At 41.1% G+C, this 106264-nt stretch overlaps 5 protein-coding genes across 10 annotated transcripts; 4 read left to right on the plus strand and 1 right to left on the minus strand.

Annotated features, from left to right (window-relative positions):
• The first annotated feature begins 14100 nt into the window (after window positions 1-14100).
• On the plus strand, window positions 14101-20010 carry slc35c1 (solute carrier family 35 member C1). Of its 2 annotated transcripts, XM_070980889.1 has the most exons (3): window positions 14101-14221; window positions 15602-16113; window positions 17096-20010. In XM_070980889.1, exons 2-3 carry the CDS (start codon window positions 15633-15635, stop codon window positions 17671-17673), a joined length of 1059 nt encoding a protein of 352 aa, XP_070836990.1. In that variant the 5' UTR covers window positions 14101-14221; window positions 15602-15632; the 3' UTR covers window positions 17674-20010. The 2 variants fall into 2 exon arrangements, with proteins under 2 accessions (XP_070836990.1, XP_070836904.1); XM_070980803.1 differs by lacking the exon at window positions 14101-14221 and having other exon boundaries at window positions 15484-16113.
• pamr1a (peptidase domain containing associated with muscle regeneration 1a) lies at window positions 18709-34459 on the plus strand. The gene is made up of 11 exons (XM_070962247.1): window positions 18709-18775; window positions 25191-25352; window positions 25699-25824; window positions 27299-27413; window positions 28180-28397; window positions 30095-30307; window positions 30422-30616; window positions 30942-31008; window positions 31156-31412; window positions 32518-32858; window positions 33506-34459. The coding sequence occupies exons 1-11, from the start codon at window positions 18709-18711 to the stop codon at window positions 34076-34078; spliced, it is 2334 nt and encodes a 777-aa protein (XP_070818348.1). The 3' UTR covers window positions 34079-34459.
• A 1421-nt stretch (window positions 34460-35880) lies between these two features.
• LOC139329949 (excitatory amino acid transporter 2-like) lies at window positions 35881-57312 on the plus strand. Of its 3 annotated transcripts, XM_070960635.1 has the most exons (11): window positions 35881-36110; window positions 47118-47257; window positions 48496-48648; window positions 49832-50082; window positions 50182-50290; window positions 50540-50666; window positions 50828-51061; window positions 51765-51959; window positions 52192-52326; window positions 53468-53678; window positions 54765-57312. In XM_070960635.1, the coding sequence occupies exons 2-11, from the start codon at window positions 47128-47130 to the stop codon at window positions 54834-54836; spliced, it is 1617 nt and encodes a 538-aa protein (XP_070816736.1). In that variant the 5' UTR covers window positions 35881-36110; window positions 47118-47127; the 3' UTR covers window positions 54837-57312. The 3 variants fall into 3 exon arrangements, with proteins under 3 accessions (XP_070816736.1, XP_070816720.1, XP_070816727.1); XM_070960619.1 differs by having other exon boundaries at window positions 49832-50290; XM_070960626.1 differs by lacking the exon at window positions 35881-36110 and adding an exon at window positions 44615-44842 and having other exon boundaries at window positions 49832-50290.
• Window positions 57313-57369: 57 nt separating this feature from the next.
• On the minus strand, window positions 57370-58705 carry cd44a (CD44 molecule (IN blood group) a). The gene is made up of 4 exons (XM_070962259.1): window positions 58621-58705; window positions 58448-58519; window positions 58266-58344; window positions 57370-58173 (listed from the first exon to the last, which is right to left on the minus strand). The coding sequence occupies exons 1-4, from the start codon at window positions 58703-58705 to the stop codon at window positions 57996-57998; spliced, it is 414 nt and encodes a 137-aa protein (XP_070818360.1). The 3' UTR covers window positions 57370-57995.
• Window positions 58706-67092: 8387 nt separating this feature from the next.
• On the plus strand, window positions 67093-79860 carry apip (APAF1 interacting protein). 3 transcript variants are annotated; one of them, XM_070981105.1, is made up of 8 exons: window positions 67093-67173; window positions 71339-71407; window positions 72616-72716; window positions 74929-74977; window positions 75065-75182; window positions 76246-76381; window positions 77909-78076; window positions 78191-79860. In XM_070981105.1, the coding sequence occupies exons 2-8, from the start codon at window positions 71342-71344 to the stop codon at window positions 78288-78290; spliced, it is 738 nt and encodes a 245-aa protein (XP_070837206.1). In that variant the 5' UTR covers window positions 67093-67173; window positions 71339-71341; the 3' UTR covers window positions 78291-79860. The 3 variants fall into 3 exon arrangements, with proteins under 3 accessions (XP_070837206.1, XP_070837289.1, XP_070837123.1); XM_070981188.1 differs by lacking the exon at window positions 67093-67173 and adding an exon at window positions 68264-68302; XM_070981022.1 differs by lacking the exon at window positions 67093-67173 and having other exon boundaries at window positions 71287-71407.
• The last annotated feature ends 26404 nt before the right edge of the window (window positions 79861-106264 follow it).

The raw sequence follows: 106264 nt of genomic DNA on the forward strand, positions 1-106264 counted from the left end.
CTTAGCCACATATGCTAATACTAGCATTTATCTCACTGCAGTGGACATTTCAGGGTGGAAAGGAAAACACAGCAAGCAATTTATCTTAAATATGTCTGATCAGGGAATATAAATGGAACAAGGCTCAACTGCACTCACCAACTAGTGTCACTTTCTTTCCTCCAGCATGAATGATGTCTGTTGACAGAGAACTCGCAGGCTCCACTTCTTTATTGTCTCAAAGTCAAGAAACAGGAGCTAAGAGCCATAAACTGTCTGGAGATCAAGGATGTTCTATAATAAAGGTTAAATTTTTTGCAGTATTTTCTTTTTTTCTTTCCAAGAAGTCCATTTCTTGAATGTGATGTCAGGTAAAGCCTGTGGGGATGTCCGCTTCGACACTCAACATGGACATAAACCTGGAGAAAACCTTTTCTGACACATTGGATTAACAACTTCTATTAATCTTGGCCTGATATCCAGTCCTTATACCATGATCTGGGTGAATACTTGATTCTGATTGGCTGCAGGGTGACCATTAATTGGACACCCGATAAGTAGTTCCAGTGAAACTGTCTAGTCACTGCTGTAAATCATTATACAGACCGTTTTTGAAATGAGTAACCCTCTTTAAAATGTATTGCAACACGTTAACAAGCTAACATCTAATTACTTCAACATTTCTTTTAGCCTGTTTGACAACTGGGATGACGGGGATGCAGCTGAAGAAGGAGACGTTGAAAAGAAACAGCAGAAGGAGTTAAAACCAGGGGAATTAAATCAAACAGAAGGCGAAAAAGACAGCTGCCTGTGGACAGCTCAATATTAGAAATAAATTAAATGATAAAAAATCTGAATATCTTATTTACAACTCTGAGTGTAGTCCTTCACAGGATGGCAACTGTAAAACACAAGCTGCAGGAAGTACACTGTCCCTCTGAACCCGCTGATAAGCAGTCATCTCACACCCTGTTTGCTATTCAACTCAATGTTTCATGCTGCAGCTGAAAAACGGGCGATAGCTTGTCGGTGAAGACACAGTGACATGGCTGGATCACAAGCCAGTCTTGTTGTTAAACATGCTATCAATTGATATTTACTGTTTGTTGTATGGATTGTATTAGTCAATCCCTGAGGTGTTACAGCTTCTGAAAAACCTTAGATTTTGATTTCAAAATACACAACATAACTATAAATTAAAATACAAATTAATGGTCCTAATTTCTTTTCCAAAGTCGTCTTCTCCCATAATCAGGAATTAATGGACTCTGCTCTGTCCATGATGTCGTCCATCCATTAATTCCTGATAATGGACACTTCATTAGGCATTATCCCTTACTTGTAAAGCATCCACAGTGGAGATGGATGTCCAGCTTCAACTCATCTTGTGCGCTTTTCAAACTCACCATGCTGACCGTGTCCTCGTTCATCATTTGGTATTGGAAGTAAACAAAAGCAGTGAAATAATCACTACTCCTCCTCACATGCTCCCTCCTCAGCAAAACTAAAATTACATTGAACTGCAAACTAGATGGACAGAAAATGCTGTAGTCACTGACAGCTGGATGCCGGTCGGACTTACCTGTGGCAGATATGGCTTATTGTAAACTGGAAGTATAAAAATACAACAGCAACACATATCGCACAACTGCATAGGCTCCATTCAAAAGTGCACCGGTGATATCACAACATATGTATAAATGAAGCTGACAATTATTATCAGCTTTTGCAAGCAGATAGCTTTCATTGGATGAGGGAAAAAAACACACATTTGAGTATCATCCTGTGTGTCTGGCGACGCAGTATGTGCGACAGCCATCTGCATGCATCTACATCTTCACCAATACTTCTGTCCAAACTCATAAATTGCGGGAATGACTGCTCTGCCATCTTTATTTCCTTCATCCCACTCATCACTGATGGGCTGATGGCAGTGAGGCAGATTGTTTTTTGACCATCTCATCAATCAAAGCCACAAACGCCCCGATAACACTGTGAGTTTGCACATTAAGAGATGCACACACATTTAGATAATGTCAATGACTCACAAGTAGCTGGTGATATCTTAGGTTACTGCTTGACACGGTGATGTGTTTGACAGATTGGTGCAGGGTAATTTTGAACCTCGTGTCGTCCTGTTTGTGCGATGAGCCTTATCTTTAATGCTTGTTTTGCTGAACAGTGGTGAGTGTGTTTAAATTCACTGTGAAAGAAAATCCCCCCAGTTCCATGTTTTCTCATTTGTTAATAAATTCATGTCTAGATATTGTTTTCTCCTTCGTATAATCACTTACAATATTGATTACGCCATATACATGATCCCTCTCTAGTGTTCTGTACTGTGTGCTGCTGTGTAATTCATTACTTCTTGTGTACAACAGGTGCTTTACGGGGCAAAAACCTTTGCTAAACTGTTGAGATGAGGCATATTGTTTATTCTGAAGCAATTTTGCAGCTACATTTCCAGCCTCTAGAGAGTTGCTTCACTCCAGGCAGCCATCACTGAGCATACTCAAGGACATTGCACTGCTAGTTTGATGGGACGAGAGGAATTAACTACACTTGACATGTTCACTGTAGCAAAAGAGTACGTAGCCTAAACAGCGTGCCCCCCCTGTGTGTTTCTAATCGTGCTTGGAAGTCACTGGAGTTCTTTTACAGAAGCATCCTTGTACCATGACAATCAGAAGAACTCTATTCATGAAGCCTTTATTTAAAGATGCCGGCTATTCTGCCAATCACACACAGATGGAGGAGGCAGCAGCAAAGTGGGCAAGGACAAATACAAACGCTCTGTTTTTACAAAGCAGAGTGGCTCAAGGGATGGCAGTCTGTTGGTCAGTCTCCCGCTTTGGTCCAATCTAAAATAGCTCAACAGCTTTTCGATGGATTTCCATAATATTTGGTGTAGACATTCATGGTCTGCAGAGGAGAAAAACATTGGTGACCCCCTGACTTTTCCTCCAGCACGTCCACAAGGTTAACGTCTGACCTGTTTTTTTAGTGAAATGCCTCGACAACAATCGGGTGGTTTGCCTTGACATTTGGTACAAATATCCAAGCTGCCCAAAGGAAGAATCATGATGGCTTTTCTTCCAGAACCAACAGCAGGTCAAAGTTTTCTCCACATCCACATCTAATAGATTTTTACAGATGATCCTTGTGATCCTCTGGCTTCTCCCCGAGCCCCACCGTGAGCTTCACATTTGTGGTTTAGAGTGAATGTCTCAACAGCTACGAGAGTGCCATGAAACATCGTACAGACATTCGCGTCCCCCTCAGGATGAATTGTAATAATCTTAATGGCCTCTTAACTTTTTATCTAGTGCCATCATCAAAATTTAAATTTGGGCTATATACTTTGTTTTATGAGCAGATCTCTGCAAACTTAATGACATTCGAACGAGCTTCAACTGTACGTTATACCAGCTAAACATCAGCATGTTAACAATGTGAGCACGATAGAGGGTTTGTTCAGCTTCACAGAGCTGCTTAGACTCCAGATTTTCTGTTATATAACTTGACTGAATCAGAAATTTAAGCCACCGTCGAGTGGATTAAAATACTGTTGTTTAGATGAACGAAATAAGATGATATGATATATGACAAACACGAGGAAACACATAAAATATCTGTCAGAAATCTGCTTTCGCCAGTTTTCCAGCTAACATAACAGGCTGCAGTTCTTAAAATAAGGTACTGCCATTACAAGTATCCCATACTACCTGGGTCTATTACACAATTAGCCTGTCACGGAAAAGCTCATTTTCATCGAGGCCTCTAACAAAAGTAATTCATATTTAAAAGCCTGTGAACCGCGGCACATCAGAGGGAGCAGCCATATGGCTCAGATCAAAACCTCCCCTCAACTGAAAAGAAAACTCTGCTAATTAAACGCTTCCTGATTAATTCAGCCACTCTAATTAGACGGGAATTTATTCCACATCAATATTTCACTGTGTCAGCACAAACGCCGCCTTGGCCACAAGATAATGGAGAATACTGCTTCTTTTTAGCAGGCCGCCCCACCACCACATCGCACACGCGCACACACACTGCAAATGGGAGTGCATACACACACACACGCACATGCACGCCCGCCCCACTTATTTAATCATCTGTCTTTTCGCACTGATGAGCTATTTTCCCTGGTGACTGATTTTGAGGGATGGGGTGATGCAAGAAATGAAAAGTCAAAAGTTGAACAAGTATTTAAAGCCCAAAGTGCGACCGAGGAGCCGCCAGAATGAGACATACCCCCCCCAAACGATTGTCAAGATGAAACTAAATAGGCCTACTGTATGATCTATAATTCAAGTAATGAATCATCCAGCATCCCCTGCCTTAGAAAATACGAATTGTTCAGAAGTTGAAATATTGGCTGATAAATTTTCTTCTCTTATCCTGTTTTGTTTGGACAAAATCGACGAGCTGCGGGATGACGCGCCCTGTTGAATCACCCTCGAACAGATGTTGAGCACGTGTGAATTTATCACAAGTTTCCTCTTTTGCTCAAAATGTGTTATTCTAAGTCATTTAGAAATAACTGCATGTCTTGCAATGAAGTTCCAACAGCTGTTACTCCTCAGATGTTGGATGCCCACAAAATAAAACCTTAATGGGTTTGGGCTTCATCCATTTAGGGAAAAAGAGGACTCTGCTCCCTTGGTTTGTTTAGAACTTTGAAATTAAGAATAGATTTACTACCTTTGATTTGTTTTACAATAGCCCCACAGGCATTCACTGGCTGGGTTTGATTTCAAGTCTTTCTGCCCACCTGTGATCGAAAATCGTTCAATCACGGGCAATTATTGAACACTTAGGGGCAGAAAAAAGATGAAGCCAGCTGGATATGCTTTTGGTTTTATTGTTAATGTTCTGATCGTTACTTCTGTTTAATATGGCGCGTATCAAAACCCCCCTTCTGGATCCAGCCAGGTTCTTCAGTTCACGAGGAGCACTACCACAGCACTCAGCACAAAACATTAAACACTCGAGGATCTCTGCTGGAACACAAGACCCCTTCTGAGAGGAAAACTGGAGTGCTGTTTAATATAATATGCAGCAACTGACAACGCCGGCGGAGCGCTGAACGGAACACCTGAGAAGGATCGAGGAGGCATTCCACATCGGGTGCCGCATGCAGGATTGTGACCACCTGTTGTCACATGAACGAGTTTCCATTATACGTCATGTGGTGACTGAGCCATCGCCATGACAACTGAGAACGGTCCGGTGAAGACTGTGGGATGCTATCGAACAGCCCAAAAAGCTACTGGGTGGACACAAGTAAATCCAGCTTTGACGTTAGATGTGTTGCTGAAGAATGCAAACTCTGTCAGAGAGGTGTTCAAGTACCTTTATGGTCATTTTTTTTAGTTTGTAGCTTGTTTTTATGAATATAGTGTCTCAGTCCTCATGGTTATTCAATGCCATTTTCACCACATGAGGTCAAAACTCTAAAATATGTACAAGTTCTTAACAGTGTCAGTAGTTCAGGGGTGTGTCTAGCAAGCTGTGAATCTCGGTCACCTTTACTGTTAAGTAAAACTTTCTCCAGGCAGCACAACCAGACAGCTGGCTTTGGAGGAGGCTCGAGTCAGACAGGCAATAAAACAGAAGACTGGGATGAAGAAAAACTCCATCTCTGACAAAAATCAACTGGATTTCATAGCTGAGGTATTATTTGTTTCTGTCTGACACTCGATACTTTCACTGCATTAAGGAAATGTTCCTGTTGTTTTCTCTGGTATATGTTGGTTTTGATGCCTTGTCAGCTACAAAAACTAATTGGAGGCAGTTTTTTGGAACTGTAAAATCTTCTTTACATTTGAAAAGTTTGGGGTGTATGCTTATGTCTTTTTAACACTGTGCACATGCTAATGTTTCCTTTAAAAGACAATGTCATTAATTTACATATTTATTCATTTATTATTGTTGCGCTGTGGCTTAGAAATGTGTTATGCACTGTTTCAAGGTGAGATGCAGCCCTGACGCCAGGCCTTTAACATAAATAGCTTGCTTTCTAGCCACCCACTCTCTCCTCAAGAGTCCTGGATGTGGTTATGAGGGCCAACGCTAATAATAACAAACATCCCAGTATGGCACTTCACCCCAGACCACAGACAGCTGGAGAGACCACAGACGAAGCACTTAAGTGTTTTAATAACAACAGTGAAAAAAACAGTACCAATCTACTGATATTAATGTGTAAAATAATTGTTTTCCTTCTATTTATGACAAGTAAAGCTACCACTGCAAAGGTGGCTGCCATACAAAGTATAAAATAACGCACTCCTGAATTATATCTATGCAAAAGTATTTTTCGTGTTTTCTGTTTTATTGTTTTATTGTGATGTAAATCTGTTCAGTTACTGTGTGCTCAGACCAAATGAGAAGCCGGTTTTTCCAAAATTTGATCTCATGTGAATGCAGAAGCAAACAGACATTGATTTGCATCTATTTGTGTGTTTGCATTGACTTTGCATTTGTGTCTAAACACGTTAGTTGATGATGTTGATATCACTTTCTTCACGCAGCCTCTAGGTGGAGCTGTTGGTCTGCATCTCTCGTTAAATATACAGACTTGAGGCCTGAACAGTTGCTGTCTTTTCCAACTCAAGTTGTGTCTCTCCTGATTCAGATGAGTAACACTTTAGGTTTAGAGAGAAGGAGCCTTTGGCAGGACAGCAGAGAAATGAAGCTGGAAACTGATGAAGGGTAAAAGAAAAGAAGACAAAACAGCAAATGACGGGAGGATAGAATACGACTGCTACACAAGTCTTATTATTGATCAAGCTCAACTCGCTCATTCACCCAGCTAACAGCACATTCTTAGCTCGTGTGAGAACAGTTTTAAACAAAGGAGATAATTAACCAAGCCCTTTGTGCAGCCGTGCAGGCGAGTGGAAACACAAGCGTGCAGCACACACCTGCTTTAGCTTCATTAGCAACGTTACAGCCAGTGACTCACTCAGTGTGGTAGTCTGCTGGTGACCTTCACATGCACACTGTGTGCTATGTTCGCTTTGTTAGGTGTAGCGGAGAGGATGAAAAATACCTGTATATAGTGTATTCGCTTTTATTTTATCAGTTGCACTTTAAGACAGGGATCATGAACATTTCCAGGGGAAGAAATCTAATTTCCGCTCAGCTGTCACTGACATGAATAGCTTATAATCCACATGATGAGGGTTCCATATTTTCCACAGAATCCACATATTTTCATTCCAGGAAGATAACATCTCTCTAATGTTATACAGTTTTAAAACATCACATAGTGTTCCAGCATAACGGCAAACTCAACTGTGCTGACTTTCAAAAGCAAAAAATTTTGTACAAAAACAAACCTTGAATAACTTAGAAAGATAACTTAGAACAACTCAAACATATAATAACTGGTTTTATTATTTTTTTGGGGGGGGGGTTGGGGGGGGACTTGGGGGCAGCAGCAACAAGCTGTATTATAATCTTTGAAGTTGATGTGGTGTCAGCAATCAGCTACCTGTTTATATGGCCAGCAGACACAGAGCACAGAGCTATTTGTGTCCGTTCTGATGAATTTAAGAAAAGAAATCTCTCTGCTTTTAGCTGTTTGTGCTCTCCACCATCTCCTGAGAACAACATCTTTCTCTTAGTTGCTAGAGAAGAAGAAGACATCCTTTATTCGTCACAATCAACACAACATGCAGAGTTGGGGAGGGAAACTGCATGCGCCATGCATATGTGAAATTCTTTCTCCGCTTTTAATCCATCCTTGGTCAGTCATTCCCCTGTGGCAGACAAGGAGCAGTGGGCTACCAGCCGACCGGTGCCCGGGGACCAGTTCCTTTTGTCGTCACCATTGGTCAGGTGGTGATCTTCTTCCATGTTTTTAGTGAGTTTTTTATGGAGGATACCCCAGATGAGCACGGGGAGAACATGCAAACTCCACACAGAAAGGCCCTTTTTCCTTGAGCAGCAGGCACCGAAGGCATGGTGGAGGACATGTCCCCAGCACCCACAGCGGGAATCGAACCCAGCACCTTCTGGCTATGAGGCGACGGTGTTTCCACCATTCCACCGCGCCACCCATATGGTCCACTTTGTTGACTTTGCCTGCCATTTAGTGTCGCGGAGGTAGTGTTGCGAGCACAGGAGTGAACTAGAACAATAAATCTACTGGCCAGAAAACCAAAGCGATGGCCTAAAAGATGCTATCAAGCTCTGAGGAACTGCAGAGTTGGATTCATCACTGCAAGCAACCTGTTTCACACAGTCAGTCAGTCAGTTTTATTCAAGTAAAGAAAATATAACAACTGCATTAAAAGCATCATGTTTGATATTACAGGGATGTGATCTGCTGTTCATATCAGATATTTTGATCATAGCCACCTCACAGCAAAGGCGAGTGCTACAACGAGCACTAAAGGCAGCAGCGAGGAAATAAGTGCGCTCACTTAAAATCCAGCGGAGGCCTTCCTGTGCCGATTTCCTGTAAATTGCCTTTAGGTGTTAATGAGCCGTTGTTACGTTGTTTGACTCCGTCTGGAGTGTTTCTCTGTTCCTGACTGCATGCTGAGATAGACCCCTGCCCTCCCCATGAGTGAATAGGAGTAAATGAGAGCATGGATGGATGGAAAGCCTCGCTGGACAAAGTGGCAGCCATTGACATCATGCTGCTCCACAGAATGACGAGGATGAGGTTGAGTCATCAGACTGGTCTCAGTCTCTGATGACAGGAGTTTGCAGTCTGCCAGCCAGCTGAACAAAGCCAAACATGTCAGCCTGGCAGTGACAAATAGGACATCTGCATACATATACTGCAGCTGTATTTCACGTTGCAGAGCTAAGAGGACGATGGTCAGCTCATACTGAATAGTTAAATTGCTTTTTGCTATCTAATTCTGAGGGGATTGCTAGTTCATGTTTTATGGTCTTGGTTCTTCAGGAGGACGTCTTGCGGTGCTTTATGTGCCACGATGGCCAAAGAAGTGTCCCCTCGATTAAATGTCTTTCAGTTCAGTTCTCACCACAGGGGGCAGCTTTAGACGCACTGGAAAGATATAATCATGGTGAAGAAGTCCCAGCCAGCATAAGCACTTAAACAACACGGATTAGGAAATTCTAGCTCAGACGCAGACAGTTCACCATGAATATGTTGATGTATGTGAGGATGAGAAGAAACCCCAACACAAATGAGTAGCTTTGCTGAGCCATTAGTACAGATTTTCATCATTTTGTCCCATTCATCTATCTTGGACAAACTGTCAAGCTTGAGTCTCGTGCAAAAGGCAGCTGAGAGTGAAACTCAGAGTTTCATGCTTTGTCTATCAACCTTTTTTTTAAATTATTTTCTTCTTTCAAGCCTATTATTACTCTCCAGTTGCAAGGAAAACAGTCTTAAGGAAGACCTCCTGCTCTTTCTTCCCTCTAGACAGCGAGAAAGCGGGGTTGTTACAACCACAGGGAGATCAAAGTAGTAAAAGCAGTATAGCTGGGAAACCAGCTTTGGTCCACGAGGGAGGATTATATGTGTTTGAAATTAAGCTGCCCTGTGGACTGTACCACACGGCTCACCCTCACCGGCCTAATATCTATTCACCCCATTTGCTGGAAGATTCATTATGAACAGCAATTACCTATAGCCCAGGACAACAGCAGCATTGGGTTTGCCATGCAGTGCTGCTGAAGCTACAGTCACAATGGTGCCATTAATAATAAAAACCTGTGGTTCTACTAAAAAAGGAGGTCTATTGTCTTTGGTCTGGGAAAAGGCTGCTTCCTCAACTTTTCTTTGCAGTTGGCCGTGCAGCAATTAATCACTTCTCAGCCAACTTTAACAAATAAGACGATACCAGCTTGTTTCAGTTGTGTAGTTTTATGCCGTTCTGCTGTGTGTGTTGCATCTAGTTCAGTGGCAGCAGAAACAGGTGTGTGTCATTGGAGACTGGGTGCTGATGAGTGGTTGAAGGAGGAGTAAATTGTTCTACAGCCGATGATATTGTATTCAAGTTAGGGTGATTTTGGTAATTGTGTTTGCTCACATGTCAAAAACAATAAGCATCCTAAACAGCTTATGTTATCGTGTGGCCTTGTCATGTTTGCACCTGTTTAACTCACCCCTGCACTTTCCTGAACAGATGGTATGTTCCAGTTTAGGTGAGGTACAAATGCCACTTTTTGGTCTGTAAAGGCAGAAAACTGGCAGCTTCTTGCTGTGAAGGTGTATGTTTGATTTGTTCAGTTTGCCTCAGTTTTAAGTTGCTTTGTTGACATTTCCTGACCTGCACTTGTTGCATTGCTCATCATCTACTGTGTTACCCCTTTCTAGTGTTGAAACAGACATCATGTGCTCTAAAGAGCAAAATGAGGGAGTGATTAGGGGTCTTATTTGGATTATCAAATGACCATGATCCTTCGCAGATGTTTGCTGAATGCCATTTATGGAGGGCTTGAGAGAAAAGTCTGTAAATTATACCCTTTATGCTTACATGGAGGATACTGTATGTATGTACTGTTTGATGTATTCATCATCCAGTAGTTAACTGACACATAACTGTAACATCACAATAGGCTTTATACCAAATCTAAAAATGCAATAGCTTAATATGATATGAAGGAGCCATTTGTTTCTGTGATGGTGATATGTGACATATCTTTCAGTCATATTAGAACACTGTATTTAATGATTAATGATAGCATACCTCACCTATGTAGTAAAATGTGCCAGCTGGAGGTTATGTGAAATACTGTAGGCCATTGAGGGACAGAGCCTCACAGGAAAGGAAGCCACATTTTTACAAAATCCTTGTTGAATCATCCAAATATCTGACAAAACTGTGTAAACTGTACAGAGCTGCACCATGGCAAAGAGATGCATCTGTCGTCGTTGTAACAAAGGACAGGAAGTCGCAGGACATATGTTCTAATGTTGTTGATGCAGAAAGGCAAGACAATAGAATTCAAGCATGAAATAGGAGCAGGGCTGCAAAGGAATAAAAAAATAGCATTACTTTGAAATCCATGTCATTTCAAATTGTCATTGTAATTTTTGAGACCCAGAAGCGTCTGGTGTGCAGGGGCCAAAACAAGGGACCTAAAACCTGTGTTGCATTCTGTTTTGAGCTGGACACTTGCTTCTTTCTGTAATGTCAGTTTATATAACCATATTTTTGCTCTGTGGCCTGAAATGACAGATGAAGTTTGTGTGTTATCTATTGTGCATTCCAGTTTGATTTGAAGTGTTTCATATTGGAGGACGCGTCTGCTTTTTCTTTCATGTCATTCAACCTTGGATGAAGTTTCCTCCCTACCGCTTGTCGTTATGACATACTGAAAGCAGCATTCATACAAGACAGGATGTTAAATCGTGTTCAGGGTCAGACTTCTAAAATCAAACTCTGGTGTATGAGCTCTGTCCTTTCAGCTCAAACTTAGCTCTGTAAATCTCGTCTTATTCATTATTAAATAATGCAAAGACATGTTGGTCCCATCATCTTTTATCTAAAGGTTTCGCACAGAAAGTAACTTCCACCACACCTTCCTTCCTGTTTCCTGACATGAGCGTTTCACTGAAACCATGGGTGGAGATATACTAATGCTCCAGTGTCGATGCTCCAGAGCCTCCACGATCCAGAACATCTTCCCTCCATTTCTGTGCTTGCTAATAAAGTGTGGAAATCTCCCCAGCTGACAGGGGTTGGGGAGGCAGACCGTCTTGCGAATAGCAAACTTGGCTCCAGTGTGGCATTTCTCCCCTTCAAAAGTCTGAGCAAAAAGGAGCACAATAAGGGGTCAGACACCCACTGATGGATGTGTTGCATGGCTGAGTCAGGCTGCACAAACACAGCCTCTGTGTTCTTGGAGGAAGATTTTACATCCTTGCTGGGAGCATATACCGTATGAGTCCACAGGCGTAGCTTACCAACTCATCGGCTAAGGCTGGCACACCAGCAAAGTGACTTTTTGTGTACTGTAGCAGAAAATATAACACCAACAGACAACATTCACTTACAGCAATTTTCCAGCAACTGAGCAAGCTTGCAACTGTGGAGCAGGAGAGCGATGACAGCAGGAAGACACAAGGTCGGGATGGGAGAGCGAAGTGGAAGTTTAACTTTCTTTATTCTGCTGTTTTAAAGGAACGTCTGCACTGAAGGAAGCACACGTGGAAATATGTGCACCAAAAATAAAACTCAGCTATTCACTCACATAATGAGGGAAAGCATAAAAGCAAGCAAAGCAACTATACCCATAAAAATGTGTTTTTAGCAGAGCTCAAAGCAGTCAACAGACGCAGCTGATATAATAAATGGGTGGAGGAGGGAAATATTCTTAACTTGGACGTCCTCTGGGATTAAGGTGCCACTGATCACATTGTCCCTGATCTGAATGTGAAAGGAAATCTTTTATTGCGTGTCATTGATCTCTCTCACCACATTTCCTGTCTGTCTCCACTGCTGAATAAAGACAATAATACAAACATGTATTATACAGCCCTTTTCTGAGGGAAGTGAAAACAGCAGTCGATATGAGAAAAGGTCAGTGGTAATGGTGTTCTTGAGGTATTTTACTGCGATCGCTGTAGAACATACTATTTCCCACTATGTATTCACTTCCTAAACAGTCATTCTGCTGATTGGCACTTTGAAACTACATAATGTTCTAGGTGTCAGTCATAAATTCATAATCCTGCAGCCGGCGACATAATCAACATTGATCATTTGCTGCCACCTACTGTTTGGAGGCTTTAGTACAACAGTCCTCACACGCTATCCTGAAAAGAGACTTGGATTTTTGATTCACTGGGCCTAATGGCACACATCTCGTTGCAGGCGATGGGTTAATAAACACAGATGAGGGCGCAGCAGGAAGTCGTGGTGCTTCACAAGCATCACCCTCCACGCCCAAAAGATAAACAACCAACCAAATAATCCTGTAAGTCAACACTGAGGTTTATCTCGAAGTGTAAATTCTATCAACTTTTCAGTTAAGTTGGATTTTATACAGTTAATGAAAACTGTAATTATCCCTGAAGCATATAATCTTCCTACGTGTGCACAGGAAGTCTGATCAGTGGAGTCTGATCAAAAATAACTTATCCAGACTAAATCTGAGTGTCTCACGGCTACTAGACCTGAAAAACTGGAATGAAACTCCCTTCAAGGACTGACTGAGCTCACACACCCACATCCCTGTTGTCACTCCTATTGTGGGTTCGTTATTCAAACATCTCTTTGGTTTCAGACATTACGCTCATTAATCTGTCAGTTTTAAGAATGACTTTCTGGATTTTCTGGTATGTCTTAGCAGTTTTATACACAAGCAATCTCAGCAGTGCTTTGGAAAGAGCACATTTGAGAGAATAGCTCCTGACAGATTTCCCATATGTGAACATTAAATAATTTGCTCTTGTTGCCCAAATAGAATTTAAAGATGATTATAGGCATGCTTTACAGAGCCCATGGCAAAATTAAAATACTCACCGTAGCAAATATGTGAATGTCTCTTGAAAATATTAAGCTTTGGATAAATAAATATTGCTAACAAAATCTGTATTCTTCATTCCGACTCTCTCCCTCGTATTTCGACCCTGATGCTGCCTCAGGATGATTCACAGAGCCAATAATAACAAAAGTAATATCAAATATTCAGCTGAAACGCTTAAGAACTTCCTCTGATTATTAATTGTGCAGCGATATAACCATCAGCTAGAAAACAACAAAGGCACATTTTTGGCTAACAGAAACTTTTAAAAAAAGCTCTGAACAACAATTAATTAACAACAGTTAATTAAGGTAGGATATTATCACAGTTAATCTGAATGACTAAGGTTAGTCTATTAGTAACCTCAATCACATGTGCATAAGAAGCTCCAGTCTGTTATCTTAACATCAATGTAATTAATAACAGCAAATCAAATGAAAACACAGTAAAATACAGGTGCCCCCACACACCCACTGATCACCTGTGACCTGACAGAGGGGAGAAGAAGGAAGGGTCCGCACATTCATCACTGCTGACTGAGCCCGGAGCTTAAAAGTGTGGCACCAGTGTGCGTTCACGCGCAAGACGCTGACGTAATGAGCCTGCCTTCTTTTATGATTTTGTCGGCGTGTACCAGGAAATGCAGGTAAAACAGGAGCCACCTGTGCTGTTTCCTCATGACAGAGACAGGATAGACAACAGTAAAAGGACCAGAGCCTTCCGTCTCTCTCCCTGCTGAACTTATCAAATTCAGGATCAGCTCCGGCAACCTAAGGTATGAAAGTCTAACAGTGAATCATATATTTAATCAAGAATGTTTGGCAGGGGATATTAAGAAGTGCACAAAACGATTAGTTGCTCTGTAAAAGGATAAATGTGAAAGTCAGAAAATATGTGCAGCGCAAGCTGACACATCTGGATAAGTGAGGTAGTTTGATTAATGCGAGCTCAAACAGTGTTACAGAACTTCGAGTAATATTTTGATCTGTGAGTACTTTTCCTCGGGGACACGGTGTCTTTAAATTTAAAAAAAAAAAAAAAAAAAAATAGTCGGCTCAAACCAGGAAGTAGTCACGCTCTTAGAAACTTCCGGTTTATGCTTACCTTCAAGATAAAACTGAGAAAAGCAACTTTTGTGTTTGACGTAAACGTTGATCTAAATGCAAGAATTTACTGCCAATAATTATTGTCAGATTAATGATGAAATAATATTGGAAAATGTTTAACAAAGAAAAAAAATGGATCAACTACAGCTCTTTCAACATCATTTGCCTTGTTACTGCCAAACTACTCATCTCAGATTCTGAAGAGGAATAAGAAAGTTGCAAGAATCAATTCTCCTAAGTAACAGTAGGTTAGGCTAATGTTAGCCATGTTAGCTTCACTTACAGATAAGCTGGAGCAAGCTGTAAGCAACCTTTATGTCACAACATTACAACTCTTACTCTTATTTTTTACTGTAGGCTCATGGTAGAAACAGATTTAACGTACATTACACATACAGAACTATTGTATTCATTAAATATGTTGTGTTGGCCTAGAACTTCTGAAAGCAAAGTTACAAAGTCCTTACAGTACATGAACAGGATTAACATTTCAGGCCCGCAATGAGGCAAAAACGATAATAATAAAAGAGATAAGACAAGAAAACAGTGTGAAAGGTTGAACTGTCAATTACTTTCTCAATTCATCGATCAGTTGTTTGGTCTAGAAAATGTAATAAAATGGTGAAAAATATCACTGTTTCCCAAAGCTCAAGATGACGTCCTTAAATGTCTTGTTCTGTCCTCAACCCAAAGATATTCAGTTTACTGTCACAGAGGAGTGAAGAAACCACAAAATACTCACTTTTATACAAAAAAAAAAAAAAAAAAAAACTTAAACCGATTAACTGATAATCAAAATAGTAGGCAATTATATATGTAATTTAGCTATGGAACTACTTTGACAATTAAATTGTGTAGCTGTGTGGCTTTTATTCTGGAAAACCGAGAGCGGAAGTCACATTGTTATTGCCGCTGGCGGAACTCAGCCGTCATGTTGAATCGTAGAGTTGCTGTAGCACTGCTGGTGTTTAGTATTAGCCACATAGTAGCTCGTGTAAATGCCGCAGTCTTCACCCAGACTGTCCTTTTCTGTCTCTAATCATGAACAGGACACAGCTGAAGCGGTCCAGCATCTTGAGGATGGCTCTAGCCGGCTCGGAAACGGTGGACCAGGACGGACATGGAGAGACTTTCTTACTCCGGGCTGTTAAAATAGCAGCCGTGGTTGCTCTGTACTGGTTTGTGTCAATAACGATGGTGTTCCTTAATAACTATCTGCTGGACAACCGGGACTTGGACGCGCCGTTGTTTGTCACTTTCTATCAGTGTGTGGTGACGGTCGGACTGTGCTGGATCATGCAGCTGCTGTCCGGAATGTGCCCGGGACTCATCGACTTCCCGGCGGTCAAACTCGACTTGAAGACGGCGCGGGAGGTGCTGCCGCTGTCCGTGGTGTTCATCGGCATGATCACCTTCAACAACCTGTGCCTGAAGTACGTCGGTGTGGCTTTCTACACGATCGGCCGGTCCCTCAGCACGGTGTTCAACGTGCTGCTGTCCTATGTTATCCTGAAGCAGACCACGTCATTCCGAGCCCTGCTGTGCTGTGGCATCATATTAGGTACGTGGACTCTCTGTCTTCCTGGATCTGGATTGCAATGCAATATTTTCCCTGTTGGTAATCAATAATTGGTCAGACTTTGTATGTGACAATATTCTTGACGTTTTGCTGATGCTACTTTTACTTAAATAAGGTTTTGAATGCAGGACTTTTACTTACAGTGGAGTTTATTTCACAGTTTGGTATTATTTATTACCCAAAGGGTCTGAATACTTCCACCACCACTGCTGTTTGCTGGGAAACGAAGGAACAAAATGCTGAATTTGACTCGGGTGGAGGAACTTTGCGGCTGTTGGCTCGTGGTCTTACCCTTTCTTAATTTCAGATCTTGTGACCACACGTAGATATTTCAATGAACGCACTCTTTTAGTGTATTAATGCACAACGCCGCTGTCAGCAAATATATATATGCTCATGCACTTTGGCCAAAAGTGTGTGAACTCCAGAGCATTACACCCATAATCATGAACGCCTCATTTCAAAAACATGGGAGTTAATATGCTGCTATAACAGCCTCTTCTGGGAGCATTTTCTATCATATTTTGCACCCTGTCTGCAGGGACGTGGTCCCATTCAACCACAGACGCATTACTGAGGATGGGTGCTCTGCAGCAGACTCCTGCTGTGCACAGTCTTTCACTTCAGCCCTGAGCTCCAGGTGACCTCTCGCATGAGGGATCCTGCCAACAGCACCGAGTTTATGGTGGCAGTTCATGTTGAAAAAAGCACAAAGTCGAGTGTTTCTGTAAGTTGAATTCAGCATCTGCAGATGGACTCAGTCAAATGAATGAGATGAACTGAGGACTGATAGGTTAGAGAGAGGAGGTTTAATTTCAGTCAATATATTTACCTCTAGGCTGAAAATTCAGAAATAAATTCAAGAAACATGAATTATTCAGCGGCATGACTTTGAAAACACAGGTAAGAAACCTGTGAGGGCGCTTTGGCTGCTCCAGTGTTAAAAGTGCTTTGTGCTTCTCAGGTGGATTCTGGCTCGGTGTGGACCAGGAAGGCGTGGCAGGGTCCCTCTCCTGGTCAGGCGTCTTTTTTGGGGTGCTGGCCAGCGCTTGTGTCTCCCTGAACGCCATCTACACCAAAAAGGTGATGCCCGCAGTGGACGGAAACATCTGGAAGCTGTCCTACTACAACAACATCAACGCCTGCATCCTCTTCCTCCCGCTCATCCTCATATTTGGAGAGTTTGGCCGTCTCGCCAACTTCAGCCGCCTCACTGATCTCGGGTTCTGGGGCATGATGACGCTCGGGGGGGTGTTTGGTTTCGCCATCGGTTACGTCACAGGCCTCCAGATCAAGTTCACCAGTCCACTCACGCACAATGTCTCAGGAACAGCGAAAGCCTGCGCACAGACGGTCATTGCGGTGGTGTACAACTCGTCCAGTAAAAGCATGTTGTGGTGGACCAGTAACATGATGGTTCTTGGTGGCTCGTCGGCCTACACTTGGGTCAAAAGTCTAGAAATGAAGACTCCCCACAGAGACCCCCAGGACTCAGCCAAGGAAAAGCTGCTGTCAGAGGAGAAAGAAAACATGGGGGTGTGAACAGGCTGGCAAAGCTGCAGTATGTCGAGTGACAATGTGAAATAATGAAACCATATTACTGATTATTGATTGAATTCATTGGTTTTTGTTGGGTTTACTAGGCTTCTGGTTTTATACTGTTTCATCTAAGACTCGAAGGAAATGGTATTTATGTTTTAGTTGAATTAGTCACATTCATTTGGGGCCTTTGTACAATTACTTTTACAATTAAATGACTGAGATTTAATTATATCGCCTTTATGCACTCGAAGTGAAGGAGGAAATCATGTTTTTACCCACAGAGAGGGTCTAATGATTTCGATTGAGGGAACAGAAGCTTTTTCACTGCTATATGCCATTTTTATGAATGTATGTCTCCGTCTTGTTTTTCTGTTCTGCTTTCTCAAATACTGTTGAAGTCCGAAGTTTACATACGCTTCATATAATATACAAACTCATTTTTTAACGAGCTAACATTTCGGAAACATCGACTGTGTGCATGACACAACTATTGTGCACAGACTCTGCCTTTAAACAGCTCGGAAAATTCCAGAAAGTTGTGTTATGAATTCAGAAGCTTCTGATTCTACTTGACATCATTTTAAGTCAGTTGGAGGTGAAGGTACCTTTTTCATCTGTACAAATAACAGTACACAAGTATAACCACCATTAAGCCACATAGCTGTCATACCACTCAGGCGTTCTGTCTCGAAGAGTTGAACGTACTTTGGCGCAAAAGTGCAAATCAATAACAGTAAAGCGCGTCGTCAAGGTGCTGGAGGAAACTGATGCTTTTTCTGTGAAACGACCTCTGGTCTGATGAAACAAAAATTGAACCAATTGGCCTCAATGACCATCGTTATGTTTGGAGGAAAAAGGGCGATTGCGAGCTGAAGAGCAGCTTCATGATGGCAGCATCATGTTGTGGGGGTGCTTTGCTGCAGGAGGGACTGGTGCGCTTCACAAAATAGACCACGAAGGAAGATTATGTCAGTATATTGAAGCAACATCTCATCAGGCAGGAAGTTAAAGCTTGGTCGCAAATGGGTCCTCCAAATGGACAGTGACCCCCAGACGTACCGCCAAGGTTGTGTCAAAATGGCTTCAGGAGAGCAAACTCAAGGTAATCACAAAGCCCTGACCTCAATCCAATGGAACAATGTGGTCAAAACTGAGAAAGAACGTCGGAGTGATAAACCTGACTCAGTCGCACCAATGATACCTGAAACGTTTGACCCAAATTAAACAGTTGAAAGGCAATGCTACCAAATACTAAGAGTATGTAAACGTCTGAGCTGCCGAGAATGTGATGAAGGAAAGAAAAGCAGGAATAAATCTTTCTGTTTCCTGTTATTCAGAGCTAAGACCTTCTTTACTGAGATTAAATGTTAGGAATTGTGTAAACTGAGTTTAAATGTATTTGACTAAGGTGTGTGTAAGCTTGTGACTTCAACTGTACGAATCAAGCCAAGACAGCCGGATCTGTAACGCCCTGTTGCTTATAGAGGATACAACAGGCTGGGTAATCAGAAACCTGGGGTCAGTGCGGCTGGCGTACAATAGGCCTTTATCTCCAAAGGAAGCACTCCTTCAGCAACTGTTGCTGTCATAAACTTGTACAATATTTGCTGCAGCGCATAATGTTTCTGAGCTGAGTCAAATGTTAAAGGTTCTACATGTGAGATTTTCAGCCACTAGATGTCGCTCAAGTGCACCAAGTGCAACGAAATGAACAAAGACAAACCAGGAGGATGAACATCTTGACTGCTGGTTGGAACATTACAGTATACAGTTATTTTATTAACATTAGTAACATGTTCAACTTGGTGAGCAGCTTTTTCTGCGATCTGCCCAGTGACCTAAATCCATGTAGCACGATTATTAGCTTGGTAGTCGTTCTGCTAACGCTAGCTAGCAATATGCTTGGTGGAGGGCATTCTGGATGGTCGCCTTCAGGTGAACACTTGTGCTCTTCCGTCTCACTTTCACATCGCTGTGGGAGGTCAATCGCAGTCGCTTTACAAATGCAGGGAAGGCCGACAGGTTTTAACATGCAAACATGGCCGGCCCAGCTCCCAAAACAAAGAACAGAGAAGCTCAGATTACAACACATGTAGAGAAAGTGTGACTTCATTCCCTACTCAGGATGCCATTACTCCACTATATCTGTACATAGGAAATATTTTTTTTGTTGCTATATTAATACTCAAAATCTTGCATATAGAACCTTTAAAGATGGTGTATGATTCAATTGTTTTCAAGTTTTCCTATTAAAAGGGAGGATTTTGCTGTCACTGGTTATTTGTATTTATAAGTATGATATTTTGGCACTTTTGTCAAATAAAATATGTGTAGTTTATATCTATATTTTGTGTCAATCTACATGCAGCTTGTTTCAATTATACACAATATCTTCAAATGTAATCTCATGATAAGAATCAGAGCAGAAGTCTGAGCCTTGACACTGTTATCTCTCTCATGAGGAAAAGATTTAAGCCAGTAAATCAGCTGAACTCCCTCAGGCCTCTCTCATCCCTGATGTGTGTGAGAAGTTAATGAAGCTGGTGGTTTTTTGGCACGTTGAAGCCAGACATCGACACACACCGCCGTCGTATGTGGGCCTTTAAAGGTCAGCGCTGCGTTGAGTGGTCCGAGACCACTGGATCGCATTTATCCAAGTGACCGGTGCTTGACACATGGAGCAGCTGGTCGTAAATGCAGAGGCGGCTGATGAGGTGAACTGATTGATTGAGCTGTCTGACATGAAAGCAGAAGAACAAAGGAATGACTCCTCAGTGAGAACATTGTTAACATATTCATGACTGGCAGTATTCAGAGCTTTAAGGACGATGAATTTCCACGAATAGACATACTTCTGCAGAGATGCATTACTGTAAATCATCCAATTTTTATTTCATCGATTGCACCAGGAATAAAACTAGTACATCGTTAAGGATGGCTTCACCTCCTGCAGTTATCCAGAGAGCTACTAGTGTTTATATGAGAAAATAAAGAATATAATTATCATTATTTGAGACTGAAATCCAATGAAATGATACAGCTACAAAACACGTCAAATTAAATAGTATATCTTAATCAAATTGATGGCATTTTTTACATTTTATTAAGCAGGCGTGTCGCTTTGATTTCAAATGTTAGTTTAAACTGGGTTCATTTTTGACCTGGGAGGTTGCAGCTTGACAAATTTCTGCAACAGCAGTACAAATTTCAACATTTACATCTGAGGATTTTCCATTTTGATTCTCTCTTTTGATCTTTTTTTTTTTAATATAAATTCAGCCACTGTACTTAATTGTAGCTGATCATGATAGCGTGCTTTGGATTTATAGTAATCCAGATGCCTGCTGGCAAAGACACAGCTAAGTGCGTGTTGTAACTGCTGCGAAGCTTAATTTCTATCTATTTATCTTCATAATTGCTGCTATTTCTGGGGCCTCATTTACAGTGATAAGATGTGTTTCAGTGAGAGGTCTCCTCTGTGTGTCACTACCGCCGTGGGACAATACAGTGTGGGCAGCTTAGTTATTGTCAACACTGGTTGGAGGTGAGGAAGGTCAGTGGATGCTGCAGCCGGGCTGGATGAAAGTCTCTGGGCTCCAAATGGAATATTTCTCTGAGCAACAGGGGGCTAAAAATAGCTGATAGAGCACCATGGGTAATTACACGAACCAAAAAACACTGGTCTCTGATGTCAAGAACTCATTTCAACAGTGAAGTTGGCCTTGTGACACCAATGAAAGTTTTAGAACTGTGTCATAATGTGAAATGCATAATCCCCCCACCCCTCATCGTTCTCTCTCATGTCTGGTTGGGTCAGGTTCAACATGACGGGACGAGGCAAAATCTTCAATAATGATTGGCAGTTCAAAGGCTGCGAGAGTCATAAGCAGTCACTCATGTTTCTTTGTACATGTCAGCTCAGAGTGGTGGTCAAAGTGTGGCTGTCACTCAGCGTTGATGGGAGAGTTAATTACTGCTGGGACATTTTCAGTTAAAAATCATGACCACAGTATCTTCTTGGTTTGTGTAGAAAAAACGTTTTCACTCTGCAATGAGAGCTGCATGCTTTAGATTTTTATTTGTTTTGTTTCATCTAATTAAATGCATCTTGAACCTACATTCATTGATTTTTGGACACTTGAGAGCAGCAAAACTAGCTGTACTGTACACACCGTCTTGACGTAACATCACCTCATAAAGCTGATGTAGCGAACATGTTAGCACTTTAGCAGCATTCGGTCGTGTTTCTGGCCACCTGACAAAATCTAAATCCAATATTCACTTTACCTTCTAGCTCTGTTTTGGTCTCCACCACTCTTGTGAGTTTTTTGTCTGCTAAATGCTAATATGTTCACCAGCTAGTGGGTAGCTTTGTCTCTCATTGGTGCTGGCCAGGTAGAATATAATGGCTTTTTGCTAGAACAGCTGCTGCTTGCATGAACTGAAGAGTCGTGTAAAACTAATTTGGGGTCGTCATTTGACCCATTGTTGATATAAATATATTGATTATGCAGCTTCAAGTGAATGCATTACTGTATATTTTATCCAAGATTTAAGCTACATATTCATGGTGTTACACAGACAAGTTCTTTATGGTGAAGGAGTTGAAACTTTTCCTGATGCAACAAAATATTATAGGCTTAAGTTGGGTATCCATATTGTATCCTTCAGAATGATTGAAAATGTATGTCAGCAAGTCCTGCTGTAAATGTTTCAGGAAAACATAATTTATGTTGACTTGTGGACTCTTGATGTTTGTGTGTAATTTTGAGAATTACAACATGAAAGCATGGTAATCATCTCTAAATGTGCTTAAACTGAAATACCCGCTGTAAGTCTGAATCCTGTGTGAGCACCTTTGGCACTAATTACAGCTTTCATTTTTGTTGACACATCTGTAATTTTCACATATTTTTCCCCATTTCTCCTGCACATGTGCTCACACTCTGTCAAGCTGGACAGACTTTCACACTAGCAGCTGAAAACCTCATGGTATACAAATAAAAACAAGCTTGTGAGGAAAAGCTAAACATCTAGCAAGGTCAGATTAGGTTTTTTTGTTTTCAGGTATTGGTGGCTACCAAACAAAGAGACTGGATATTGAACCTTTTCTTGTTTCATACTCTATCTGCTAGATGTGTACAGGTAATTCTTTGCTAATATGTTAGCCTTAACAGCAAAACATGGTTTTATGTCAAGGCTGTGTCCCCATCAACTTATGGAGTTCTTCTGCCCTCTATGGGGACAAACTGCTTTAAAAGAAAAGTTTAACCTTTGAAGGCTTCAAGTCCTGAAGTGCATCAACAAGAAGATGAAGATATATCATCACTGTATCTCTAAAGTAGCAGCCCTGCTTGTGACAGTGAGTTTTTCAGGTGATCCTGTAGAGAAATGGTTTATTTAGGTGAAGGGTAAGAGATATGACTTCATTCAAAACTACAAGATACGTACGGTTAACATAATGAACATCACTGATCATGTATGTGTTTACCAATAACACTCAAATCTGAACATTTTCACAGTAATTCAAATAAAAAGTCCCAGACTCTCTCAGTCATCTCATACTGTGCAATCCACACTTTTACACCTTTAGTAATATCAGATACTGATAAGATCACATATTCCAGAAAGTAAAAGGCAAGAGCATAACCAGCAATCAAAACCTGAATTCATGTAGTATCATCAGTCTCGATCTGACTGCTGCTGTAATGGAGAAGATGAGAACAGATATCAAAACATGGAAACTCCTGAGAAAAGCTTAGGTAATGGAAAAGCAACCTTGGACATGATGTGGCGATCGGCCTCATTGCTCCTGGCAAATCTATGGAGACTGACATCATAAACATTTCATAGGGAGGACATCTGTTACCCGCCGGCCAGACGTTGTAAAACTGTCACGTCTGGCACGACAGCTTGTGAATGAACACATTTGGCTTGATGCACCTGCAGATACGTATTTTCACTGCACAACTTTTAAAGTATTTTTGAAAAAAAAAATCTCTAACTTGCAGCTCCAGAGATTTATTTCCGCTCTGTCCTTGAAACTTCTCTCCGTAGACTGATAGATGGAACTTTTTTTCTCTGGACTTTCTTCATCACTCCTCACTGTTTTCCTCATTAGCATGTCTTTATTCCCTCAAATGCACTTTCCACTCTCTTTGCCAGCAAGTATTTTCCCCCTGTTACTATGCAGCGCACAGCTATCATTCTGGACTCACAACAGGAGCAGAGGAACAGGAACCATGCAGACCTAGTGCTGATTTGAGCAGAACAAAGCAAGCACAGGCTTTAACAAATGAAATCAGCATGGAAGGAATGGGTTAAGGATCCCTGTCCATTATGCTGAGGTGGGAGAATTCATCACCCATAGCTACGTCATATTTTTGAGCAGACAGGAAGATCTCTAGATAGCACTGAGCACTGCTCTCTTGGAACTTCTTTGGTAGTTTATTGCGGTGAGCTTGGCAGCCAACATGCTCACTTTCTTCACAGGAAAAGGGCCCATGCCTGCTCCTCCGGATCCCAAACTCTGCTTCCTCCTCCTAAATCTTTGTTTTTGTGTAACAGCTTGGCCACGTGGTGAGTAAAAGACATTTGTTTCAGGTTTGACTGTTTTTCTTACTGTGCACAAAGTCAGAGTTTTTCTACTACACGGCCTCTCTTTTGTGAAAATGTTGTTGACTTATTTCTGACTAACTGTGGAGTTATTTGGAGATGAGTCACTTCTGCTGACTTGCCTCAGTTCATGCGATGTGCCTCACTGGAATAAGACTAACACATACCTTCTCGTGGAGTGGCCTGTATAGAGCATTTTCCTCTGCCAATTAGTCCAGCCATTGGACACATTAGTGAGGTTTCAATATCTGTGACTTTATATTTCAATTAGCACAGAAATCTATAACTGGGTAGAATTAAACCTGTGATGATGACAAATGGCTGTAGATACTTGTGAGCTGCATCCCGAGACCACTTTCCACTGCTCTGTGCATTGTGTTTGAGAGAGCAATAAATAATACAGTATATTCAGTAACATACCTAGCATTCAGAATGGGCTTGGGGGAAGAAGTTGCCATCTTCAGGGGGCTTTGGGACATATTTCAGCCTCTCTGTGCGTCCCATGCTGCTCAACATGGTGCATCACTGTGGGTCTGTAGGTACAAACAGTCCAGCTAGAGCTTGATAAGATCATCTGCAGGCATCGAGCCAGCATTTTGTCCAGTCAGCATGAGAAGTTGTGTGTGTGTTGCACAAGAAAGTCAGCGCTGCATCATCAGATAAAAGGAAAACAAAGGTTTGTACCTCTGCTACTGCATTTCTATAGCCTCATGTAGACACAGACACGTGCTGTGGAGCTAAATCAGTTTTCATTTTTTTTACAGGTAGGAACAGTGAAACTGTAATCTTTCACTTTTGATCTCAGAGCCTGAAAACATCAAGCATCAGACGTCAGAGGGTTCAGTAGATGCATGTTAAGCTTGATTCCTCTGTCCTTTGTTCTGGCTCCACACCTCCAACAGGGGACAACTGCCCGAGCTCGGAGTGGAGCGTCATGTGTCGTCCGTGCTGTGAGTACCACCTCATCCAGTGTCGCTGTCCCTCAAAAGGGTCGAAGGTGGGCTACACAGTTCCCTGCTGCCGCAACGCTCTGGATCAGTGTGACCCCTGTATCATTCACCCAGGTACACTCTCATTGTCGCTTTAAAATGCTCCTTTACCTGTAATGATAAGCAAGGTGCTTATTTTTCTCACTGATCATGCTATCTTCAGTTTTTGTTTATTCTTATTATTTCCATACAAACAGCAGCTGCTCTCAGAGATGTAAAATAACTACTGATGATGATGATATATCCTGAGAAAAACCCTCCAGGCACTGAGTGTTTGGCTCAAGAAATGTTCAGTATATCCCGAGTCATTATGGTGTTATATTAGTCAGTGACTAAGAGTTGCAAATTCACTTAAAAATTCACTCTTGGATGATTACTTTTACGTTACTTTCAGCTTATTTCATTTTTATGTCCTTGCCAGGCTGCAGTCTGTTTGAGAACTGCAAAACCTGCCACAATGGAACATGGAAAGCCAATGATGACTTCTTCGTGAATGGAAAGTATTGTACAGAGTGCCGCCAAGGCTGGAGTGGCGGGGACTGTAAAAGTGAGTTTGATTGCTATAATCCAGTATTGCTGTGGGGCCTTATCGTGCCACAGAATTGGCTGAATTTTCTGAATCTTATTGCTGACATGAGAAAACTCACAGTGCCAAAGTACTTAAGTAGAACCGAGCAAATGCACTCCATTGAGGTCTGATATCTTCTTATATAACATCTATACATGTCTTTGGCTGAATGTTTGAGGTTTTTGTTAATCAGATTTTCTTTTTTTTTTTTTCTTTTTATAGAATACTGGCCAGTCAGTTTAGAGTCAGATCTGAGATCCTCACATGAATGCAATTAGTGCGCTTTAAGACTGACAATACTTGTCTTAAAATGACTGCATGCATTGAAAGCTTTAAGCAAAAATGTGCACATAATTTGCAGCATTTCAGCAACATGGTTAGAATGCTAACAAGTTAAATAACATTATCCATCACGTAAAAATAAACCTCTGTAATGTACAACTATGAGTAAATAAATAATTAATTTGTGGCCAAAGAATTTGGGGCTGTAAGCATAATCAATACTGTATGTCCACAGTTTTCAGATTGTTGCATCCGAACATGTAATACATCATAAAGACACTTGGTGGCGACAGCGCTTTTTTGTTAGGTTTCAGCCAGGCTACATCCACAGTCACCTGCTGGACATCTAGTAGTAGCTCATGTTCACTAACTATTTATATACTGATCAGATTTATGATCCATGATTTTTTGTTTGTTTGTTTTTTGAAAACATGATTATCAGCATTGCACTATAGGAGCTGCCACACAAATAATTTAAATCAAATGTATGCTGGTGAAGCTCACGATGACATTTTCCTATTAATAGAGGAGTACAGCAGGTTTACCTGCTCGCCACTCCTGGTATTGACTCTCATTATATCTTTCCATTCTTTATTGTTTCATGGCCGTGGGGAAATTGCACTTGGATGCCGTTCTGTCATGTACCGTCAGTTTGACTTACACAAGGGAAGGCATGGCCATTGTGCAGTGTTTGTTGTCTTGCACAACCTGTTTAGTGTCTGCGTAGATCCAAGTGGCCAAGCATTCAAGTTAAACAGGCTGCATGATTTTAATAAGGCTTTGCCAAGCAGGCAGTGTGTCCAAAAAGGTTTGTGAACTCTAAAAGGCGAAAACATTTTAACCATTAAACACAAACTCAAAGCCTCATTTCAGAGCTGACAGAAATCAATTTGGACAATTTTCAGCATCTTGTTTGCTTTTTTAGTTCTCTGAAGAACACACATGCCAGCACGAATGCCAGCATGATGTTTCTAATCATGGTTATTGAATTGACTGGTTGGATCCTGTAATCTCACATTTTTTGGGAAATTATCTGCCCCCTTAGAGAGAATGTCACATTACTGGCCCCCGCATACTAAAGTAAAAATCCTTAGAGCTGCTGTGATAAACACACATTTGATGAGAATGTGAATTGACTAAATGAAAGTAAGCGCAGTTCTCTTGTGGGTAGCATGTGGAGGCGTCATTCAGCGGGCTCAGGGCCACATCGCCTTGGAGAGCTACCCAACAAATGCCCGATGTGAATGGACAGTGCAAGTGGAGAGGGGCAGCAACATCGAGCTGAGGTGGGTCACTTCTTTCAAAACTTCTGAGTGCAAACAAAAGTATTCAGTATCTAAAACAGAAGGGAATGGTCAGACTTTATTTGTAGAGGCACCATAAGTGCACCACAAATAGTGAGAAAAGCAACCTAGACATTCTGCTGTCTGTGTTAGGATTAATGAAAGGACTGAAGTGAATTAGGATTTATATTAGCCTCAAGTCAAGACGAGGCTTACCAAAGTTTACACAGACACTGCTTCTTTTCACCTAGTCTTATGTGTGAGTGTAATAAAAACAGCCTCTCTGTGACACAGCTAATAAATGTAGCTGGATCAGTGCGATGAGTATCAAGAAGACCTGTGGCGGGATTTATTCTGTGCCATTAATTTGGACTCCTGCTTTTTGAAACAGGCCGAGCTAAAGGATGCTACTTTCTGGAATTGGCCACACAAGAGACCAGCTCAGCTTCACTCTGTCAGCTAATGTTGAAGCACACTGTTGTGAAAGGGTCTGCACTCTTAAAACTAGACATCTATAGAAAAAGTGTTGAGTACAAGCAGTTCTGTCTCATAGGAAAATTTCCCATACGCTGACAAAAAAGGGAAATTATTCCATGTGCAGAAAGTGAAATAGTGGCCATTTAAATGATTGGACTGCCACAGCTCCTCTGATGTTGAGGTGAAAGCAGTGAATAGCCCTGCATGAACCCACAGAATTCTGCACCTTGAATACTAATGTTAAGTCTTTTGACACAAATCAGTAAGTAACTTCTCTTTGTTCATGCTGCAGGTTTTCACAGCTCAGCCTGGAGTCTGACCATAACTGTCGTTACGACTATGTCGAGGTGCGTGACGGCTACAGTCTGAGCTCCCCTGTGATTGGCCGATTCTGTGGAGATCAGCTGCCTCCTCCAATAACGAGCTCTGGGAACTACTTGCACATCCTGTTCACTTCAGATGGCTACAACAACTTTGATGGCTTTGTTCTTACCTTTCAGCAGAGTTCAGGCAGGTACAGCCATTGTTAGCAATGTGAATGCTGCTCACACATTATGCACACAGAATGGATACACCATAGACAAAATACCAGAAACAGTTGACAGTATAATGCGATCTAATACAAGTGGCTCAAGATAAATACTCCCTTTTAAGAGCTTAACATGTGCTGTGCCTGAGTCTAGAGCGGTATTGCTCGACTACATTGCATTATAATATATGGTGTTCCTCTTATTATGTCCACATGCTGAGCTGGTGCATTGTACTACATGGAATCCAAATATAACAATTAAGAATGATATATTCTTATTCATGATATACTCTACTGTAGGTATTTGGATACATTTATCATGTATGTGAGTATGTGATGTCCCTCCATGCATGACATGCACCATATTTGCTCCTGGACCTTTTTATTTTATTCTGCTGTGTGTGTGCTGTCGCATATACAGGCCAGCAATGTGAGGCCGACAGGCAGCAACACAGATTTGTCATACTTATTCCTGCCCATTTGCCCTCTTTGAAGCAAATTATGCATCTAACTTGCATCCCATTAATCCAGTCTTTTCCCTCCTGGACAATAACTCCTGCTAGCTAACTTGAAGTGGTACAGCTGGAATGGATGTTAGGGCCCCTCAAAGCAATATTTTTGGAGGTCAAAGAAGGGTTTAGTTATTTTAGCTTATAATTACTTGCAGGGAAAGAATAAACAGTTATAGTGGTTTTAGGCAGACAGCAATTAAAGGGGTTCAGTTCCTTCCTCTTTCAATTCCAAAAGATTAATATAACTGAGAGGCTTTCCAATCAAAGACCTTCAACCTGTGGGGTGCTCCAGGGCACCATCCTAGGACAATTGTTCTTTTCACTATGTATATTAATGATTTAAAAGCAGCCATGCAGACAACACAGCAATACTAGCATCATCTGAAAGACAAAGTTTCAGTCAAAAATGTATAAACCATTGAGATTCAAAGTATTAAAACAGCTCTCATGTAGGGAAAATGAAGGCCAGCTTTGGTTGGAGCTCAAGTAAGACAATCTCCAGGTGTCAGTTTTAAAATTACATTACAGGCCATTCACACACTGGAAATACAGAGCGATCAATACATGTACATACATTGCTTCACATTCTTACGTATTGCATGTTTAAGAGACTGAGCAAAAAATACCGTCAGTTATTGTGACTGAGTTTCAAATTGCTAGCTCTCATGGGAGACACTTAAAATGCTTAGCTTACTTTGTCAAAAGTCAACTCAATTCTTGGCCATTAACACAGCCCTGTTAGATGGAGTGACTATAAGAACTCAGTTTTCCACAACATCTCAAAACACACGTCAGAACTTTTTCAAAATCCCCAAATTTTTAAGGGGACATCAAGTTTGAGCTCGCTTAGAAAAATGTAAATAATGTGCTAATTGCTTGCTTATCCGGTAATGGTTTCAATCTCATCAGGGATTTGCATAATTATGCGGCAAGAGGTAACTCAGCTAATTTTATTCCTTTTAAGGCAAAAAAAAAATATATGTATTTGCATACCGCAGCAATACGGAAGCAACACAATAACACAAACATAACAAGAGGATTTTCAAAGTCTGTCGTCAGCTTTGTCCCATTTATGTGAATTCAGTCAACCGTAAAGTGTTAACATGTGTATCTTTAATATTATTTATTTCTTATTCAGTGGGGATTTATCTGTCATTTATCACCAGAAAATATCTCCACAGTTTCAGCCATCAAGAATCGAGTGTGTGCATCCCCAGAGGAACCGCTGAATGGATATCTTCTGCCTGTATATGGCCCAAAGGAGGAGCTGGTATCTGTAAACTACCGGTGCCATCCAACTTTCACGCTTATCGGTTCCCAGCAGAGGATCTGTCAGCCTAATGGCACGTGGAGTGGTACAGTTCCCACGTGTTTAAAAGGTACATTTTCACCAGGTGGCTTGTAATTTCTAGTGTGTGTACAGCATAAAAGCCACATGATGCATTTCTAAGATGATTTTGTTCCTTTTCTCTCACACGCACACACTCATTCAGGCCAAACAAGCAGAGTCCAGTGTTCCCCTCCACCCAAATTGCTCCATGGCTACCACAGACCTGCTCCTTACAGAGCAGGGGGTGCAGAGACCATTGAGTTTTTCTGCAAAAAGTCCTACTTTCTGAGTGGAAACCGCCAGAGTACCTGCTCCTCTAATGGATCGTGGAGTAACAGGCCACCAAAGTGTGTGAGAGGTAGCTGTTTTCAAAACCACATTAGGGTTGGGAACACCCTGTTACACAAACAAGTCACCTATTTTTCTGCTGTATTACTATGTGAGCATGACACGAAATGTCTCCAACATGCAGTCACTCTTTGTTCATTTGACAACCCAATTTACCAGGGAATTTACATATCCTGACATGTGAAAACAGAAGCAATTTGGCAATTATAGCACTGAGACGAGTGCGCTGAATAACTTTTTACGCTGAATAACTTACCCAGACAATTATAGACGATAGATGGTTCAGATGGTGATTCTTGTGCACTAATAGTCGCCTGCTTGATTTGCTTCTGCAGCATGTCGAGAGCCCAAAGTGTCTGAACTTGTGCGACAAAGTGTTGTGAAGCCAAAGCTGATATCAAGGTAGCCACTAAGACACTGCATGCACTGATACTGTTTGAAATTCAAATTATGTTGTGGATGTAGCTCACATTGGGAAAAGTATTCCCACGTTGAGTTATTGAAGTGCAGATAAGGAGCGATTAAGACACGCTTTTTTCTTTTCCACAGGGAGAATCCAGACCAAAGACTATCATCCAGGTACAGCATGCACGATTTATTGGCAGCTGGTTTTATTCCACTTAAATTTGATAAACAGTCAAAGAAAGACGACGGCGCGTTAGTGGAGCTTCCTCGTGGCTTTCACCCGGTCTACACGAGCATAGAGTACAAGTGCGCCTCCCCGCTCTACCGCCACACAGGGAGCTCCAAACGCACCTGTCTGAAGACTGGCAGGTGGAGTGGACGCCATGTTTCCTGCTCACCAGGTGAGAGCAGCAGCAGTGTAGACAGTATCCAACAGAAATGTGTGTAACATTAAAAAAATATGACTTCTCTACAAATAAAAAGCTGAGTTCATAAGCGGTAAAGCAGATTGTTGATTCAATGCACTTTTAAGGTGGCTAATGTTAGCATGTTAGTACAATTTAGAAAGGTATTGCTTATTTCTGTATCTTAACTAACATTAACTTTTAGATTTTATGACTTTTCACAAGAGTGAAAATTCATTTTTTGCTTTAGAAATAGAATTTCTTAAATATCTTAATTCATTTGCATTTCAGCTCAGGAGTGTACCACTCCCCAACCTTCATATTACATTTTTAAACAACCATCTTCCTGTAATTCCCTCTTGAGGCCACAGCAGCGCTGTTCCACTAAAGTTACTTGCACAATAATTAAACATTTTTGGAAAGGCTGTTATTCTCTGTGTTGTAGAGAGTTAGATGGAAAGATTGATGCCACTCTTGCCTCTGCATGGTAAAGAAGCTACAGCCAACAGCTGGCTAGCTTAGCTTAGCTTAGCTTAGCTTAGCTTAGCTTAGCTTAGCTTAAAGAATGAAAACAGGGTGAAACAGTTAGCCAAACTCTGGCCAAAGCTTAGAGTCTCATCCAAAAGGTCAAACTGTTCTTTTAATTGCATGCACTCCCACCGACGCCCCACACACAGGTGTTTTCATTCATTTTACCTGATTAGTCTCAGAGCTGTGTGCTCATGTTTGGACCGTGCTTCACTGACATCTCTCTGAGCCTCCTCTACATTTTGCTGCACCTGTTTTGGGACAGTTTACACCTCTAACACCTCCACCTCTAATGATATTTGTTTGTGAAGCTTGGTGAACTCGTGAAACTGAGGCAGAGCACCAACCGATCTCAGCTTGAACAGAAGCCTAACTAACCAGAAGTAGAAACACCTGTGTCTGTGTGTGAAGGGCCTTTGAGTGTCTCACAGTGTTTGCCTTGTAAAGTAAAAGACAGAAGAATAATGTTTGCCCAAGTGTCACCTTGAAATTTTGTGCACGTCTTTTTTTGTGCCAGGTTGTTATGAATTTAAATTTTAAGCACTCTTCCTCCTCTCTGGCTGCTCTTCCACAGTTTGTGGCAAATTCGACACTTTCAGTCCAAACAACCTCACAGACGCTCAGTGGCCGTGGCATGCAGCCATCTATATCCGCTCACCTCCTGACCGCACTGCCAGCACCCACGAGCCACCTGGAATAGCCGTGTCTCTCCAGCAGGGGGCCTCAGAGGAGTCCACATTCTGGTACCTGGCCTGCAGCGGGGCTCTGCTCACCCAGCGAAGCGTCCTGGTGGCAGCTCAGTGTGTGGTAGACAAGGACAAGCAGCAGACCCTTCACCCAGCACAAGTGAAGGTTGTCATAGACATGCAGTACCAGACATCCAAGGATCGGATGAAAAGCCTGAGCCACCTCAGGGTACAACACAGTCTACCAGTCAAAGAAAATCCTCCAGATGTTTCATATTTTTGCTTTTAGTGGGATTATTATGAGCTTGTAGAAAACTGAAATCTGTTCACATGGTGATGTTTTGAGTTCACACCACAAAATATCATAATTTCCCAGCAGGCATGAATCTCTCAAATTGATATGTAGATATATTTTCATATCAAAAGACATTTAAATGCCAAGGTTAAAAGGTTGCTGCCTGCAAATTACCAAAAGCGTGCTCATTATATTCTTGAAATAGCTTTACATCTTTGTATTTTCAGGTCGGATAGTGCATAAAAGTTTAGTATGACTGCAAAATCAACCACAGCAGATGCAGTGATGAAGTATTAAGAGAGGAATCTCCATTAATCTTCTGGATGAGTTTTTGTTTGTATATGGTACAGCAAGGAGTCCTTTGGCATTAAGATGTGCACTTAAAGCTTTATCAGGATTCATCTGTATTTGATTTGGATTTGAGATATTTATGTATCTTGACGCATATCATCTGATCTTGACAGATATTCTAAAAACAACAAACTTTGCACTTTCACAGTGGAATCGAGCTTTCTCAGGTATGCTCCATTCTCACGTTCATCCATTTTCATCTCATTGCTTCTCTATTTCTGCCCCAACAGGTTTCAGACATATTAGTCCATCCAGATTTTCACTCTGCACCAGACTCTGATGTGGCTGTGCTCAAGCTGAAAGACAAGGCCAAGATTAGCGAGCGTGTGCTGCCAGTGTGTCTGCCCAAAGTACAAGGAGGAGAGGTGACAGCGCAGGAGGCTTACGCTGCGAGGTGGATTTCACCAAGCGATGACGGGCACCTGAGCCGGCACGCTCCCTTGAGCCAGACGAAACTTGTTCAGTTGGGTGACGTTGCGCAATGTGAACGGGAATTCGCCCAAGGCGGAGCGTATACCGCAATGATCAGTGACAATACGCTGTGTGTCATTAGAAAACCACCCAGTCTTCAAAGCCCTTGTCCCAGTGTTGTTCCAGGCATCACGACCGTGCCAGCTGTGTTTTCATCCACAAGTGGCGTCTTGTCGGGTCGTGAAGAGACTGAGGAGGCCTCCGGCGCAGGCTGGCAGCTTCTTGGTTTAGAGAGCTTCAGCTATAAAGAAAAGAGCTGCAACCAACAAACTCACATTGTTCAGACGCGAATCAGCAACTTTCGAGACTGGATAGAGAAAAACATGAAGTAGATTTTTGTTTCTCTGCATCCCCTGTAAAGCTTCATTTCAGCAACTCAAATCTGAAATGGGCATTTATTTATATTTGTAGTTGGACGTGGTGGAGATGGAGTGGACAGTGAGAGCATTTGCTCTGGTAATTTTCTATCTGTGGCAATATCACATAAGGTGAGAGCTGTTTTCCTCTCCCCATTTCACTCCTCTTTGTCTTTTTTGTGTGCATGTTATTCTTCTGTATCTGGGCCACCTCCACTTCAAACAACTCACCATGAGCTGGTTAAAACACACACCCACGAACTCATGATCTTTGAATGTTACCTTGTGTTTTGTGAAGTGTATGTTTCAGAATAGAATTTTGAAGATCATGATTGCACTTTAAAAAATAAAGAAATCCTCCAGATGCCGTTTTGAGTCTTTGATGCTCAGTGTTAGTGCACACTGTTCAGGTGGAAGACATAAACCGGAGTTGAGGGCATTATGCCTTGAACAATGAAATAAGTTTACTTACATTTACTGATTCTTCTTCTTCTTCTTCTTCTTCTTCTTCTTATTATTATTATTATTATTATATTATTAGATTTTTATTCTGAGCTTTTGCTGAATTTCAGTCCATGTTATATTTATTTGAAAATGAAGTTACTTTTGCTGTCATGAACAAATGATATAAAATAATGGACTAAATATTAAAGTTTTTACGTTCTTAAGCCGATCTTCAAATCTGAAATGTGCTTTGGAGCTGAGTTCCTGTCTCCACTCTACAGTTGTAAAGCTCTATCCTGCTGAAGTGTCCTTGGGCAAGTCACTGAATCTCTGCCAGCTCCAAGTCTCTGACCTCTGACTGTCCTGGAGATAAACATTTTCCAAGAAGGATAAGTCATTATCTGCAAAGTCAGACACATACAGTATGTAGTATGGATAAGTTTATTTTCTGCTAAGTTGATATTAGGACATTTATTATTCAGTTTGCATGCAAAGTTTCCAATTCCAAATAAAAAAAAACAAACATTTTATTTGTCTGTTAAGAAGCACTAATGTTCAAACATCATTTAAAACTCGGTGAGACATTATTTATCTTATTTGCATGCATTTCCAAGCTTGTGTGCACATGCAGGGCAGTTCACCTTGTAAGGACTAGGTGTTCATCTGTCGCAGTAAATATGCACTCTACCTGTGTGTCTGTGGCGTGTTCGCATGTGAGGTTATGCATTCGTGAGTTTCTCTGCAGACTCTCCAACATGTGCTGTCATTGAGAAACACACTGAGAGGATTTGCTAAACTTAGCTCTTACTCCTGAGACGCAGACACCCGCTGTGCTCTCCGCGGCTTTGTGCAGGACACCTTTTAATCCCGGCCAATTAAACAATGAGTAGCTCAGTAGTCTGTCTCTGCAACTTACAAACGGTATTGTGAGGAAAAAGCAGCTGATGATTGCATTTCTACTGTAAAGAAAGTGAGCCAATGCATGAGGAAAGGCTAGAAAATGCATTATCCTGCAACATATTAGTGATTCCACTGCTCATCTAAGCTTCACAGCACCACATGAGGAAACACATTAATGCATTGCAAATAGAAATGCATTCACCACATTTTATAATTTTTGCATTTGCGTTGACTTTATGGGTTTGGACCTTAATGCACTGGCAGAGGTCTCCATCTTAGTGTATGATGTCATGATGCTAAAAATGGGTGAAAGTCTGCTAATCTATTACTCTTTAACTGAGAGAACACCCCACCCACCCACACCTGAGAGGAGGTACTGACCTCTCATCTCAAATCCCCACTGCTATGTCTGTACATCAGTGTGCACACTGTGCATGTGCAGGCTATTTGTTTAGGGTTGCAGGAGGGAGGTGTGAGGATTTCCATACCATAGAGTAGCAGACGAGGTGGACCCTGCTGCAGCACCTGTATCATTTCTCTTCAAAAACTCTGCTAACCTTAATGCTACTTGAATTCTACGCACACTTGAAGTAAATTTACTACATTATATTTACCCCAATCAGGAAAACACACAACAAATTTAAAGAAGACAAGACTTCCACAGGTGAGCACTTTTCATTTAAGGATGCTAGAGGTGGATAATTACACCATCCTTTCCTCATGAGAACATTTGTTTATGCATGTAACTATAACATGTAATTACAAGTCATTTAAAATGTAAAGGAAATCGATTCTGCCTGCAAAACAAATTGTTTACCTAGAGATGACCCAGAGTTCATCTTCTCTAGTGTTATTCAACATGTCGATGCTGAATGTCGCTCCTTGTGGCTGTTAGGTTAGACATGTACAGTATGGCATGTAGCTATTAGAGTTGTTGCAATGTCGTTAGTGCTGTGACCCAGTTCTAAGCATACCTGAATGTAATGTTTGGTGCTGTGTTTGGTTGCATTTACACTCCCATTCCTGAGTGAATGGCTTATTGTAGTTCAAATCAGGATACTGGCAAAATGCCTACCAGTGAAAACCACCACTAAAGAAAGTCTTGAAATAAGCTTGGTTGGTCCTCGTCCACCTAAAATGCAAAAAAAAAAAACACAGAAATGTTAGTGAATTAAAAGATTAATGACTTTACATCTCAGGACAGGAGCAAGTCAACCCAACAATTTTATGGAAGTGACAGTTTCTTAGAGCAATGCAAAACTGCTGGCCTTGAGCCACATGTGCATCATTAGAGATATGGTGTTCTGTGAGACTCACTCCCACCACGCTCCCCAGCTCGAGACAAGGCTGCAAGAGGATGAAGTTCAAAAGAATAGCCAGAAGGGTTACACTGTAAATTCTGAGTAAAATTAACTAGATGGGTTGCACATCAGACAGCGTCTTCTTTTTTGTGCATCTTGTCAGGGAACGTGACTACGGTGCACTCTGCACATTTCATTGTGTGACATTGGATACCGTGCGCCCTTGGAGAAAGGTTAAACTGTCCTTACTGCTCTGGAGGACATCACTATCCATTGTGCTTTTATTGCTATCCTACACTAACTCTTCAAATTAGCCAAAATAAATAACTTACCTACAGCCATTAACAATAATGTACAAGTTACAAACCATGTATGTATATTTGGGCAGAGTACACTCACAGTTAATTACCAAATGAAATGTTATTTTTAGAACAGTAGAGTATGTATCATGCTCTCACAAAATCAGAAGGCAGTCCTGTAAAGTATTCTTGAAGGAAAAGGGCCCCTCTTACTTACTCGTGCATCAAAGAAACTTTGAAGCTTCTCATCAGCAGGAGGCCCTGAGGGCTAGCTGGAGGCCCTCAGGAGAAAAATCCATGTCCCCTCACTGAAATGACACGTTGTCCCTGCTGGGCATGATGTCCAAATAATCTAAAAGCCATTTTTAACAGAACTTGTTTGAGTTTTTCTGATACAGTATTTGTGCATGACAATCATGTTTTAATGCTTTAGATCAAAAATACATTAAAAACTCAAGATGTAGAGAGAGGTGGAGGTGCAATTATTTTCAGCAGTGTAAGATGTCAAGAAGAGTTTTCTGATTATTTTGATGTGATTATTTTGTTTGTGACTGAAAATAAATCGGGTCAGACTGTTGTATAACTCACTGGACGTGTTTCTAATCAGCTCTAAAATGCATGTTTCTATAAAAGTGACGAATAAACGTTCACTTGAAATTTAATTGCAGAGTGCACGCTTAGAGTGATAGCACGCAGCATCTCCGAGGTCCTGTCCTCATTGGGAAGTTGCCAGCCATACAAACTTTCTAAACTCTAAATAAAAGCCAGACTAAAACTTGGATGTCTAGTTAACAAGATACAGCATGTAAACAAGATTTTGAAAAATTAAAAGATGTGTCTTTCTTTTCTGGGTCAATGGTAGCTGGTTCCCACTGCCTCCAACTAAGCTAGGCTAACCACTTTCAGGAGCAGGCTTTTCAATGCACAGAGATGGAAACAATCAACAATCATCTTCTCACCCAACTTAGTAAGACAGCAAAGAAGCATATAATCCTAGCTGCATAATTTAGCTTTAATTTGCCTTACTCTGTGTGAGGAAGGACAAGAGGTCTTGGTGAAATGAGTCTGAGTAGAAACAGCATTTCCTTCTCAACTTCATTTTCAAGTGGAGGGCATGATGGCAGAGCAAGTCAAGAGGTGCTTATCCGATCTGAAATTTTTTAATTGTACATCTCCTGCATAAGTAAGAGCAGCTAACTCTCATAATCAGGAGCTGGTGCTGAGCTCTGGCTCAGATCCAACTGAAACTCTGCTCTTAGAAGACAAGAAGATGTAATTAAAATAATCATTGAAACAGCATCTCCTGCCATGCATCATGCCTCTAAGGCGCAAAACAACGTCGTTATTAGCGCGTTTGCTGTACATAGCCTACACTGCTATGTGCATCTGCTGTGTTGCATTTTTAAAAGCACATTTTTTTTATATTTGTTCAAAGACTTTACAACCCTATTCTTACTTATCCTTATTTACACTCGCTTGACACTCTGCTATACAAGTCTGAGCCAACTGCCAAAACCTGGATGTTTTTTCCTTTAAGTTAATGCACATTTCAGGATTTTTAATTTTTTTTCTTTTCCAAACATAAGACAAAATGCTTGTTGTATGTTGTATTTAATGAAAATTTTCTATTTTATCCCTCATTTGCACGCTTTGCAGAAAGTGAGAACCCACATTTGTTCAGATTCATCCGTGAGAGTTTTTTGGTTGATCATCATTACATGTTTTTAAAGACAATCAGTGAGTTTTACGTCAGCTGAGTGTGGAGGGAAAGCCATGCAAGATCTCAGCAGTGGGCGCCCATCATCCTCGAGAGGCAGAGAGGGTTGTTTAGTTGAATATGTTCGTCTAGTCTGCCTGACTCATCGATCCTTTATCTGACTGAGGTTTGTGAAAGTTAGAAACTATGAGCCCGACCACGGTGCTGACATATCAGTAGCATAACTGTGTTGTGTGCTGATAAATCCTGGCTGGCTGGTTTGTAATGATTTGAGCCTTTTTCAGTTTAATCTTGGATCTATAGTATTCTCCATTATAAATACTTGTTTCTATACTATGTACTCTACAGAGCAGCGTCAGCTTCATGATCAAAGTGACAAGTAGCAATGTTTGGTCATGCATCATCATACAGACACCTTGTAGCCTGTAGTATTTCTATAATATTTCTAGGATTATTCAGTGGCATCTGTGCTGCTGAAAATATACGTACAGCTACCAAAGACAAGCTAAAGCACTGAGTTTCTGTTTCCCTGTGACGCAACTGTTCAGCCTGCATCCTTTGTCCACATGTCGTTGCGAGGCTGAGTTCCCAGTCTTCTTGCTGTCATATCTCATCAGAGCCCCACACGTTTTACATAACCAACAGCTTCATTATTATCTGCATTGGTGACTAATTTAAAATGCCTCCATACTGCTAATTTCCAAGCATGTTTTCCCTGCTTGTATTTTCATTAAAGGACATTGAAAGCAGCATGTAAAGTAGGTTAGCCCAGCCAACATGACTGCACCCAAACCTCAACATGATTTCTACTTTTTGGCTCTGGTTGGGTTTCAACATTCTGATGACGGTTGATATAGTTGTCACTGTAGGTGTTTGGTGCAACCTGGAAGTGGAGCATGTACCGAAACAGAGGAAGTTAACCTGCTACAGCTACATTTTGAAGAACTAGCATTATTAACATGCTTACCGTCCACATCCGGGAGAAGAATACTGCTCCCTTTGGGCTATTCTCGCCTGTTAAAAATGATCAGATCACTGGACTGGTCCTCAGACTGCACAGACTTAGGCCACTGTCCTGCTGGAAATCCTCTTTTACACAACTTTGAGCCTTTGGTGAAACTGATTCCAATTTGGCAAAATCACCACAACGCTTGATGCACTGCTGCATTTTCTTCTCATGTAGCCCCCTGCTCGTATTTAATCTTAAAAGTTTGGCTGACATGTCTTCAGCAGTTAAAGTGTGGTAGAGTTTAGTCCATGTTTAGACTTTTTTCATTGGTCAGATTTAATGAAGAACATCATCTGTGACTTTTAGACATGCTGGAAATGATCTGCTGAACCCCTCTTACACCACAGATCATTACTTTTTATTTTATTTTATTATGCTAATATATATAGAAATATATGTAAGTACTATGTATCAATTGAAGCCAATAAACAGTTTTGCAGAAATAAGCGACAAGAAAACAAGAAAAACACGAGACTCCAACTTAAACAGTTGCATTGAATCATTTGAAATTGTCTTACCTCATTTGCATTTTCCCATTTGTTCTATGAAGAGAAGTGCTTCAAGTCTTTGCTATTTGCTTGAAGAATAATTGTGTTTAACTTCGTGGCTCTCTGCAGTATGATTTTGTTAATGCTCATAATGCCACGACCATCTAAGCTGAAATGTCTCTGTGTGGGTTGCATTGGGTTTTTGGCCACTGTAAATGAATGTATACCCTAAAAACTGCGGTGCATCAAATGCTTCATTTGGATATAATCAATGAAATTTATTGTTAAATATAATTGTCTGTACTGTGAGCAAAGGTTTGGTTCTATTTTCAGTCTCCAGAGATATTTATCTAGTTTTTGAAAAGGTGTTTTTCGTCTACAGCAGATGCGACGTCCATTTTTAAACCTGCAGTGAAGCATGTAATATTTAACTGATCTGAAAGCATGAAATCCCTAAAGGTGTTGACAGTTTGACACATGGAGCCGTCAGAAGAGCCCATTAATCCTCATTGTTTCTGACCCATTGAATTATTGCTATTTTACGTACTGGCTGACCTCTGTGTGCAGGTAATGGACTTTCCACATCCACAGCGAGCACGTGTCTATGTTATGTAACCCGGGTTAGAGAATGCTGGGAATTGTATTCTGTTTAGCTTTTATTTACATTTGTAGAAGGCGTAAACACCTGTGAGGTACAACGGATCATTTGGACGGTGTGGTTCCATAGTTGAGGTAAATTGTACATAAATGAAAACATGAAAAACTCTTATATTTTGGATGCTTACAGTAAGCAAACCTAAGGCTTACAGACGATGCTCAGTGATGGGGAACATGAACTGACTGCTGCTGCCCCTCTGGGTATGTTCCAGGTTAAGACAGATCTCCTGGCATGTGAGAGCTGGGTTTGCTCTTACTGTACCTCAGGGGCCTGCTGTAACATACTGAGGTTGGTTTTATATCGGCTTAACATTAAGATTTTATTTACGAGGGCTGTGAAATTTCTGTTCTTAACTCCTTGCATTCATCTATTTATTCAGCTAAAGCCAGTATAGCAATACTGATTTGATACTGACATTCAAATTGCTGTTGAATTTGACTGTTTCTGCTGTTTTTATTAATATTCTGATGTTATTTTATGCCGTGATGATGAGTATATGTACTGGAGATCACTAAGGGTTATGTCACTGAAAGGCAGTTTTGTTCTGGATGTAGGATTTGTGTGTTTGCTCATTTTCCACTGTAGATTTTTGATGATTCTGTGATTGCTTATCGCTCTGATGAGGAATAATGGCGTGTTTGGATGCCTGCCCACCAGATAGGCCATGCACTGCACCTACAGTATCTAAGATGGACAAAATATCAGGCATCTGTGTGTGTCTGGGAGTTGTCTTGTCTCTCCTTGAAACCTCAATTCACAGTATAAAATCTATGATTGGCAAAAGTTTTTAGATTTAAAGAAAGAAACTCCCTGACCACCGCGCAGGTGCATTAGCGGAAAACAATGCAAAATAATGGAAGGAGAAAGACAAACAATGTCCCTCACTCAACAACGGGACAATATTCAGCTCCACCTAACTGATATTTACTGTAGGGATATAGTTTTTTAAGGATGCATTGTAAAGTTATTTTTGTCCACCTCCTCTTTCACTCACCAACATGTTTCAAATAAGTCGAGACAGGAGCAAGAAAAGACTGAAAAGTTGTGGAAAAACTCCAAAAACGCCTGTTTGGATCATTCCACAGGTAAACAGGTTGATTGGTAAAAGGTGAGAGTATCTTGATTGGGTATGAAAGGGCCATCCTGGAAAGCCTCAGTCGTTCACAAGCGAGGATGGAGCGACGTTCACCGCTTTGTGAACACATGATTGGATAAAGGATATCACTGCTACATTGTCGGTAAATACAGTTCATTTGCAAATGACTGCATTCTGTTTTTATTTACGTTCTGCACAGCGTCCTTTGTTGGAATCAGGTTTGTACATGAATGTCATGTGAGCATGCAGGACACAGGATGCAGGATTAGTCAATTAATCAGTCAATCCTTCATCAATCCAACAACCTTCTAACAGGTCAAAACAGGACAGATGAGACTGAAACCACAAAATTTACATGTGCTCATGTGGTTTTCTGTCCATGTTTATGCTTTAATGTGTGGATGTAGGTTAATATTAGGTCAGAGGTTGAATTTGTGGTTTACAATGACAAAACAGCTTTGGTCATCACCTTTGTATTAAACTAATAAATTACTTGATTGCAGCAAAGTGATAAACTATCAGGACCACGTTTGTTTTATGATTTGTGGAAATGTGTTGTAGGATATCACAGCTGTAGACTTGTTCTCTGAGTGCGTCTGATCCATCTCGGTGTGTATGTGTGCTGGATTAGGATGGCTCAGAACAGATTAGGTAATTATAGACACCTGCTGTCTAAGCGTGGTGTGTGTTGTCAGGTGTTGCAGCATGAGGTCGGCTTGGTGCTGAGGGGAGAAAAGGTGGAGCCAGGTGTGGAATTGCATGGGCGAATGCTTTGCCATGTGCTCTCAGACTGCCTCTCTTCTCCCTGTCCAAGCTCTGAGAGCAGCGAAGTAATGGGAATCTTCACACACTTCACGGATATAAACTGTCAACTACTCAACACGCTTACATCCAGTAACTATGCAAACTGCGACCAAGCAGTCCTTTGATTCCCACATCAAGGGATAAAGCAGTAACATGGTCAAGCTGTCAGAGCCCCATTTTAACAGCAAAATTATACTGTGGATAAGACTTAATAAGGCTTAAAACCTGCATTAGAGATTGCACAGCATCGTGACTGACCCCATAACAATAAACCAAATAGGAGCAAACTGTTAAAACATTCAAATGACGGCAGTGACATCTCACACACACCTTGGTAATTGTCCACATAAAAAGCCAGTCACCCCAACCGATCACTAAAGAATGAATGCTGCCTTGGCAACACGATCACAATGACTGCATGCACCACGGCTGTGAAACTAAAAGAAGCCATGGTCACACACTCAGTGACTAAGCAGCACTAAACAGCTGCGTCTCTACAAATACCTCAAATCAAAGCCTAACTCACTCTTATTGTTGCTGTGCAGAATTTCTGACTTGAAAGCAAGATCTTGTGCAGGCAGAGCAGCACAGTCGAGGCCAAATTATTGGAATACAACAAACATGCACTTTCTAAACTCATGAAAAGCTCATATTTGCCTTGGTTTGCTTTTTTCTTTGCCGTCATCCTACTGATCAAGTCATCTCAAGCAGTCCAATGCTGGTTTAAACTGAGGAACAGAACTGACAGAAGCAGCTTGCATGCCAAATCCTCCATTAAAATCAGTAAGAAATAAGAAATCTTATCCAAATATAAGCCATAATTGATGTTTGATGAAATACTCAAAAAGTACGGAGGAAACAGCTGCAATCAGTATTTTTCTTTTGCTCTCATTATCAACTTTCATTCTGCTGCTAAATGAGTTCTCCTTGAAGCTTTTTGATGTTTAATTTGAAAGCTATTGTCTATTTCTCTTCACTGGCTCACATATTAATGAAGCGCGAAAATAAACCTAAGTGCAAGTCATTTGTTGGTTGCACACGAGTAGCAGCAAGTCATTTAAAATTATCCACAGACAGCACATCAGACATTATAAAGTATGATACTTGACTCAGATTAATAAGAAGAGAGCCACATGAAAGTCTCAATTTTCTCCCTTTAAATGTTAGCAAATGCATGAAATTGGTCAACAGAGCCAATCAGCTGCACACAAACTTAGCAGCACAATATCTCCCACTTCTCCCATCACGATGCCACTCTGTGGTCAAATTAATTATGGGCCACAGCTACTGACAACATCCCCAGTGATTGTGTTTAGCCAAGGTGTTTTAAAACTCCTGACTTTTTTTGAAAGGTCTGTACAAATGAAAGCAAAGCTGCACTTTGTGGCTCTTAGTAAGCATCGGTACTTAAGTTCTGCAAGTGCAGCATGTGGATGCTTAAAGAACTGTTCAGATGAATATGCATTGCTTTGTGATTTAGGAAATCTAATGAGCTCCAGTTTGAAACTTCCCAACACCATTTGTAGTAGGAGCCAGTCAATGACCTTAACACTTTACATATATTTTTTACTGACTCAGAACCTTCTGAGACTTTATATTGTTCAACATCCAAAGCAAAGTAAATCGTTCCCTCTGGCAGACGTAAACAAATAAACTAAGCAAAAAAAAACAGCAACAAGGGTTTCAACAGTCGCTAATCTCAGTTGCTTGACTCCACCCTTTGCGTCTGGGAGACTCCTGTCAGACCTCCAAGTTAGTCAGTTCACCTTTACACACCTCCCTGCAGCTGAATGAGCAGGCACCTGTGATTGTGGATATACATCGAACGGTGAGGAAGAAGTGATCTGCAGATTTTCAAGGACTGAAGAGACCTTTCTGAAGGGATACAACACTTTTTTGGAGGTTCTGACTGGATTTACTCATGCATAAGACATGAATTTGTTATTTTTTTCACTGCTGCCGATGGCCGTATAGTAACTCTCCACAAGTACAATCTCAATCCCAAGCAACATAAAAAACAACTGGTAAGCATAATAAGAAGTGCATAGTGATGTGGTAGTAGGTTGTGAGATGAGTCATCAAAACATTGGCATTGAAGAGTTGCCATCAAAGTAATGTTCAGCAGCTCCTTTACAGATTTCCCTTGAAAGCTGAATGATGCTTTGGTGACGCAATGATTGCTTAGGTCTATTGTCTGGTTTCCAGGAAAAAACTGCTTTAAGGGTAAAGTGCATTAATAGAGTAATTATGATGTTGCTCAGATTATGTTGTCATCGCTCTTTAAACACAGACACTCTGAACAGTTCTGATCCTTTTGTATCAGCCTCACAACCAGCGATCTGGATAGAGTGTACTGTATCTTGTGTGACTTCTTGCTTGCATCTGTCACCTTTTCAAGTATTTCCTTTTATTGTCCTAACACCGCATATTCATTAAGTGTTTTTGCTCTTGAACGACTCATCCGAGGCTTTTGGAGTAGCTATCTTCGTAGAGACCTTTGGTCTGAACACTGATGTTTGGTGTTTAAATCAGTAATCTCCTGCATAACAGTCGTCAGGCAGGGAGTGGTGACACCTTGACTTTTCCTGGGAAGCCCCTTTTCCGTTATATAACTCAATCACTTGTGTACTGCAGGTGCTATTTTATCCTCTTTAAAAGGCTTAAGTCTCATTAATGCTAGAGCACAGAGTAGACAGTCGTGATTGACTTGGCACTTGCACTCTCCTTACCTTGTATGTTCCCTGCTCCTTTTGATGTCTTTTACAGACAGTCATTCAAATAATGAAGTATCAGACTATCTGATGTTGGATGTGGGAAGTAGAGTGCATTAAGTGTCTCCATTGCCTATAATTAAAGCTTTGTTTCCACACTTATTGTGAATTAGTTTTTCTGCAGGAAACTTTTCACTTGATGCACAACCTTTGCTGAGAGAAGCTGTAGTGTCTTTATGCCACGCTTGCTGCCAACATTAATATTCCAGGTGTTCAAGTCATGAAGGTCGAGAGTGTCCAAATGACACAGGTTGACATTCACTGTTACGTAACTGTGCACGTCTGTGGTCTACAGAAGATTTAAAGGCTACACAGGGGAGAGCTGATCTTTAAGTCAAAGAGGCTTTACGCCACACCACAACAAACCTGAGATGCTTGTTGCTTCAGTGACATGATGAAGCAGTGATGAAGGAACGGGTCATAAGATGGATGCTATCATTATCTGAAATTAAGATCTCTCAGCAATGAAAGCACCTGCAAAGTCCTGGAAACTCACAAAAACCACAAGGCTGAATCACTGACCATGTAACATAAACATGTGAATATATAGAATATATAAAGTATTTGCCTCCCCATTATGCCTGCCCTTATAAATCTATACATCCAGGGTTCATTTCTATTAGATTTTATTCAACACAGAAGTAGAATATGTCAGTTTATCATAAATTACCATGTGCAGACATCCAACCGAAGCAGGAGTCTCAGAGAGGACGATATGAGTAACAGCTGTCGTTCTGTTTATTCAAACGCATCGAGCAAAACTGAAATGATTTGTTTAAAATGCAGATTGTAAACAGGCCTTTTACTGATTCTGTGACTGGGAATGTCAGTCGCTAATTATGGAAGGCCATCTGCAAACTTTTCACAAATTTTCAGTAGTATGCAGCATTAGTTGAGTTTAATCGTGTGTGCGTGTGCCCCCATTAATTTCTTAATGACATTTTTTTTGAATAGCAGTCTTGTATGTAATGTTATGAATTCATGACTGTCATGAATTTTTCTAATTGCTGAATATAGGCAGCGTTTAAGCATAATGGCATCATAATATAATACTTTTTCCTCTTTGGTGAGTTCCTTCCCTTCTCGGGAATTACACATTGACCACCAAAAGCCAACCAGCAGGAGCTGCAATAACAAGACTATGATCCCTAACTGGCTTTCCACCAATAGATGTTCCTAATAACATACGTTGGAACGCACAACCAAGCTGGAGGCACTGCTAATTTATGTCTGTGACTTATAACGGCTGTCTCAGCAACATAAAGCTTCATTTTTGCTTCATACTCAGAAATAATTGGATGGCAAAGGTCCAGCTGTACTCGTTATCATAGTGTAACCCCTCCTCTATTTTTAACCTTGCTTAACATTGTCTGTCTTCTCTTTGCTGCAAAGATCATAGCTAAACATGTCTGCCACTTTGTAATCAAAATACATTAAAAAAAATACAGCATATAGTCCAGAAACTCATCAGTGCAACCAAAAAAAACCTGCCAGTAGTTAATTCTCTTTCTTTTTTTTATTCTTTCAGTGCCAACAAAATGCAGAAGCAAGTGGAAGTCAGGATGGACGAGAGCCACCTGGAGCCCAGCGTGGAAAGCACTGAGAGTGCATGCGGCAGTGTGTGCGATAAAATCATGAAGAACATGGTTCTCACTCTCACAATCCTTGGTAACTTTCTGCTTGTGATACTCTTATCCGACCTGATGTGGCAGTTTGTTTGTTACACGTAACCATCGCAGAGGTCGTCCTTGAAAACTTCAACCAGAATAACGAACCACGTGATGCAGCTCTTACTGAAGCCACTGTGGATAAGAGCAAAGACGTGTTTTCCACGGAGAAAAGCCTTCAGTGCTGCTCTTTGCTTATTTCAGTGAAGTAGTACTCTCCAGTTCTGGCGTAATGATGCTATGGCGGTATCTACGCTAACCTCTCCAGCTGCAGCCATTGTTGTTTTGCTGCCAGTAGTTCCTCAGCGGATGCTGACTGGTCTAAAATGACGGCGGTTTGGCCATTAATGCATAACCTGAAGACTGGAGATGGAGAGTCTCGGTTAGCGTGGTCTCACAAATCCAGCTACCTCGCAAAACTTCCATCCACAAGCCATCCATTTTCTACTCATGGTGCTGGAACCACTTCCCAGCATGCATATAACAAAAAGCAGGATACACTCTAGACAGGTTGTTCATCCATTACTGCACTAAAACACCCAGGCAGACAAACACATTTACAGCTTCGGGCAATTATGCTTCCCTGCATGTCTGGAACATCAGGAGGAAATCCATCCGCACATGAAGAAAACATACAAACGTCAGTCAGGAAGGCCTCAGTCTTTCAGATGCAGGACCTTCGTGCTGAGAGACGATGGCGCTAACCACTGAGACACTGGTGCTGCCCGACGTGAAGCCAAAGCATTTCACTACATACCGTTCAGATATGAAAACAGTTCACAGCTTCTTTCCGGATGTTGAAATAGCATTCAGCAGAAGAGTTACATGATGTTCTGTCTCTGGGGTCACATTGCTTTTAAATTACACTGTCAGACACTGAAGTGAGGAGATGTTTTAATATTTCATTTAAATGCAGTAGAGTATGAACTATTTTTTCTTTGTAACAAGTCCTTTCTGCACTCTCTGTCTGCTGACAGACGCACAGGAGCTGTGAAATCATTCTGGTCAACGTTAGATTTTCTTGGTGTCTTTATTCCGTACGGTAAAGTTTTATTCATCACACATGTGTAAAGTTACGACAGTGTCTGCTAACATTGTGGCACTGCGACTCTCAGATGACAGGCTGTGATGTTAATTAAGACTCTAATGAGCAAATTTTATTTACCGCACATGCTGACACGCTGTCATTTAGACTCTTTAAGTGTCGTGTGTCTGATTTGTGTTTTCTCGCCGGCTCAGGTGTGTTTCTGGGTTCCATTGCTGGAATGCTGCTGCGGCACATATCGCCTCTCCCTCCTGACGTTATTATGATCATCGCCTTCCCTGGGGAGATCCTAATGAGGATGCTGAAGATGCTTATTTTGCCTCTTGTTGTTTCCAGCCTGGTCACAGGTGGGTGAGATACAGTACAGTAGCTGCTGCGAACGTTCTGCTCAATTTGCCGACAACTGTCCTGAAATGAGGTTGCGCGGTGCGACTTGTTGCTTTCTGGGAGTTGAGCTGCAACAGGAGAGACGAGCGAGTGGGCAGGTTTTTTCGGCCATTATGGGTATAGACGAGGCCTGTGTGGAGGACGGGAGGCACACAGACACAACTCACGCAGATGTTATTGTTTTTAAACACTTAAAATTATTTTCTTGTGGAAACATAAACCTCATACTAATTCTGAAAAACAAAAAAATAAGAATTTTAGACATGTCTGAAAAATGTCATGTGGTCATAACTCGACATGTCAAATCACATTTAAGATGCTGAACATCTTTGCTTTATAAAAGAAGATTAAAAAAAAAAAAAAAGATAACCCAGCTTTGGATACGGTCCCTAATAATCACTCAAAACTGTCAGAGATAAAACTAAATCCTATTCATTTCCCAGCAGAGTCCAGTTCTCCAGCTGATCTGATGATAATATGATATTGGACATATTGTCTATAGCACAGTGTGCCTCTCCACAACCATGTTAAGAGGCTGCACACACTCTTTCTTTACCAAACTCAATTACCCTCAGTCAACAACTCACGTGTTGAAGACCACTGCTATTCATCATGTGCTGTTCTGGAGGTGGAGACATGTCGTCCCGCCACAAGTCAACAGATAAGCAGCGTTACAATCACTTGCTGTCAGACTGGATAATTGAAACTGAATTCAAAAGATAAGTCCAATTGTCTTGCTAAGTACAAATGTGTAATTAAGTTTCGTCTCACTTTGGAAGCGAGTCTCATGAAATGTTCGGGTACAGAATTAGTTTTTCCAATATATCTGCACAATATGTCCTCAGCCAGACTCACAACACCAGCACCTCTTATGTAAATGAGGTAACGCTGATGTGTGGAGGCTTCGCTGTGCAGATGCTGCGAGCTGGTCTGACTGGGCTGACATTAGCAGCTGTTTGGTTGATTATCAACTTAATGAGAATGTTTAAAGCTATTTCAGAAGAAGAGGTCAGATTTAACATGCAAAAATGCAGAGATTATAAATCTATTAGCGCAAACAAAATATAACTGTCACCAAGAATCCATGCAACAACAATATTGGACACTTATTCTGGTTTCCTGTAAAACATCCTATGCCAACAGGATTAGCCGGTTTGGACGCCAAATCCAGCGGCCGCTTAGGCACCAGGGCCATGGTCTACTACATGTCTACGACAGTGATTGCAGCCGTCCTGGGAGTGGTCCTGGTGCTGCTCATCCACCCCGGGAACCCCAAGCTGAGGGCTAATCTTGGCCAGGGAAAGAAGAACGACGAGGTGTCCAGCGTGGACGCTTTCTTCGATCTCATCCGAAATCTTTTCCCGGAGAACTTGGTGCAGGCCTGCTTTCAGCAGGTAGGAGTCTCAAAAAAAAGGTTTTCACCCACCATAAAAAAGTCTGATTCATATGTCAGTTGCTCCAACTGTTTGTTCTTTTCTTTGCTTCTTGTTCAGATCCAGACAGTAACCACCAAAGTTCCAGTGCCCACCAACAGAACCAAAGCACCTCCACAGTTCACAGTCAAAAGGTCGCTTCAGTTCAAGAGTGGGATGAACGTCCTGGGTAGGTGAAAAGTTTGAAACACACCCACTGCAGCAGTTGTAGAAGAAAAGCACAAGTTTTTTTTTTTCTTTCAGTTACATAAGAACTAGAAAACACTCAGAAAACACTCACCACCACCACTGCTACACAATCACATTTAGTAATAGAAAATCTTTAAATATAAGCTTCTGGATGCAGTGCCGTGTCAAAATACATGAATATAGGACACTTGTAGACTAAATTAACATTACTGTATTCTGCATGTCACAGGTTTGATCGGATTCTTTGTCGCTTTTGGAGTCATTATGGGGAAAATGGGAGAAAAGGCCAAACTGATGTTGGAGTTTTTCAACGTCCTGAATGAGATTGTGATGAGGCTCGTTGGGGCGATCATGTGGTAAGTTTTTAACCACAGCAGGCACCCTGTGCTCCACATTCAGAGACACCGCCAAGCCCAGAAACTCATCTGAGCTAACGAATGCTGCATCTTAATATCTTCAAAATGCTATCAATCTGCCTGCAGCCCTGATCACAAACATATCCTGTGTCCATCTCCAGGTACTCCCCTCTTGGTATAGCCTGCCTCATCTGCGGAAAGATCATCTCCATTGCTGACTTGGAGGTGGTTGCGAGGCAGTTGGGGATGTACATGGTCACTGTGATAGTGGGTCTCATCATCCATGGAGGGATCTTCCTTCCGCTGATATATTTTGTCATAGTAAAAGAAAATCCCTTCAAGTTCTTCATGGGGATATTCCAAGCTTGGGTCACGGCACTTGGAACAGCGTCCAGGTATGAGTGATTTTCTGCCTTTGTCGTGATTTATATTCCAGAATTAAGACTTTCTCATCCTGGTGAGCTCAGTGTGAAATGAAATTCAGGTTTCCTCTCGAGTGTGCTGCATATTTTTTCACCCTTTATTTTACCCTTTAACTATAAAATGGTCTTGCCAAGAATGGCTTCTCATTTTGTGTGGGATATCTTTACTTGATGTTTTATTAATCACATATATGCACTCTTTCCCCTCCTGGCGTGACCTCATGTTCTGGCCTCCTCACGGCTCCGTCATCAATGAGAAATACTGATTAATTATCAGACAAAACACACAAAACAACTGCTGAGTCACAGCTGCTGTTGTTTTTACATGAAATTCACCCTTCAAGTAAATTCAAGCTAGTTTTTGTTTCTTTGGTGAAGTTAAACTCATGAAAGCCTACATTAGTCTATTTTATGAATTTCATAAATTACCTTAGTTCAGAGTGGATTTGTTTCAGTATGAATAGAAGATTAGTGTAATAAAGTTTAAAAAGTGTTGCAACATCAAGTGTGACCCAGTCAAATTAATTCTCAACAGACAGTCTATAACTGCTTGGAGAGCTTTTTATTTCTTCAAGTTTTCAATGCCAAATGTGTGAAGAGTTTGCAAACCGAACCTTGCTGCATCCTTTCTGTGACTGCGACACCAAAGCACTTCTTCCTGTCTTATTTGCCGCAGCGCCGGTACCTTGCCTGTCACGTTCCGATGCTTAGAGGAGAACCTGGGCATCGACAAGAGAGTGACACGCTTTGTCCTCCCGGTGGGTGCCACCATCAACATGGACGGCACAGCGCTTTATGAGGCTGTGGCCGCCATCTTCATCGCTCAGATGAATGGCATCGTCCTCGACTGGGGCCAGATTATTACTGTCAGGTGAGAACGTGGCTGAAGAGAGATAGCACGGTACATTTGCAAGGTAACATTTTGTCAATAAACTAACCGAAACCAAAGAAGTGTCCCCCTGTAAATATAGTGAAACATGCACACAGTAAAATGTTTTTAAATACAGAAAACATCACTTTCTAGTTTTCCTAGAAATACAGTTGGTGCACGTTAACAGTGTTGGAGCCCCCCCTGCTAAGTATGGAACTTGTCTCTTATGTAGTATGACGGCCACCCTGGCCAGCGTGGGAGCAGCCAGCATCCCCAGCGCTGGACTGGTGACCATGCTTCTGATCCTGACGGCGGTGGGGCTGCCCACTCAGGACATCAGCCTCCTGGTGGCTGTCGACTGGCTGCTGTAAGTTCAGCACTCATTCAAAACACACAGACGCATAGCAGCACCATGCAAAGGCTTTGATTTTAGCTTCTTATCTGACAGAAATCAGTATTTGCTTCCTTTAGAGTGTGGCATCATCTCAGCAAAACATATCATGTCGGATTTTTAACCAGATAACAGTTATCCACGGGAGCTTCAGAGCATGACTCTATTTTTGCAATTTTTTCCAAAAATCGAGTTGATTCTTTACCGTGAAGCTGGTTGGACACATCTTTCTGTTGCTCTCCTCTGTTAATGATGAAAATGGCATGAAATTCAGCCCAGCACACTATCCTCTTTTAACACTTATCATTCAGTTATCTATTTGTCTATAGCCTGACAACTTTCAGTATGTTTTTCTGCATTTCCTTCCGGAGCAGCACATTTCCACGCACAGTTTGCAGAGTGTAGAGCTAAACCGCAGCACTGACAAGAGCAGCATCAAAACAGATGCTTGACTTTAATGTGAACGTACAGGGTGTCTCATTACAGACTGAGCGCTGAGCATGTTCTCTAACATATGTTTCGGGGGTGTAAACAAATCTGGCTGTCAGGCTTTGATAGCCGTCCTGTAGATGCGGCTCTTCTGCTCTCCTACTCGCTGACTCACTGACATCTCTGGGTTAATTCAGAAACATAATTAAAATAACTAGAGTGCATAATCCGTTTGCAAAAAGACAAAAAGCGTTGGCACTTTTTTTTTCTCTCTCTCTCTGCTGGCAACAATGCTCATATTACTCATCTGGGAATAAGCTGCTTGTGGTCTTATTAACCCTTGGGCTAAATGATTCATATAAAAGGTTGAAACTCTTTTATACATTTTAACAAATTAATTAACCGTGAATCACTAACTTATTCACACAGTGTAGTAATCCTCTTCTCTTTGTGTCCTCAGTAGCGACGTATTCTACTGTGTATTGCTGCTGCTGCTGTTTTGTGCTTTTATAAATCCATCCCAGTGTTGTTTGTCTTTCCTGCTGCTCGCAGCTTAAAATCCAAATTAAAAAACAATTTCAATGAAAAACAAACGAAAAGGCACTTCTTCTTGCTTCGTCTTGTTCTCTTTTTCTTTCACTCATTACTTTTCTCTGTCTTTCCCGCCGCTTTCCTCCTCCACCTGCAGGGATCGTTTCCGCACTTCGGTTAACGTGGTCGGGGACTCCTATGGAGCGGGTATCGTGTACCACCTTTCCAAACACGAGCTCGACTCCTTCGACTCCCAACAGAGCCGGATGGAGGAATTTGAGATGGCAAAGAATCAGTCGTTCTTTGAAAATAACACCAACCAGAATGTATACGCTCACCACAACTCAATCTTGATAGACGACTGCAAGGTACATTTCACGTTAACGGACATAGAGACGTGTATGTAGACAATCCTCCCCAGCTCTGTGTCTGTGTCCGTCTTTCTTTTCTCGTCTGTGTTTGTGTTTCTTTTCTATGTGACTTCTTATGCTGGTCTATGTCCGTCTTTGTGAATAGTAAATGTCATATATCCATTGAGGAAAATGCTTTTAAAGAGGGTGAAAAGCTAAACAAATATTTCTATATTTGTTAATTATATGAAAAAGCAGTTTTTGTGATGCCAGGTTCATCAAAATCAGACTTTGTTCTTTTTTACATATCATACTCTTTTGTTTTTTTAATCCTCAAAGTTTCTGTTTTACTCCCATGAAATTCAAATGAAAGTGTTTCTTCTTAAGCATCAACCATTCCTGATGTCTTGTTATATTTGATCAATTATATTTGATTTGCATTTTCTTGTGGCATGTCTTGAGTTTATTAAGAAACTGTTTTATTTTTCTTCTGTCTACTTAATTGGACATGTATTTATGGCAGCCCTAACCAAATTACAGTTTTCAATCATTGGCCATCTTTTGAAAGACTTTTTCTAGCCGGTGGTACACATAAAGACTGCTGTTTCACCATGTTTCATCCAAAGTGATGCATACATTCATGAAATGCCTATCAAAGATCCCTTCCTATCAGTATTGTAGCTAGCCCTCTAAACAAACAAGAGCAAAATCGTTGTGATTAGAGACTTCCACTCATACAGTATTTTTGTTGATATTTCATTGTCTGTATCATGCAACTTTGTGTCTGATGCTAAAGTTGCGTTCTGATTGTTATTGTAATTCGGTTGGGCAGAGAATCCATAAAATACATGGCCAACTCTGGAAAACTAGAATCAGCCTCGTTTTCTTACAAGCTTGTAACTGAGAAAGCACACTGACGTGTACACAGCATCACTGTATCATTGTATCAGTGTTTGAGATGGCATGTACTTCAATGTTAAGTCAGCCCCAAGGTCAATGGCCTGAATGTACTGAAGCAATGGCTTCTCTGCTCCCAACCGCTGATGCTTTGTAAATGACGGTGCCTTGGCCCCATAGTTAGATGTTCTTGATAATTGCTTACAGGTCACCATGGGCAAAAATGGCAAGACTGCAGAGTTCTCTCTTGTTGAGGAGGGACCGTGGAAATGCGAGTAAAGCAGGTCCAGATGCTGCTGCGCCTTACCCTGAGTTCCAACAGCTTTTACTTTCTGCAACTATAAAAACAAAACAGAACAAAAAAAAAAAACACATATAAAAAGAAGAGAAAAAAAAGGAAGCGTTAGCAGAGTCGACCGTACCGCAAGAGCAAACAGTCGGCCAGTCTTTCAGCTACCCATCCGGGTGGCAACTGGAGCAAACTACAGACGGCTCTATGACCAACTCGTGTTAGATCTTGCATTTGCGCTAATTAGACAGAAACTGTAACAAACTGGTGCATTTCGTGCACTTTGTACCGAAGAATAAAGAATTGTGTGGTTGACAACACTCAGGGCCTTACTTGGTGCTGCTGCAAGCTTCCTGTTCTGTCAACGAAAGAATTCTTCGACCATGTGCAACATCTCATTTTTCTTTTGTATTGAAGCATTTTCTTTGTAGCTCAAAGTGCAGAGATATGATGGTTGGATGATGGCCTTGCCAGTTAAATTTTATATAAAGACCAATGAGAGATAATGTAATAATAGACTCAGAACAAATGAACAAAATCAGCTCATGAGAATTATTGAATATTATATACTGAATAGCAGTTGCTCTCAATGGTTTTGTGATTTCTGTCTTTCTATGCAATTTCCATGAAGACCAAAGGTTAAAATACAAAATACATGCTGGATTTACGAAAACAGAGCAAGAGCTGAACAAAACGTTGCTCCGTGCGGCATTATGACGTGAATGCATGATGGTTAAACACTGCATTACCTTTGACTGTTTGACTTATGGGATTACGCCCTGATGCCGCAATCATGGTCAAGCCTAAGAAGCAAAGCTTAGGACTTAGACCCTAAGAGGAGAGCATGTGCGCTCTAAATGTGGCGACAAACAGTACAGGATGTGTTGCAGAGAGCCGCAAAGCAGACATTAGTGTACGTGAAGGGTGCCCTCCCTCTTATTTATTTCTTTTTTTGTATATATGTTCTTTATGAGTGAAGCACTCACGTTCTGTTTCTAGTCAAAAAGTACGCCTGTGTACTGGAATTTATGCGTTCACGTGTGTTTCTGAGAGCAAGACAGGACGAGACAGAGAAAAGAAGGAGGGGTGGTGTCTCAAGCTCTCCGCAGGCCAGTGCATTGCTCTGTTTTCTTTCAAACTGTTTATTTCTTTGCTATATGACAACCTTGCCTTGACGACGTCAGCTGCAGAGTGCAGTCAGTGTGATGACTAACACATTTCTGGATCAAAGTTACCACTGTTCATTTCAATAGATTACCGAGAATCACACTTTCGTGGAAGGCGTTTCTCCACCTTCCAGCTTTACTGCACTCAGAGTTTACACTGCAGATCTACATCTAAATAACACACTTGTAACTGCATGTAGAGGTAATGAGCCATGGTAACGTCTGTTTAGCAAGTGCACACTAAATTCCGCCTCCTGCACTCGCATCAATCTGAAGCAGTATCAACAAGGTCATTGGATGTTGGTTGAAAAAGTCCACGTTTATGAGTTCAACTCTGTGTAGCAACTCTGTTCAAGCGTAGGTGAAAACGGGATTATTTCTTTCTCTTTTCATATAAGCGACAGCTTATATTTTCATGTTTAAAGTGCCTCCTTGCACTTTGTGTATATACTCTCTTTAGGTAAAGTGTATAAATCAAATGTATAGAATTTGACACTTGATGTAATCTATCAGAATTATTTTTGCTATGCTAAAGGTTTCTATAAAGACTTTAAGTATATATATTTAACAATGTTAGTCCAATGTTAATGTTCCTTTTATGCACCACTAGTTGTCTCAATAGGTTGTGAATTTAGGATTATTTATTTACAATTGATGCATTGAATTTATCTGTTTTTGAGAGAAACTACTGAGCCCCAAATGGTTGTCAGGGAAGAAAGCCCAACATTTTTCACTTGTTTAATGAGTGAATGTTATTTAAGGGTTATTTTTTGTGTGCATGGAGTACTGGTGCTGGCAGCTACATCATGTCTGCATGTTGTGACACCTCGACAAGCCACCTTGTGTTTGGCTCAAGCACCTCCTTCCTCAGTGATTATCAGCATACCCTGATTTATGTCAAAAACCCATTCTCTGTTCATTCGTGATGTCGCTTTTCCATCTGTTTCATTTCTTATTGGGCCTTGATCTACATAAAATTATATTGTTAGTCAATGGGCCTGCTGTAGCAAGTGTTTTCTATGAACATGTGAAATTGTAAAATCTTTAGACATTAAACTTATATTTTCTATCTTTCTTTTTGATTCTACACACAAATCGGTCCAAGGATGTGTTCATTTTCCTTGCGCCTGTAATGCAAACCCTCTTTTCACTGACTGACGAAATGCAAGCAGGACTGAATTCACTAAATAAACTATAGCACTGCACAAAAATATTTGTCAGGCAAGTGGGCTGAAAGTGTGTAAATATTTTAATACTTGTGTGTAAATATGAATGGAAACAAATAAATGTTTATTGATGAGCTGCTGTTGTGTTTATTTCTCAGAGGAGGGCGGATGTGATACAGCGTATGAGCGTTCATTGAGTGCACAACGCAGCGGCTGAAGTGCTGTGTAGGCTGTCAAGAGACGCTAATGAGTCAGTGGGCTGAGCGCTGCTCAGTACAGAGCTTTCCACAGTGACTGTGGGGAAAACGGAGCAGCTTAATATAAGTTACAATCCACAACACCGTCTTCAATAATATTATTACAAAGAGATTTAAAATAATATCATCACAAAAGACATTTTCGTCAGACTGGACATTTCCATGCGTCCACTAACAGACCTGTGAGTTAAAAATATATATATATATTTACACTGAAAACAGAGGAAATGAAACACTGTAAAGACCTTTTCAGCGGTGTTTGAAATAAACGGCATTTGTGGATCTTACCCACTAACTGTACGCTACAGTTAATAAAACTTGATATGGCAATAAATATATAAACCTAAATATTGCTGTACTTTCAAGGTGAATATAGTTTTTGAACGTCAGCTGGAAAAAACAGATTTCCGCTCAGACCGGGCCCGAAGCTGTGAAAGTCCACAGAAACTTTTGGCTCAACAGCACCAACAGTTTTGTTCCTCTGATCGAATTCATCTGCTTCAAACACCCTCTTGTGGTTCTGCGATGAGTCTCAAGCCTCCAGAGTCTGTTTCTGAGCCTCACTGCGTTGAACATTTCTCTGGAAGCTCATCCAGGGGGATGACTGTGTACTCTGCCGCCTTTCCATTCTCCATGGGCTTCTCTTTGAGTAGGAACGTCTCCATCTCTTGCTCCCTCTGCTGGTTTGAAGAGCCAGTTGTGGTCTCGAGCTGGGCTGCCTGTTTTGGGCCATTCCACCTACACAATAAGGAACGGTGAGAATTGAATCCTACGCTCATAATGGTTATTGTCAAAAATATTGTTGCACATTTCCAATATTTAATTCTTACTTGTCTCTGGTAGCGATGGCAACGCAGAGCATTACCAGTGCCGCAACACCAACAATAAAGCCAACGATGATGATCCAACCTGGTCATGTGGGAGAGCGGGAGTTGATAAGATGGACTGTTGTAAGACAGAGTTCAATCATGCACAAATCTGGTCTATAAATGCATCCTTTTCCTGGACTCACCTTGTGCACTTTGTGCTGTGCTGTTCTGTGGCAACGAAGGCTTGACATTTTCTTTCATTTGCTGCAGTTGAACTAAGACCAGAAAATCACAGTGAATAATAAAGGCAATATAGTAGCGACTGGATATTATTATCAGGATAATTATTATTATTAGGATATCAATCAGTATTTACCATTTTCGGTTATGAAGAATTTTTCTGCTGCTGATCCTGAATCTTCATTTTCTTCAGGTATTTGTGGAGTGTTGGGAGCAGCCATTGAGGTGGATGTCCTCATTTCCTTGTTGGCTCTACCACGGTGCTGGCTCTCCTCTCCTGTCACGCTGTCTCCAGACCCAGACTCAGATTCAAAGACTGCGTAGTCAGTGGAGGAGTGAAAGGCATTGGGCACACTGGAGTGATCAGTGTGTCTTCGCAGCACTTTGGAAGTAGAGCTCTGAGCATTTGAATGCATACTCAAAGTTGTGATTGGAAGTTGTTTGCCTCCATGCTGGGGGAACACTTTGAACGGCACATCGTCGCCCCCTGAAGCACTGCCCTCAACCGTGTCGCTCTCTTTGGACTCAGTGGACAGCTGCTGGGTTGAGATTCTTTTGGGTGCTTGGGTTGTGGCTGAAGTGCGATGATCGTCCTGGATGAGAAACTCCTCCATACGAACGACCTCATAAATGTCATCCTGGGTCTCAGCTAGGACAAAGAGAGAGGGAAAAAAATCCACAGGTCACCTTAAGTGTTTACCTACCAGCCCTGACACGAGCCGAAAGGAAAGTTACCAAGCTTGTACGTTGTACAAAATAACCACACAGGGCTTAAGTGCTTCGCCTCAAATTCTTGTATTAACTTGTGTTGAGGCCTTCTTTGATGAGGTGTGGTGAGAAACGTTAATGATAAACCTGGGTGACTAATCGTCTATGAGCAGGTTAACAAAAGACTTCATCAAAGCATCTGTTTTAACAAGAGCGTACCTCACTTTTGACACACCCAGTACAACAGAGTAAACTATGACTGTTCTTTTCGTCTGTTTCAGTTGGAAGGAAGCCATAACCAGGCTTTTGTGTCATTAAGGAGCTGCAAACAAAAGGATAAATTAGGCAATGCGCCCATATAATTAACGAATTAACGCAAATATTAATTGTTTTTGCTCATTGAAATATACTTCAACTCCCATATTATTATTCTTATTATTATTCTTACTCTTATTATTATTATTATTATTATTATTATCATTATTATTACCTTAAAAGTGTTGATTCTTACTCGCCAAATTACCATAATCACTGGTGGATATATAATATTTAGCATTTAGCATGTGCTCAAGTATTATACTGTATTTGGTTCTTGTACCTTACTTCAGTATTTCCATTTTATACTACTTTATATTTATACTCCACCACATTTCGGTAGGAAATATTAGGCTTTTTACTCCACTAAATGAACCTCAAAGCTGTAGTCACTACTTACTTTTCCATTAAAAACATATACAGTATATGACAGGCTTGTAGAATACGGTATGTTGTTAAGGAATAAATAAATGCTTTGCAGCCTTTTTAGTATGTTACTGCTTCTGTGTTTATGAGTTCAGATGTCTGAGCTGTTCCACCAAAGAAAGATTTCCTTCAAAACTCCTCAGATGGCTTCATTTCAATTAGTGTTTGGGGCCCAGCGAGGAAAAATTATCCAAAACTTCTTTTTAAAAAGCAAAGATTTGAGGATAGTCAAGACATTAATTCCAATTTGTGCAGCAGAAGTTTGTTTTCTATACCCCATTAATCAAATGACCTTTTGGAGGCGCCTGACCTGTAGATTGGAGCTGTTGCCCGAAGGATGTTGTTGAAACTAGTACTTAAACTACTAATGCTTTAAATGCATTTTTCCTGATAATACACTGACCAACAGTTTTCAATAAAGTCAACGGAGGGTTCAGAAAAAAGTTCACTCAAAAGGCCCAAGAATCAAATCACACATCTCCACTCTTCATTTCTGCCCAGTCATGTTCACCTCCGCTGCTCGCTATGAAGTTACCAGTTTCTCAATCTTTGGTTTCACCTTACACAAGACATACACATTAATGCACCTCCTGGAGCAGCTCAGAACATCCGACAATGATCGCTGTGTTTAATCTGGAGGTGCCAGTGAAACCTGTGCACCGGCAATGAAATTCTACTCTGGCATTCTTACAGAAAGGGCTAGAGCTGAAACATGAAGAGCATCTTAGGTGGCTCCAGGGGAAGTGCTGACTCACGGGGGAAGAAAAGGACACCATGGGAATTATTGAAATTTCAGAGATCTGTCTAGAAGAATTACTGTATTTGTCAGGTTACTCATGAAAATAGTGTTCTGAATGCTGAGGTGGAAGAATGTCATTATGCCAAAGAATTTTATTGATCACTGGTGAGAAAAAAATGTACCCGGATTCTCAATGACAACATTACATGGTGAATAAAATCACACAGGTAACACAGCTGAAATAGAAAGTGTTTGAGAACTGTGCAAAACAGGTAAAATAAGAACAATAAGGGCTTTCACTTACTATTAACAGGTGTTGAGTGGACAACAGCAAGAAGTCCAAGAACAACCACAAAAAGAAGATTCCTCATCTTCGGACCAGAAACTTGTGGTGGAGCCATAGACTGAAGCAGTGAAATGCTGCTGAGCTGGAGCTGTGTGGCACACTGACCTGATAATTTGAAGCAGATGAATCATGCGTTGCCTTTTATACACAGCAGCAGGTAGGTGTTACATTAGCACAACAATGGCTGGTGACACACGCAAATGCACGCACGCAGAGGGCTGGCACACCTGTGAACACACCCTCCTCCTTGTGCACTTTCTCACGCCTTTTTCCCCTCTTCCTCAGATGCGACACGCAAACACTGGTGACAACAACACAACAAAAATAAAGAAAAAGAAAGTCAGATGTTCAGGACGCTGATTTGTTTTCATATACTTCTCACTGGAAGAGCAAGAAAAAAGATCGCGTCAGTTTCTTATGAAATGTGGCTGAATGATCTCATCCGTACCCTCAGTTCCACATAATACAAAGTGAAATGACAACAAACGCCATTTAGGGGCTAAATCACATAAAGAAGTACCAGAAAAGCTTCTACTGTACATTTCTAAAAGACCAGACTGGACACAAAAAAGCAGTGGACTGCACAAAAGTTGAAGTTAAGTAATAAGATAAGATTATAGTTGTAATATCTGGGTGGTCTAATTGGCCCAAACAGCATGACAATTTATGTATTTATACACAATAGGCAAATGTATATTAGAAAGAATACATATAAATACATATACAGATATGCTGGCATGCAAATACATATATACAGGTACAGGTTTAGATATGTAAATATACAAAGCATAAGTACATAGAATATTTATTGTGCCATAACAATAGCGGCAGAATTTTTACATTAAATAATATTTTCATGAAGTTTCTTACTGACAAATGGTGAACTTAAAAGAGGAAGAAGAAGAGAAGAACGTTACAGGTCGTCACATCAGGACAGACGGGTTAGAAACATCGAGAATGAATAAATAAATGCAACAGGCCGTGATGAACACTCAAGCAGCATTTTCATCATCGCCAACATAGTGAAAGTACTCTGCAGACTGTGGGAAACAGCATTCAAGGAAGTAAAAAAAATGTTGGCTGGCAGTTGGGAAGATTCCCTGGAAGGAGCTCAGCATTTCAGTTATGTAGAGATGTGGTAAATTATGTGCGGTTCTGGGATGTGAGAAACGACACCCCCTTTCTCATCAGGACTTCCTTATCACTCTGCCATCCTTCCACCCCTCCCACGTCACAGGAGAAGCCTTTCAACACACAAAGAGTCCTTGCTTTTGTCCTTGTTTCAACATTTTCGTACGTGTTTTTTTAGATTCACCAGACAGATTTTGCTCCAACGTCAGCTCAGTATCATCAGCCTGCAGGCAGTGAGTACTGTATACAATGACTGTTGTGATTCGCTGGTATTTGACGGAAATGGATGCATCACTGCAGAGCTTCAGCCTCAGGCTACCTGGCATGATCATGGATTTGCGACAGTCGTGATGAATTACTCAACATGTGTGGGTGAGCGCTTGTCCGGGCTTGCGCTCCACACCCAGAAGAGGTTCATTTATGTTACTGTTAAGAACGGAATTTTACAATATCTTATCAATGATGCATGACAGGAATGACCTCAAGGCTCAAGCACAAATCTTGTGTTCATAACCGTGCGATAGTCAGCGTTCCCTGGCGAGACACTGCCAGTGATTCAGTATTCAAATTATTGGCTTATGGTTGTCTCGTGACTGTGTTGGTATAAGAAATGAGTCAGTGAGTTTCATCTATATGATGCAAAATGTGGGGAAGTTTTTTTTTTTTTTTCAATCAAAGGATTTTAATATAGGTCCAGCATTCCTTGCTGAATATTGCCCTTTGAATACTTGGGTCACAACAAAACATGCTTTTTCTTGCTGGAAATTGTGGTCAAGATTTTGATGCAGCAAAATGACATCAGTAGTTTGAGGAAAAGGCTGAGATGTAACGATGGAGGCTAACTGGCTACGTGTTTCATCATCCTGCAGACATCAATGGCTTCTCAGCTAGCATGAGGGTGAATCAATAATGACTGAATTCTCATTTTGGGGTGAGCTTTTACTTCACATTTTGAGATGTTTGGACTCCGAGCCATATTTCACTTTGGTTGAACATTTTTCATTTTTCAAAAGCAAGCCCTGGTACGAAGCAGCGAACATTTGGCCCTTGGTGTTGTAAGGTTTTTCTTCAAAAAATACAAGTGCATTTAAATCTTGAAAAGTGAAACAGTCTGAAATTCCAAAACACAAGCACTGCTGGCCAAATGTCTCAAACACAAGGAAACTTTAAGGGGATAAATGTTAGTGTTCATATTTTCTCTCAAGAGACTTAAAAAACACACATCCATCTCTGCATTGTACCACTAGAACATGGCACAGGATTTTCTCTGTGTTCATGTACAATCAAACTGTTTGAATAGATAAACGCTTGCAGAGCAGCAGAACGCAGGGTCTTTCGAGGGCAGGTCCACTGGGCATGTGCAGACCAATTAGCAGCCACTGTGACAGACTCCCTCCCACCACCCTGCTGTCATCTCATGTTTCATGGAAGCCACCATTGTTCCTGTCTCCAAAATCCCAAGGCAACCGAGCCCATGCAACGACCTGTGCACTGCAGCCCTCACCTCTATGACCATGAATAATCAAGAGAAACTAGCCATAACCTCTTTCACCTCTGTTCTACCATGGACAAATCTTCGCTTCAGTGCCCATGTTTCTGCTCATTCTCTCCTGAAATTAAGGGAGAGGACAACATCGTTTGCTTGATGACTATCCAATTGTGACCGTATCAATGAGATGTGAAAAGGATTTACAAACCTGAAGTAAAATTTCAGCTGAAATGGAAATATTACATTCACTGGGACTTTGGGAAGCTGATGCATCATTGTTCACCCTCAATATGTCTGTACCTTTCAGCTGTAGGGATGCTTTTATATAATTACAAAGTATTCTGAATTAAAGCATGATTGCACATTTTTATTTCAAGCCATTGCTTACTCTTTATTATCAATTAAAACTTCAAGGTAGAAAAACATACAGTGGCAGAAATGAATAGATATGCTCAGGAAAGGAAAGTGAATGAATGCAGACAAATTATCACTTGCTGTCTACATATGCAACCCTGAAACCCAAGAAATAAAAACATTTAAGCGTAATCATAAACATCAAACAACGTTCATAGAGGCTGAATTAACCTTTAAACTCTGCAGTAAAAGTAATAAACTTCTCCTCTGCCAACTTTCTTATGCAACTGACATCAATGGTTTTGCCTGAAATCAGTTCCCAGTTCAGCAAAAAGTGAATTACTGTGCAATGACACTGATTTAGTCAAATATTAAAAGAAGTGTGTGACACTGGTGAGTCAATGACCTGTAAAACCTTTCCAAGGAAACACACAGTAATGACGTCACATTAAAAACACTGAGCTTAGCTGTACTGAAAACTCATGAAAAATAATGACTAAACTGTTTGATATTGTATCTGCAAAATTACTCACACTTGGCTGCACTGGTCTGTTCAGGAAGTTGCAGAATGGACTTGACAACTGCGCACAGTAAATTTAATTCATTTCGATAAGCTATAGTGAGCTAGCATTGAAGATAGCGCTATTGTCACCCTTAAACACTGTCTCCACTGAATCAAAGTTAGCCGTTTTTAATTGTATAAGCTGCGCTCATGTTTGCTTTGCTGCAACACTGGCTGCACAGTATTTGAACCTCCCAGCTTAGCCCCGTATTGCATTGCAGCAAAGGGGAGGGAGAACAGTTTAACTGGAGTGCAGGTGGCATGGTATTATGTTGAATTACTTAGTAATCAAACAGCACTAGGCAGTGTAACATGTTAAGTCACTGTATTAGTGTGCAAACATCAGTAAGACCAAGGTTTAAAGTCACCATAACAAATATTGCAAGACCGCCAAAGCGATTATCTTTTCATGCATGTGAGTTCAGCCATGTGATTCACCATTGTTTACAATGCTGTTAGCAGGCAACATATGTGTTTTCTTGTACCAATTCAGTTTGACAAAAGAAGAACATTTTATGTAGTCTTAGAATGCCAAGTTCAATGGATTTGTGTCACACCCAAGAAAATACAACTGCTGACTTCCTGTGCAATTCATCACCTATCTGGAAACTAGGTTGAGACACACCTAACGCTTGTGTCTCCTTGGTGCTAACCGTTTAAATGATGAAGAAAGAGGGCAAAACTCGGATGTCTCCTCCCCAAAATGTGACTGGGCTGGACATATCTACGGTGGTTCATGACATCACTGACAAATCTTGACATGGTAAGACATGAAACAAAACATGGCAGAGCACTCGTTGGTACCACTCCTTTTCAGTTGCAAGTTAATGATGCCCCAGAGGTTTAAGGATGTTTGATAGTAGGGTTGGTCCCATTAAAAGTGAATAAACATGTTAAATTTGTTGCAAATTGCCCTGCTATGAGGATTTGTATAAAGATGCTTGTCAGTCAACTGTCAAATGAGCACGAACAGGTTCATATTAACGACAGAGAAATTTTGTATCATGCATGTAAAACATCTGGTTTTAAGTCCTCTAATAGTTGTACATAATTTATCTCAGTTAAAAAAAGAAAGAAAAGAAAATCTGAGACATGTTTTTAGTTGAAATTCTCTTTCAGGGTCAAACGCAAAATACAGCTGGCACTCTCCCCAACTTATCCGTGACAGATATCACTGCCATGTATGATTATTTGTTTGCCCGAATATGTTTTAATGTTCTTTGCAGATTCTCCTTTTTATGCTGACTACTATTTTTCAGAGTCTAAAAAATGTCAACCTAATGGTGGCCCTAGAGTAAAGTAAGGCAATCATCAAAGTCACTGGCCTCATTGTCTGAGAACAATGAGTCGCTCGGAAAAGAGCTACACAATTAAAGTTGAACTGAATTTCAGGATGAATTAAAATCAACATTAAATCACAGAGCGGCTCATCGAGGTGATCAAAAATATGGCAGTAATGTTAAAAATTGTGAGCCTGTTTCATCTTCTTCGCTACAACCATTTATAGCTTGTGTTTGTGCCAGCGGTGAGGTTGGAGAATTTGGTGACTCTTGACTCTTACTCTGAGAGCACTCTGATGAGAGGCAGACCCTGACTGACATCAAGTTTGGCCAAAATGGAGACTTCTACAGAGCACTCACAGGCCTCTTTGCGGCTGCCCTTTCCCATATACAGTCGGACTTGGAGTCTATTCAACAGGAATTAAAGAGCCGAGGGGAGGAGTGCCTGTGTGGGGCAATTGCAGCCCATTCCGGATAAAAATCCTTCAAGGCAACTCACAGCATGTTCAGACTAGATGCACAAGTTCTCATGTAATAGGCCTCTTTTACATTCATGACTTGAGTGACTAAATCAGAAATATGTTATTAACATTTATGGGTTGCAAATGCAGTGTGTGTGTGCGTGTGTAAATGTCCACAGAAATGAAGAGCATGGTTTATTTATTAGATTTCTGTATGGGTCTGACATCGAGGTGGATTTAGGATAACAAGAACAATGGAAGGATCTGTTATTTACTGTATTTAAAGGCAGAGATTTACTTAAAGCATCACATGTTAATAGCAAATGGAAATGTTTATCCTACCATGCACTCTTGCACTACTTGTACTACTTGTATGTGTATTTATGTTTGTTATCCAGCTCTTTCTTGTAAATAATAGATGTATGCTGCAGATCATGGTTTATCTGTATATCTTCATTCAAGTTTGCACTGTACTGTTGTATTGACAGCCAGAGACAAAGTAAATTTCCTTGTGGGTTAGGGATAGATAGATAGATAGATAGATAGATAGATAGATAGATAGATAGATAGATAGATAGATAGATAGATAGATAGATAGATAGATAGATAGATAGATTTGGACATGTATGTGTGCTGACTTCTAATTGTAATGGACTGTTTCTGTAGACTGGCATTTCTTAAATGATCTCTACACTTCTTCCACCACATTGTAGCCACTGAGAGAAACAGGTTTGGTGACTAGTTCTCACATCCGGGTATGTTTTCTGTTTGTCTGTCGCACTTTGATGACGTTAGTTGTGCGTAAAATATGCGCCGCAAAGTTAGCTGTTTGGGCATGGTTTATTTCAACCACAGACTGATTTTACAACATAAATAAGGTAAGTAGTCGTGTTCTTTGTGTGTGTTTTGCTGGTCTCACGAGCAGAGGTCCGATTATCGTTCTCATGTCGCAGCACAATGAGTTTGAAAGTTAAACGAAGTTATTTTCAAAGTTAGCCGAACTGCTGTAGGTTAGCCGAGGCAGCGTTAGCATCTGCACTGCAACTGCACAGCTCTGCACTGCACAAGTAATATTTTTCATGCAACTAAACTGAGACAACACTAACAATATTTGGCGTCGATTGCTTGTTTGTTACTCCAGAATTAAGACTACTTTCGGGAACGTAACGTTAACTTCTAAAACTTAGTGTAACGTGAGCACTGTAAGTTGGCTAACTACAGCTAGCTATATGCTCTCACTGAGCTTAGTCAATTACATAAACTATGTAGGTTGTGTTTCAGTAAAGTCCATTTGTTGCCAGATACATTCCCAGTCAAAAAAACTGCACATCCCTAAGTTTAGCCTTAGTCAAATCTAATGTAGTTCCACTCATTGCCAAAGTCTACCGTTATGTATTTGCCCCTTGTACCACATTACAATTGTCTACAAAGAAATAACATCAACAAACAATAACGTTTCATCTTTACAAGTCTAAAGTGACATGTTTGCAACGATGTGCTTGCTTATTTACCTGAATGGAGGATCTTACCTCTCATCAGATTAGATAATGTTAAATGTTCAGTCCTGCCCAGCACAAAGAGTACAGCAGATGATTTCACTGATGAGCACACGACTGGAAATATAGAGCCCCTCAGTGAAATGATCTGATGCCATCTTTCATGGCAATAAAATGCTCAGTCTTTACCAACATGCATGCTGATATGTTCAGTGTTTCTACAGCAGAGATTTCAACAGGAAAAAGGCATCGGTTGTATTAAAATAAGACGTGGTACTGTAAACAACCTCAAGTCAAAACCATAAAGTAAAGAGGAACTTTTCATTAGAGCAGTGCTTCCACAACCTCTAATTTGGATCTGTTGTACATCTTCGTAAAAGGCATGAGAAATGCAAACTTTGCCCTTCAATATATCAGAGTGCTTTCCAAGGCAACTGGACAACACATTTTGCCTCTCATCCAGGGGGCGGCTGTGGCTCAGGAGGTAGAGCGGTCGTCCACCTATCAGAAGGTCGGTGGTTCGACCTTCGGCAGTTCACATGCTGAAGTATCCCTGGGCAAGATACTGAACCCCAAAATTGTCCCTGATGCTGTGCCATCGGTGTATGAGTGGCTAACACTCGTAATGCGCAGTCTTGGCCGTACGAATGTGTGTGCGAACGGGTGAATGCAGACTTGTGTTGTAAAAGCGTTTTGAGAAAAAATACAGTCCATTTGCCATCCAAGATACTGACTGGTGGGGAGTCCTTCAGTCCCTCAGACGTCAGTGACTTCCAAGACGTGAACAATCCTGCAAGAGATTGAATGCCTGGGATTTCCCACCAGTCATGTAGAAGTGAAGAAGTCTCTTGGATGAGAGGCAAAACACCTTCCAAAACCTCAAACAAGTCCAGTTGCCTTTGTAAAGCACTTAGAAGTACCATGACCTGTTGAATGAGAATCTTCACAGACTTATCATATAACAGTTTTTCAGTCATTTTAAGGGCTGCAACTAATGATTTTTAGCATAATCCGCTGATCTGCTTATTGATTCCTCATTCATCACTCATAATCATTTGAGCAATGAAATATCAGAAAGAAGTGTAAGTCCTAAGGCCTGAGGTGACTTCTCTGTAATAATAAAGATTTAACGTTATTTTTTTAGAGCGAGCGGCAACTTGTATTGAATACTTGTGGCACAAACTGCGGCTCGAGTGTGCCGTAAATTAAAACGTCTAGTCATAGTTTTCCCACAGCCAAATCACACAAGCTAAACAGGTTATATTTCAGTAGGTTCCAATTCATTTATTTCTTTGCCAGTAAGTGTTGTTGAAATTCTTGAACACCTGTAGTTTTTCTATGCCAATAAATTCCTTGTGTACAATATGGAAATGATCTACAAAAGAATATGCTAAACAAATGACACGGTTTTAAAAGTTTAAAGTGGCAAATTTGCAGCAAGCGACCTGTTTACTGCACTGAACACAGTGTCTTGTGTCTTATCACAGATTCCAGTTTTACCATCTAAGTTTGTTATGTAATGTTAAGTTTTCATCCAACCCAGCACCAAGACAACAGCAGATCAAAAGCACCGATAAGCCCGAGAGCCGCTCAATGAAATGAAATGATCTTATGTGGTCTTTTGTTGCAATAAAAATGTGTTACTCATAGTTAGATAACACGGTATTGCTCAATTATGTGTGTGCTGACATGTAGTGTTTCCAGAGGAGCTACCGCAGGGTCATTGACAGAAAACAGAAATCAGTTGTATAAAATAATAAAGTCACGACCCAGCCAGTGACGATTTCATCATGCTCACGGTCACTTCTTCAAATTGCTTGTATTGTCCAACCAATATCCCAAAATGAAAGATATTCAAAACAGATTTGTTTATATGGAAGATTTAAAATGCCTAACTAAAAACAAATCAAACAAAGAGTAAAATAAAGTCAAATGCCATACATAGTTACAAGCATTCCCTTTTTAAGGTATGCATTTGCTGTGTCATATTTGATTAAAAACAAGTCGAAAGGCCAGTTTTGGTCTTCACTATCTGCATGAATTGACTGTTGTATAACACAAGTACAGATGAAAGCAGAAAATTGAATAACTTAAGCCAGTGAAATAAATAACTTGGTCAAAAGGACACCTGCCATATGTCTTGTCATAGAGTTTTTTACTGAAATTTCGCTTTCTGCTGTGTTATCAGAACAACAACAAAAAAATAATAATAATGACAGCTGACTATCAGTGGTGATAATGTTTGTAAAATTATTCCATCGCTGCTCCATAGCTGTCAAAGCAACTAAAGAATTTCCCAAAGTGGGATCAAAAAAGTCTAAAAATTCAGCCAAGAGAAGTTTCTGTTTGTGCGGCTTCTACAGCACTATTCATCCCTTAAAAGAGCATTCAATCAATCACAAATGTAACTTAATGGCATTACAGTCAATGCAAGTGTCCCTGCAGCCAGCTAGCCCACAAAAAATCGTTTTAATGTGAAAGGCTGTTTGTCATGGCTGCCATCAGCTCATGTCAGCGCTGATAAGATGCGCTCATGGTTGATTGTAAGCTGTGACAGGTTATTGTTTTTCATTGTGCCATTGACAGCGTGTCTCCATTTCAAAAAAGAAAATGCTCCCTTGCACATCCTCATGAAAACTAATGATCATGCATACATACTGCTCTCTGCTGAACAACACTGAAATGCAATATTCATTTTCACTATGCTTTTAATTTTTATGAGACAAGGAAAGATCATGTCACATATAAAAATTATTCATCCAGTTTTTAAGGTCCAGTGTGTAGGATTTAGGGGGATCTATTGCCTGAAATGGAATATAATATTTAAGTATGTTTTTGTTTATAATGTTTATTTTTATTTTTTTATTAGTTTAATTTTGAGTAAATGCCCACATTAAAATGATATACAGTATGTAAGTATACAATATACATATACCAGTGTGTATTGTATTCAACTTTATTTCTTTATTTGATTTGTTTTTAGGCATTTTAAAGCGTCCGTAGATCATTTTGCCCTATCCTGCTTAAACTGACGCACTGTTCACAGCAGAATGGAAAACAGCTTTGTTATCTCCTTTTTCTGCATGCAACAATCAATTCCAAATATGTACACTTTTACATTAACCTTTTCTTCCCATAAAAGAATTCAGATCTTTAGGGTTTTCCATTATGTAACTGCAGGTAAAAATAGAAATTTAAATCAATAGTGGCATCTGAGATTTTTTGAGCAGCGCTGCCTATCTGCTCCTCCATCTAGAGAAACCGTGGCTTCTTCGTAACTGATGTGTGGGAGGAGAAGGAAAGAAGGAGAGGAATTACTCAGAACTGTAAATCATTTCTCTCTTTATTCTTCCCTCTGTTAGCTCACCACTATCTGATTTCAACAGGGAGTGAATCAAAATGAGGAAGACGTTGACAGAATGCTGTTTCGCTGTGACTTAAGAGCACTAAGCTTGTCTCATATTACACCAAAATCAATGTTACTGCAACCAGACGTCTTCTCCTGGCATTGTGAATTTTCTAAATGTGGTCAATGGTTTTCTCACAGGAGATGTCATCTTTGTGTGGCACCAGTAATGGCTGCCAAGACGCAGGTCAAGAGGCCACAGAGAAACAGGCAAGTGTTTGTATGAAATGATTCGACAGAGCTCCAGCCCTGATTCTAGAAAAGTTAGGACGCTGTGTAAAAGGTCAATGAAAACAGAGTGACTCATTTGCAAATGAGCAGTTTTCTGAGCTCATGCAGTAATCTCATTTATCTAATCATGTGTTCACTAAGTGGTGAACCTCGCTCGTGACCGGCTGAGCCTTTCCAGGATGAACCCTTTTACCTGTGGAATGATCCAAGCAGGTGTTTTTGGAGCATTTCCCAGTCTGTAGTTCAAATTCAGAATAAGCAGATATTTACAAAAATCAGTGAAGTTACTGAGGTAAAACATTAAATACATCATCTCAGTTTTGTTTTCAACTGAGAATATGTTAAAAAGGATTATGAAGTTATCGCATTCTGTTTTACTTGTGTTTGACACAGCGTCCCAACTTTTTTGGCATCAGTGTTGTTCAACTGAACTTCACAGGTATCTGCCAGAGTGAGAAAATACAAAGTGTATTTTAGATTTTAGCATAATGGTCCTCCATTATTATAAGGTCATTCACACATTTTTAAGTACATGGCTAGATATTCTATAGTTTTCTGATGGTTAACATATCCCATGAAAAGACAAAAACCAACAGTGTGTGAAGTCTGTCTCACACAGCCTCGAGCCCGTTACTTCCTACTGAAGATGCAACAGATCCCAAATATAGTGTGTGTTATTTCTCTTTATAAAAAGCTCAGTAATTTATTTCGGCAAACGTTGCTCAAACTGGAAGAACAAGTGTATTTGTCAGGGATTATTTTCAGCGTTGGATTAATACACATTTGGTGCTGCAGTGAGTATTTAATGCAGAAGGGTGGCGTGTGTGTGGGATCGGGCCAAAATAAACTGCAGCGTGTGTGTTCATGGTAATTAAGGAACATGTCACCAGTGATGTGTTTTTAATAGTTTTTGGACAGTAACAGAGCTCCCTGCCAACAGAATCAAGATCTTTTTAATTTTGATCTTCTCGTGGGATTTGTTGACAATAATAATAATGCTAATAATAATAATAATGTGAGCACTGGTTGTACTGGAGAAGGGTTTGTTGCTTCAGTCACAGTGACACATTACTGGTTCAGCAACCCGACACGTCAACATTAAAAGCACAGTGATTATGCATTTAAGCATGATCAGTCAAAGTTTAGAGTCTTTTATTCAGAACACTGATTTGATGTGTGTGTTGCAGGAGAAGGAGCATCCTCGTGTGCTCATCCCTGAGTTATGCCGACTCTTCTACCAGCTGGGATGGGTGACGGGGACGGGCGGAGGGATCAGTCTGAGACGAGGGTTCGTATGCAGATTCATTTCTTGCAGTGCTTTTTCTTAGAAGTTTCCCATTCAAAACCATGAAAGACGCAGTTTGCTGATGTCGTGAAGTAGCGTGGGATCCTGGGAGTTGCTGTCTTCATTGTTAAATCAACACTGGAAATGAAAATCTGACTTGATTCAGGAGCGTTTACTCACATTCACCCACATCCACCCTCCTTCTCTGAAGTGTCATCCGGTGCTTCCTGTGTTGACAGACGAGCAAATGCACCGTTACCTTGAATCAAACTACAGATTTCTCAGGTTTTGAACATTGTTGGAAACATCTGGGATAATGTGAATATACAGCTCAACAAAATATATTACATAGACCTTGAAATAGAAATGTTTCATATTGTGTGTTTGTGACTTTCCCAAGTTGAAGCTGCTAAAGCTGAACTCATGAATTCACCTTCAATTAGCTTCTCTGTTTGCATATGTTTGACAGTCGTGCCAAAAATGTTGCTGTGTTTCGTCGGCTGTTTTAAGAACATTTGTATGCTGACAAAAGTGCAGGGAGGCTGACGTGAGGTCGGGTATATCGCTTTTGACAATGTGTGCAAATCTCGGGTGAAGAGAGAAGGCCACAGCTTTGCCATAACGAAACAGAACTCAAACTGAAGGCTTTGACAGGTTATTACAAACATCTTTGAAATGTGTTGTTTTGGATGGCAGCTACAAAGAAAGCACCACCCATTAGCAAATCCCTGTCTGAAATGGGGAATGGCAGACGTTCATTTAAGCCAACAGGGGAGGTTGATGAAACTCCAGATGAAACCAAATAAGATTTACTGACTGCTGCTTCATCTGTGCTGGTGTTTCATTCAGTGAGAAAAACATTGTAACTCTAAAATGATTCACAGGAAAACTTTCTTTCATCTTGTTAAATTGTTGTACCTTCAGAGTCAGTGGGAAAATAAGGAGTTCTAGGCGCCAGTGCAGTATTTCAGCTGTGCCGAGTATTACTCCTCAGAATGGCTGTGCTTTTGACAGAGTAATAATGACTATTTTCTAGTTGTCAGGGCTTTTTAAAATCAAGCTAAGAAACAGGAGCCATTTGAAACCCCAATGTGTGGCCCCAGCTTCATCTGCATGGTCTAATAAATGAGACTTATCCATATTGTGGATGTTTCTAAATTTCTGCTTTAATTGTTTAACTGAGAAACTTGAAAACTGTGTTATTAAAACAAAGCCTCTAACAATTATTCACTAACTCTACATAAAAGAAAGCCGATGAAAATGTGTAATACATGAAGCAATCTGAATAGACCGTAGAGTTGTCAGACTGATGCACAGTTCCACACAGAAATGCTAATGAGTGTATTTTTGTTTTCTGCGAGTGCAGGTCTGAATTTTAAGTTTTAAAGCCTGTTTTTCACAGTAGCTTCGGTTCAACTCAGAAATGACTCAGAGCCCGAGGCGGTCTCGCCAAACCTTGCCCGAGAAAATCAATATGCTACTCCTTTATCTGCTGTGTTTGTTGTCAGATAAGGGAGCGTCGAATGGCTGTATCCTCTACATCCTGTGAGGAAACGTGACGGCTCTCAACGATTAAGCAAAAATATGATCATTGCACAGAGATTTGAAGGGGATCGATGTGTGTTAAACACTGAAAACCAGTTGATTTCTTTCCTTTATATCCCTTTTTTTCAGTCGATCTCTTGGTCAAGGCTGTAGAAAGTAAAACTCTTGAACACTGATTAACTTCTCAATAAGTGACACATCATGAAGTCACTGACACATTATTGACATTGCACGCTCGTAGTACAAAGTGCATTGCAAGTAAATTGAACCGTGGAGACGAAGACACAAGAAGATTTTTAAGTTAAGATTAAGACTGTAATGACACCTGCAAAAAGTCTGCGAGACTGCTGCACAAGGACAAAGAATTACTTCCAGTAACTGCCCTGCGGATTGGGCTCTTTGTGGATGGCTAGAAAAGCTTTAGTGAATGTTTCTTAAACATTTTTAGTTGCAGCCGTAAAGTCTCAGCTCAGCACACACAGAAACGTTTTCTTTGAGATAAAGACTGAATAACCTGACAAGAGTCCAGCTATTATTTGTATTCTGCTCAAGGCCTTGATGCTCCATTATGGGATGACTCACTCCTGGGATCACTATTTCAAGAACTACTTCACTGTCCGTGTCCTGCTCCTTCATGTTAATACTGTGCTGTTTGTTGTGTAACTCACAGAGAGCAGATCTACATTGCACCATCAGGCGTCCAGAAGGAGAGAATACAGGTGAGCGGGCTGCTCTGCTCAGTGCAAATGATCAGCTGGGAGTTGTGATTGAGCAGTATGCAGATTAATGTGTGTTGTGTTACTCAGCCTGAAGACATGTTTGTGTGTGACGTGGAGGAGAGGGACATCAGCTGTCCACCTGCCTGGAAGAAGCTGAAGAAGAGCCAGTGTACACCGCTTTTCATGAATGCCTACACTATGAGAGGTGAGTCACTCATAATGCGTTCACACACACACACACACCACCAGTTATCTTTTTATTGAAGTCAGTCATATCCTCGCTTTGTCTTCGTCTTAGCACACGATGATGTACAAACCTGATTTCAAGGAAAATCCTTCATCCAATCATGTGTTCACAAAGCGGTGAACCTCGCTCCATCCTCGCTTGTGAACGACTGAGCCTTCCCAGGATGCCCCTTTCATACCCAGTCATGATGCTATCACCTGTTACCAGTGAACCTGTTTACCTGTGGAATGATCCAAACAGGTGTTTCTGGAGCGTTCCACATCTTTCCCAGTTTTCAGTACAGTGCATGTCAATAAGAATTTGGGGTTGCACTACAGCACAAAGAAAGAACTGGGAAACAAATCTACATTCATACGAACATACACTTTTTATTCAAACAAAGATGTTTCTTATTTGAATGTCTGACTGAACTGCTGTGATAACGTTCCCTTAAAGTTCACTTAAATCATTTTGTCATTGGAAATGGTGTCATAATTGGAAAGAAAGCTGTAAAATCAGTCGCCTCCAAACAGTTTCTTTCTGTAACGGCTTCATTCGAAACACCTTTTATTCTATAAACGTGGTCTATAAATACCAGCAGGTTTCTTCTTTGGATAGTTTTTCTGCAGTAAAGGCTGTGTGGAAGCTGTAGTTTGAAGAAATATTGCTTTGAGTTCAGTTCCAGTTTTACAAAGAAACACAGTGTTGCTCATAAGATTCAGGTTTTGAAGAAAGGCACTGTAATTAAAGGTCAGCGTTTTATTGTAATGACTCACCTCAAAGTGATGATTCTTGTATCAGTTACTCATCCCCTCCATCCCGAAATGTCAGGTGAAAGTTTGTTCAGCTTGCACTGAAACGTCGAAGCCATCACGAGCACAATTCAAACTGAACCAAACACTTTCAAAGCAGAGTGCACCTTGATGTCAGATCATCACCTGTGTGCGAGCGTGAGCGCGTGTTTTACAATAACCATTTGAGAAAAACAATACCAGTAGACATCACTCGAGTCAAAATCTGCCTTTCCTTTGCTAAAATACAGGGGCACAGGCAGTCATACACACCCACTCCAAGGCTGCTGTCATGGCAACACTGCTGTATGCTGGAAAAGAGTTCAGGATAACACACCAGGAGATGATCAAGGGGATTCGTAAGGGCACCTCAGGCACCAACTATCGGTACGTAATCAAGCAGCGAGGATTAGTGAAGTCCAAAGAGTTTCCAAGCGTTTTCATTTCTCAGTCAAGTGGAGGTTCAGAAAGTCATGGTGTCTCGGCACTCAGAGCAGAGATCATGGCCGAAAACACGCTGTTTGGATTCAGCGAATGACAAATACTGAAAATCCAAAGAGTGCTCCGCCTGGGCCGACACGTTGCACACAAGGCAGGACCGTTTCTGTTTAACTGGATTTCAGTAATGTTAAGGTGAGCTTAAAGGATAAATGCAGCACAGTATGCAAGGTCGACCTCAGAGCCTGTGTCTTCGTGGTTCGGGCGGGGCGGGAGAAGTTCATTTTGAGCAGAAAAGGCTTGTTTCCCCCACTGTACTAGCATCATATGCCCACAACAACATGATCATTCAGTGTGTAGTGCTTTGACCTTTTTCTCAGAATCATCCCGCTGAAGTTTCAAGCCCGAGAAGACAAACTTTCAGTACGCCAGCAGAGGATGACGCCTAAAACATCTCAGTGGATTTCGACTGTTACAATGAATGAAAGCTACAATCAGTCCGACAGTAGAAATTTCCAGCAGCTGCCAAATTTTCTGTGGAAACCATCATTTTGGGCTCATTGCCTTCACCGGGGTTAGGAAGAGCCTTACAATGAAACATCAGATCAAGCTCATGAAGAGCGCTGTTTCATCACAGCCTGCAGGTCTTTGTACATAAATCAGATGGCCATTTAGACAGCTCTTTCTTGGCTCTTTGTACATGAATGTGTCCCGTCTTGTCTTAATTTTCTCAATACCCCTGATGCAAATCACAGGCTGAAACATGAGTGAGGTACTGCCGCAGGATTATTATTATTTTTTTTTTTCAGATTGGCAACAAAGATCATTCATTTTATTTCATTTTATTTAGTGCATATAATCAGCACATACTGTCTGAAATAATATTTTTAAAAAGGCTTTGTTTCGTTGATGTGAACGCCTGATGGGAACATTTGAACAGTTCAGATATCGGACAGTGTGCTCGTTACCCGTCCAGGCAGCAGAAGAAGGGCGAAACGTTGGCAGAGGTTTATATGATTCCTCTCTGGTCAAAGCTGCGAAGGAGGCAGTGGGGAGCCTGTTAGATTACAGCCCTGACAAAGGACCATTTCATCATTCATCACTTTGATTCATCATTCAGTCTGGAAATGTCATCAAATGCTGAAAAAGGTGACACTTTCAGATTGCTTGTTTTGTTCGACCAGCAGTCCAAAACCCAAAGAGACTCAACTTACGCTGATATACAACAGAGAAAACCAGCAGATCCTCACTCATGAGATGCTGGAACAGGTTTTCATGATAAAGTATTTACTCAGTTTCAGTACAGTGCCTGATTGACAGTCATTGATCTGATTGATGACACAGTACAGCAGACGGCAGTGACAGCCTCACAGACCAGACGTCTCTGTCCGTGTAGCATCCGTCTGACAGAACTCTGATGAGAAAAGTTCATGCCTGGGTGTAATTTGCCTTTTTTTTTACTCTGCTTATAACCAGGTATGATGACACCCTGGTTGTGCCTATTATTGAAAACACACCAGAGGAGAAGGACTTGAAAGACCGGATGGCTCGGGCAATGGAGGAGTACCCAGATTCATGCGCCGTCCTCGTCCGCCGACACGGCGTCTACGTCTGGGGGGAGTCGTGGGAAAAAGCCAAGACCATGTGAGCATTTAATTCCCAGCATTATTAACCTCTTTGATCCGGTTTATGACCAAGAATGTAGAAGTGCATTTGTAAGACAGAAAATAGATTTGAGTCTGCTGCTGTGCTTGGCAGGTGTGAATGCTACGACTACCTGTTCGACATCGCCGTCCAGATGAAGCAGTGTGGACTGGACCCTTCAGCCCTCCCGACGGAAGAAAAGGGAATAGTTTGACTTTGACTGGTGCTTTTTAAAGAGTCATTCGTTGCGGAAAGGTCAGTGGAGTTCAATCAGGAGAGCAGATTGTAATCGTTTGCCTTTCATGCCGGCCGGCTTCGGATTTGCTAAAATTTGCTGGTAAGGGCAGATTCAGGGTTGAAGGAGATTGAATGCCTGTGATCCGGAAGCACCTGGAGGTTCGCTGCAAAACGCTGTGGGACGCTGTGTGAGCAGCTGTCAGATCGCGCTCCTCAGGTTCAACAGCTTTCCTATTCAAGTTTGACTGCACAGGAGTGAAGGTGTTGGTGTGCGTATGTCCGGCATGGTATGTCTGGAATGGTAATAACAATAAAAAGGGGTCGGATGCAAACGGAATTACAGCAATTATTATTTTTCTTTATCTTATTTCGTAATACAGAACACACAGAATGATGCCTGATGTTTTGCATAAGCTACAAATCATATCAGAATTTTTTGAAGCCATATTTCAGCCTCAGACAACAAACACACTAACTTGTTGCAAACACGGGACATACGTAAATGACTGCGGTCTTCTTGTCAAACGCCCTTTCAGTGAAAATAACCCTGTGTTGCGTAACAGCCCCGTTCTATGTCCATGGACACCCAAACCGCCACTCCAGGAGCAGGCGAGTGCCTTCAGTGCAGACATGGCGCAGTGACTGTGGAGCTTTACACAGCATGCCTCCAGTTGTCTGCATACTCATTTCTAATGAAAGCCAGAGTTGTTCTTTTAACAAGCTCCCTCTGCTGCCACCATCCCACTGCTTCCACCGCTCAAGACAGCGCTGTCGAACATGCTGCAGGCTTACTTCAAATTGAAAAAAGGAGGAATTCATACAAAAGGAACAACAACAAAAATATGCTTTTGTGCTGCGCTAACATGGCCAAGATTCCCCGTCCGATGATTAATGAGGAATTCTGGTGAACTTGCCTGCAGAAGAAACCGAACACGAGCACACGATGTCTGAATCTCACTGTCCACTCGAACAGACAAAAATCTGATCTCAGGGATGCTCTTGAATCGTTGCTGTTATTCCATGATGTTCTGAGGAAAAATGTGTAGAAATAAGATAAGAAGGAAAAAAACATTCCCTCAACTATTCAGCATTAAAGGCAGATTACAGCCTGGCAGCCGAACCAAATATGCATCATATATTCCAATATTCACGTCATTATGCATTTGTATTTATATTTATTACCTGTCAGCTGGCAAAGTTCAGCGACCAACACATTAAGAATGGAATATGAAGACTCACATGAGGTGTGTGGGGGGGCTCAGGGGGGCACCGAAGCGACTTGTCAACACTGTGGAACGAGGCCAGCTGAGCTCAAATAGCGGTGTGACGGAGTGAAAGCGCTCAGAGCTATGGTGCAGCTGGTCACTTTGGAAAGAAACTACAATATTTTCACTCACTAGTCTGTTGTTTTTATACCTCAGGAGCAAAAACAAGGACTTTCACGTTATAACGTTGTGATCATTTGGGGGTGGGGGAGTCATTAACGACCTGTCTCTTAACGGGGCCTGCCAACAACCTTGGTATGTTCAATTGAATAAAAACTGATTAAAATAATAACAAAACCAAGTACAGAAAAACAAATACATCGACAGTTTCTTCCCAGTGGTGGAAGAAATATTTATATCCTTAAGCAAACAGTTATCATATTGTGAAAATATTAGAGGCGGAAAGCCATGAGTAGGCACAGGAGCACACGTTACACAGTCCTGGCAGCGGTTTCCCGGTGATCAACAGGTGGGGCTAACATGGCAAGATACGCCGCAATGAGTCACCAGAGGCAGGTGCTATGAAGACTGCTTGCTTTATGAGTGAGGACACACATTCAGCAGCGATTGTTAGACCTCAGGGACACAGACTGGGCATTTTGGTGAGTAACTGCGCATATAAAATACAAAGTTTTGTTTAGAGGGAAACTCCACAGGGCCCGTTTTAAGTTACTCTCTGGTGCTGAATGTTGCAGTGTTTCCCAGAGTTTAGCTTACACCGAAATAAAATACTTAACTAAGAGATAACATGTTTAGGCTTATCCTTAATTTTAGTGTAGGAGGGAGTGAGGAACCACAGATGGAAGGCTTTGACGAGGCAAACCCCAGAATGCACCGCCTGCTGGCCAGTATGAGCGACTGCCACATAACCCAAAATGAATGAATCCCTCCAAAGGCTAAATGAAGCTGTGTTAAGTGTGTGTGGTTCGGTCCACAAATGCTCTACTTTTAATTACAATATGCTCATTTAGCATAATCACGTTCCTCCAACAGCACACCGGTATCAATCTTTTGCCCCAAAAATGTAAATTGGCACTTATTTTCCTTTTGCATTTCTATTGGTGTTGATTGTAGAATCCATGCACATAATCCCTTGTTATAATCTCTTCTTAGAGCAAACCCCTCCTGTAAGCCCTCCACGACAGAAGCTCTGAGACACCTTTCCTTGTATTTTTTGCTCCCTGTTTATGTTTCTGTTAGAACTCCCTCGAAAAAGCTGATTTTAATTCATGTTTGTTCGTAAAACTTTAAATGGTATACGCAGCATGTCGCCTGGGCAGACAAGAAATCACATCACTGTTTTTGATCCTCGCCTCCTTCATCGCTACAGCCATTAGCGGTCTTTTTTGGAGCACATTATCAGTTGCCGCGCAGGGCATCTCATTATAAGCGTTGCAGAAAATGTTATTTTCCCCAGCCTTTTCAATCAACCGAGGGACGTATAACCGTTCAAATGCTGCAGTGGCGCCCCTCAACCCATAAATTACATTCAAGTTGTATTAATGTGTTTGGCACCCATGTCTCAGGAGGAAAGGAACACTCATTGCTGCACCATATTTTTTATGATATTGATTAAAGTGTAAATGTGTTTATGATTTTTAGCTTCAGTAAAAGCCTTGTGACAGGCCAAATGGTGATATATATCAGTATTATTGACATTCAGACACAAGGACTGTGAGCTTATGTGCGGCAGCCTCACAGCTCACGGGCACACATCCACAAAAACACCTGAAGCTCACTAACGCAGCTCAGGGTCGACGTTCAAAAGACAGCTTTTGCATTTTGACAATCTTACCACTCCCACTCTGAATTCTGTGCTTTTTCTCGGCATTTTGCCTTCATCGGACAGTTCTAACATGACAGTGACAGAAAATACGGAGAGAGATGTGCCACCATGATGAAAGTGAAAATCACTGAAACCAGAACAGAGCAGTTACATGCGTCTGCGTCTGTGTGTTCCTCAGCCAGCCGAGTCACCAGGGTGCTTTAGGTTGTAATGATGGCTTTTGAATACAGTAAATTGTCACTTCAGTGAGCAGCTTCGGTAGAATCTACTTTAGCCCCCTAAAGAAATTAAATATGCCCTTTGGTGTATGCATTTTATACAATAAAACCATCAAGATTTTAAAAAAAGAAGCTATGGAGGCACTTGAACACAGCAGCCTTTTTCCGGTGATTTACAGACAGCCCATCAACAACAGAGCATTTTCTTTTGTGAGCAAAGAGGAACGAGTGAGCAACAGCTGCATCTGTGTGATTGACTCGTGTCAATCAGTCGCACCACTTACAAACATGACATTTGAAGAGAGGACTGGATGGTCTTCCCTGTCACTTCATTACGGTCATTTATCTTCACGCCACCGTCTTCTTGCCACAGGAACCACAGATTCAAGGTTTGCTGAAGTCTTTATACTGTCACCTTAAACACACGGCCTCACCATTAAAACCATTATAGGCCTCTATATAAAACAAGTCTCCAGCGAGCATGCTCTGCCAAGCAAAGCGTTCACTCCATGCTTACCTGAAAACTGCAGAAACTGTGCGTGGCACGCCTCGCTGAAGAGCCGGACACTCCTTTCAAGAGCTGATGAGAAGCAAATGGACTTCTGTTTGTGTTGAAGCTTCGCATAATGGACTCAAGGATTGAACATTTAGCGACAGTCATTTCTGATTGGTGTGAGCTGGGAGTGGCTGTAAAAGAAGAAGAACTTTACTTTTATTAATCACACACATGCATATTCCAAGCTTCCAAACACAACATCATGCACATGTTTCTGTGAAATTCTTCCTCCTTCCTCGCATTTGACCCATCCTTGGTCCGTCCTTCCTCCGCAGCAGACCAGGAGTGGTGGGCTGCCAGCTGCCAGCGGCGCCCGGGGACCCAACTCCCTATCGTCACCATTGGTCAGGTGGTGATCTTCTTGTATGTTTTAAGTGTTTTTTTTTTTTTTTTTTTAAGGAGGATACCCCAGGTGAACACAGGGAGAACATGCAAACTCCACACAGAAAGGCCCCTTTCCTCGAGCAGGCACTGAAGGCATGGTGGAGGACACGCCACCAGCACCCCCAGCGGGATTTGAACCTGGACCTTTTAGCTGTGTGTTAAAGATAGTTGCAGCGTATCAGACATGAGCTTGCACAACTCCCTTGTTGAAGCAATCTCGATATAACGTTGCTTGCTGGTGGCAGAAGGTCTCGGGTTCGATTCCCGTCTGGGGCGCTGGGGGCGTGTCCTCCACCATGCCTTCGGTGCCTGCTGCCCCGTATCTCGAGGAAAAGGGGCCTTTCTGTGTGGAGTTTGCACCGTGTTCACCTGGGGGATCCTCCATAAAAATATACCCCCACTAAAAACATGCAAGAACATCACCACCTGACCAATAGTGACGAAAGGAACTGGGTCCGCCGGGCGCCGCTGGCAGCCCATCGCTGCTGGTCTGCCGCGGAGGAAGGACGGACGAAGGATGGGTCAAATGCGGAGAAATAATTTCACGAGAAGCGTGGCGTGTGCGTGTATTTGTGCATGTACTGTGATGTGATAAATAAAGTATGTTTGTTCTTCTTTAGAGTTCTCAGTTGTCCAGGTTGTGTCATCAAAGTCTGGGAATTTCCTGCATGAGTTTTGAAGAATCATTGGGTGGAATGAGGAAATGGTTAAACATAAAAGATTTGAATACTGATGGATGTTCCTTTTTGCAAATCGAGTCATAGTTTCCATTTGTGGGTAGCTCAGTACAGCTTCAGAGAATGTACCCATAAATTCACCTTAACAGACTATAAAAGCAGTATATGCTTCAATATACATAAGGGCTACAAAAATGCACAATGCATCTTAACTAATCATCACCATTGTGTTGTTGAGGAAACATTCATTATAATTCAGTACACGTCAAGCACTTACGGATTACTGATGATTAATTAAAGCACACTGCTGAATGTTTTAGGCAGAGAGTTTTAATGTGGATAAATATCAGTTTGCTACCAGGTAGCTCAACACAATGAAGACCGCAGGTGAAGACTGCTGCTGGTTCAGGTTGGCATTGAAACTTTTGCCTCTATCAGGTTTAATTTACTGAGCTGCACGCCACATAATCTAATCTAGATTGCGGCTAAACAAGCTTAGTAAGACATAAATCAAGTGGCTGTAGCTGAGTAGTAGCTAAACAAACAAAAGGGTTCTTGCCACAGATTGTGCCGCTACAGGTTCCGAGCTGCCGTTTAAGAAAAACGAATGATCTACTTACTTTCGCTCATGTCCTCTGCAAGCTATAAAGGTTTGACGTCTGCCAAATTCCAATGTGAATCAGCCTCCTCAGCAAACTTATCAGACCAGCAGCAGCACTTTGCTCTGGGCCCTCCTCTTCCCTTAATCCTTTCACCCAGGCCTCACTTTGTTTTCTTGCCTGCTCTGACTTTGCTGATAGAGATGTAAAGGACCTCGATCCACTTCCCTAGAAAACCTCTATCTGCGCCGCCAAATGTAACTTTTTTTCTGTCTAAACTGTAGATATATGTGGTTTCAAGTCAGCGGTCAAAAACAACCCAGAGTGCCTTGTGCGTAGTTCATTTTTAAGCCGCATACCTTTCTCAAGAACACTTTAAAGAGTGTCTTTTGCTCTTGAAGTTGTTGAAGTTCACAAGCCCAAGCTTTTTATTGTACAATTGCGCAAAACATCAAAGTGAAAAAGCCCTCGGTTTGCATTTATGTGGAAACTCTGTGAGTTGGATAAGTTAAAAAAAATGTACCAAATGTCATTGCAAGTATCTGACAGTTGCCAAAATATTGGAACCTAGAAATTATGTTTATGTACAACTGATTTGCATTCATGATTACAATGTGGTGACAAACCTAATTGCTGCCATAATTATGCTCAGAATCAATGTCTGTTTGACTGAATGAAACAGTACATTTTATGTGGCGTGTTGGAGTCTCAGGGACGTGGTCGGCGTGGACGGTGGGCGTAAAACGTGCAGGACCGTGACACCAGACTGTGATCATGGTCAGGCAACAAGGACACTTTAGTGAAGGTTAGGGAAACATCAGGATTGCTGCTGAGAATAATGCTAATGTGGCCTCTACAAGTGGATAGTGCATCGCACGATTGCTCATTTTGGTGAAAAATAAATGAAATACTTAACTTTCTTACAGAGTGCCGGGTGCATTAATTTATAACAATTTCTCATTAACTTAATACAGAATGGAACTCATGCTGCATTATGTTTCCTTCAAAGCGTATTTGCTGTTGTTACGAACATCATTTCATTTCTTATTAAATAAATTAAGAAACATGGTGATTGCAAAGTGAAGTATATGCACATGCACAATTACCAGTAAATAAAACAGATTCCACATGCATGTTCCTGCTGAATCCACTGTCTATGCAGATTTAATCCCATAATAATTAACTGTGTCATAATACACTAACAGTCCTGAGCATCATCGTTTCAGGTTTAATGACATATTGCTGTTCTTTGTTTCTGTGGGTTTGTTTCTATTTACCATACTTTGTCAGACAATGTGCCAAAGTGAGCGATGCTGGAGAAATCATATTGCTGTAGTCCTTCAGGTCATGTAATGTGGCTGTCATAATAAAAAGTACATTTTTAATTTTAATTGTTTAATTTCATTCTATACTCCTGAATTATTGTGTGACGATGCGTAGAGTACGCATAGAGTACGTTGGGGTCAGGCAGAAGGAACCATTCAGTGACAGCTGGTGCATTCATGTCACTTTTATGTTTTTCTGTAAACTGTGCAATATTTTAGGTTTGTAAATACTATTCCCGGTACACCCTTTTGTATATACTTTGTGTTAACTGCATGCACATTGTCTTTAATATTCTATTCTGTTATTGATGCTGCTGTGAAATTCGGAATTTCCCCTCGAGGGACGAATAAAGGAATACTGAATTGAATTGAATTGAATTGTTCTACATTTAATTCAAACTGTCACATGATTAATTTGATTTTTTTGTGCAAAAGTGATTCTGCCAATAATTCCCTTTGTGTTATCTCAAGGAAAGGCCACATACTATTAAAATCAAAAGAGTTTATCCTCTTGGGGTCACAAATGTTCTCAGTATATTTCATGGCACGAAATCTACATTAAGTTAACGAGAAATCTTGCATGCACGGTGGGTAAATTTGCACCAGACTGGTCAGATTCTTCCTCTGGGGAGCATTATGATCCATAACAAACTTAATTGAAATTCAGTTGGTTTGGGGCTATTTAGTCATGCAAAGGACTAAATATGCAGGAAAAGTAGATTCTGCATAAATTGTCACCAGGTGTGTTGTGCAGTATAAGGCATACTGTAATATGTTTTTACCATATTCCCACCTTTTCAGCAGGAATTCTCTTGTTTATCAGGTTGCACAGTGCAAGTGGACATCTAGCATCATTAGACCACCTTTAAAATTTGATACAGAATACCTGAAGAGAAGCTCGAAAATAAAGCTCCACTAAATCAATTAACACCAGCTAATTTATGAATACTTTATCAGCTGAGCACATTTATGCAGCAGCATTTTATATTTGAGTTTAGCGGCCTTTGAGGGGATGTCTGACTTCAAACACGTGGAGTTCATTATAAGTTTGGCTTTGAGAACACAGCTCTGACTCTAGCTTTGGTTTTCTCCTCAGCAGACACCCTTTCCCCGGGGCTCTGAACAGAGCCTCAAACAGATGGATTGGACAAGAAAGATCATCAATAAAAATTCAGATTTTACGTTACTTTTATGTGGAAATGCGCACCCGTATGTGCCTTTTATTTTAAATACATGTGAGATATCTCTCCTTTATTTACGAGCAGAGCGGACTGAACATATAGCACAGGCAGGATGTGATACAGACTACGAGCCAGACTTATCACTTGATTGATAATAATTCCTCTAAATCCTAATTTCCAAGTGACAACCAGGTCCCAGGCGACCCCAAGTCATAAATTATGTTGATCCTGCACACTTCCACACAGGAAATGAATTTCATTCGAATCTCCAATCTCCTGACTGAAAGCCAAGTCTGCAATACTAATTTCTACAAAGAAATGCTACTAAATAATGATGCTGACAGAAGGTGAGCCAGACACTGTTCTCCAGAAGCACATCAGTGAAGATAAGTGTTGATCTCATTAAACGTAGATGGATTAAATTAGCTGTTAAATATAAATCTGACTGGCCAGTATATTGTAGGCCTGTATCAGTCCCTCTATCAAGAGCCTCTATAGGCAAAGTTATGGCATTGAATTGTCCTTGAAAACGTTGAGGTGCAGTGAAAAATATGCAGAACTTGACAAAGATTAAATGGATTACCGTCATAAATTTATGTAACACATCCCGTCACATGCGTCATGTTCCATGCAAATGTAGCCAAGACTCTAGTCATAAATGTGTTAACACGTCCATGAGTGGCCCTGCTGACATCTTACATGGTATTTAGTTTGAAAATGAGCCTTTTCATAGTCCTGAATTGAGTCCATTTTAGCTGGCTGCTACAAGTGCAAACCACCTTTGAACCGAACTGTCAATTTAAGTGTTGAGTGTTTTTTTAGAAGGCTTATATGATAAGTATATTTAATCCTCAAAAACAGTTTGGTGCAGATGCTGCAAAAGTGGGATTATTGTACATTTATTTAGATGTACTGCTGCTGCTGCTAATAATACTAATAATAATAAAAAACACAACCACAGTACAGAAGACTGCTGTAAACAGAAAAGCCTTTTTAAATCACAGAACCAATTATTCAAAAGCACGTAAAACACAGCTTCCTCCCTCCTCACCGTGCACGTGTATGGCCTGGACACAACATGCAATCTCACCTGTAAGTAACTGGTTTTTCTACTGTTTATTCGTTTACTTGTTTGTTCATTTGATCAGATCAGTTAATAACCTGCCAATGATTGTTCAGTTCACTTTATTTCTTTGGGAAACATTTGCCGGAGCCCAGCAGCCTCTAACAATTGTGGTATGTCCCGTTTAACCATCGCTAACACTCCATAATCAGCTATAATTTATCCAATGATACATAAAACATGAGATTTCTTTTATCAAACTTTTACTGGATATTCTACATTAAACTTCAAATTAAAGCGCAAATTTGTATTCTTGGCTACATTCACATTTAAAACCACATGGGATCCTGACTGTAGATAGCCTATCTCACTGCTGATGTACTCATCAGCATGCTCAGTAGATACACACAAGACAGAGTCGTGCATTATTCAGCCACTTCCTGTCGATTCTTGTCTTGTTTTCCAAGTCAAACAAGGGACCGAGTACTTTTGTCTTTGTGGACCCTCTTAGAAAACAAAACAAAATGCTGTGGTTGGTGTCGATTAATTGCTATTGATTTGGAAAAGAAAGTATTTTAGAGTCTCCAGACTGTAGTGTTATGTAATATACTGTAGCTTCAGCACATCCGAGAGAGTCACGTACTGGCTGTTTGTGTGTGTGTGTGTGTGTGTGTGTGTGTGTGTGTGTGTGTGTGTGTGTGTGTGTGTGTGTGTGTGTGTGTAGACATGACACAGTCAAACTGTGGGGACTTACTGTCCTTGTGGGGCAAAACACATAGTCCCCATAATGTAAATCAATATATTTTAGGGTGAGGACTGTGTTAAGGTTAGGGTTAGGGCAATGAATCTAAGTCTATGTAATGGCCCTACAAATTATGTATGCACAATTGTGTGTGTATGTTGCTGTATGTTTGTGCATATAATCAAACTATGTGGGTAGCAGATGCTGGCTATCTGGGCACTTGAGGTTTCAAGTAACACAATCACAGCGCTCTCTCTGAGGTCCTCGTTAGCATCTAAAAGCTATTAATTCTGACCAATTTACAGTCGCTGACTGGAGATTCAGCTGCAGTGTCTGCGAGTGACTGTGCAAAAGTACAAAAATACATGAAAGGTTCTGGTCCGCCAAGCACTAAAAAGACGTTTAGTTTAAATCGACATGTGCTGTGTTTTGGGGCACTTGGGGGCAGCAGAAACAAGATGCAAAGAAAAGAGAAAAAAAAAGCAGTTTAAGATGATTTGACAAACTGTTAGATTACAGTTGCTTACTTGCACATCAAGTAGACACAGAACAACGTCATCATTCAGGTGGAGTCATGTTTGTGGCCATTTGATGAATTTAAGTCCACCGTTGACTGTCCTTTCAGTTGTGTTTTTGCTCTCCAACAACTCCAGAGAAAAATAATCTGGCTATTTGTGCTCCATTATGTTCACCAGCATACTACTACGTTTGTCTGTCTGCCCTTTGGTGCTGGATAAAGGTTTTTTTTTTTTTTTTTCTAGTTATTTTACAGACAGGGAGTCAAAAAGGGAGGCTGAAAGTTGCTGAAATGCTCTGTTGAGCTGAGGAGACTTTGGTGATAATAAACGCCTTTCATAAACAGTCATTCAATCCACTGTTAATCAAGAATATTAATTATAGCAGTTTTAATGTGATTTAATCAATGTGATTACTTTGCTATACGATGGACAGAAAAGTAAGTAATTTATTGAGAGAAATGCCCAATTTTACACTTGTTCCAGCAAATCAGCCTTTTTTCTCCTTGTCTATCACTTTAAATTAAACATATCTTTGGATTTTAGACTTTTGGTGGCACAAAACCAACAATTAAAAGACTTCACTTCGGGAAATTATAACATTTGTTGTGACATAAATAATAGACAGATTAAACAGTAATTAAACAGTTTCACACACACATTCAGGGAGAATATACAAGCTGCAGCCAGAAACTCACCGGGTAGCTGAAGGTTTTGAACCCAGAACCATCAACGATGTACCTGCTGTGTGCTCCAGATTGAGTGTGTTTCATATATCGTAGCTGTGTAAACTGCCATTTCAAAATGAGGTATTAGACTTATTAACCAAACGTATTGTATGAGCCCTGGGATTCCTCCTCCTGACTCATTAAGCTTCCCGGGCTGTGCGTCATTCACCTCCCCCTCATCACCTCCCCCAATTGGAGCACAAGGTTCTGTCACGCAAACTACTTTTTGCCAAATCAAATTTGAATGGATTGGAGGGATGACAACCATTCCCAGTGAATGGATTTGCAAGGGACTTAGTTCCTTCTTGGCACACATCCCTGCTTCAAGAGGAGCCACAACACAGGACGGAGTGCCTATAGAGCTGCCGCGGCACATCTCTGCTATCACAGATGAAATATTTCGTATTCCTGCAGTGCTTTTCATACATAACATGATTGGATACATCCAGTGGAGATCTGGCAGACTTGCCTCTAATCTAGTTACTTCCACATCTGGATTAAATGAACTGTGTGCCAAGTAGATGCATGATAATACATTCCTTTACATATATTTTATTTATCAAAGCAGAACAGTGTTTATCTTAAATCTGAGGCACAGAGGTTGTTTTCTGCGGTGAAATGATTGGATGACTACATTATTACATTAGTGCTTACTTTGAACCTCAAAGGTAAAATGATTTATCCTAGATGCAATCATAGCGCTGCAGTATGAGTGATTGAACAGCTCCCCATCTCAAACAGTTTATGAACGCAGACTGTGACTGCTTCTGAAATCAGACCTTCTGAGACAGCCGGCACTGTCCAGTTGTTCACGGCTGGTACATCGAGGTTTTGAGCGAGCTGACAGCCCCACTACTGTTCTGTAGCACAACATGACAGCAATATGTTAGCCCGGCTTAGCTGTCACATTTAGATCCCATAAGCATGTGGCTCCCCCACAGCTTTTGCCTTTTTTCTGGTTGTCCCCGCTGTATCCGTAGGATGCTTGTTAAGTGTAGCTGTTGGAGGTGCCCTACAAATAGCTGGCAGGGAACATGATGATTTTTTGATGCCCTCTGCTGGTGCCTTGTTATTGCTAATTGATGCTTGTGGAGTACTATTAATAATGCTGTGATTTGGTTTACCACGCAGTATTTCATCTCAGTTAAGCAATTAAAATAAATTAAAAAAAAAAAAAACACAAGTGGAAGCCTTTAAATACACAGATCACAGATATCTTCATCTTTCAATCATAATGAACACATTCACATAATGAACACAATTATTTTTTGTTTCATTCACAGATTTAAATAAATTCAATCCAAAAAGACATTTCAGTCATGAGCAGAAGAGGAAAGGTGCTTTTAGTACTTTTGTAATTATATTTGTTCATTCTCTTCAGCACTCTAACGAAGCTGAAATTGAACTCGGTGATGTTATTCTTGAGGCAAATTAAACACTCAAAGGTGAGTCGGTGTTCTGTTAAAGGTGTGTGTTCATCAGCCCTCATTGCTTACGGAGAATCATTTCATAGCTGAACTGTTCCTGCCTTCATCAGAGACCCGTGAATACAAAAATATGGTCACATTTTATGTGTGCTGTCCGTGCTGAGGTTTCAGTATTTGTCCTGAAGCTCATCTTTGCTTTTGTTTTTGTTTTTCATTCCTAACACCTGACGTGAATGCCGGTGACATCGGCTCAGTCTCATTTCAGCCCCGGCGGCGGCAGCAGCCTTTCTGCTGGCATTTGCTTTGCTGGAGGGATTTGTCAAACCAGTAAGCGGGGCCTGGAACAAAACATTGCATTCCCATTGCTTTATTGATGTTATGCATTTCCAGAGAAACATAATGAAACAACAGCTGGGAAAGCAAGACATGCGTCCACGTCTTCTACTGTATCCATGGTGATGGATGTTTTCTCTCCACGCTGCCAAGCGCATCCCACAGCTAACCTTTTCATTTATGTCTCCTCTAATGTGGAGAAGTGCTGAAAAGATTAGTTCATGAATCAATCAGTCAATCAATGAATCACTTAGAGCTGAAATAATTAATATTTTATCTCAAAAACAGGGCAAATTAATATGAAAGGTGTTGCTCAGAGTAACGAACCCACCAGAAGCGTAAGTTGACTCTGCAGCTCCTCTCGGCTCTGCAGAGCTTTTTTATGTTGCTTGTTTGTTTTTGGCTTTTAAGGCCCTCAACTCTACTGTTCTGGTTCACTCTCACCACTTACATGAACCCCATTTGCAGCAGCAGGCAGCTGTTTTCAGCGAGAAAGCTCTGATGAACCTCCCAGGAGCTACCTGCCCGGCTCCAAACAAATGATAGCCAAAGGTAGCGGCTAGCTGGTGAACATAGTGGATTATTCAGCTCCGAAAGAGAGGGATGCTGCTTCGTGTCTGCTGGATGTGTAACTAGGCAACTGTTTGTAATCACAGTCACCAGATGTGTAAGTTAATAATGTCAGCGTTTACAGTGAAGCTACAGTTAATTAATGGTGTTTTAAGTCAGAAAATAAAACATTTGCTAGCTTCAGCTTCTTCGGTGTGAGGATTTACAGCTTTTCTCCTATGTTTTCACACTTTGGTAAATTGAACACCTTTGGGCTTCTGGCTGCTGGTTGGACAAAGCAAACTAATTGAAGATGCGATGTTGGGTGTGGGGGGAGTGTGATGGGCATTTTCCCCCATTTTCTGACACATTGTAGACATGAAAGCAGCCATTCACTGCAGCCTCATTATGGATCTTGCTCAGGCGCGAGTGTAACAACCATTTTTAATTGGACTAAATGGAGATGGACTGTTTTGGGAAAGGGCCATCAAGTGCATTTTTGGAAAACCTGTCCCCCGAGTTTGAATGGGAGGAGGACAACAGGCTTGGAGGACGGTGAATGCTCTCAGACCATCAACAGGCTGATTTCAATCACAAACTGGAATGTTGGACATAAATGAAGTGTCCTTTTAATAATGAATGAAGGAAAACCACAATTGCTGACAAAAGGCTGGACAAAAATTTCTCAAACAAAACTGCGCTATGAGACAACTGAGACGTCTCAGTGCTGTGTCTTCATTAGCTTGTTTGAACCTCAGTGTGGGTAATTAATGAAAATACTTCAGTAACATTTTCACAACAAAGATGACTAAGACGTCCAGGCAGAGCAGAGATCCAGGACAAAGGAGTGTGTGGATGAGGGACATCTCTATATTACACCTTTAATAAAAGGAAGGCTCTATTTCTTACATTTAAGTTTTCACAGATTTATGCGCTGATCTCTTCCTTAATGTTTCAATGAATAGAGAGCGAACATCACATCTTCTCCGTCTCTGAGGTCTATGTGTGAAAGAACATTTTTACGTCCACTTTTAGATACACGTCTCACTTGCTGCAACCTGAAATGCGAAACTTCTGTCTCCTCCTTCTGGCAGTGAGAGTAATTACATTAACACTGTTGACGCGCTTGTGACGCCGTTGGCTCCGCCATACTCCTGCCTGCTGTAGCCATCGCTGAGGTTGCTCCCCCTGCAGCACTGGCAGGCCAATCATTGCTGGGTGATGTAAAATGCATCACTACCGGAATATCAAAACAGACACCTGATTTAAAACCTGTGGTATACCGTGAAATAGAGATTTGCCTGGCCGCGATAGGTTGTACCAGCATTATCTGAACTTGTTTGGCAAAGGCTTGAATGCAACAGGTGTTCATTTATATCTAAAAGCCCCACACTCCAGCTTTACAGGTCCAGTGTGTAGGATTTAGGAGCATCTATTGACAGAAATGGAATACGATATACATAATTATGTTTTAATTACTTTATAATCGCCTGAAAATAAGAATCAATAATCAATCTTTATATTCACAGAAGGAGCAGGTTCTCTTCCACGAATACTGACCCTTGAAAGGGCCTTTCGGGTAACGTTTATCAGCCACCGTAGGGCTGAGGTGAGCGGGGTTCAGTCAGTTGCAATCTGCCGCCTCAATGCCAGATGCCACTAAATCCTACACACTGATAATTTAAAGGGTAGACATGCACAGTTAAAACATTATCGGCCACAGATTACGTCTGATATCTGCAGCCTTGCAGTGTGTTTTGAGATCATTTGCAGTTTGCAAAACCACAAATGTGCCATGGGACTGCAGGGAAGCTGCACTTGCTATAACAATGACTCCTTGTTGTCTTTCCATTTGCTAATATACGCAAATCTCGTCGGCACATTTCATTTGTGTAATTTCTGCTCAAAAGAAAATGTCCACTTTGTTGTATTTTGGATTGCAGTGTTTGCCCTACTTTCCTCCACACCAACTTGGCATGCCGGAGCACCTACTCAGCACTAGCCCACAGTGTCTGGGAGAGGCATGTGTCTAGTTCATATTTCTGTGAGCCGCCCTGCCAGTTATGCTTTCTAGGGCCACAGTCAAATACAGAGCGATGGGACGCTCACTATCCAAGCTCGCAGCAAGATCTGGAGAATGATCTGCTCTCTGTCCGCAGGGAGCAGCTCACACTCCACACACGTCTTTTAAACTCTTGAATTAATGAGTGTGCAGCAGGATCCATCATTAGGGCTTGTTTGAGTCAAGTATTTCCTAATAGCGGCGATGGCTTGAGAGCAGCTGTTCCAGGAACATGTAAACAAACAGGCAAGGATATGTGTTTGACATATTAAGTCTATATTGTGATGCAAAACACATGGTCTTACATATTCTACAGCAGTCAGGGAGGGAATAAAAAATAGATGGCTTTCAGATCTGAGATTTCGTTGCGACTCTGCAGTGAAAAGGAAGCTGGTTTGAGCGTCTCGCGTCCTGATGGTGGGACTGACCAGCTCCACTTTGACTTAAGGGTTTTGAATAAATATTGCTGTTAGATATTATACCTCGAGATGGATTTTCGAGTGCATTACTATGATCACAGCTTGCAGAAACAAGCGGACACTTGTTAAGTTGAACAACATGCAGATGAGCATCTTATTTCCCGCAGGAGGTGAATGACAAAACACATTCACCAGTCCACCAAACGTAAAGGTTGCTGGAATAACACGAGACCCGGCTGAGTGCTCCAAACGCCTGCAAAGCTGAGGTAATAATTTAGACGTGCCGCCAGAAGACAGGTCTTACTGAGCTCTTAGGAAACCATGACGGCACCTCATCCGTCATCTGCCATCCTCCCTTCAGCCCATCTCCTGGGCCCGGCTGGAGAGCATCCTCCGTCTCTCTTTGCCCACATAGACAGACACATACACCCTCAAATATGATGGATGAGGGGCGCGCGCACACAAGCCTTACTCTTTCAGCAGAGCATGACTCCATTTACACCTACGACATTACCAGTGAGCACTGTCTGGCTGGTGGACCGCAGTGTTGTCCTTATCCTGAGCAGTTTCATGAACAAATGCAGACAGATGCAGGGCGCTTGGCTCCATTTCCACTCTTGTTCTAAGACTCTAATCTCAAAGATGGTGTTCAAGTGGATGCAACCGTTTCAAAGAGCCGGTGGTACTATAAAGGAAAAAGTATGTATTAGCATATTAAAATGCTCCTTCTGGCATGAGAATTTAAAAAAAAAAAAAGTTAAAAATAGTGAGTCACAGTGAGATCAGCATCACACTTATTTAACTGTAATCTGTCATGAAATCATCTTTGGAGGTATGTAGCCAAGACTGAGTGCAATACTGTTTAATTCAGTTGAGTTTAGGCCAATGACTGTCAAAAACACTTTGGATCTTCTTTCTTTGAATGAGAAAAGTGATAACAGCCTGTATTTTGGTGCTTTATAGTATTTAAAGCTTCTGTACTTTAATGTCCTCAGCACTGTCAAACTCACACTTTTATGAGAAAATATGTCATGAATCATTTCCCACTTTTAACTAACCTTAATTATTTTTGCGCGGCTGACGGCTGTTACGATTTCTCCCCCTTAAGAAGCTGCAAGATACCCAGTGTTTTCACTTTTTACAGTAAGTCACCTTGTTCAGCTTTGGCTTTCAGGAAAATGTGCATTACTAAGTCCTTTCGCAGTTTCTGAGATGGCACACTTGTCAAAGCCTGTTTCATTTTTAATACCGTATGTTTGCTTTACTTCTCATTTTTCTGAAACTAGCACATTTCATAGGAACTTCTTTATGTAAAAGATAAAGTGATAATTTGACTGCCAGTAACAAGAGGAGTGAAGTGATGATGAGTCACCTCTCAAGGTTCTTGAACTGCTTGATACAAAACATGTAATTTAACATTAAAGACTGGCACTATTTAACCCTTTTCAATTAAAAATCACCACAGCAGCTTGTTTGCAATGTCATGTAACTAAAGACTCCTTTATGTGTGGCGTCACACTCCTGCAACCGTTCCTGAACGGTGATGATTTCAAGATCATTTTGGGAGATTTCAGAAAACCTAAACTTCTCAGAGAAACCAGCGGGTAGGAGAATCATAAGACTGCCCCCTCATACTGCATTGTGTGCACAGATCGAATTTAACTGATGCTTTGGATGGAGCAGTGCTGCTTCAGCCAGAGAACAGCATGTGCTTAAAACTCCTCAAAATAAAATAACTCCTTTTCCTCCATCTCCAAACCCATCCGCTATTGCCTGATGACAATTCGACCTCTGGGGGCCACAGCCAATGATTTGGAGATTCTGTTTCTGTTTCTGTAGTCAGCGCATATCTGAATAACAGATTACGGATATCCAAGAGTTCATTGTTTACAGTTCAATTCAAACTCAATGACAGCTCCACAGTTTCAGATTATCTCTGTAATCTGCATGTGAAGACAGATAAATTGATATAAAGATAAGAAAAGGCTAAATTGTCGCCGATGGTTTGCTCTCCACACCGACTGTTTACCTGCATTTAACCAAAGAATGCTCAAACGTGATTGGTCAGTAGTAGAGATCAGAAGGCTTCTGATACCAAAATCTTGTCCCTTGCCTGCAGATTATGCAGTTATACATCACTGCAGCAAGGTGAGAAGTTAAATGACAATAATGATGTTTTCAGGAGGTGTATATTTACACTTTAACAGTAGTATCCCAGAAATCCCCTCTCTTTCCTGCAGGCAGGCAAAGGTTTTTCACTTTTTACACTTTTGATGCACATCCCGTCTCTAATGCATGCAGTGTCCAACAAGTCCTTCTGTTAAAAAATAAATCACTTTTCAACCTTCCAAAAAGTACTCATATGACAGTCCTGTAATCTCTGCGGTTACATTTAGGCAACAAAAATGACTTGGTTAAGGTTAGGGAAAGATCATATTCATAGTTAGAGCGCAAAAACATAAGTGTCATGGTTTGAAGAAACCGACTTTCAGGGGAGCACAAGGGTGGGTAGGCCGTCATTGAATAGTAGTATATCTGCTAACCACAGGCTCAACTGTTAGCTGGAATAATCACTTGATAATCATAAAGGAAGCAAAATGGCAACGGTCCACATTTCACATTAGCAGCATCACATCAGCTAAGATGGTGAAAATGCTGTCAAATCTGCAGCTTTATTCCTCCAAAAGATTGTATGTTTTCAGCAGCAGGCACTACTGAGGAAAAACAACAAAACACACAAACATCATCAAATTTCTGCGTCCGAGTCGAAACCAGGGCCTGTAAGTCAAGACTTTTCCATCAGCTTGGGTTCAAACTGTTGCGTCTTAGCCTATAATCATCAGTATTAAATGACTGTGTTCACACAAAATCACCAAATGGAGAGGCTAAATGGAAAGAGAGAGAGACATTAATTGCAGGCATGGCTGTGAATCAGTGTCACTTCATTTTTTTTTAATGAGTCTTGAGCCAAAAAATGTTGATAACCACTGGTCTAATATGATTAATACGAACAAACAACTGTGGTTAAAGCGTTGCTGCTGCTGCTGCATGAATATATGAGTGTTGTGGAATCTATCTGTTAATAAATTACTGATACACAGCCATGACTAAGACTGAGTCAAAGCTGGCTCACTTCCAAGACAGCATTTGAATATTAGACTGAGATTATGAGAAGACCTCCGCAGCCCTGAAGTATTTATACAGGTATGTTTACCGGGGATGTGAACGGCAAGTGTAATGTGCTGTGACATGAGGAGGAATGCCAGGCAGTGCACTCATGTAATGTTGACTCTTCAGGTATTTTAGCTCAGTGAGCTCTACAGTATACGTCTATATAGTGTATAGTTTCCTCATAAGAATATTAGCAATAGTGTTTCTATGGCATTTAGTATTTTTATAATCTGTACATAAAGTACATACATAGTTATATATATGTACCTTATTTACCAATGTCAATAATGGCAACTGAGGCGTGAGCGGCCATGATAAAAAGAAGTGTGCAGCCATTAACCCGACTGCTCAGGTCCTCAGAGTTAATGTGTGCACACTTAACTTCCTGTTCTCTCTTTCATATGATTTTCGAATCCATCCTCTGCTTTCTAATAACACATGCTTTGGTTTCCTCCAGAGTCAGTTTAGTGAATATTCCCACTTTGCCCTTATTCATTTGACGACCACAGTTATTTAATTTGGAGCACAGAGAAGTTAGGCCTAAAGAGAACCTGGGTTCTAACCTCTTTGTCTTGCTCAACATTGATTCCACTGCTTACATAAACTGAAAAAAATCAATCTTACATGGATCAGTTGAAATTAACATAGTAGTATTTAAAACAACTTTTTTTTTCTTTCTTGCTTGCAGCCTTTCTGAAAAATCTTTTGTCATTTTCATGGCACAGATTTGATCCCTTCCCTGTTTATTTAGGTATTTATTTCCTCGCTGCTTTTTTATTTCTTTATTTTTTTGCTGATCCTGCTCTTATCGATTGGCTGCACTCTGTTGCGGCTCTGAGGGATGGGTAGGTGGTGCGTGGGCGTTTTATGATCCGTCCTCATCCTCTTTCCATCCTGTAAAGTGCTTAACGACAATCAATCTTAACTCCCCTCCTTAGGAGATAACGTCGACCATGAGGTTGGTATTGATTTGTGGAGAGGCCTCCAGGTGGTCTTTAGTCATTCCACAAACCTCACCTACCCGTCGACAGAGAAAAATACTGATTTAGAAGGAATCGAGTAACCCAGGAGCCATAACCTCTTAATCAAATTAGTTGGCATGGTGAATGGAGCAGTTAGATTAGTTGGTTACATATAATGAATTGTGCTGCCTGTCTGGTTGTCACGTAGATTTATGCCCCAGTCACCATTTGTAGGTGAGTATATCCTTCTCCTGACATCTGAATCGGGCTCCTGTATGGCTGCTCAGCCTGGATTTTGGCACAAAAGACTTTAACATCAGATCCCGTGTATTGATTAATGCAACCACCTGATCATATCTGTCACCCATCGCTCATTTTACAGGATTCCAGGAGACAGAAAATGGTCTTGTTAAAGTGCCAATTTTATGGTGAAGACAAGTAAAGACTAGAGCCACGCTTATTTATTTTCCCTCTTTTGACTACAAATGCGTCTGGCATTCAGAGAGGTTTTTGCTGAGAGATAAGATTAAAATTTTGGTACATGAGTACTCAGAGAGGACTGTTCCAGAGGACTGGCTCAGGTTGTTAGAGGCAATCATACAAATGGAAGGTCCTTTATGACGCCCGGTGTTCATTCTGGTTAGTAAAGACATTGAACTGGCACTGCAGGAGCACCAGCGGCATCTTAACCTGCGGCTCCGTCTTCACTGTGATGAGTGCACATGTTCGTCAGCTTCAAACAAATGTTGAAAAGGACGATTTCCTCCTTACACTTGGGTGATACGGGATATCAGAATTTTCTAAACCCTAAACTTAAGTACCCAATCAGCCGATGCATCGCTCATTCTAATCATTTTAACCCTTGAGAGCTTTTCTCACTGTGAAGCTGTTTCATGCATCAGGCTCAGGACGGCACCCTGCTGATGAAATATGACAGCATGCCTGTAATGAGCAAATTTCATCATTCCTCGCCACTGTATGGGCTGAACATGCAGGGCAGCGTCATAACTCAGTGGGTTCTAGTTTGCTTTATCGTGACACGCTACAACGTTTATGGCAAAATAACAGGACACACTAAATTTCCCTTAACTGCTGTCCCTGTGCACTCCTCAGTGCCTAAAGCATCAGCATTAATCACCATCCTCAAGCATTTAGTCTTCCTGAGCTGTGCTGTAGGTTCATGTGATGCGGTAAAACTGTCGAGAAAGTTACCAGATAAAAGATATACCACCCCAGCCCAGTTTAGAAACCTCTCTCTGTCTCCATGTTTATGCTAATGAGGCTCATTATGATGCTTTATAGAAATCTGGGCCCGCACAGGAAGTCACATGAGCAGGACTTGGTACACTCTTTTGGAGGTCATTCAAATTCAATGGGGACCTGCTGTAATTAATCAAAATAATGTATTCTGGAGAAACAAGGCCTGTAGGACAGCAGTGTTCAACAACGATAGGAACACGGAGCGTATTTGACTATGTGCCAACACATCCATATTGGCATGGCATAGAAGTGGAAACAGCTTTGAATAGCTCTTCATTGTTCCTGTGTACCTAGAACCTACGAGGACATGATTTTTTACCGTCCTTTTTGTGCTTTCGTTTGCAAAATGAATCACTCAAAAGAGTTTTTCTTGTGGCTCCTTTTAAAGCACACACCAGAACATCACAGTCTCATGCCAAAACATGTAATAGACCTGATGATCCACGAGAGGATAGTGTGACAGTGAGACGGTTTTCCTTACCTGGCTGTGAAAAGTACAGGCGTGTTTGAAGGTGCAGTGCCAGCGGGGGCAATAATGACGGAAGCAGAAGGCAACAAGGATTCGGTTCCTGTGTCAATGTTTTCAGAAAGTAGCTATTTTAACCTTATTTTAAATGTTCCTCAGTAAACTTTATTTTGAAAGTATAAGTGGACGTTGCATATTTATTATTGCTAACTTGACTGCAGAATGAGAAGGTGTTTTCACACCTGGACGACGCAAAACGTGACACTGACTCTTGGGCTGGGGGGGTTTATTGAACACTTTGGCATGATACCAGGTTGCACCAGAAAGACTTAAAAGTCTGACTGTTTTCGCAGATATTGACACATTATCACACACGTGAATGAACGACAATATCATTAAAAGCACATTGGTGACGGGAAAAGAAAACCGGCTAAAGATAAGAGACCTTTATCCATCCTGAGGGAAATGTTGTGCAGCAGTTGTGGTGCAAATTAGTGCAAATATAACATTCAAAAAGCTGTTAAGTCCTGATATAAAGAGGATAAATATTTAAGATAGTATTTTTCACTCTAATTTCCACTTATCTTTGCTTCAAATGACTGCAGTACATAAATGAAATCACTAGCAGCTTTTGTTTTCATATCAGTCACAAAGGCCTTAAAGATATGAGGCTTTTGTGTCCAAGCATGCGAAGGTCAGAAAGCCAATAATGTTGCACAAGACTGTGAAAAGATGTTTCTCTTTGACTTACATGCAGATAATTTTACAGTCTGTATATGCTGTAAAAGATATAAGACTAAGAGTTCTGCAGTGGCTCATTAGATACAGTTATCATGCACTTACAGACTGCACACTAACTACAAGTGAAACACAAAAAGAATTTCTGCAAGATTTTCTTGCCACAAATATTTTTAAACCCTCCACAGGATTGTTTGGCTTCACTTTAAAACAGGAAGTGGTCTTGCTGCCCCCAGCAGCATCTTAAACTGGCACCTTTCCATTCACTTCAGAGTGGAAACATTTACCGCCTTCACAGCCATTTCACCAGCTGAGTTATTTTTTCTTTAATCCACAAAGGGGCTTTAGTGTAATATGCATACACAGAAATGCCACTTCAATTATCTGGAACTGCTGTAATGAGAGGAAACACGGTCCATTAAGGTTCATCCTCCTACGCCGCTTACTGTGATCACTGAATACGAACAAAATAAAATGAAATAAAAAATACAAAATAAAAGAAAGTGCCTCGGGGTCTCTCTGGGGGAAGTTTCTATTCAGCCACATGCATTTACAAATTACAGGTGGTAAGGTATACATCCTGCCTTTCTCCTGTAGTCTTCATGTACAGACAGATAGCATGAATAACTGAGTGCAGAAACAAATGCACATGCTTCTGCACAGGGAGTGAGGAGACAGCGAACGACTGATGTGTATGAAAATGAAGAATGTGGCCTTCACAGTCTCCAGATTTCAACCAGGTGAACACCCACACTATGGTGTTAACTCACACAACACGCTTTTATTGGCTTTTTTGCACAGCCAGCCAGCCACACTTTCACACTGTACGGATCAATTGACCGGACGCAGCATGGCTGCTAACACTTGAACACAAGCACAAAAGCCCCCAGTTAAAGTTTATTCAAGATCTGTCCCTTTGTGCAGTGCTGCTATAACAGAAAGTAAGAAGAAAAAGGAAAAATTTGGAGTGGCAGATGTGCTCGGAGATACAAAAAAGATGTCTGTTCTGCAGTGAAGTTCAGTTTTATATCGCAGCACTTTCAGTCAAAATTACAATATTTAAAATGCTCATCCAGTACTATTAAAATCAGCTCTGTAGAATATATTTATATGTGGGGAAATTGGACAATTAAACTGCTCAAACTGCAAGACAACCAACCAAAAAAGACTAACAGAGCCGGACCATCAATCGAAGTAACCCCCTCAGACTCCCTGCCAAGCGTCAGCCTGGCTAAAGCTCCATCCAAACAGTGTCTGCCCGGTTTTATGCCGGGGTCAGACCACACAATATATTTGTCTGTCAAGATGGTCACCGTGTCAGATTAGACGATTACAGAGTCGTAAATCCCAATGGTCCAGTCGTATCAGCCTGATATCACGTGGTCTGACGCCAGCATTCGACTGCGCTCTCATCCAAACACCAAATGAGGGGATATCTGTGTGATGAATGGCGTTCATCGCTCCACGTCCAGACACTTGGAGAGTCTGTGCCAACAGCACTGAAACTGGGCTGGTTTCTTGTAGTGGTTCAACACCTTACTGCTTATTTCCTTTCAGCAGTCCCGCATTTGTATCTCAAGTACAGAACTGTATGTGATCCATTCAGCTGCTATAGAGCTTATGAGTCATTGTATTTGTAGTAAATGACAGCACAAGGTCACTTTGTCACACTGGTAGGAAGAGACACAGACTGAACCACACCAGTGCTAGAGTGTAACTAAGTACATGTACCAAAGTACTGCATTTACCATTTTAAGGTACTTGTGCTTAACTTGGTATTTCAATTTAATGCTAACTTATACTCCTAGTTCATGACAGTTTAGAGGGAAATTGTACTTTTTAGTTTACTACTTTTATTTAACGTGCCAAGTTATACATTTGCTACCTATAAATTATAAATATTGTTTAATGGAAACTGTTGTGCAGCAGCTGCAGTACAAAGCAGGAAAGAGTGAAAATATAAATATATCCACAGTACTGTGTTGATGGTGAACAAGCTTTAAGAAATAAAATAATAAATACTGTGCCCTGTTGTTCCAAAATTAGTACTTTTACATACTTTTCTGTCATTTTCTTAAGATTTATTTAAAATGCAGGGCTTTTACTACTTTGCTACAGAGTATTTTTTAATTGTTGTGTGGATACTTTTACTGAAGAAAAATATTTGAATGCCTCTTCGATCACTGCCCTATTCTACTGTTAGTTATTTAGATTCTGTTCATTTCATGACAGGAATTGTTGCCCTCTACTCAAAGCCTATGACAGCTATGACTAAAATCTAACCAAAGTAACCATAACCATAAATCAAAGCATCTTATTTACGACAGGTGATGTCCAATCCATGCTCGGCACGAGGTGGATCATAATCTCTCGTAATCTAAACGATCATGTCACAAAATCTCATCAGACTATGCCGACCCGTCCGAGCCCCCAAAATACGCCTCAGGACCTCGGCCCCTGCATCGCGGCGCGCTTCAGAGAGGAGTGGGCACTTCCTGTGTGTTGGGATACAGGTTGCACGCTCACTCGATGTTAATAACGCAGTCCCTGAGCCTGTCTTTCATGGAATTTAGGCCAAACGTGACAGGAATACTTCCCTCTTCAAAGTCCTGCAGTCGGTTGCATAGATAGTCTCCCGTTCATCAAATGCCGTGGTGGGGATGCAAGAAGTCAAGCACACTCAGCCTTTGCTCTCTGCGTGGGCTTCATCTTCTGGATATCTGTCTCTTTGGGGGCGGCCATTTTAATATTCAAACCAAGCAGAGAGAACAAGTGCAGAGGGACAGCGGCCATTTGAATAATTGAAGAGGCTCCGTAGTGCTGGAGGATCCTCTCTCTCCTTCTCTCTCTCTCTCTCTCTCCAACATATTTTCCCTTCCATCTTTTTTCCCAGCCCGGCTTCTTGAAGTTTGTCCCAGAAAGCAGTCTGGGACATGTGCTACCACAGCAGCCAATCCAAAGATCCCAATAGGCTGATGGAAGGAGATAGAAAAGAAGGAAGAAGGAAAAGAGATGTCTCACAGAGAGGAGGAAATATAGAGGCCAAATCTATTTTGACAGAAAAGTGGCTACGGACCAAAATGAGGGATAAAAAGAATCAACTAAAGCCATCTCTGCCCATAATTTGTTAAACACTTTTACATAGCTTTTCCCATGTGTGTCCCTCAATTTGTTTGACAGACTTTAAAGCCAGGATGTCTAAATAAGTCGGAGAGAAGAACCTTCTTCCTCCCAAAAGAATGAAGCATAAAGCAGTTTAAAAATTTCAGTATTCTGTCGGGTTTTCATCACATCTCGAGCAGCTGTTTCAAAAAAGTTCAACGAAGACGATAACAAGCGATGCTCATCGTGCCCTTTGCGACCTCAAAACCATCTGGCATTTCGGAGGCCAAAGTGGAGGTAGACGCAGCTTGACGGATTTTATTTGCACACTTTCATCAAGTATTTAAGATGTTCAAGGCTCATTCGTCAGTCTGAATAACGACTGGACGTAAACGTCTCTCTGCATTCGCAAACTGAAACCAGTCTTGTCGAAAATGTTATTAATATGCATCAAGATTCAGTTCATCATCCAACTTTCAATCAAGCATAGTTAATGGGATCCTGTAGAAAAATGCATAGGAACAGAAGCCTGGTCCAAACCATTTCCAACTTTGCTTTTTGCACAGAAAACAGAAATAATAGAAGCTGTCAAACTGTCAAATATGCTTGATGCTTGTGTTGATTTACCACCCAGAAGTGATTTGTGGGCTGGAAATCTTTGGCATTGACACTGAGTATTGCTGTTGTATGGATTCAAAAGGGGCTAAATAAGACACGCAGTATATTTATATTGTCCTTGTATGAAAAACATTGTAATGAGGGAGTACGCTGTTCAAGCAGCATGTGGTTGACATTGATTTGATTGTGCAGATCTGCTGACGCTTTCTTTTACAGCAACACACTGCTTCCCTCCCCTTGTTCCGCGCGCTTTTATTTTTAATTTTTCTGCTCAGGAGATCTCCAGGAATTAAAATTCAGATTTCATCAAAGCGTGAATAAAGTGCTGATAACAGGAAATATATCAAATGCATAGCCGGTGTTTGTAGGAGAGACTGTGAAAGCCTCTCGGAGTTATGTAACTGTTAACACATTAATATTAGCACAGCGTATGAAAAATTATACTGAAGTTAAGTCAAATGTGAAGTCAACAAAGGCCCACTTTTGTGCACCTTGATCTGGTGGAAAATTCTCTTCGATGAGAACTCACTGATTTAGCTTCTTAGACCGGGATTATATTTAATCTATGTGAAACTGGTTTGTGTCTTGACAAGCTACCCTTTCAGTTATGCATGAGGAGGAAAGTTCTGACTTTCACAGATGTGGAAAAAACACTAAACTGCTTTATGAGAGCGTAGGAGCTGTTTTCAGTCCAAGATACTGAAGTCAGATTAATGTCAGCTGAGTAAAAAGGGGGGCTTGACGTCTTCATTTGGTTGGACAACATAAAGTCTGACACTGGTTCATGAGTTCTCATTTTGTCAAAGCAAATCAGATCATGAGTGGTGTGCTTTTTACTGTTTATTGAGGTTTAAAAGGACGTTTAGCAGCACAGTTTTAACAGTGACAAATAGAAACTCAAAGGCAGTTCAGCTTTAGTTCAAAGGTTGAGACTCCGATTCAGTCAGAAAAGGTTTTAGTGTGACCCTCATGTGTCCGTCACAGGGTTCAGAGCTCAGCGGGTGCACGTCATCGGGGGGGTGTCAAGCGTCTCGATAACAATGGCAGGAAGCCAACACAGGAAACATAAAACATCACCCCAAAAGAAACACAACAAAGTCAACACGACGCGAAGGATAGAACACGATATGTAAAATCATGCAGCATGAACACACCACCAAACTCTGTGCAGACGGTCACGTTCCCACCTGCTGCTGGGTCCCTTGTACCATTTGTGTCTTTTGGTTTTGTGCCATCGCCATTTCAAACTATGTGCAATACTTTTATTTATCTAGCTAGTTCATTTTTGGGCTTGCTTTGGTTTTTCCAATGACCTTTACAGCCTCACCTCAGGGTGGCTAAAGTTTTAGTCATGTCTAAGCACAAGTGCCAAAGATTCAACAGTTATGATGTGAATTTTTTTCTGGTTTTCTGAATCCAATCAAATATCTTTGGGCTTTGGTCACAGTCCAAAGCTTGTAAATTGTGATATTTTTCTCCATTTTCTGACACCTCTAGACCAAATGATGTGTTGAGAAAACAATGAGAGTGATGGCTGCAGCCTCATTTCCTTTATTTGCTGTTTGATGGTGATGGGAAGCATCCTCTGACACATGACTGCAAAATCTCCCACAGGTGATCAACTACTGGAGATCAGGTAACTGTGAAGCAAATGATTCCCATCATTTTCATTCACATCAAACCATTCAACGACCTCTTCTACCCAGTATGGAAACATCTGTCTCCAGTAATTTGTTCAGGCTCAGGTTAATTCTTCCATCACTGTCTGTAGATTAACTGTAATCACTCTCTTTATAGGCTCAGCT

This window comes from Chaetodon trifascialis, chromosome 1, assembly GCF_039877785.1.
Source record: "Chaetodon trifascialis isolate fChaTrf1 chromosome 1, fChaTrf1.hap1, whole genome shotgun sequence".
NCBI lineage: Eukaryota > Metazoa > Chordata > Actinopteri > Chaetodontiformes > Chaetodontidae > Chaetodon > Chaetodon trifascialis.

What these genes read in the sequence shown, in the direction of transcription:
- slc35c1 (XM_070980803.1), top strand. Translation starts at nt 15,594, where the DNA reads ATGAACAGGACACAGCTGAAGCGGTCCAGCATCTTGAGGATGGCTCTA. An exon ending in GTGCTGTGGCATCATATTAG is followed by an intron (nt 16,114 to 17,095) that starts GTACGTGGACTC and finishes TGTGCTTCTCAG; the next exon opens with GTGGATTCTGGCTCGGTGTG.
- pamr1a (XM_070962247.1), top strand. Translation starts at nt 18,709, where the DNA reads ATGGACAGTGACCCCCAGACGTACCGCCAAGGTTGTGTCAAAATGGCT. An exon ending in TACCTTTCAGCAGAGTTCAG is followed by an intron (nt 28,398 to 30,094) that starts GCAGGTACAGCC and finishes ATTTATCACCAG; the next exon opens with AAAATATCTCCACAGTTTCA. An exon ending in AAAGCCTGAGCCACCTCAGG is followed by an intron (nt 32,859 to 33,505) that starts GTACAACACAGT and finishes CTGCCCCAACAG; the next exon opens with GTTTCAGACATATTAGTCCA.
- LOC139329949 (XM_070960619.1), top strand. Translation starts at nt 47,128, where the DNA reads ATGCAGAAGCAAGTGGAAGTCAGGATGGACGAGAGCCACCTGGAGCCC. An exon ending in CTCGTTGGGGCGATCATGTG is followed by an intron (nt 50,667 to 50,827) that starts GTAAGTTTTTAA and finishes GTCCATCTCCAG; the next exon opens with GTACTCCCCTCTTGGTATAG. An exon ending in TCTTGATAGACGACTGCAAG is followed by an intron (nt 53,679 to 54,764) that starts GTACATTTCACG and finishes AATTGCTTACAG; the next exon opens with GTCACCATGGGCAAAAATGG.
- cd44a (XM_070962259.1), bottom strand. Translation starts at nt 58,705, where the DNA reads ATGGCTGCTCCCAACACTCCACAAATACCTGAAGAAAATGAAGATTCA. An exon ending in CACAGCACAAAGTGCACAAG is followed by an intron (nt 58,345 to 58,447) that starts GTGAGTCCAGGA and finishes CCACATGACCAG; the next exon opens with GTTGGATCATCATCGTTGGC. An exon ending in GCCATCGCTACCAGAGACAA is followed by an intron (nt 58,174 to 58,265) that starts GTAAGAATTAAA and finishes CTTATTGTGTAG; the next exon opens with GTGGAATGGCCCAAAACAGG.
- apip (XM_070981022.1), top strand. Translation starts at nt 71,315, where the DNA reads ATGTGGTCAATGGTTTTCTCACAGGAGATGTCATCTTTGTGTGGCACC. An exon ending in AAGAGGCCACAGAGAAACAG is followed by an intron (nt 71,408 to 72,615) that starts GCAAGTGTTTGT and finishes TGTGTGTTGCAG; the next exon opens with GAGAAGGAGCATCCTCGTGT. An exon ending in GAATGCCTACACTATGAGAG is followed by an intron (nt 75,183 to 76,245) that starts GTGAGTCACTCA and finishes GCTAAAATACAG; the next exon opens with GGGCACAGGCAGTCATACAC.